Consider the following 144,179-nt stretch of genomic DNA (forward strand, 5'->3'; position numbering starts at 1 on the left):
TGGTACATCCCAGATGTCTCTGAGCCCACACAAGTGCATCACTTGTCTATGAAAAACATAGATAAGGATTCTTTTTTGCACTTTAAGGGACACTTGTTCATGTAGTTTCAGCGCTTGACACGGGTTTGCCACACTAACCTCTCGCCCAAACACTTATTTTCAGCACCTCATAAATTACTGAATTCAGTGCTGTCTAAGGGGTCAAAATTCACAGATGTAGCCTACATTTTGAGATTGACAAGACTGACAACATTCAGAATATTCTGGAAAGTACATATGGTATGCTCCAAGATGTTTATGAAAGAGTCAGACTCAGCTTTTCAGAGAAGCACTGGATCTTTAGTGTGACTTTATGCATCAATAAGTGATCAAAGATCAACAATAACAAGTTATTTTTTTACCTCCATAATTTCATGAATTAAAATAGCCAATCTCTGTGATTCATGCAGGGCAGGGAGCAAAAACATTCCTAATACGGGTCTGCATCTGACTCAAATCCACTGCTGGGAAAAAAAATAATGGTGTAAGTTCTACAGTAAAACTTAACATGGACATGCTTAGATTTCAGTGAATCAAAAAATTGCGTCGTGATAACCTACACTTGTCATTGTCCAAACTCACAGTTCACAGTCACACGCAGCTCAATCAGTGATCCTGCTCTAAAATATCAAGATTGCTAGACCTCTGTTTTTCATGGCCAACAGAACATTAGCATGCTTATTGCTCTCACCGATTATCCTGACTATGCACGGTACATTAACGAACTGTACGATTGGCCAACTCCCTGACTGTGCAATCAACAGAGAGCGTGAATGAATGATCAGCCATTAGCAGGTCGGGTGTGAACTGTGAAAATGGGCTCTCACACCAATGAGTGCAGGAGGCCTTGATTTGCTTTAGCCTAGCCTAGCAGACCTGCTAGCAGGGCCATACACTTGTTACACTGTGTGGCAGTGAATCAGCTAGTATTAGCCTGCCCGATGTAATGCAGTGGAATACAGATTAGTGTAGCGTGTTGAAGCCTAGTCTAGTGGAGTGCAGTGTGCAAGATCATAGTAAGACTCCTTGCTAGCATATGCTTGTGTTTAATGCAGCGACCTGCTTCTGCATGGTGGGCTTACACATACCCTGCAGTGAAGGTAGTGTGTGTGTGTATGTGTGTGTAATATCAGTAATCAGTGTACCTCACACAGGCAGAGTATAACTAGGCCTGGTGTGGTGAGAGTGTTGTAGACCAGCTCTCTGCCGGCCCACGTTGACTTTTTCAGCCGCTCTGCGTGGGTTTGTTTGTGGTCATGGATGCTAAAATTGGAGACTCCACCTTCAGAAAACACAAAGGCAGCCAAGGCCCCAAAGGTCCAGGTAGTAGGGAGGCAAGCAATGTATGTTTTCTTCTGTTCATGGTGTGTCTTATTGTGTTATTTAATGCATCTCTGTGACATCTGTGTAAGTGTGCATGCCTGTGCATTAATGCATTTATGACCTTTGAGCATTACACAGGATGGAAAAGAGGAGAGAATACAGTTTGCAGCATTACAGGAATGCTGCAAAAGGGTACATCTAAGTCTCCATGGAGAGGTGTGTGTGTGTGTGTGTGTGTGTGTGTGTGTGTGTGTGTGTGTGTGTGTGTGTGTGTGTGTGTGTGTGTGTGTGTGTGTGTGTGTGTGTGTGTGTGTGTGTGTGTGTGTGTGTGTGTGCGTGTGCGTGTGCGTGTGTGTGTGTGTCTCTTTTTATGTGCAGTCTCTGTGGATAGGATGCTATTAGAGCTGTCAGCATGAAGGCAGCAGGGGTCAAAAGAGAATTTCAGATCGACGGGAAAAATATCTGAAAATATAGGCAAGTGATCGTCAGTTGCAATTTGTTAAAGAAACTGAAAAAATAAAAGATTATTTACTTATGACGAAGATAAGAAAGTTGCCTCCTGCAGCAGAGCTGCTGGAGGTTGCTTATTATTTTATTAGACCTTTGTAGACCTTTGTTATCGTGGCATAAAGCAGAGAATAATGTCTGGAAAGTTAGAGACCAAGTTTTTACAAGATCTTTTGAAATACTTAATTATTCTCTTTTGAGTATACGTGCATGGTGTGGCTATTCAGGCTGAGGATGAAGCTGACACTATTTCAACAAGCTGGAGAGAAAGATGGCATCTTGTCGCGAGAATGAAATGAAGCCATTTCTGATCATGTACAAGTGTAATCTTTATCAGGTTGACAGTGTTGAATAATGGGCATGAGAAAGGCGAGAAAGCATGATACCGTGTTTCAGCCTCATGCTTGTTTGGTTTTTCCACCTTCACACCCCAGCATAAATTCACAGAACAGAATCCTTGCTGCTGTGATTGATGTTTCACTGTACACCCTTGAGTCAGTGGACCAGAGTGGACGGGAGTCAGCTGACTGAGTCCACAGCTAACCAGTATTAGCTCAACGCACTGATGCCTGCACGTGCACAGTTTATTTGGTGGTTATTGTTGTTTATGCACGTCCCAATGGAACTGTATCTGTTGGTTCACAGCCAGGTTTTAGTTCCACTCACTAGTCTGAATGCACACATGAAAGCTAATGTGAGCTCCCTCTGGGCTGCTGTGAAAACCTGAAACTCTTATCTGACGCTGATGGCATTGCATTAGCTTCGTGATTTCTGTGTGACTGATGAAGTTGCTGAAGCCTGGGTGACAAAATTCTGGGTCAGTTTGTTTGCATACATCCTTTGTGAGTCAAAAAATTGACATATCCATGTCTTAAAAGACATACTCTGAGATATCAAGACTTAATGACACATAACAATGAATTCACTACACTTATTGCATAGAAAAGTAATTGGAAAAAGCCTGTTTTTAACACTTTTGTTTGTTGTACAGTGAGATAATGATGTTTGTATGAGCCACTGATACAAAACAATGAACACGCACAAAACCTAGCATTTCACAGTCGATTAGCTCTTTGCATCCCAGTGCTTCTCTGCTTCCTGCCTCTGAGCACTTCAAGGACCATCAAATTCTTATCCCCCCTTCCATATTCAAATCACAGCACTTGTCAACGCTCCCCTGTCCATCAAGAGAAACCAACATTTCATTAATTCCTCTAAATCAGTGGCAGATCACTGATCCATCCTTAAAACGCAGGAAACTGGCCATCTTTTTGAGTAAAAAGTATCTGAAATACAGTATATAGGAGCAGCTCACTTTACAACTTCAAGTCCCAACAGACTCATATGTGGGATGTGGCCAGTGGCTATGTGATATGAAGGCTCTCTAATGAGTGAGCTTTAAGGCAAATAATGGCTGAGCTTTACTATCAAACTCTCACATGAAGGAATTTTAGATTAGTGTCGCTTTTTGATCTCACATCCTTGACCCTACGACGTGTCATTAAGGACAGTAGCTGTGATATTCATGCAGGGCTCAGAGTCATGATAATGAGCAACAGGATGGGTGCAGCAAGAGACTGCTAGACAATTACTGGATATGTGTGATTTTAAGTGTAAACCTTCGTAACTGGATTCACCTGATTTGTGCCCATTTTTGCTGCAATGTTTTCAGCTGTGTTGGATATTCAGCACCCAGGCTCATTACAGGGCCTAATTCACTTCACCCGGAGATGTACACACTTGCATGCAGAAATAAGACTGAAAATCTGGCGTGGGGTGGGGACAATGGAAAAGGGGCATTAAAGAGCAGGGATTTGTTGTTGCTTCAGGATGTTCACCACTGATCCTCTAAAGCGATGGTGAGAAACTATTGCAATTGCACTAAAAAAGAGAAGGAGAAGGGGGTCAGCACAGGCCCAGCTAGTGTCCCATGCTTACTTGGGTGTAATGACCCATCAGTGGTGACATCTTGTTTCATCAATTTCTGCTTCCATTCACTTGTCTGTCTGGGCCATGTCTCTCTCTTTCCCCTGCCCTTCTCCCCTCTTGCGTCCTGAAATTCATCTTCTTCTCTTGGCTTCTGTTTCTGTCCTCCCGTGACTGTCTGCCTGCCTCTGTAAGATATTAAAACCATGTACTAGAGAGACACACAGATTTGTACGACGGAGTATTAGGGCCAAACTAAGACAAAAAAAATTGGAAATTACGAGAATAAAGTCATAATATAATGAGAATAAAGTCGTAAAATTACGAGAATAAAGTCGTAATGTTGTGAGAATAAAGTCGTAATATTACGAGAATAAAGTCGTAACATTACGAGAATAAAGTCGTAACATTACGAGAATAAAGTCGTAACATTACGAGAATAAAGTCGTAATGTTGCGAGAATAAAGTCGTAATATTATGAGAATAAAGTCGTAATATTATGAGAATAAAGTCGTAAAATTCCGAGAATAAAGTCGTAAAATTACGAGAATAAAGTCGTAATGAATAAAGTGGTAATTTATGAGAATAAAGTCATAATATTATGAAAATAAAGTGGTAATTTATGAGAACTCTAACAGGAAGAGCAGTCTTCTCCCTGTGTTAAAATGAAGAATATTGAGCATCTTGTGAAGTTATATTTATATATTTATAATATATTACAACTTTATTCTCGTAATATTACGACTTTATTCTCGTAATATTATGACTTTATTCTCATAATTTTACGACTTTATTCTCATTACATTATGACTTTATTCTCGTAATTTCCTTTTTTTGTTTTTTTGTTTGGCCCTAATACTTCGTCGTAGATTTGGGAAGGAGCAAGAACTTAGCAAAGTATTCGTAATCATAAGTAAACATCTGGCATTTAAATAAAAAAATAATTTAACAGCTTGAAAAGCTGCCTTTAATTCTCGTTCGTAGTATTACAGAAACACAGTTGAGTAACATTTTGAAGTCTCTAAACTTCCTGGGGACATGAGTTACCTTTTTTTAATTCATTGGTATGCCAATGCTGATCCTGCATAGCAGGGCTTAAAGGGTGAAAATCATCACTCTGCTGGTTGGTATCGGCACACTGAAGATGGCAAAGCAAAGGAGAGCGTTGTTTGAGGAGATCAGAAAGAGCATTCTAGCAAGCATGTTAATGGAAAAGGCCGTGAACCCATCTCCAAGCAGCTTGATGTTCCTATGATTACTGTTGCAAATACATTTAGGTTTAGGGTCCATGGGACTGTAGCCAACCTCCCTAAACATAGCTGCAACAGGAAAATTGATGACACATCAATGAGACGGATAATATAAGTTCCAATCAAAGAGCCAAGAACAACTTTCAAAGAGATTTGAGGTGAACTCCAAGATCATCAAGGTACATCAGTGTCAGATCGTAGCGTCCTTCGGGAGACGATTGAAGAGGACTCTTCTGTTGACTACACATCATAAAAAAGTGAGACTGGAACTTGTCAAAAATCATTTTGACAAAAAACGACAAATATTGACAAGCTACAAAGCTTCTGGGAGAATGTCCTTTGGACACATGAGACAAAACTGGAGCTGTTTGGCAAGTCCCATCACCTTTATTCACAGACCCAAAAATAAAATAATCAAAGATAGAAGACTGTAGCTGCTGCAAAACATGGAGGAAGCTTGGTAATGTTTGAGGGGTGTTTAATGTGCAGAGTACAAGGAAACTTCAAAACTATCAAGGTGTTCTGGAGTGAAATGTGCCAGCCAGTTTCAGAAAGCTTGGTCCCAGTTGGAGGTCATGGGTTCTTTAACAGGATAATGACCCAAAACACACAACCAAAAACAGCCAAAAGTGACTCTGAACAAAACATTGGACTATTTGGAAATGGTCTTCTATGAGTCCTGATCTAAACCCTGCTGAACATGTGTGGAAAGAGCTGAAACATGCAACATGCACCCCTCAAACCTGAGGCACCTGGAGCAGTTTGCTCATGAGGCTCAAAATCCCCGTCTACAGTGATACCTTGATCCAGATCTGGAAGGTGAAGCCCCAGGACACCCTCCCCTGTCTCATTCGAAGCATACTCCGACATCGTCAAGTATGCATACAAGCACATGGGGCTCTTACAAACTACTGCGTACCATTCTGAGTTGCTGCAATTAATCTTTTTTTTTTTATTGGATTTTCGAGGTCTTTGAAATCAGCTCTCTGTAGGTGGATATATTTAATTTCCACCAAATGATGTGGCATCTTTTTCTTTCTAACACAGTACACAGATCATATGAGTTTAGATGCACAGCATGCGTTTCCCACGTTAAGATCTGATGGGTTGTCAAAGCGCTCCTTTGATTTTTTTGGACAGTGTACAGTATGTACAGTGTACTCGTGCTTAAAAATGTTGGTGGTGGTGTAAACCAAAAACAACACAACAGCATAAACTGCATTGTAATTGTTTCTGTCAGATGTGTGTGCATGTGAAGAGGCAGGGGGCCCAGCTGACGAAGCCTCTCACTGGGACACTGGCAGGCCTAACTTGCCGCAGGCCCAGCTCTCAGCTCCACCTCTGACAGGCTTCATACTTATTGCTCAATGACATTCGATGTTTTCCTTCAGTTTGCTGTAAGATTGATTTCCCAGATATGTTTGAAATATCTCCAGAGCCCTAGAGCAGGGTAACTGGCGCAGAAGCAAAGAAGGAAAGACAAAGAGGTGGTGCAGCGAGGGAGTGGAGAGAGAGATGGTGTGTTTGGTGTGTCAGAGAGGAAATTACTCTATTCATTATCAAAAGTCAGAATCTGATAAATACCCTAGGACTTATTCAGTATTTTTGTGTAGTCTGGTTATATCGAATAGAAATATGTAGTTATTGCATCATGATCCTTTTCAAACTTTAATCGCGGGATGGTTTACTGTCTCAAAACCCATTGTTTTAGATAGTAAAACTGTAGATGGACTCAAGTATCACAAAGTTAGTAATGGTCTTGGCTTTTAAACTTTTTTTTGCCTCTCTCTTTACCCTTATTTTAAGCAAAGATTGATGCTAAAATAAATGTTTATAACCCCCTCCAAGAAAGTTGGGATGCTGTGCAAAATGTAAGTAAAGCAGAATATCAATTATTTAAAATCATTTACTTCCCTATGTTCAGTTGCAAATAGCCAAACAATGTTATATAAAGTCTTAAACTGAGAATTTATAGAAGATATATGTTAATTTTGAATTATATGTCACCAATATGTATGAAAATATAATGCTTGGACGTGGACACAACTCTTATACAATGGTGGTAGGCTGTAATATGTACAGTATGAGGTTTCGTGTACTGTAGTCCTGCTGAAATAAGCAAAGTCTTCTCTGAGAAACACATCTGAATAGCAGCAGATAAAGTCCAAAACCAGGATACTGTGCATCTTTCAGCATCACATAGTGTCTCTAGATATTTATGTTATCCTCAATGTGCATAGAGTATGCGGCTGTATTCAGGACAAATTCAAACTAATATTTTTTAATGTATTCATTTTTATCTTTTTCATGTTTTAAACACCTGTCCAGGGTGTACCCTTGCATTCACCCCAAAGAGAGAGGATAGTCTTTGGCAGATCCCCGTAACCAGTATTCGAGTTGAGAGGGGATGAGGGGGGATGGCATCCCCCCTGAAATAAAAACGGTCCAAATCATCCCCCCTGTAAAACTGCCATCCCCCCTTTCCATCCCTTATGTCATTTCATCAATGAATGTGGTTTTACTGCTATTTCAACATTTAGAGTCATCACCAGAAAAATAACTTATTTGACAACTTTCACCTGTTTCAAGTAAATTTTCACTTGAAATAAGTAGAAAAATCTGCCAGTGGGACAAGATTTATCTTCTCATAAGCAAAAAAATCTCTTTCCACTGGTAGATTTTTCTACTTATTCCAAGTGAAAATCTACTTGAAACAGGTGAAAATTGTTGTTTTATCCAGTGATGAGTCTTCTTTTAAGTGTAATGAGATTTTTTTTACTAAAATGAGACATTTTAACTAGAAATAAGACAAATATTCTTGTTAAGATTTTGAGTTTTTGCAGTGATCCATATTACTTATCCTGTGAAAGACAGAGTCATATTGATAAGTTCAGAAAACTGAACTTTTTCAGTTTTTATTGTTGTGTTTTGATGTATTTGATGTAAGCCCAGTGGATATTTAAAGCTTACAGAAGGCTGCATTTAACTGCTGCTATGTCATTCCTGCAGTATTTCTGCAGGTGTTTTGGTCAGTGCTATTATTTGTAATATATTATATTATTTGTAATCACCACAAATTATCTGTCCCCATATGATAAAATCCACCATCCCCCCTGATTTTTTTTTTACAACTCGAGTACTGCCCGTAACCAAAATGAAGGTTTTTCAGTTCACCTCAGTTCATTTGTACTGAGCTGGATCCCAAAGATGGCAGTGGTGTTGACAGAATCATGTCTGTTATTAATGCAGTACCACTTGAAGATCACAGCCATTCAATGTTGGTTTTTAGCCTCATTCATGAATCCCCAAATCTTTGCAGTTTTGGACGTTTTGATACTTTTAAGATCTGTGTGAGGTTCTAAGATGCCACATTCTGCCATCACAGCTTAAATGCGAGTCATCATTGATCGTATGTGTCTGACCCTACACGTACGCGTTCTTTATTCCAGCTTGCTACAGTAACTGCTGGTTCTGCACCGTATTCCTTTAAAAACATGTTACTTGGTTTTTTGATGATGGCGGTTTAGAGAGCTATTACGCTGGTCTAAAATCTCTCGTAAGTGTTTGATTGGGTTGAGATTTGGTGACTGTCAGGGTGACAACATATAATTTATATAATTACATTCACAAGCATGTGTCAAACCGTCCAGTCATCCAGTCACCCCTCAAGCCCAACTTATAAGGGTAATGTCATCCATGAATGAAAACCCACTCTCATGAGGATAGAATATGTTTTGTAAAAGAATTAATGTGAACAATTTGTTCTGCAGTGAGCTTTACATCTAAGAGGGAAATGTGCGACGGCACAACAGATACAGTATGGATGCTTGATACTCTCCTTGTACTCATGAAGGATTTGGGGTCTTCCTTCTGTTCACCAATCCATTTTTGTACATGCAGTGTTTCACAGTGTTCCTTTTCAGATTTCATTTGGCCCTTGTGGCCTTTTTTTAATAGTAATTTGACAGAAAATGGGGCAGAGAGAGGGAGAAGATATGCAGCTGAAGGCCCCGGGCTGGGACTCAAACCTGGGCTGTCTGCACGAGGACTCCAGCCCCATGCACATGGGGAAATGTTCTATTCTTTTGGCTCTTTTTTTATTACAATTTACATTATATCCCCAAATGTTTTTGAAAAGGTTTAAAAAAAATGAAGTAGGAAAAGATATATTTTTTCCCTTTCTTTATCTCTTTGTCTCTATGAATTATTTCCGAACCTCTTTTAAAATTGTGAAAATAAATAAATAACTGCATGCAGTTATTCTCAATACAGTTTGGGAAAAAAATCACTAAAGAAGATTCCATCACATTTAACAAGTTATAAAGTCCATGTTGGGAGTTTAGATGGCAGACCATGGTCTGAGAGAGAAAATGAGGCCTATTCATTAAAACCATCGCTCTGGGAAAGGAAGAGTAGGTTACCTTTAAGTTCCCCAATATTTAGTTCTGTCCACCTGCAGTACAAGAGTCAAAGCTTCTTAAATTCATGCCAATGACTGTACCCTGCTTTTCAATCTAATAAAACTCTTGAAATATCAAATTTAAAATGGATAGGGACAGTTAATCCATCGTTGAGAGAGGCTCCACAATCCTTCTGGCATGACCCCTTTTCCAGCATCAAGTTCCTTTTGTCTCCAGAGGTGTTTATCATGATTGGGTGAGGCCTCGTGATGAAATGTTCCCCTTTGTGAAAAAGCATCCTCTGTGCACATTACACAGTGTCACATCTTGTCACTGAGCATTTGATCGCATTTAATGCTTTGTTTTTCTTCTGAACGAGGAAAGAGGGGCTACCGATCTACTGTTTTAAACTCTTTAATGCAATTTAACAATGCCACATATTCTTTTCACGTTTCATTGGGGTCCTTTACGTGTAAAATTGCAGAGGCTGGCCCAGCCTGAGCGACACGCAACAGCAGCGACTCGGTCACACTGAAGCGCCAGATGTGGGAGGGAGAGCGAAATTAATTGCTACACATTGTTCAGTGGGTGTGTACGCACCTTCAGTGAATTAACCGCGCTCAGGGCGTGACTGTTTGAATAACGTGAATTAGGTATGAGGCCTCTCACTCACAGCTGAAGCCAACTCCAGGCATGGCATTCAATTAGTCGATCGGCCCCCAAATTCATATGCTTAACTTGTCGTTTGTCAGTGCGTAAAGATGGAAAACATTTTTGGTGAACAATACATCACAGTCATACCTCTCGTGTTTCTTTTTGTGCATAGTTCTTGCACGTACGCTGCACCTCCCATGAACTAATATTGAGCCTGTTTTCACATCTTCAGAGACAGGAAATTCTTCATTTAGAAGTGCAGATATTACAATTATCTTCAAAGACCAGCCACTTAATTAAAATGACATATTTAGACGGATAGTCTTAACAGTGATGACCTGAAAACTGTGTTTTCTAAAAATGGCAAAGCAATTAGAGAGATTGTCATGTGGGCCTATTAACATGGATCTTAATGGTGTCTGTTCAGACCTGTATCGCTATCAGATTAGACAATGAGGTTGAGAGCAAAGATAATGCACATTAATGACAGCTGGATGGAAGACATCAGGAGCACAGGGTGCTCTCCTGTGGCCCTTATTAATAATAGCTGTGCGTGTATAGGGGATGACAAGATAGTGCAATTTCCTTTTAAGACAGTTCCTACAACATACAAAAGGTGCATCCCTTTTCTTTTCCTTTTTAATGGCATTTCATTTCATTTAGTTTTTGATATAGCAGCATCGTGACATGATTATATATTTGTATTGCCTCCCATACCTCCAGAAATACAGTATTAGGACCGGTAGTTCATCTGAGGTCTACAATTACCATCCCAGTATCTCATACTGATTCTAACCTACAATGTCATCAATGTGATAACATGTCATGTTATCTGTATCAGAAGAACTAGCAGTGACATGCCCACCTCATCTGTGACCCTGTCATAGACTCGGGCATGGAAGCTAGAAGAGAGCACCCCTCCATCCCTCCACCTGCCCCTCCTGTCTCTTCATTTTCCTGGGAGATAGAAGGGGAGGGGATGATTTGATGGAGAGGTGGTGGGTGAGGGAGGGGTTTGGGAGGTAATGGTGGTGTCGTGGGGGGTGGTGGGGGGTACTCTGCTTCCCCTGGGGCTGCCTGCTGGAGCGAGGTGACCCAGCTTGTCGCTCGGTGACCTGTGAGAGGGACATTATGAAGTGTGAGTGGCTGTCACCCTAACCGCTTGTGACAGCACGGCTCCTGGCGCAGCTGTGCCAGTCTGCCCCAGCCAGAGACCCGGGGCCCGCGGAGAAGGGGGTGGGAGAGAGTCCGCTTTGGGGAAGGCACGCAGACTTGGGGTGGGGTGTTCGGAAAGTGTCCGTGCTGGGGCAGGAGGGCAGAAGTAGAAGTAGAAGGAAAGAAGAGGTGAGTGTGTGGAAGTTGCCTCCGTCCTACCGGTACAACACTTTGATTTCATTGATGCGGGTGTATAAGTGACGGTCCTGTGGCTCTGCAGGAGACTTGAGACAGAACATCAGTGAAATGTGACTGTGGAGGCATCGGGTTTTATCCTCTATATGTTTTCTGTTATCTATGTTGTGCAAAAACAAAACAAAAAAACTTTTGAACATCTCTTTCACTGAGCATCTTCTTGTCACAAAACTGTTGTGGTCTTGTTGACCGTCAGCAAAGAAAGCAAACACACCAGAAGATTAAGCTTTTTCTGGCTGCAGATCCTCATTGGGGTTTCATTGGTAGACCTCTGTTAAAGCTTCAGTTGAGAAGGTCATGACCTTGGACATGCTTGTGTGGTTACTTGTCACCTCGTGAAACTCATTCGTTTCTGAAGAGAGTAGTGACAAGAGTGCTTGTACCAAAATCCAGATCAGGATTGTTAGGCTGTGTCCCCTTTTGGGTGTGTGTTGTAGACTTTGTTGATGTTATTGATCAATGAACTTTTAAAAAGATAAAATGCTGAGGTAGCGTGGTTCAGGATGTGCAAGGCTGTGGTCACACCAAGTAGGTTTCAGGGTCAAGTGTTCTCCCAACGCCTGCATGGGTTCTTCCTATGTACTTTTTGAGACACTAAAGCAAGACGTTGTCCAGCATCAAGGGTTAGGGTTAGGGTTAGGGTTAGGGTTAGGGTTATGCACCTTAGCCGTAAAAACTACAATTAAGCTAAATTATTCACAGAGGTCAGTGTCATTTACAGTAGTCTCATTTGTGTCTAGAATAACTCCCTTAATTTCTTGTCATTTTCTGCTTTGCTCATCACTTTCTATCCACAACTTTCCTTCCGAAGTGTACTTGCATCTCTGCTCTGGGTCTAAACCTTTTCACTTTACTCCACACCTCCCTCCGCCTGTGTCCCTCTGTCACAGATGACCTGTGTCCTCTCTCTGCGGGGCCTCTCCTGGTAGCGCCCAGCTGGCACGCTGAGTATGGGCTGGGCAGAGGCAGGAGGCAGTGCCAGCTCTACTGGTGCAGAAAAGGGCACACCAGGCAGACAGGCCCAGTGTCAGCAGCAGCAGCATGCTAACCCCCCGGCAGCTACATTCACATATGCTCGCGTACAGCGCATGTCGCGGAAGCCCAAATGCATCCACACCAGCATCAGCCGCCCCAGTGCCAAATGGTTTTGGTCCGACTGGGACCTAGTTAACTGGGACAAAACATTTGTTTACACACTAGAGTAGGTCAAACAAGCACACAGGCACATCACGCTGCACACGTGTTCACACGGGAGAAGGTGTAGAGACAGCGCTGTGCTCACATAGAAACATGTAAGTGACTTCTTTGAGACTCCTGAAAGAGCTTGAACAATGAAGAGCATACCAAGGAGCACGCTTTGAACGGCGCTTCTTGTATTTCTGGGAAGAGTTTAGCTTTCAGTTGAGAAGAATGAGACAGTTCCTCTTTTCTGTAATTAGACCTTCACATCTCCAGGTGTGCGGGTGGCTGCACTCTTTCTTGACTACTGTTTCAACTTGACCTTCTCCTAGCTGCAGGTGTTTTAACCCGAGCAAAAATCACAATGGCCCGAGGATAGATCTCCACAAGTGTCGCACAATGAGAGTTGAGAACTCATCGTAACTTGAGTTGCATGGTTTTTGAGTGGTTAACTCAGGTGACTTGAATTTCGATCTCTATATATATATAAATAAATAGATATATAAATATGTAGAGTGGTGCAGAAACATAGTAGCATAGAGTATAAGTGAGTTTCGGCAGTATCTGTAGTTCTTGTCTGAATTAGTCAAATGGGATTATCTTGTCTTTATGTGGAAGAAGGAAGTTGCCGATTTGCATACTGTTTGATTTCACGGTTGTGAGTCTTCAGCCAGACTTCCTTATTTGTGTTTGCGCCTCTGGAAATGTGTGTGTGGATGTGTGTGTGTTTGTGTGTGTGTTTTGACCTCTGTCACACAGCGAGGCCCCCAATTGTGCTCCAGTAGCCAGTCGAGCTCAGTGAAGCAGAGCCGATATGCTCACTGGCATTTCACACACCCAAACGTGTGCATGTAAACACATATGAATAGCATTTATCAAGCTGGGGTCCCATGCCAGACACACACACACACACACACACACACACACACACACACACACACACACACACACACACACACACACACACACACACACACACACACACACACACACACACACACACACACACACACACACAGACATAGTCATCAAACTGAGTTATGGAAATAATGGTTGGGGTCTGATCCACTAATGCACACCTCCACGCAGCAAAGAGCCTCTCAACCACATCTCCACTGCTATCAGTCCAGCTCTGCAGGTCAGTCCACCCTGAGGATCCGAGGCACACTTCCGCCTTAAAAGTTGTGTGCCACTACCTTTGATAATCAAGACAGAACCTAATTGAGCTTACCCATGCAGAAGATGCTCTTGCTTTTTGCGTGCATATAATCTTTTCGCGGAGATGGGGGCCTATACTGTTTCAGCTCATCCAACTGTGAGATTCTCCTTTCCCCTTTCCAGTCCTGCCATCATCTCACTAATGGTGTTTCTATCTCTTCTCCATAGGAGGTAAATGAAGCTTTTAAGCAGGGCGGAGGGAAGGGGGACTGCTGAAAAGATTAATTGACTTTCTGCAGGGCTTCACTTATCCTCCGCTGGCACCTTTGACTTGTGAGTGTATTTGTGTTTAGATTGCATTATAATATCACAACTATTGTGGCAATTTGAGGTTTGTTCAAGACTGTCAGGAAATATCAAACTGTGTCCCATCAGCCATTTCATCCGCAGTCCTTACTCCATACGTTTATGCATTTGGACAAAATCTCAGTGTCCGTCATGGTTAAAAATTATGTGATTCAAAATGATCTATTTAATGAAGGATATTCAGAAGTCATTAATATGTGGAAAAAATATAAATTCCCCAATATTTGATTTTAAATGTACAGTTATTGTTGCCAAAAGAGTTCCCAGTAACATTAACATAACATTGGTGAGTGATAATATTAAAAATGCTGCAAACAGTTAAATTGATATTTAACCCACCTTGTTGTTGTTGGAAAATGCAAATTTTGGAAGGCAAGAGTGCAGACGGCTTTCATCGTTAGGTTGCTGAAGAAAACAAAATAATTTACAATATCCTATCTGTATTATGAATAAGTTGTACAATTATTATTTCAATTCATCCACAATTTAGCTGCTTCACCATCATATTTATACCTGATTCGTAAATATGCCACATCTGCTCCATACTGGAATCTATGTCTGAGTAATTTCAGGAGCAAACAAGGTCTATGAAGAACGGACATTTTGGTTCTCTAAATCATAAAATATGGACAAATGATTTAACTTGTGTTTTGTGTCTTTTAAATAGCGTGGGTTTTACCGGCCCATGAACCCAGAAAATAAAGATTTCTAACATGATGTAGATATCGTGAGAGCCATAATGTTCACTTAAACTCACACAAATAAATAAGGCACCTGGACCTAATCAAAGAGCAGCAGAAATTACAACTGAAATTAAAACAAAAAATAAAATCCTTGGAACCACGGACCAATTTGAGGCTTAATGATGATGATCACGTGTGTTAATCGACCGTCTTCGGATTCCACATGTTTTCTTACTCCTGAAACTCAAAACTGTGCTTATATTTCATTTTTCCTGTTTGTTTAGAATACATTTCAAAAATCACATACGACTTTTACAAGCTGCCATTAGAAAAAATTCAAAAAAATCATAGCTTTCAAATGAGTAGAGCAGCAGCAGAAAACATGCAAAGAATCATCAGCGTATTTGTGTGGATTATACTTTGGGCTCAAAGAAGTAGACCATAGCATCTGACATAAATCATCTGCATCAATTAAATGTACATCACTGAAGATTATATATCCACAGTTGAATAGGGATTTAGGCACTGATAAATGTACTGTAACCACAATCTGAAACATTCATTTCTGTACACAAGGAGGGACATGCAGCAGGTGGAGCTGATACAGACAGAAGAAAAGTTTGACTTTGATTGCATAGAGTGATGTTTGAGAAAGGGCCTAATGTAAGACAAACCCCCCCCACCCCCACCACCACCCCCTTACCCCCCTTCTCACTGCTGCAAACTCCAGCACCCACAGCTGCACACACTTCTCCTGTCACGGTGATAATCTCTTTGTCAGGGGCCGTCTGTTGGAGATTTGTCCGTCTCATTCGGTGAATGTCCGAGTGGCAGGTTGAGCTGTAGCGCCACAGGGTCTTCCAGGGTTTGTGTGAGTGCGTGTGCGCGTCCAGTTACAGAGGTGGTGGGATATCCGCCCCTGTCAAAGTGTGTATGTCCCCTGTCTTAAGGACTCTCCTTTTCTTTTTGTGACGGAGGATGAATGTTGAGCGGAGGAAGAACAGATAAATTGGCATTAGACAGCGTTGTAATTTGAATGTAACAGCATGTCCTCATACTTGTTCTGTTTGCATGCTTGCATCCTGGTCTCTCTTCATCATCTCGACAGCTTAATCAGATATGTGTCGGTGATCATCTGTAATCCACTCAGAATTTCAAATGAGAACCTTTTTTTTCTTCCTTCTATTCACAGCGCAAGTCTAAAGCCGCCGTACGCATCTCTCCACTAGATGGCTCTGCGTTTTGCACATAACACTTAATTCACTGTGGTCAGAAATGTACATCATTCTTTTTTAAATCGTTGTTGAGTGCAAATGATAAAATATAAACCTGACATTTGTTGTCATAAATCTTAAATAAAATACCTGTGGAGATCTAATTTATTTATTGTGGAAATCTGCATCTGGGGTGAGTAATACTTTTTCTTAGTAGCGTTTAAAAACCCAGAAGCCTACATTTTTATCAAAATCAGACTTCCCTTTAATTAAATATTCCCTTTCTTTCACATACGTTTCAGATGCTGGTGACACAACTACCTGCAGGGCTCCCTGAGCTTGAGATAAACTTATTATTAAACAGCTCTAATGTTTTTCACACAATTTTCTCTTCTTTAACATTCTATACTTTTACTTTTTCAAACAGGATTGTTTGTGCAAAAGGGAAAAAGTGTGATATTATGGATGCGACATCTCGGTACCTCTTTGTGTATGCACTGGCCTTTCTTTTGCCATTCCATTTTCCACAGTTGGATGCATATAAAGAGATACATGTTTCAGCAGTTGTAACAGACTAGTTTAGTGATCACACTCCCAAACATCCATCTATCCATCCATCCTTTTGAACACAGGTGAGCCCAGAGAAGTCACACAGAGATAAGTCACTCAGGCACAGGGATAAACTCTACACAAACTGGCCCCAGGTGACATTTTCCCATCCTCAAACATGCTTAGAATCAATGTATTTCAATCTCAAATCAATTTATTTCAATCTCAAGACATGAATGATAATTTAGTCTTTGAATATTTGGGAAAGGCATTTGGTTTCATGGTCCTCCTTACTGTTTGAACTGGGGTAAACAGAAGTAGAGCTCCTAGAAATTAAAGTGAGGATGAGGCCAAGAGAAAACTCCATAGAAGCAGTGCTGGTCTCTCCACTCTCGGAGAGACGTTTTTGTTCGAGAGAAGGTGCTTTTGTCCGGGGATTCTTCTCCTGTTTGACCTTTTGCTTGAAGTGTTCACCTTGAAGTGTGCTCTAATAGAACTGTTTATATCCATTTAAAGCACGATAGCCATGATCTGGCATGTGCCAGTCACCAAATTGACTCTGTGGCAGCTTCTTCAAGTGCAATGGTGCAGGATGTTATTTTTAACAACGAAGCCTTCATAACTTGCACCCACATAAAATGGAAAATAAGGCCTGAATACATCCCAGAAATGTTCTTCTATGCCTTTCTACTTTAGCATTTTTGGGAGGGGAGAGGTCCAGCACTGCTGGAGGATTGAGTGACTTGCTAATTATACGTGGAAGTTGCAGGGACTAAGCCCACGGTAAAGGATAGCCAGATGCAAGTGAGTGAAATGCATTAAACTCATAGTTAAATGCATTTCCCTCATCTGTGCGGAGCATTTCAAAAGGTAATGATAATCATTATCGCCAAAAATAGAAATAAAAATGTATGGAGTCATTAAGATTGGATAAAATGCAAATGACACACTGAGTTGAATTAAGAAAATACTATTTTTATGTACATTCTCAAGCTTTCCCTTTTTGAACCGTAATATAAAATCTGCCAAAGCTGTAATTGTCAGGTTGAGTTATTGTTTCTCCGAGCTCTTTCCCTCTTTTACCTTTCATCTCTCTCCTCATGACACCTACTCCTTGCTCTTTCTGTTGTTTGGTCTGCTCTTGTCACTCCACTGCAATCATCCTTGCAGGGGGGCTTGTCATCTGTATCTACTCATATCCTGCAATCCCTTCTGCGCTGAGCACTACTGCACTTAAATGTCAGGGCTGATGAGCCCGCCACACCCACCTGACACATCAGCTCAGCACCTGCTAAAAGCTTTTATGAAGTGTGAGCATGGTGGTTGATATAAATTAAAGAGTTTCTTTATCTATTACCTTTTTTTTGGAGGAAGGGTGGAGGGGCTGGGTGGGAGGATTATATCTCTAAAAGTATAACTTTTACTGAGCCGTGGACAGAGAGCAGCTGTATTATCTGTGACTGGCTGCCATCTAGTGGCTGTGCTGGGACTTGCTGCTGCACTGTCATGCAGTTCCTAAAGAGTTCATTGCTATCTGTAGAACATTAGGGAAGCTACAGGAGTTTATACACTGAAGTGTATAAAATCTTTCTTCTCCCGAAATGTATCAGATTTTGTGTTGTCAGAATGCTTATTTTCTGAAAACATGTACTTTTACAGTAAACCAGCAAAGTGATAAGACTACGGTACACTGACTGCACAGAAAATGATAATCTATCTCAGTGTAACCCTTTACATGTTGTGATGATAGACTTCAGGGAGGCAAGACGTTATCAGTGATGATGATGATGATTCAATTTTTTTTTCAATTCAATTTTATTTGTATAGCGTCTAATACAACAGATGTTCTCTCTAGACGCTTTCCAGAGACCCAGAATATGACCCCCGAGCAATTATTACATAAACAATGGCAGGTAAAAACTCCCCTAGTGGCAGAAAAGCCTTAAGCCAAACAGTGGCCAGACAAAAACTCCCTTTTAGGAGGGAAGAAACCTTGAGCAGGACCAGGCTCATAAGGGGGGACCTCCTGCCGAAGGCCAGACTGGGGGGGTCGGGGACGTCAGCAGCACACAGCAGGCAGGTGGAAGCAGCAGCGGGATGACCAGAGGGGGGGGACCGCAGGCCAGCACGCAGCTCCCGAAGCTCCGGCCTGCAAACATGCACAAAAGAGAAAAAAGGGGGGCCAGCACAAGAAACTACAGGAGCGATGGACAAAAATGATAGCTATGGATACTTAAATAAAAATGGAGAAAAGACGAAGGGAAGAGGAGAGGAGAAGAAGGGTGAGAGGCACTGCCCAGTTGATCATATCGGTGCCCCCCTGCAGCATAGGCCTATAGCAGCATATCTACCACGAAGCTATATTTGAGACTAACTATGATGTTATATGATGATGATGATGATGATGATGATGATGATGATGATGATGATGATGATGATGATGATGATGATGATGATGATGATGATGATTGATAGATAAAGATCCCTACATGGGTAAAGTGATGGAAGCTAGCCTTTAATCTTAACCAGCCCCAAATTAAGCATAAATGTCTTGCTTTGTATAATTTTACTTGATGTGGCACAGTAAATAAAAGTCAGCCTCTGTATCATTCTCATGGGATAGCCAGTTCTTAGTGGACGTTCAAGGAACCGCAATTTCTTTCACTTTTGCATTGAACTCAACTCAGAAAACTGGATGTTACATGTATAAATCACCAGGAGTTATTGGAGAGGTGCCAGACAAAGGGGCTGGAAGGCTCATTATAAGTCGACAGCAGTGGGCTGTAGGGGCTTTGCAGGACATTCAGTCTGTCAAGTCGTCAACCAACTGGGCCTCACGGGAGCGGCTGAGAGGACCGGCCAATTTGTGTGCAAAGCTGCAATGAAGGCCACAAAGTGGCTGTGGAAAAGATGGGTGATCAATGGGCAGTTGCTTGTGGGACGCAAGCTGGTATCTGATCAGGTTCAGCTGGGTCATCTGGGTGAGGTTGTCTGTTGAAAAACCAGAAACACCCAATGACCCTAGGTTACATCACTGATGATGCGTCCCAGAGCATCCACAAGATGCATCTTACAGGTATAAAATAGGGAGTGTGAGACAATGTACAGTTTATGTATATGTATATGTTTTCCCTTACATTTCTGGGTGTCAGAATGACCTCCATGACCTACCGAGAGATGGGAGATGACACACAGACAGGAAAAGGCTAAACAAAGTCGTGCATGATGATAACACAGACATAATAAAAAAGTGGTTACAAACAGTTTTTGTTTTGTATTTTACCTTGAAACCATCCATCTATTTTCTATACCCGCTTTATTCTTCCAGGGTCACAGGGGTCTGCTGGAGCCTATCCCAGCTCATCACAGGCGAGAGGCAGGGGTTCACCCTGGACAGGTCGCCAGTCCATCACAGGGCCACATATACAACCAGGTATAGTCACACTCACGGGCAATTTAAAGTCATCAATTAACCTAATATGCATGTATTTGGACCTTGGGAGGAAGTCGGAGTACCCAAAGGGAACCCATGCAAGCACGGGGAGAACATGCAAACTCCACACACACCCCTTTTACACCAAGCTGGTTCCAGGGCTGGTGCTAGTGCTGGTGCTAGAGCCGGTTCGCCGTTGGTTCTAAGTAAGAACCGTTTTCTTTTACACAAGCCAGCAGCTGGCCAGAGAGCCACGTCATCACGTTACTGTATACGTCACCACCACGCCCCCTCGTTTTCACCCCGATCAGGAAGCTGAGAGCCAAAAGCTGTTTTAATTTCAGCTGTAGCGCTGTTAATATGGCACTTTATTAAGTTTTAATATTTTTTCAGGCTTAAAAGTAACCTTTAAGATCCCCTACCCAGAAGAAAGACTCCCACCGGGCCAGGGAGTTGAACTGAGAACCTTCTTTCTGTGAGGCAACAGTGCTAACCACTAAACCACCGTGCTGCACCTTGAAACCAAAATAAATAAATGAAATGCTGATAATTATCTGTGTGGTTCTTTTCTTTTGAAATTTCTTGCTGCTGTCATTACAGGCAAATAGTAACAAACACTCAAGCATCTCACACATTGAATGCAGCGGTTTCCATTCATTTTCTTTATTTGTAAAACTTTGGCATTTTAGCCAGTTATTTCAATGTTTGGCCAGATATAGACATTATGTGCACTCTAAGCAATGGATGGCCAACGCATCTTAAATATGTACAGTCTCAATATATTTTCAAAGACAATATATACAGCGTTGCTGGCGGAAGATAGTTGGACAGCTCTGCATAAAACCTCTTCAGTGCTGGCTTTGCATGAACGTATGTACATCCTTATTTAGCAAATATATACAGCTTTCTCTTCCAAAATGGAGTGTACAAAACAAAATCTACAGCCCCATCTGCATACCTAAAACTTGCATCAGTTCCAGCTACACTTGTTACAGTTTTGCAATTACAACACACAGAAGCTGTGCATCTGTGAACGTGGTAGGAGCACAGTTACTGTATCTCTGCTACAGAGCATACTGGTTACATTTTGTTTAGTTTTACCTCTGATTGGTACATGTGTGTATGAACAATAGCGCATCATAATCAACATTCCTACAGGGAACCTGTGCAACACTGCAAATGCATAACACAGCACAAATGCTATTCATATCTGCATCTCATAATGTCTATTCGACTGTACCTCGTATTAGTGATTGTACATCTTATTACATACAACCAGGGCAGTAGCAACAGACAGTACATACAAACGTTTGACACAGTGGTTCTCAAACATTTTGGCTTTCAGACCGCTGGTAGCCACACCGGAGGCCACAGAGAATAACGAGATACCACACTTGGTGCTGACTTAATAAAACACATATACGGAAGAGTTTTAACAGGAGTGACATTTACACCATGAGAAACCCGCTGGATGCTCTCCAGCTTTAAGACAACTTGAAAGTCAATATTTTAAATATGCTATGACAAACTACATTCAGTGTTTCCCCCCTCTCACCGTAGCACTGGTAAATTTGATCTGGGTCTTGCAGCATGTACAGTATTATTTCTTATTATCATTTAAAGAGAAAAACACAGCATTTATAGAATATGACCATACGTACAATAAAATTATGAAGCACATAATGAGCAATAAAAGTCAGTGGCTTAATTAAAAGTCCCTTTGGTAGGATATTTACATTTCTTTACTGCTTAACTCTGTAGAAGAAGGCAAGGATTAACTAGAGGAAAAAATATTCTAACTAAGTAACACTGCCTCATCTCAACATATGCATATGTATGTGTATGTTATACTACTCCAGATGTTGTAGAATCATAACTGGTGTTGGTGTATCCATGTTTGGCCTTAAAATGAACTTTACTTGACACATGTATTGCTAAATGTAAGTAGATGATTATGCATGTTGTTTGTGGCACTAAATACAGTTTTACTCCTGTGATTTTGTCATCCAGTCTTTACTCCATAGACTGTATAATCAAAAGGCAAGTAGCACTTTATCTAGGTATATTGCACAGTGTATATTGCTTAACAGTCCTCCCAAAAGTACGACCAAGAAGAAGATCATTGTATAGGTGCTTGTCTTTGCTTCATTTTCTGTTACAAGGGAGCGATAGTCATACTTAGAAGAGGAGTATAATACTGTATAGATAAATAAGTGTTGTAGCCTACTGGAACATAGGGCAACCTTTAGCCTAAGCATGAAATGGCCGCAGGAACAGTGAGGAAAGCCCAAAGGATCAAAAGAGGCCTTTTCATGTTTGAATCAGACCCTCTTTGTTCAAACTACTGCACTGGGATCATCTTTAGAGTCACATTTTCTATGAGGACACTCATTGTGAGTCCAAATTCATTAAAGTGTTCAACATTTACGATATTAATTAAGTGAACCATAACCAATCCTCATTCCAGTGCCAGTGGGATGCTTTATTGTTAGAGTTAATTAGGGACGGTTTGTGCTTTTCAAAGAAAGTGTCCTTCTTCTTTAATTATATTGGACTTAAATTAACCCTGAAGTTGAATTTAGGCTTCCAGTCAGATTGTTGAATCTATTCCTTTTCTTTAGGGTCTGAAGTGCTTTTTGGACTCTCCAGTTTCTTCATCCCTCTCCGCTGAGCCAGGCTGGATGACTGCACAGGCTCCAGTACTGGAGGAGGAGCACATCGCCTCAGAGCAGAGTACGTGGCGGACAGCGCCCCCTAGTGGATCACACGAGAAAGTCCATCAGTGTTATCTGACCAGCAACTCGGGCAAAAAGCAGAGTGTCACCTTATGCACTCATCGAAGTATGTTAAAGTATTTTACATTGCAATTCAACTCACTGCCTAAGATATCATCTTTTCTAAGCAGGATAACGGATTCGGCATTCTGTTGTTACTTTGAATTGTTACGTACAGTCAGCACTCGAGTTGTAAAAAATAATCAGGAGGGATGGTGGATTTTATCATATGGGCACAGATAATTTGTGCTGATTACAAATAATATAATATATTACAAATAATAGCACTGACCAAAACACCTGCAGAAATACTGCAGGAATGACATAGCAGCAGTTAAATGCAGCCTTCTGTAAGCTTTAAATAACCACTGGGCTTACATCAAATACATCAAAACACAACAATAAAAAACAGTTTTCTGAACTTATCAATATGCCTCTGTCCTTCACAGGATAAGTAAAATGGATCACTGCTAAAACTCCAAATCTTAACAAGAATATTTGTCTTATTTCTAGTTAAAATGTCTAATTTTAGTAAAAAAATCTCATTACACTTAAAACAAGACTCATCACTGGAAAAAACAACAATTTTCACCTGTTTCAAGTAGATTTTCACTTGAAATAAGTAGAAAAATCTGCCAGTGGAACAAGATTTTATTGCTAGTAATGAGAATATAAATCTTGTCCCACTGGCAGATTTTCTACTTATTTCAAGTGAAAATTTACTTTAAACAGGTGAAAATTGTCAAATAAGTTATGACTCTAAATGTTGAAATAGCAGTAAAACCACATTCATTGATGAAATGACATAAGGGATGGAAAGGGGGATGGCAGTTTTACAGGGGGGGTGATTTTGACCGTTTTTATTTCAGGGGGGGATGCCATCCCCCCTCATCCCCCCTCAACTCGAGTACTGCGTACAGGGAGTAACTTTAAGAACAATCTCACCAGTCATACTCCCTCTATAGTTATCACTGTTGTCAGTTTAATAAACAGATGTGGGGAAGAAGAAAGATCAGAACTCTTTAATTACATATACAGTGGTCCGAGAAACTTTTATTGAAAACTATTGGCGTCTAAACATTTCTTGGGGACAATTTGACCTGCCGATCTTCATTTTGCTTCATTTTATTGTACCTTTTCTGTCTAACTTTAAAATAGATTGTTTTTTTTACTCATGCATTGAAATGCAAACGTTTATTAGAGTTTTCTTCAGAGTTCCTAACTTTCTGGATCCACTTTATATAACTCTTAGGCATGAATCACCCTTTTGCTTAACTACAGTTTAGTTTATAATGTAAATAGTGTAAAGTTATGACAAAATATGGTACTTTCCTATTTAAGTACTTTTTACAGTAACTGCTGTTTGAATGTACTTAGCATGTATCCTTCAATCTATATTAGTTGGATATGAATTAAATATACATTTCTTCCATGTTATGTGTAACACAAACATACAAACACAGATATCCATGTATAGTGGGTCTAACCTTGACGATGAGTGGGTCTTGTCTGGTCAGAATGTTTTTAGAGAGGTTGTCTCGCTCTGCAATCCAGGGGTGCCGAAGGACCTAAAGACCATTATATTGAAACCAAGATTAATACAATTATTTTTTTCTAAAACATTATAATAATGCTGAAATAGATACAAAAGAAAATACATGAATACTTTGTAAACTGCTGCTGTCCTTAGTTTTACTCTGAGACACAGAGAAAGTTGAGTGTGTGTAGGTCACTTATTTACTCGACTCTTTAAGTGTTCAGATGAATAAAGTTTGTTTCTATAATTATATATAACGTGGAGGGATCGATCTACAAACATGTACATTTGTGTCAAGGGAAGTTGACAGATTTTCAAAGCATGATATTTCATCTTGCAGACTTTTAAATTCTCAAAATTCTTGTGTTGTGTTGCATATTTTGATATTTTCTCATTTAGACTACTTTAATCCCTCCTTTCTTATTTTAACTTTCAGTAAAGCTGCTATCATTGTATGTATTGTTCACTTATAAACAAAGCTCTGCAGGACCTGGATCCGGCATGTGTAACAGATTTATTGCTGCAGTCAGCCGCTGTGATCCTCAGATCAAATTGTGTTCCCAGTGTATATTGCTTATTGTATGCTATATTGTTTGTTGATACCAAACCATCAGGTTTGTTCTTCTAAACTCTGTTAGCAGATTTCCTCTTTCTATGAAATCCAAGTCAGTGGTTTGATCGACATAACTTGGAAAAGCTCACATCTGCAACTCGGTTTAGCTTTTAGTGAATATTCTCTCCTTTTCATCTAGTTTTTAACATCTTTTAAACCATGATTTGGTATCATATCTATGCATTGTCTGTATGTTTACATTTGTCCTTGATAGTTATGTTTGTATGAATGTAACTACACTGCAAAACAGTCCCTTTATATCACTAAATATAATTGTCTTATATTAAGCAAATATCTTCTCCAATGAAGTAAGACATTTTTTTTTACTAAAATTCTTAAAACTAACTAAATAATCTGACCACTAAAAAGTTAGACTAATATTCTTTAAACAAGGCTTCTTATATTATAATTATATAACAGTACCTGGGGGGCTGTCAGCCTCTGGTGAGGGTCAACGTGAAGCATCTTTATCACAACATCCTGTTAAACATATACAGACATAAACGGGTGGCATTAGTAAATAAACAAAAATAAGCATCATCAGTATGAGATTTTTGCAGGATAATCAATATTTAATGTAAACCGTGAAGCATTAAGATGTAACCTTAGCAGAATCTGACACAAGGTCCCAGTTCCCTCCTGTGATGGAGACCTTCCCACTGCCGATTTGAGCCAGAATCTCATCTGCGGTATCATTCGCACTGCTGGCAAACGGGCTGAAACTAAACAACAAGAATACACACTTCATAGAAGTTCAAAGGGGACTGAATAAAACAGGCTCAAACAGCAGCAGTTTGGGAATCACAAGACATCATTCATGAAACTGGAGATTAAATTCTACAAAAGAGAATCTGAGAATAAGCGAACTTTGGTCTGACGTTGATCTTTGTTGGTCTTGACTATTATTGCACCAATACAGTTCATATAGAGACAGAAACAGTAGGGTTGCTGTGGTTGTTTGACTTTTGAAAGTTAAATTGTGCAATAAAAGAAATTGTCGCAGCTGCTGTTTGTTTTAATTGCTTTCCAACTTTAAACTGACCCAGCTATCATTGTGTAGAGCAGGATGCCGAGGCTCCAGATGTCACAGGCTGCGTCATACCCCTGCTTCCTCAGAACCTACACACACATACACAAACAGCACACTCTTTACTGTCATTGGGAGCAGTGTGGGAATGTAGGTGAAATATTAGAGATTTCATGTCATGATTCTGATCGCTGATCTACCTCAGGAGCCATGAATGTAGCTGTGTAACATGGTGTCATCAACAAGCCATTTTCAGCCCTGAGCTGTTTGGCGAAACCAAAATCACATATCCTGATGGATTCTGCGAGTCCACTGTCATCTGCATAGCGAATGTTACTGGGCTTCAAGTCTCGATGCACAACCTTACAAGGAAAAACAGAAAAGAAAAAAAGGCTTCACCAAATTTTAAATGGTTACAAATATAGATCTAAACCTTTATGATGTGATTGTGAGTGCACACGTTTAGTTTTATTCTGTCTACTCTTTCTTACCCCCTGTGAATGTAAATATTCTACAGTTTTGGTCAACGTGCAGATGATGTCTGACGCATCTCGCTCGGTAAAATTTGGCATCGTCAGAGCTCTGTCCAGCAGCTCATCTCCTCTCAGTAAATCCTGAACCAAGAACAAACACTGGCCATCATCAAACACCTGCAGGTGGAAGAGAAGGGACAGAAACAAGACACAACTGCCTTAAAAAACAATAACAAAAACCATGACTACAGATGTTATTTAAACTTGGCTGTGGTCTCTTCCCTCAGGGTGAAAAAGACAAGGTTACAGACTGTAATTCCACATGTCCATATAACAAGTACATTTTGTTTGGTACTCAGTAAGTTATACTTACATCTCGCAATGTTATGATATTTGAATGCTGTCCATATCTCAGCAGAATCTCTATCTCCTCTGACGGGTCTTTTCTTGCTCTGTCAATTATCTGCTTGAAAAAAAAATGTTACACAATAAATGTTTTATAAATAGCCTTTGATATAAGATATATTACAAAAGACACACATGAACATATCTGAAGCATCCCAAGTAATTCCCACAATGCACCAACCAAATTATGCAGAGATGCAAGTCATTTTGTGAGTGTGTAAAAGTTTCATGAAAGCCTGGCGAATATCTGAATAATTTGTCAAAACAAATCCCAGCACCTTCGCTGAATATTCCACAGCAGTAATTCTGTGCAGACATCTTCGCCGGACTGAAGCTCCCGTCTGTTTGACTTCTTCCTTCAGCTCGTATATGTCTTTGAAGGCCACATCACCACGGATATGCTGCCAGAGAAACCACGTAATTAAACATGAGACACACATGTTTGATTTTCTGAATAACAGCAATCTCTTTGTCTTTATTTCCCAGTTAAATCTAATAACGTGCATAAAACGTTAGCAGGTCATTAGCTAAACAGTGCGGGAGGGTATCATTTAAAGATGACAAATTATGCCCTTTTTCTCAAAAGTTTATACACTGTCCTGAGGTTTTAATGAAGCATCTATGTGATAGTTTGGTTAAAATACCACATAAACAGTACCACAGACCCGTTTTCAACATGTTTTAACATTTTTGTTAATAGTAATGGGTTCAAGGGGGTGGCGTCAGTCCCTAGATTTACCTCCACCCCTCTCCTCTGTGCATGAGAACTTGGCCAGAGGAAGATGAGGAGGAAGATGATTCTACTCTGATCTGGGTGTGTGACATCACAGAACCCAGAAATTCAAAATAGGGAAGACCTATTTTCAGACTCAGGCGAACCAAAAATTAGAGACTTATGTGTAACAAATGCTGGAGTTTTTAAATTAGGTGATCATTTCAGACCTATAAGTTATATATTCATAAGTAGAGATTAAAGTATGATATTATATGATATATGATATATGGTATGATATATTGGTGATATATGATATATATCACCAATTGAGTGAAGCAAATTCATTTGAGATCTGACAAGAAAAATGTTATGTTTGTTTGACAATAGTAACTCAAATGTTAAACATGTTTTGTGCTGGTTTTTGCAGATTTTCTGTCCAGGATTAGGATGGGTCTGAAATCACTGCTCCATAAAGAAATGGAATAAATGTTTCTGGGCAAACAAAAGTTAACTCCCCAGACATGTGTTGTTATAAATAGGCCGACAACAATGCATTACCCTCTATGAAAGCCAATCGTGCTCTCTAATTGCGTATCTGAAAATGAGTTACATAACTGTCCCGCCTTCACCAGAGATACATTTTCCTCGATTACAGAATTTGCAGAACTTGGGCTCCCAATTTATTTATAAATGTAGAGAAATAATGAGATGAACAAGAATACAATTCATTTTGTGAAGTTGAAACTGATGTGCAGCAGACGACGTTAGGGAGGCTGCACACCATCTCCGAGAAGAAGATTAATGCACGGTGCATAGAAAGGTCAAGTTAACAGCCTTGCACCGTGTTTGCTATGAGAGTATGAGTTAGTTAGTTAGTTAGTTAGTTAATATTTATTTCGGCCAATCGTAAACATAAAAATCAACAAACAAGATAACACAGGTTTTTCCCTGGTCAACATTGTGATTTTTTTGACCGAAAAGGTCTGGGCTTGAAGCATGAAGCTTATCTTGCCCACCTTTTAACAGAATAGAATATACAAAAAGAACAAATTAAGTGTCATAAGTCTACACAAAATAATAATAATAGTAATAATAATAATAATAACAATAATGACGATGATGATAATAATAATAGTGATAATAGAGTGAACAACATGTGGTTTAATCTTGATAAGAGCTGAAGATCACCCTAAACCTAAACCTAACCTTTGCAGCAGAGTCAGCTGCATTACAGGAAACCTTTACTTTTAGATTTGTACCATGGAAGTGTTGCAAAATGTAACCCTTTAATGCCTAACACATGAAATAACCCACAAAGAAATTGTTGTTATTATAGATTGAAATCAAAAACACTTCCAATTTTGAAATCAACAATTTCTAAAAATATATTTTTCTTATCAATATGAATACATTAGGTGAGTTCATGTATTTCTCATGTAGTTGTTTGATTTTTTCACAAGTTGTTGGTTTGTATAAAGCTTTTTTCCTTTTTGATTATGGGCTTGGTCCAAAGGTTTTAGACATGTATGTATAAAATATGACACATCCAGCCTTATAGGGTTAACAATGTTTGTAACTTCATCCACAGCTGGTGATGACAGTATTTAATATCCACGGTCTTCATTTATGAATTTCTATCTAAGCTGAGTGAATAGTAACACACCTTTTGGGCATATATTAAAATCAGAATGCACAATTATTTCCTCTTTACTCTGTTAGATTTGTACTTAGCACATTAGATTTTCTTCAGCGGTATTTACCTGTGCTATGGGGTTGATGTTCACCTCCTGACGAGAAGGTGCTACTGGGGCAACACTGGCCTCCTGACTTTGATTAGTGGCCACGAAGCTGAAACCCCGAAACAGCTGGTGTGTGTTTGCACTCGGAGGGAGGCCTGGAGAATCTGGATATTGAAGGGACACAAACACATGCACTGTCAGAAAAAAAGCAAAAATTTAGAAAAACATCAAAATACTGTATGCTTGGTTTACTTTACGCCTTTGATTAATCCTTTAATCCCAGTGCATCATTTTCTCTCCAAACATGGGTGCTGTATGTGGTTAATTTACCCGTTGGTGTTCTGGAGGTGAACTCAGGGTCGAAGTGGAAAGTGTCTTCCGGTCTTCCAACAGCTGGTTTGAACGGAGGCCTCATTTCCTTCCTGTACAACTTCTACAGAACAGGACAGCAGCAGCGTCACAGAAGCAACAACTGGCTCAACCATAAGAAGTAAAGTTGGTAAAATGACAAACAGGATAGCATGCAAAAGTCATGATTACAGCTTTGTGAAATGAATGAGATCATGGCAACCATGATTCCATAAATCTGCTGTCTTTAATGCGATAATGGATAAATATTTAATCTGTTTTAAACTGAAAACCTCTTTATGAACATGATTATATAACTATATGCTCATATAATGCATCTTAATTGACTTAAAGCTAATACTAAATATGGCCTGCAGGTGTCACTATTGTAACATCAGTTTCTCTAACTGCTTCGAAGAATGTTTTTATGGGTGGAAAACCATAGTAGGTAACCATGAGAGGCTAAAATAGTGTCACGTGGTGAGTCTGTCAGAGACAAAAGGTAGTCTTCATTTGATATTTGGAGATGTAAGGTTTTGTCAGCTTTGGGAGAAACTCCATAAGAAAAAGAACATGAGGAAAAAAAATGGTGGGAAACCACTCTGACTGATAAAACCGATTAAAGTTCAATTGTTTAATTAGTATAGTGTAAAGGGGGTAGACGAGTGATATTATTACTGTAGATTGTTATATTAAGCAAATAATATCTGAAAGTCAGTGAACGTCATGTCCAGCAGGTCCAGTGGTGAGAGCAAGGGTTGCTGTGCAAACCAAAGAGCAGTGGACATGCTGGAAATGAGATTGTCACCATTGTAAACAAAGATAAAGAAAAATCATAAACCTTTGGAACATCTTCATTAACAAGGGAATGAGAGTTTCCAGATTTTATTGTTCACTTTGGATATATACAGGCACCATGATTGCATGCAATAAATCTAGTGGTACAGTGATCACTCTGCTGAGATTTATGCACATGGAAGCAAAACCTCTTTGTGTGAGTCTAATAAAGTCATAGTCAAGACTTTTTGCAGATGCGATTACATTACAGTTTTAACTCTTTTAGGATAAGTATTCATTTCTCATTAACAGCAGTGCTTGAATGTTTACTACTACTACAAGTTTTAATAATTCTGTGCAAATGGAAAAGTACTACATTTTTTTATTTGCCAGAGAAAACACCTCAATGATTTGAGATGAGTATCTCGTGTTACTTCCCTCTGCGGCATAAACTGTAAGTAAACATTTACAGTAACTGTTAATCAGGCCTGTACATCTGCCTCCGGGAATGTTAGCCCGTTCTTCCAGAACAGCTTTACCTCAGGGATGGTGGCCGGTTTCCTCTCAAACGTTCTGATTCCACTCCTTTCCACAACATTACTGTTGGATTACTATCAAGACTTTCACTTGGCCAATCTAAAACTTTGACTGCAGTCTTATGTGATAAAAAAACAACACTTGTGTGTTTAGATTTGTTGTCTTTCTGATCCACTTTCTGCTGAGACTGAGTTCAGAGTTTGTGTCCTAACGTCTTCTTTAAGAATTCACTGGTAACATTTGAAGTCATCATTCCATCACTGATAGCAACCTACCCCACACGCAGAAAAACAGGCCGGGACTACAATATTCCCACAGATCACAGATGTGTCACCTGGGATCAGGCTCTTATGCTGGAATGAAAGGTTTTGATTTCTCTTAACATAACTCTTGTTAAGTTCTGTTTTGGTCTCATTTGTGCAGAAAAACAATTTTCAAAAAAGCTTTTTTGGCTCATCTTTGTGATCTTCAGACTTCAAACTTCAAACTAACTATTATGTTTTATGACTTGTTTTAATGAATGATAAATGAAAAAAAGGCTCAACTGAACTCAAGATACTTTTGGTTATTTTAAGATGTTGCAGATTATTACACATCTTGATCTCTGTTGGCCATCTATTGCAGGAATGGGTGATGAACAACAGAGAATTAAGAGGATTTAAATTACTTTGCTATCCTGTTCATATTGATTAAAAACAATAACCTTAACATAACAAGCCAATTCCACTGTTTCATATACTTCTGACACTCACAAATAGATTATGAGATCATTTTACTCAATAAATAAATGGCCAAGCTTTTCTGGACTGAGTTCTAAAATTACTTTTTCTTTTGTTACTTTTAAAAGGTGGAATATTATGACATTTTATACAATGTTGGCCAAGTTTTCCTGAGGTCTTAATGAAATGTCAGTGACATGCTTTGGTTAAAATACCACAGAGATGCAGTCTAAAAGCTCCCATTGCAACCATATCATTCCAGCTGATTCCAGTCGGCTTTAACGAACTCCATCCCCTTCCTAAAAGAATGTTGCCCTTTTTTGGAGCTGATATTGCTATATACTGTATATATATAGTTTCAAGCACAAAAAGTGATTTTCTCTATAAAATGTCCCATTTAAGAGTTATAAGTGGAGTCCACGTACAGGAACTAGTTGCAGAGTTGAGAGGATGCTCATCCTGGAGACCCTGGGGTTACATGGGTGTAAGTCAATGAATACCACTCAGTTGTTCTATTTTAGGAAAAGCTCACTCTTTATATTTCTTCCCCGGTTTTCTTTCTTCCTGTTCAGATTATTGTCTCATCACCTGCTTGTTCCAGGGTAGTTAGCGGCTTTTGGGATTCCTGTGTTTATGGCCCTGCATCTTGGTTAATAAACTGAAAAAGGTTTATATTGGTTCTACGCCTTTTTTCCAGTTTTCTGCCAGTTTGGCTTTTTCTTTGAGGTCCTCATTAGATTGCTTTACTTTGTCACTTGTTTTATTCAACAGTTTTCTACTAGGTTTAAAAAAGGGGAGGGGATACCTAATGGCAAAAGCATGCAAAAAGGAAAAAAAAAAAGAAAGCCAGTGAGGCATGTTTTTGTTTATGATTGTTATGATTTGTATTGCGTGGGTTTTCTCCGGGTACTCCGGCTTCCTCCCACAGTCCAAAAACATGCATGCTAGGTTAATTGATGATTCTAAAATTGCCCGTAGGTGTGAGCGTGAGTGTGATTGTGAGCATGGTTTGTGTGTTTCTATGTGGCCCTGTGATGGACTGGTGACCTGTCCAGGGTGTAACCCCTGCCTCTCACCTAAAATGAGCTGGGATAGGCTCCAGCAGACCCCCGTGACCCCGCAAGGGATAAAGCGGGTAAGATAATGAATGAATGAATGAATGATTTGTATTATACTGTATTTATCATGATTATTATTTAACTATTGTTCTTTGGTTAAAATATATATTTTTTAGCATGTTCGAAATAAAGTTTTTCATTCATTTTTTTTCATTCATTCAATGGACCTCTTTTCATACCAGTGTAGCACACAAGTATATACTGCACACTTGTCACTTTATTAGGTATACCAGGTGAGTGTATAAGACCATCATCTATAATGCAGATTGCTCATAGTAACTTGTACTTACATTCCAGTCGATTGATGCAAAGAAACGGTGTCTTTTTATTTCTTCAACTCCTTCTGGTCCAGCTCCTATTAGTACAGATTGAGAGAAAAATGAAAAGGATGCAAACGTCACATAAATCTGAAAAAACATAGGCAAAACAGTTTTGACATCGGATGTTTGCATAAATTGTGGATTGCAACAATGCTGCACTGCAGACCCCTTTCATGGCACTAGGAATAAAGAAAATAAACCATGAAAACGAAGTTCAACTTGCAATATCCATTTAGCTCCCAGAGAACATTTCAAGGACACAGTCAGATTTTCAAAAGTTTTAGAAAATGGATAAATTACAGAATGTATAGAACAGAACATCGCTGATAGCCTAAATTTCATTACATCTAAATTTCTAGACTTAAAGCTTAAAAGTACTGAAATGTGGTGAGAACCAGAAAGTCTTCAACACAGTTGACTGCGTTCTCTTCGGAGCCTGTAAGCTTTTCACCATCTCTTTCTATAAATAATTCTTTGTTGCTAGAACAGTGTTCACATTTTAAAGTCTTTAAATGGTTTCCTTTGTATTGATATAAAACTGTATGAATTAATTCCTGTTCATCAGTGTTAATCATGTAAAAGTAATTAACTTGGTAGAGCATGCCAGGGTCTATGAATATGTTATAAGTTAGTTCCCAGTGATGGCTCTCCACTCTTCTAAAATGCTGTTAAACCCTCATCTGTTACAAAATGACAAGATGTGCAATTGAAGCAGTGCAGTAATACTGTATATGTTCAGATCATGTGAAACTTGGAGCTAATAATCTTCTACTAAGGTTGAATTAATCTCACTCTTGAGCGCCAACTCTGACAAGTCCCCCCAGTGAAGTGCACGGGATTGGTTCTTTAAGGTTTGTTACATAAACCTAAGCTGCCTGAATCCGTGCTTTTGAGGCTGTCATTGGTGCATTGCAGTTCCGCTGTGAAAGTGCTGTCGTAATGCTGACTTCTTATTTTGCTTGTGATATATCCATAAGAGGATACAAAAAAAGGGAGGGGGGCATCTAATGAACAAGGTATATGAGAACGGATTGAGAAATATTAAACTGCATTCACTTCTGCTTCTGCTTCAGAATGATTATTTTACTACAATTTTGTCCCTGTTGTCTTAATATAATAATCTCTTAGACTGATATACATTTCTATCCATGTTTGGCAGCTATCAACATCCAAGGCGTGTATCTATCATACCCAGTCGGTTGGCAGGGTTTCTCTTGAAGAGTGCCCTTAGTAGGCTCTGCACTTCAGGACTGAGGAACTGCGGCATTCCCAGCTTTGCCCTGCGCAGAGAGGATGCAACAACTTTATAAACATACAAAAGATAATAACAACTTTACTTTACTACTTTACTTTCAATGTAAAGCACTTTGAATTACCTTGTGTTGAATTGTGCTATATAAAAAAATTTGCCTTGCCTTGCCTCACTATTCAGTGGAATTAACTACATCTGAGAACTGAATCAAGGTTCAGCATATTAAGATACATGAATAGAGATTTTAAAAGGGAAGGAGAAAAGCTGATCAGATCATGTGAGGACACAACCCGTAAACTGCCTATTCTAATATATATTCTAATATAACTCATCATCAATAAACACCTTTGTTAAAGAACTGATAAACTTCATCCACATCACTGTAAATGATAAAAAAGAAGCTTTAAGAATATAAAAAATGTAAAAGGTTGAAGTGGTCTTACTTTAGAATAAGAGCCATTGTTTCTTTCCGGTCTTTTCCTTGGAATGGCAAAGATCCTGTCAACATTTCAAACTGTAAAACAAATCAAATCTGCTGTCACAGCACGATGTGGTACAGTGGAGTGTCTAGTGACGTGATGTCCGGTGCACATAAGCCAACATCAGGAACAAATATTAAAGATGGGCTTTTTAAATCTGTTAGAATAAACAAACAATTCAATCACATTCAAGTGGACACAATATCATGAGTTTATAAAAGTTCAGTGCTCGTCAAAATGACAACTTGATGGACCATTTATAATTTTAAATATCACTGCAAACCCCAGTAAAACTGCTTCCATGATACACAGTGGTTACTGTCAGTGTGATAGTGATCAAAGACAATAGATAGAAATTCATTAAATGTATGGTATTTCAATTCAATTCAATTCAATTCATATTTATTTCGAGCAATAAACATAACATAAGTGACCTGCGTGCAACATAAAATTAAACAAATACCTTTTATCAGGTTTATCAGGTGCAGGTTAAAAATACAAATTAATTCGTCAACACTCGAAAGGGAGTGGGAAGAAGAAAACTTATTTAATCCAACCCCTGTATATATAACATTTATCCGGTATAACTGATAAATGAAATAAATAAATGTGTGAGTTATTAGTTTATATTTCACAAGTGTCCCAAATAATTAACGTGTGATATTAATATGTTCCCCCAGATTAAATTTCACATGTGTAAAATGAGATTCCCATGTGGGCTCATGTTTTTTACACGTGAAATGTAATTGTTTTTCTGTAAGGGGAATTAATTTTAATTCTAATTATGGATTCCTATATGAGGAAATTTTTTTTATTTGCAAAATGTGCATTTAGCTTTGTCAAAGTCTGCACAAACAGAATGTGAATGTTTCAACCATTTGTTTTTGTATGTTCCTAATACTAGCTGGCACAGAGATGGGTGTCTCTCTGGTGTTATTGCCAGATGTCAGTGAACGTTAACCTCCTTCTCCGTATTAGCAAAATAAGCCACCATGCAGGCGAACAAAACATGTGGAATTTAGCAGATGCATGATTATGGAAAGTGAAGGGGCTTAATCTGGCAGAGATGGCTGTCGGCTTTGCTGACAGAAGAAAGCCAAACGGAAACCAGAACCAGAAGCCTAGAACATTATTATTGCAAAGTTCACACCTCATATTATGCATCTAATGCGGAAAAAAGTTAGAAAAATACATGCAAGTAGTAAGCAGGTCGGCAATCTGTAAACGCAGTGATAATTAAACACTTCTTACCATAAGTACCCCAAAAGACCACCAGTCAGCACTTTGCGTGTGCCCTCTCCTGTTTACGACCTCGGGAGCCATGTACTCGATTGTTCCACAGAAGGAATATGCTCTTTTGTCATTGTCAATGGATTCCTTACTAAGTCCAAAGTCTGAACAAGGACAAGAAAACAAAGTAAGAAAATTACAGACAGAAACTTGAAAAATGATCAATCTACACTGTTGCAAGCTGGATGCACCTACCAGTAATCTTAATGTGTCCATCCTCATCGAGAAGGATACTGATGGTGGAGAAAAAGAGCTTTAAAAACCAACTTTTTTATAAAAATCATTGTAAATTCACATAATTAGAGAAAATTGAGCCGTACTTTTCAGGTTTGAGGTCCCTGTAGATGATCCCGAGGCTGTGTAGATGGTCCAAGGCCAGGGCCAGCTCTGCAAGGTAAAACTTTACATCCTCCTCTGTAAACATTACCTAGACAAATAAGAACACCTGGATAAATGTATCGTTCACTCTGGTACATTTCCAAGTCAAAAGAATTAAATTAGACATGTTAATTAAACCCCAATCCTCTTCAGAAGAATGGAAACTCATGCACCTTAACCATCTTATAAACAAGTACACTACATCAAGAGATAAGAGTTCTCCTGATGATAGAAAATTGACTCTTTATGGTTCTTATCACAGTGCAGTAAAGTCTTATTTGTTTTTTCATGTTTATTTCACAAATAGTTGTTACAGAAGATGCGTCTGTTATTTCCAAGAGGCTGTGAAATCAGTCCATATCATGTGAAAATAGCTTCTCGGTGCATCAAAAAATTGAATGCTTTTGATATTTGGGTCACGATAAAGCAATAAAATTAAAATACACATCTCTGAAAAATACAGTGTGCAACAGCACATGCGTGTGGTCTGGTATCACCTCGCATCTTAATGGGGTATCGCTAACGCAGAATTCACAGGCAAATGAATGAGTATGAATATTTGTCTTCCTGCGTGTGTTTGTTTTTTCTTCTTTTTAGTCGAGAAAGTGAAGCACACTTACTTCCTTGGACAGACGAGTGAAAAGGTCTCCACCTCTGAGGAAGTCCAGGATCAGATAGAGCTTCCCTTCTGTCTGGAAGGCTGCATGAACACACACAAACACAATTCAAACAGATGCACACACAAAAAAAAAGCACAAAAAGAGGCTTTAATACCGTATTGTTACATTCTGAATATGTATTGTTAGAGTACAGGAGTTACAGTGTTTATATGGGTACAAGCTTAGGATGCTTCCTCATACTGAGTATACACACAATAAAAACAACTTGTGATTGTTTACTTCTGGAAAACGGTTCTGTGTAAAACAGCTCACAGGGACTAATTAGCTAAGATACGACTCTAAATCCTCTACTGAATTGTCTCAGCTGCCAAAAACAGAGTCGGCACAGAAATCGAGGACAGATGCATTAAACTCACTGTGGATTCATAAATCAGACTGTGTGAACGCACAAGGAAAGAAATATGTATTGGTTTTAGAAAACTTGTAAATACCAATGAAATTGTAGGTCTATCCACCAAAATAAAGATGTATAATAAAAGAAAAGGTAAAAGATTATGGAAATTGTGACAGTCAGAGTGGAAAAAATTGAGAAATTAGAAAATGAGTTGCATAACATATCTAAGTTTTGTGTATGTTAATCCTGTCTCACTTATCGCATGTCACTCTTTACAAAATATCCATACATTATACTTACATATACTATATCCAATATCAAACTCCCTCAGAAAAGACAGAATACACACAAAGTAATTTATTCTTACCATAGTGGAGTTTAACTATAAACGGGTGGTTCACTTCAGCCAGGATGTCTCTTTCCATCTTCGATCGCACACGATCCCGAACTGAGAAGGATATGGAAAATGTCTTTAATATAGCTGCACTGTAAATTAATATAAATATGCCTCTGACTCTTTCTAAAAGAGAGCTGTTAAAACGTAAAACACTTTGTGAAATGTAAATGAAAAAAGACATGGTCCTAAACTGGCCTGCCTACAGTCCAGACTCATCAAGCACCGAACACATTTGGAGAACATTTAAATGAAAATTAAAACATACAGTAATAGGGTTTAGATTATTGCTAAAAATCTTTGGATGTAACTCACAAACTCCTAATCCCAGTGTTTTTAGATATGGGGCTGTGTGTTGATTAAACTGATGACTTTAAACTAAATTAAAACCATTACATAGAGCAGCGTTTTTTTTAGCACAGAGGCAACTGCAATAACACTTTATTCCCACATCTGTCTCCCTGACAGGGTGACATTGTAACTCTTCCAACTCTAGAGGTGCAGGTTAAGAGGATTAAGGCTTGGACAAAGACACTAGATAATCACATGACTTCTCAACCCGCTTTAACCGTGCATCCTAGTTTACAGTAATCCCAGTCAACGTAAAAACTGTCTGAATCAAAAGTACAAACTAACCTGTTTTACCTCAAATCCCTCTGAATGTAGGGCATTGTGGGAAAATCTGCCAACTACATCTCTATTATCATTCTCATACAAACCAATATTAATCTTAACAGATTACCATAGATGTACTTAATGGAAACTGCATTTTGATTTGTAATATTTTCTTGTGAACAAGTTAAGTTACAGTATGTGCAACAACTTTATTTATTTATTTATCTCCCTCAGCAATCACCTCTCAAACCAGCGGTGCTGCTAAAAACAAATGACATACCAGTCATTACTTATTAACAAGTTCATTTAGACATGTGAGTTATTTTAATGTTCTGTAACATAAGATAAACCACTTTACTCAGTTACCTTTTAGCGTGGCTTTTTTCAGGACCTTCATGGCATATAGCTGTCCTCTGTCCGCCCCTTTTATCTTTCTGACCAAGAATACCTGGGAAAAAAATAATCACATTTTCTCAGATTATTTGTGGCAATCATAAAACTAGCGATGCACCAACCAGTTGGCTGGCGGTTGGAATTAGACAGTGTTAGTATGATTGTCTCTGTCTTGTACGCCTGGTGTCGGCCAGCATTGGCTGCTGATATCAGCCAAAACTGGATCATATTTTATCTGCCCAGTACACGCATCATATGTGCAGCCTTGAAGGTTTTTAATTTTATTTATTTGGGGGTGGGCATCAAATAAATGAACATGGAAGCTCAGACACAAAAATCCACATTTCTTTCCCATCACTAAGCACGTCATAGTGACGCAGTTTGTTGTGAAGGTTTTCAGTACGAGAACAGAACAGTAAAGACAATTAAAAGAGATGAATGAAAGCAATGGGATTAATTGATGAAAAAGAAAAAAACAACACCATTTGTGGGGCATTAGGTAAATATAAAAATACAAACTACTGAGTTTACGTGACATTTAAAAAGCTACATCCACTCACAAGAAGAATTTATTCCAAACGGTTGCATGATAAATAAGGGATTAGCTGCTTAAATTGTGTCAGTCCACTTCAAAACATATAAACATATTTTATAAGAGATATCCTTATACAAAGTCATCTTTTTTCTTTTCTTTTTTTTTCCAAGTTTTGGCCAATTTTAGCTAAAAAAATGTGACCTGATTTTGAAAGGCATCACGGTTTATTACAACACAGGTTTTTAATCAAATGTACAACAAAATCACATCAGCACTGCATGTAATATAAGTTGTAACTTTTAAACTTGTGCAAAGTTCATGCACTCTGTCCTAAAATGTACTTTTAGGATCTAAGCACGGACGGTGCCTCGGAGTCAGCAGCCCAATCTGCTATTTACGCTGTTTATGCATTTTGACTCGATTTAACAAACAAGCTTTTACTTCTTCATTTCTTTGCCAAACAGAGCTTAGCTGTGGTGGCAGGGGCAAGTGATGATAAAATCACAACATCATGTCCCAATAGACACTCTTGCATGACTACCAGTTATAGACCAGTTACCATGCTTTTTGATTAACAACAAACTATATGATTGCTGTCTTATAGCTGCTATGATTTTATCAAGATCTGTCAAATGTCGTCAATATCTCAAATTATGTAAACATACTATCCAGGTCATGGTCTGACATAACCTCACTCGTCTGCTAGCAGCTTTGCATTCAGCTTTCACTTGCCAACGTCTGCCAGGGTTCCATGTCCAGGCCAAGCAGACCTCTAATCTGCAGTAATAAGTCAGTCAGTGCACCTCTTCTCATTTAAATAAGATTAGGGATCTATGAAGCCGTTGTCAAGGCAGTTAATCTACAGCTAAATGAAAAAGGAGGGCTTATCATTAGCAGATCACCGCCTGGTAAAGAGCAAACAGACACACACAAAGATCCACAAATTGTGTGAATTCTTTTTTTTTTTTCATAGTTTGGCCTGGGACCTTTGCTTTAAGAAAGAGCTATAGAGAATCTGCAATGGCAGAATGCAAATCAGGCGTTTGAGCATGTTTGCAATGTTATTAGCCTTTTAAAGGCTTTGCCTTAAAGACAACTTCAAATCGTAAGAGATTAACAATTACAAATTCAAACAGTTCTGCTCTGTGGTTTCAGGGTGATGTGTCACAAGGAACACCATCTGACTGCTATCATTTGATGTAAAGGTGTCACATTTCAATTGTCGCCATACCAATTAAAGTCATTCTAGAAAGAGTCAGCAGGGTATAAAGAGGGCTGCTATAAAATGTTTCTGTCAATCAACCCTCTTGTGCATCTGTGCCAACTACAGCAGTGGCTTTGTTGCCACTAAAGGAGAAACCAACATTTATGAAGAAAAATTGTCCGAACAGACCTCTGGAGTCCTTCTTCAAATGTTACAGTGTACTTCAGTGTTGAGCAAAACTTCTTCATGAAAGACATCTGCATTTTTCATTATGTTACATAGCAACACCAAATTTGTCCAAACGGTTCTGTCCACCTGTCACTCAGTTGTCTGGCTCTCTGTCTCACATGTTTGACTGAATGACAAGTTATTGAGGTCATCCAGCCGCTCTCTGAATCCGTTAAGCGAAAAAAGGAATTATGTGGAGCTGCGGATGTGTTTGTCTGTGCTTTAGAACGTAAAGGCTGCGAGTCGGGAGGAAATAAGGTCTTGTGGAAGTTGTACAGACAGGATCTCAGTGTCAGGAGGGCACAAGTCTGATGAAATGTTATGTTTGCACTCATGGAAAAGTGTGGCTTAGCATGCCTCAAAGCCTAAGAAATGTGTGAAAACACATAGAGCTGAAGATTTGCTAGGAGAGATGACCCATGATGGCCAAGTATACGTGCTGCAGCCGACTCCTGGAGAGCTCTGACCCCATCTAACCTCTCCTTCTACGAACTCTCAAACAAAGTTAATCTCCTTGCACTTAGACTAAAGTCTAGACCATGATTTGAAAAAGTATATCGTCTCCTTTACACTAGACTGAAGGTAATTTTCAAGAAATTGAAATTTAATGAATTGATATGCAGATGGGACCTCTTCAGTCTCATTGAGTCACACTTGAAAACCTTCACTAATGAAGTTGGCTTTTTTGCTTTTGTATGAAAAACTGTTTTGTTTTTTGATTTTTTGTTTTTATATGAATACAACCAGCGTCTATAGCCAGAATTGACTGGAAAGACTTCCCTGAGGACTGAAGGTAACCATAGCTGCAGATTAGGGCTAATTGTCATTTAGGTCTCCATAATTCTATTTGTGTACAAAGTTTTGGATGGTAGGAAATCCAGCTATTTTAGTAAAAATGATGAAAACAAAGCCCAGGTGGTGCAGATGCTGCTGACTAAGAAGACATCCTAAGTGGTTATTGTATCTTAGGGTTTCATTTTTTGTCTGATAATGTCAACATTTATCTTTCTTGTAAGGACCTTGCCTCATTACTTTGAACGTATGTGCTGTAAGAAGCTTCTTTATCTCAGTTCCTAGTCATAATACAGTTTGCATGAGTTTCACTACCTTTCCATAGGAGCCTTGTCCCAGCACCTTCAGAAGCTGGAACTGAGACGGGTCTGCTTTCTCACAGCCCTCCTTAACATGGTGGCTGATGTCAATCTCCTTCAGTACGCTGTCATCCTGAGGAGAGGCAAGCAAACGTCTTTAATGTTATCAACATATCTTTAAAGACAGAGAAGCAAACAGCAGAATGACCATGTAAAGCTGAGGAGGTGGAGGTGAACACAACGCTATGAATTTAATCTCAGATGTTTGGAGAATTGTTCACATAACTTCAACACAAATAACATAAACTTCTCAAATTAGGGAAGATTTGTACACTAATTCTGATAAATCCCTTTCAAACAAGGGTTGAAAACCTTACATTCCAGTTTTAACAAAACACAGACAGTGTGGGCAAAAATATTGATATGGCAATATATCACGTTACCTTTCGCAGATGTTTCTCTTACTTCAAAAAGAAAAAAGCTTTGAATTTCAATTTTTTTCTTTTTTTCTGATTCCACAAATCAGAAAAATAGCTCTCTAAATATTAAGAAAACAAAGGAGATGGCAGACTTTCATTTGTTCCATTATTGTAATGCTCTTTTTATTTATCTTAACTATCTTAATGGGAACCAGACTGACTCACATTTCTCCTGTTTTATCATCTTGTTGCAGCTAATTTTAAAATTCAGCTTTAGACTTGTTTGTCCTAACTTTCAAGGTTCTGCATCAACAAGCTCCTTATGTTTCAGAGTATAAAGCCCAGCTCACCCTGTTGAACCCCGGTCCTGGACATGTAGCCAGATAAAACCAGTAAGTGGTCCATCCAATTTCAGGCTTGAGGGTGATTGTTCTATTGAAGGAGTTACACGTGTTTGGGGTGTTTGGGAGATGTGCTTCCTTTGTTTTAAATCTTATAAGTAACACTAATTAATTTAAAAAGCAACTGAAGACTTTCTTATTCGAGACAAGCTTCTTTTTAGACAGGCTTTATCTTTATTTCCTTATTGTTATAGTTTTGTATTTTATAGTTTTTATATGTGAAACTGCTGTTTCACTTTTTCACTGTTTCAACTGTTATTTTATTGTAAAGCACTTTGATTTAGACTTTACTTCAGACTCAATTCCGACTGTTGTCTGCGTGGAATGGATACATTTTAATTGTGAGCAGAGAAACAGTCTTACTCTCGTTAGATTTTCAGCTTTATATTGTATTAATATGTTTAAAGATTAAGAAATGTACAGACATTTCATAACACAAGGTACCAACAAATTGCTTTACTAATGTGGTTTGAGAATTCACAAAAACAGTGTAGCAAATAGACCAATAAAGATTGAAGAATAGGATAAAAAGATAAAGACAGGTAAAACCTGCACTATACAATCCCCATTACTTACACATTCATTTTAGCTCTACCATAAAGATCTTTTCTCACTGTAATTTAGATCTTTTTCATCACAAAGCAAAGTTATTGGACCAATGCTGAACCTCAACTTCCCCAGTTTAAATGTGAAAGTGAATCTCACATTCCCCCTCATTCATGAGTTGCTGCGGGGGAACTCATCTGCTCATCCGTTCATATTCCAGACTGTAAATTATTTGTAATGGTTTCCAGAAATGAAATATGGCAGTATTTATTTTTTGGGGATCCACCATTGCAAATCCAAGCTATGCACCACAAATTCAACATGAATTAACTGCACTCTTTTGGATGGATATGTATCTTCTTGATTCTGCATTACTAGTTGGAGACATTAAATACATTGATGCAATGTCAATATGGGTCGGCCCAAATAGTTGGACTACGTGTTGGATAATGGATCAGATCCACAATGCTGATCTATTGACTTCAGTTTCATGTGTGCTACACTTACTATATCAAGCTGGGTTCACAGCTGCAAAAGCAAAACAAAACATATGAAACCCTTGGAATTAACTGGTTTCTGCATTAATATGTCATAAAATGTCCTCTGGCCTTCATCTAAGTCAAAAAAAAGACAAACACAATATGCTTAAAATGAAAACATTGTGTCTTAAATGATCATTGTTTTACTAAACATGTAAGGAATGTGTCCAATAAAGACTCACAATATTGTAATTATTTGTGTGTTAGCTTAAATACATTCCCTTTGTGTTTTACTGTAACTACTGTAGGATAAAGATCAGACCACACTGTAATGCAAATTAATGCAGAAAAGTAGTTGATTCCTATGGGTTTGCACACCTTTTCTTGGCACTGTATTTGAATAATAAATGATGAGGTTTATATGTCTTTGATGGTTATAAGGATTGAAATAACGACTGAAAATGAAGGATCAATATTCAATATCGTAGCAAATAGTTTATACGCATCATGTGAACATGTGATAAATGCACCTGTTTGGCTGTTGTACTCAAACGATCTCCTCTTAGACTTACTTGTCAGATGAGATCATTTGAACTCTAAACGCATTGTTGTGTTTTAAAACATTGGAAAGCCTTAATTGCTGAAAAATGAATTGAACAGGTAAAGCAGAAGTGACGCAATCCACTGAAAAGAAACCCAGATGATGCTGTGTGTCCTCCGTTAGGAAGCTGCGGAGGAGGCAGGGAATCTCCTCCAACTGGTATTCCGTGTTATACTTAAAACCACCCAGCAGCCAAACATGCAAATACCCTGCAGTGTTTGCATCACCTCTTTTGTCCGTTCATATTCCAGATACAGGTGGATCTGCTGCAGACCTCGCATTGTCTTTCTCTTTGCCCCTGCTGCTTTGTTTGGGCTATAAATAGAACTTCACTGCTGTGGCTGTCAACTGAATCAATCTGTCTGGATCCATTTATCTCTATCCTGCCTGCCAGAGTGCCTTCCATATGACCTGTCTCACACTCCCTGAGCCAAAACAGCCCGGCATCCCCCACGGCCCCCTCCTGGTCTCTGGGCAGACAGGTGGAGCAGCACAGCAGTGTGTTGCTGCAGACCAAATACCTCCACACCCTTCCTTCCCCATGTGCACACCACGCAGCATCACGACACACATACACACACGTGAAGTGCGAGAAGTTTGCACTTCTCAAATGATATCCAAACAAACGTGTCCGACCTCCAGCTGGCAGAATCCAGCGGTGTTCTTGCTTCGTGCCGCTTTGCTCTTCAGGTAGATGGAAAACCATCTCCGCACTGTGAATTTTCGCGTGCTGGTATCCATGGCGACAAGCAGACCTGTGCATCTTATCCCATCATGGTGAACATGTCCCTGTTTTCCGTAAAGGGGTTCCTAAGGCAGAAACCGATCTCTATTTGTCTTTTTTTTTTTTTTTTTTTTCCTTCCTGCTCTATTTGTCCCGCATTTTCCTGACGGGCGCGTCCTCGGTGCGGTGCTCGCTCCCCGGCTGCTCCATCTCTCACACGCTCGTCTCCTGTGAAGGATCGCAGCCTGATGTCTCCTTCTCCTCCTCCTGCTGCTGCTGCTCAGAGGTCTCACAGGTCCTCGGTCTCGGTGGACAACAGTGAACTCGCAGTGGGAGTCGGGAGAGAGCCGGGATCGTCCCGGTGCGGGTTTGCGGCAGCTCTTTACGCTGCGTAAAGGCTGCAGAGGTGGAGAGGTGACGAGCAGCGCTGATCCGCTGAATCAGGAGAAGCGCGTGTGAGTGAGCTCCCTCCTCACTCCTCTGCGTGTGCGTGTGTATGCACACCCTCCCTCTCCTCTCCTCTCCTCTCCTCCTCCCCTCCACCCCGGTGGCTTCAGCTCCCTTTCTCTCTCTGCGGAACAAGGGATTGTCACCAGTCACATTGTGTGCCGCCGGCGCGCTCTCCCTCCCTCCATCCCTCCATCCGTCCCTCCATCCCTCCACCCCCCCTCCATCCTGCAAAAGCAAAAGAAAACATATGAAACCCTTGGAATTAACTGGTTTCTGCATTAATGTGCCATAAAATGTCCTCTGGCCTTCATCTAAGTAAAAAAAACAGACAAACACAATGTGCTTAAGATGAAAACATTGTGTCTTAAATGATCATTGTTTTACTAAACATGTAAGGAATGTGTCCAATAAAGACTCACAATATTCTAATTATTTGTGTGTTAGCTTAAATACATCCCCTTTGTGTTTTACTGTAACTACTGTAGGATAAAGATCAGACCACACTGTAATGCAAATTAATGCAGAAAAGTAGTTGATTCCTAAAGGTTTGCACACCTTTTCTTGCCACTGTATTTAAATAATAAATGATGAGGTTTATATGTCTTTGATGGGTATAAGGATTGAAATAACGACTGGAAATGAAGGATCAGACAAACACAATGTGCTTAAGATGAAAACATTGTGTCTTAAATGATCTTTGTTTTACTAAACATGTAAGGAATGTGTCCAATAGGCACATCCCTTGGGCCCTCCCTCCCTGCCTCCCCCCTGGTCCTGTCAGCTCTCTGCGTGTGTCTCCCAGCAGCATGCAGCAACAGCTCGGGAGGTCACGTAGTGGAATGCCTGAATTATGGTTCTGCGTTAAGTCGACGCAGAGCCTACGGCGTACCCTACGCCGTTAGGCTCTGCGTTGGTGTAACGCGGAAGCATAAATCAGCCTTAAAGCAGCAACCTCTCACCGTCTCCTCTACTGCTCCATACGGATACAGAGAGAAGAGCGTCACAGAATAAGAATAAAACACCAGTTAGAACCAAACAGGTGAAGAAACATTGTGGCTCATGTCCAACGACTTTACAACAGAATTTATTATTGCTGATGACAGCAATCAATTCTATAATCAATAAAGATACAGAAACAAGGACAGGAACCACCGTGAATAGGGTGGATGATCAGTTGGAATGAGTGTATGAGCCTCTCTCTCTCTCTATGAGTGTGTGTGTGTGTGTGTGTGTGTGTGTGTGTGTGTGTGTGTGTGTGTGTGTGTGTGTGTAGGAATTTGGATCTGTCACATCAGCAGCTTTTCAGAGCTGCAGTGTTACATAACCACAGTGAGAGAACAGGCAAGAGGTGGCAATGGCAACCAAACTGATGACAGCAGAAGGTGAATTAGGACTGTCTTCCTGGTCTCTCATTATCCTTTAAAATAAAAAAAAAAAGGTCCATGGTTCACCTAAAATGCTCAAACTGGGAATTTGCATCGCCCTGACGTGTAGAGTTCAGAGTGCACCTTTTCCTGTGCCTTGCAAGATTTGAACATTTGAATATAACCGGCACGTAGATTGAGGGCATTTCAGCACAACTGAAAATGTAATCAGATGTGTTTAGTCAGCCTGGTGTGCTGCGTTGTGGGCGGAGATTCAGAGATTATGGACTGGTGTCTTTGTCCTGGTGGGATTAAGGCTCTGTAAGCAGATCACAACATTAATATTTATACACACGGACAGACAGACTGTGAGACAGACGCCATCAAATATAGTTCCCTTATTATACATTATAAGCATCACAGGATACAAAAAATAAGCATATAATGTATTTTAACATCATCCTGTTACATAATTTTAGGACAGATGGACATTCTGTTTTTACACCAAAGCACATTCATCAAGGTTGGATTCAGGATGAATTAGGAACATTAAAACAAAATCATCTAGGGAGGTTTTTTTTTAAATATTGAGAACACAGCTTTTGTTATGAATACACTTTTTTTATTGATATTTTAAAGCAGTATATTCCACGGTTCATTTCAGTAATTTCCCACCACAGCATTGGTCCATTATAGATATTACACATTTTAAAGATTATAGCTCCAGCCGAGAGAGGCGGGCCATTATACAAATCAATCATTGTTTTCCAAAGCGTTCATCTGTACCAGTTTAAGACCAGCAAAAGTGGTTTGTTATGAGCATGTGCAACACATGCAACGTGCTTAATGTACTGCAGTTAACATTTATCAAAGTTGTCCTAACACAAGAACGGACATGGTTCAAAATTCTTGCATAAAATGTGTTTTTAATCCACTTTGAATGTTGACAATTGTACTTTCCACATTTTTGAACTTGTTCAATGTCTCCCAAAAACAATCAACAAACATTTAATTTATTCATTTATATATGCATTATTACTTGGCAAAGATATCAAAAGGTAGACACTAATAATTATCATTTCTTATTTTATAATGCATGAAATAGTGTATAGAGTTATAAAGCAAGGCACTGTGGTTTCAAAAATGTTCATTTCCAATAAGAAAAAAAAAAGTTAAAAGCTGAACAATCAATTGTAAAGTTTTCAATGAAAATAATTATGATTCTGACCATGTGTTTTCAAGTTTGGTCACAGCTGCAGAAAAGATGCATGGGTCCCCTCCCCTCCTAAACCGTGTGTGTGCGTGTGCAGAGTAAACAAAGTGAGCCTCAGCATTAGGCAAATACAACCTCAGATCATGAATTCTTTTTTTTTTTTTTTTTTTTTTATCTTGTCATTATTCATTTAACACTACTTTAGTCAAAAGTAAATCAAATCACATGGACGATTCCCCCACTACTAGCACAAAGCTGAAGAGGGTAAATTCCAACCAGATGGTTGGTCATCAGCTGCTGATGAACTGATCATCAGCAGGTGTGCACCAAATTATATGGGGTTTGACATTCTAAGTGAGAAAGATTTTCCACATGTGGAATCAGTCAAGTTCAGGTTTTCATACTTCCACCTTGCAGCCACAACAAAATCCTCCAACTCTTGTTTGTTTTTTTTCTCTCAGAACAAAAAAAAAAAAAAAAAAAAAACCTTTTGGTTTTTTGGGTTGCCTGTATTATCAGGTGCACATCAAAAAATATAAACTACATCATTATGACTTAAACATAAAATTAAGGTTTTCGAAATGGCCAAGTGAAATTCCAGACGTCACTTTATTTTAAGTGATGAGGCATTAAGGAGCCGTGCATAAGAGAATCCTCAAACACTTCAATGAATTCAATCCGGGTTATGAAGAATGGGTGAAATTCCGCCGCAACAATGTGGGAGACCAATCAAGTTATATGGGAATCATCTACTTCAAGCTGTCGGTGCTGAATCTGGATCTACAAACTAGTGAATCACAAGTTTTTTCCTTTTTTAAGTTCATTTTAAATAAATAACGCCTCTGCGAAAAAAGGGATGTGTTGCTCGTCTGAGGTTGTATGTGCCTAATAAGTGTGATCAGAATACTTTTATTACGTTTTTAAACACATGAAAAAAGGGATTAGAAGGAGTGCCAAACATGACAGTACAGTAAACCGTAAACAAACATGCAGAAAGTAGGACTAGCAAATTTACAGTAATAGACAAACACCAGAATCCCTGATGCCCTTGTTGTGCTGAGGTATCGCTCTCCTCTCGAGATGCATGAGTGGGGGGACAAAGAGAAGGTGGGGGCAATGTCACAAGTGTGCACGTCTGTGTCCTGATTTTGCAGTATACAGAAATAACTTTTTTACTCAAGTATTTCTTCCAGCTAGAATTTCTATGTAATTCAAGAGATTTTGTCAGATAATTTTTTGAATGATGATCAATAAAGCTGTTAAAATGTGCAGTCTGACAAAAATGACATTAATGTCAGCGCGCATGCTGAACTCACTTGTAAACAAAAGCTTAGTAGTTTTCTTGTTTGTGTGTTAGTAAGATAACCAGAATGCATTACTGGAGCTCCGTTTGTGTGCGTATTTTATGGACAGGCGGGTAGTAAACTGGCATGTCGTGGTCACACACACTGAACCCAGAAGGCTTGTCAACACCAGTACGGTGGAAAAAACTTCCCTCTGAAGTGGCTCCCACGGTGGCCTCTTTCTCGCAGTCCATCAGGGTAAAGTCAGTGTCGAAACAGATCTCAATCTGGCCCAAAATCTGGACATCAGTGTTCTGTTAGCAACAAAAAATGAAAAACAAATAAACAATAAACACTTGCTGCTAGCACCAAAGACAATTAGGAAAAAAAACCAAACAGTTACACTAATTCATTATTTCAAAGAATTAAAAAGGTGTTTATACTGTACCATTGCCGGATGGACACACTGGATCTTAGGTTTGGTGCCACAGACATTTTCTATCGCTGCCTCAATTTGTGAAAACTGCATGACGGGAGCAGAGAGAGAAGAGTATAAATCAAATGCAGTATATTACACTTTTTGTCTCAGTTTAAAAATACTGCAAGTTCATTTTTAAACATATATTATTTAGGATACAATGTTATGAATACAATACTGCAAAACATGCACATAAAAGCTCAATGATACTAACATCTAGTTTGACTTATAAATGAAGATGGTATGAGCACAAGATGCATCACATTTCGTCCTATTGGCTTCATTTAATTAAATCAATAATTTTGTGAATATACATTAATTCAGGCCCGCAACAAATACCTTTAAATAACAGGGTCATTCTAAGAGGTTTCTGTTATTTGATATTGTGTCAAATGTTTATTGTTGAATACTTTCACTGTGTGAAATGTCTACGACAGTCAGTGAGAACAAATTGCAAACCTTATTTATTTAAATAGGTGACTGTAATCGTGTTGCTGGGGGGGTGGGTAATCAATGAAAAACTAAGTCTTTAATGAGATGTTACATAGAAGTTGTCAACTTTGTCAACAAATGTGTGAAAAAATCATTGATTCTTTTCTTCATTTACAACAATAATCCTCAAAGGATTTCATATTTCTCCTTCTACGATGCATAATATTAAACAAACTCAAACAATCAGGAGGAATTTCACTGTATAAAAAGAGCTGAGCACGCCCAAGATGACTGGTGATCAGTGATCCCTCGGCTGACATAGCATCATGAACTGTGACTTTTATAGCCGATACAAACACATGCACAGATGCTTTGGTTTCTGCAGAGTAACAGAACAGATGTTCCAGTACCAGTAATATAGATTTATGTTCTGTTAGGCTAATTAAAACTTTACTGTGGGGGACAAAAACAAGAAGCTTTACGTTAATCCTGTCCAGTGGCAGCGCCGATTGCTCTCAGCTCAGAGGCCGTGGCTGGACCATCACGCAGCAGAAATATGAACTGTGATCAGACGAGTCAGTATTGATCTTTTATGGAAGAAATTTGCACTATACAATCGGCTCTGGACCGCAACAAAAAAGGAGCAACCAGCTTTTTATCAAGTCCAAAAGCCAAACCCTGTGATGGAACAGGGTTTGGAAAAGTGTGTTTGCATTTCTCTAATGGCAGAAAAATACAAATAAATTATTATAATCTTTTTTTTATGGATTTCACTGAAGGCCTGGAATGGAAAATGGATGATTATCAAATTAAATATTTTAGATTCATAATGTTTGCATTTAAGTTACAGTCAAAGTATTTGTAAGGGTCACTACATCTTTCTGGATCTTACATATTTCCCCAATCTTTTCAGCTCTGGGATTTTATAAACACTTACAGTGTAGTATTTGTCAGAGGGCACGATGTCAAACTTCTTCAGGATGCTGCAATAAAACAAGTAGAGATGTTTGCTCAAGGATTTGGCTTGATCATGCTTCTATTCAGAGAGAATTAAAATAAGCTTGTAAGAGTTTATGTGACATAAGCCCCTTTCACACAGCCAGTTCGAGGCGGGAACGTTGCGCCTTTAAGCCGCCTCGCTGTTCTGTGTGAAAGTCACGGAGGCGGAATGGGGGGGCCAAGTGGCCCCACCAATAAGCCGGCAGCGGAGGTAGTCACAGAGCCGAAACGGGGTCTGTGTGAATGACACAGCCGGCATGCCGGCATGCCACTAGACGCTGACGCTGTCGTCACGCCTCTGATTGTGGAACGCCGGCATGCTGTGTGAATTTACAGACGGGAGCGGCGTTATGCCGGCGTTGTATGGTTCTGTGTGAACCAACAAAGGCGGCGTATTGGCAGGACTTCTTTACACCAATATTGCGGAATCTCTGTGTGAAAGGGGCTATAGACTGGACAGAAAATATGGAGAGTTGACAAGAATCAGAACATAATGTCAGTACCCAGAACTATGTAAGGATTCCCCATTTCAGAGAAAAGAGTGTGCGTGTGTCTCTGTGTGATCTCCACCTGGTCAAATCCAATTTATGGTATAATTCCAGCGCCTTGGCAAAGTATTTATGTTGACTATCCAAAGAAGGTGCTTTGGCAGCACATGTACCGTGTTTGTGCCACTCGTACTTCCTGTTGAGCAGACAAGCAAAATTTCATATATTAAAAATCTGATCTACGTCAGCAAAAAATAAGCACTTAGTCGAGCAGAGAAGGTCAGAGTGACCTGCTCCCTCAGATTTGTTCTACTGCAACGTTTGGCTCAGACTGTGTGTGTGTATTATATATATATATATATATATATATACACACACGCACACCAATTGTGTTTCTATGGTTGTATCTTGATGATATACATGTTTAAGTCAGTGAATTATTTCAAAATATGAAAAAACTCAATCTTCATTTGGAGAGAAAGGAACTCACCCACTTAGAAAGTATCTCCTGAAACAGAGTCACGTACATGTAAAAAGTATCTGGAAAAAATGCTTTTACTTTACGTTATAGCAAATTTAAAAAAAAATAAAAATAAAATAAAAATCATACATAGGTTTCTCATCTAAACAGTGACATAACTGTACATATGTATTTTGAAATATTGTGAATTAGAAAAGCCAGAATCTATTTAAGAAATGCCCTAGATCAGTGTTTCTCAATCCTGGTCCTCGAGTACCACTGTCCTGCATGTTTTAGATGCTACCCTGCTTCAGCACACCGTGATACAAGTACCTGTGTCATCAACAGAGCTGTGCAGACCTTGGTGACAAGCTAATTAGGACCTTTAATTAGAATCAGGTGTGTTGGTGCAGGGAAACATCTAAAACATGCAGGACAGTGGTACTCGAGGACCAGGATTGAGAAACACTGCCCTAGATTGACCTAAATTTAACATGAACCAACTCAACTTATTTGATTGGTTACCCTTAAATTAACTCACACAAATTCAGATTTTATTTTTCTACTTTACAGAGTTTATTAAGATGATCATAAGGAACATTATGTGCACTCTTCCCAGTGCAGCATTTAAGCGTGAAAAGCTTTTGCTGAGTAAGGAAGATCCAACACTGGCACTAAAATAACTGGAAGGTCTCCAGAAATTATGCTTGAGGAAGTGAAAGGCTGAAAACACTCTGGCGCCGCAGTGCCGGAGCAAATCACAATATCCATGCCGATTGACATCAATTGCACCAGGAAGAAGATTTGCGCTATGGCACACACCTGACCACGCAAACTGTGAGCTCCGATGACTTTAAGCAAAGGTTTGCCATTTTAGATGTTCATGTTTTAATTAGATGTTCACGTTTTAATTTTTAAAATCAATGACATTATGACTAAACAGCTGACCTACACAGTTGGAAGATACCGTATGTTATTGCAATCTATCAACAAAAAATGCCATGTGAGGGAATTTGAAGCCATTTCCAACTCGTGCTGGTTCCGAAAGAAGTGGTCCAACAGGGAGCTGCGTTCAACACATTATTTTGCATTTGCAAAGCTTCAAAAAACAACACCTACAAAACCCGGGTGCTGACGAGCTTGTGTATTATCAAAAACAACAACACACTAAGCTGCTGGTGATAGAACAACCAGAGACGTTCTATAAACCGAGACAGCCCACTACGGTTGTGTTTCTTGTATCTGTGTCACGTGACTGCCACGCCCCTTTAGGAGACCGGAAGTAGGTCCTGAGTCTATTGAGTCCTATGGGAAAAGTGAACGTGAGCACAGATTATTACCAATATAGTATACGAGTATAGTAACCTAAGTAAATATGGGACCCATTTTTCAAAAGCCACAAACCTTCCGAACATTCTGACACCAAAATGGCAATTTTCAGACCGACAGATTAGGAGAAAATGAACTTTGTTTGAGACCCGTCTCTGTCTGAGCAACACACTCTCGCGAGATTTGGCTCTCATCGTTTTCCCATCGGATAAAATGAAGTTTAAAACTAAAATAAAACTTGCTTCTTTGCTTAATAATACTGTTATTCTTATTATTTAAGTATTTTTGGAATAAAGTTTTACTGTATCTAGTGTTGTATGTGCCAAAACGATGTGGGGAGAAGGGCGGCCACGCCCACTTAGGAGACCGGCAGTGTACCATTCCATACCATTGCCAGTAACGGCAATGCGCTATCTTGTGTATAGAGGATCTTTGGAACAACCATGCGGATCCACACACTCCTTGTGCACGGTTGAAAAACTCTGTGGCTTCCCAGCTCCTAATTCCCTGCATCTGATCACCTGTGTCTCCCTTACTTAACCTCTGATTGACAATTACCTCCTATGCCCACAGGTGCGCAGGTGATGTAATGACAACCTCCACCCACACACACACACACACACACACACACAGCACCACTCTAAATTGGCTACAACACCGTACATCTCTCCATACCTTTTTTTTTTCTTCCTGATTACATAAATCCTAAAAACATACAATAGTCTAAATTTCAAACATGACTGGCAAAAGTGTAAATGCATTTTCCAATTTAACTCAGTAGGTGGCATCGTTTTTCCATTTAATGGAACTCAAATTTAACTTAATTTATAATAAACTTGACCGTATGGAGACAGTAAAATGTTTATCACAGAAATGTTTCTGGAGAAATTTGTACATTGATTTAGATTTCCAAGTCTACAGTACGCTACATCAAGCTACAGTATTTCTGATCTGAAGATCATATCCTCTCATCCCTGCACTCAGACAATTACTGTATATTTTTTTTAATGACAGAACTTTTGGCGTTTCTGAGAATGTGACTTTCAATTAACCATAATTCATTACCCTGCGTTGACTTTTGATTGTGTTCATTTATGCAGTATACTGTAATGATCCAACAGAAAAAGACCCTGTCTTTTGCAATGCAGGGTTCCTACATTCCAACTTTCTGCATACATTTTAAACAAAAGTCTCACATCTCCTAACAAAATATTAGGCACATCTATCCTCTGCTTGTTGCAAGGTTTAAAAACAAACATATTTATTAACTACACAGCAACTTATAAAATCCTCTGACTGCAACACCATATAAAAACTGCAGAATGTATTTCAAAGTGCTATAGTGGTTTAGTTTTAGTGTTGTAATTTGAGGAGGGAGGTCACCTTCCAGAGAATCATATTTCATCTGTCCCAGTGACGTCAGAACGGTTAACTAGTAGATCTTACACACAGCTACCTCTAAACTGTCGGGGTGCTTTCTTGGATGTTTTCTTCCACACATTTTGTTTTACATTTATGTGGTTGTTTTATTAGGATCGTTCCACATAAATCAGCATATCCGGATCTACATAAAAAAGAATCACTGCCAAAACAAATGAGCAGAAAAACCATGCAGAAGCATTAGGATTACACACGTAGACACACAGTATTAGTATCACACTGCAGCATGCAAGGCTGGAATACGACAATTTAATAAGCGTAACTTGGTGGTGGAGACATACCAGAACCCAGTAGATGTGGGCTTGAGCAGGTCTGGCCAACTTTTTTGCATGTCTGGAAGCAGGTCCTAAAATAAATAAATAAATAAATAAATAAATAAATAAATAAATATCATAGTAATTTTGCATGTTAAAAATAAAATAAAAAATATATCTGATCCATATTTTAAAATTACAAAATTTTCTGCCATCTTTTTTTTGTTGTTGTTGCAGGTTTACCTTTGTTACAGGTTTGGACAAAGCAGCAATTGGGATGGGGTCTCTTTGGACTCTGTTTTTAAATCATTCAGCTGAGAAAATGTTCATGACCCTGTTAGTAAATGTCCTCTGAAAAGCGTTATACCTCTATTTCAGATGAGTTGAAATGCCAAGATGAATTGCAGTCGATCCCTTTATCTGGCCTGAAACACAGATAACACACAGTTAGCTTACTCACAAAGGAGGAGCAAAGAAACTCATTTCAAGTATATCAAGCAGAAATAAGCAAAAAAAATATGAAAAGGTGTTTTTAACCCCTTTTTAAAAACAGTCATCCATCCATCCATCCATGTTGGCCCCTCCCAGGTGTCAGTAACAGGTAAGGTACAGCCTGAACAGGTCAACATGCCATCATGGACAAACAACCACAGACACTCACTTGTCCCCCCATTCATATTAATATGAAAGGCTTTGGACCGTAGGAGGCTGGAATACCCAGAGAAAACCCACAGGCAACATGCAAACTTCACTGAAAAAAGGGCCCTAGCTGAGATTTGAGGTTTCAAAGTGAAGGGCAACAGCTTTAACCACTGCATCACTGCAATGTACTTCTAAAGCTGCAAGTAGGAGTCCATGTGCAGTTTATGCATTTTTTGTATTGGAAAATGATATTGAGGACCAAAACTGACATAATTAAAAATAAAAGCAGAAATATATATATATTTTGTTTTTCCTTTTCCTTACACATGCATTTTTTTTGCAAAGAAATTTATATATTTTGTTTTCCCTTTTCCTTAAACATGCATTCCTTGTTTTTAAATTCCCCCGTCTCTTCTTTCTACTTTACCTTATGCATTCATTTTGGCCTGATCCTGCTCCTTCCTGTTTATTGCCCAATAGTAGAAGAGCTGGACCAACAAGGGCAGCCCTCTTCATTTGCATAACGATAACGTTGGGCCCACCAACACAGACAAACCCCTGACTGAAGAAGGTTGTGAAGATGTCTGTCTCCCTTTTCCTGCTCTACCCGGTTGGCCTTCGGCAGGAGGGTCTCCACTTATGAGCCTGGTCCTGCTCAAGGTTTCTTCCCTCCTAAAGGGGAGTTTTTCCTTGCCACTGTTTGGCTTTAGGTTTTTCTCCCACTAGGGGAGTTTTTAATTGCCATTGTTTATGTAATAATTGCCCAGGGGTAATGTTCTGGGCCTCTGGAAAGCACTTAGAGAGAACTTCTGTTGTAATAGATGTTATACAAATAAAATTGAATTGAAGTAGTTCACATCGAAAAGTCTCCTTTGGCAAAATACTGAACCCAACATTTCCTTCATTCATTACTGTATGAGTGTGTGTATGATACACTAAAAAAGTGTGTTATGAATGTATGTGTGAATGGCTGAATGTGGCTTGCACTGCAAAAACAGCCCTGCTAGAAATCAGCCTAATATTCCAAAATCTAGTCAAATTTGTCTTATTATCAGCAGAAATATCTCAGCCAATGGAGTAAGAAAGATTTTCTTGACTAGAACTCTTAAAAGTAGCAAAATAGTCCGAAAAAAGTCTTCTTTTTTCTTGAAACAAGGCTTTTTAACTTTCTAAGAAATTTGTTTTTGCAGTGTGTGGAGTAAAACGCTGAGTGGTAGTAGTAGTAGTAGTAGTAGTGTTTATTTCGAATATGAATCATATAAAAAAAGAAAGAAATAAGACAATCGTCTTAACATGAGACATAACAAAGTACATATTCGAAAGAGAGTGAGAAGAAGTAAAACTTATAAACTCTCACCCCCTCTCCTTAAATATGACTAGCTAACACATGCGAACATAACATTATGCAAACATAATAAAAAAATAAATAAATAAATAAAAAAACAAAAACAATCAAAACAAGACAATAAAAACATTGTAGCAACATAAGCTACTGACTAGAGTAAGAAAATAAGATAAAAAAAATAAAAAAATAAAATAAACACTGTATCATTGCACCCAAGCATTTTGCTCATCCCTGTACCTCTGAAAAATAATATATTTGTATTTTATTTTAAACGGTTTAATATTTGGACATTGCTTTAATTCTATTGAAAACTTGTTCCAATAGAACAGAAGTGGTTAACAGAACAAGCACGTCACATACAGATCCAGTCCATTTTATAGTTTACTTACCAGAGTCCGTGCAGCGTCCAGAAGCTAATGTTGGGATGACAGTGCTCCATCTGTAAATGATTAAAATGAATAATCAAACAGTGCTGATACTATCACTATGCCGAGTACACGTTATTTTATACGACAAAAAGTCTAAATGATACTACAAAGAAACAGAGCAGTTATCATATACTGAATGTGGCAGGATGTGAGCCTACATGAACGATGAAAAGAAATATAAAAACACTCTCAAGATACTATTTGTGTTGCAGATGTTATTGTGTCAGCCACCAAAAAGTGACTCTTCCATTCCTTTCCATGGACGGTCTCTGATTTGAATTGGATATCAAGTACTTCTGTGGGTTTGCAGTTAAAGTTCTTCCCTCTAGACAAATAAAACTAAATCAAACATGTATAAATAAATACACTCGTCCTCCAAATGTTTCTGAGCACAACAATGTTTTATCATGAAGTCCATTTAGTTGAAATCATTTATAAAATAAAAAAAAGGCCTTCCAATATGTGCGTTGTTTTGTAGTAAACTCATGCTATGTTGTATTTTATTCAGCCTCATTTAAAGTAACGAGGGGAAGGTTAAGTAACAGATAACCTCGTTCATTACAGAGAACATGACATTTGTCAAACAACAACTGGAAAGCGGCTATAGACGAATCCGGCGAAACCCGGAAGTCGAGCGGGCCGCCATTACTGCGGTGGCGGCTGCGCTCCTCCGCTCCAGCCCATAGACATATACGTATGGATCTATTACTCCGCTCCCTGCCAGGCTCTCTTAATGTATTTGTATCATCGGAACACTCCTGTCCCGTCACGTGCATTTGTTTTGATAGTGAATGAAGAAGGGATGGACTTTAAAAACTACTTTTCTGTTTCACCAAGTGAACAGACGGAACGCAAAAAAAGATGTTAAACTGCTGGAAAGGAACTGGAATTTACCTGGATACCTTAAAAAAGGAAGCCAGGGAGCGGTATATGGAGAAAATAATGATTATTAACGGTTTGGGTTCATGAAATCACTACTAAAGAATGGAGCTCCGATGAGGATTTACTGCCGCAGTTCTGCAGAACCACCGTCTTACTACCTTGTTTAGTGTTGGCAGCTGCTTTGGTAAATGTTTGACTCGCCATGTGTTTCAATAAATTAGTATAATAGTACAACATACAGTACATCTTTTTTATTACTCTTACTTCTCTTTTCTTTTTTTTTATGCTGAAGAGGCGTGAGCAATATTTTTCTTTTCCTCGTGAGATTATTTTTTTCTTCTGCAGCTACAAATAGAGTTAATATTTTTTCCTCAACAAACTAGTTTTATCTGAAGATTGGGGTTATGTATGTATTATGTATCATCCGGAGCTGAGATAGTTCTGCCCTTCAATTAGAGACCTGTAATTGCGTTTTTTTTCGTCATCGGACGCCAGGCGATCAATATAATATTCTTGGATACCTAAAATTAAACAAAACATAAACAGGTAATATTTAATTGTGCAGACGTGCCTCGTAAGGAGAGGAGGTGGAGAGAGCTATATTACAGTGTTTAATCATACACTCCCTTATCTCCCTATTCCTCTATTCTTTCCTGCTTATCGCTCAAACAAATCATTATTTATAAATTAACATCAGCATTAATTTAAGATACCTTCATTATTTATGGAAGGCCACTGTCTAACATCATCAATCCAGCTATAATGATGCTGTAGAGCGTCAGGTTACAATAACAGCGCTGCGGTGGCAGATTGACACTTGCCACCGCAGCAATGGCGCCGCCGCAAGATGGCGGCGCACACAAACCGGTCGCCGGATTCGTGTATTCTGCAGTTATGACAGAACAAACTTAACCCCTCTAACAAAATCCTATGTGTAATGGGAAAGGTCACGCTGAACCATTAGAAGGACTCTCAGGATAGTGTAGTAGGAGACGTGCTGTCAAAAAGTACAAAGAGAGAAAAAAGAAGATGTACAAAGAGAGAAAAAAGAAGATGTACATCTTATGTTGCAATTTACAGAAACTGCAGACTTAGGAAGTTCAACCACACAAAGGAAGTTGAGTCAAAGTAGACAACTGGCACATTCTTGTCTTGTGACTCAGAAAACACACGCTGTCAAAGCAAATGATGTCTGATGTTTTGTTTTACTCTGTTTTTGGTTGTTGTTTGTTTTTAATAAACTAAACAATACACCTCTTGACACCAGTATTAATGCTACCTTGTGGAACTGAATAATCATAACTCCTTCTGCACCAGTCATTAGACAACGCCCTACACCCACATCCTGCTAACAACAAGTGATTGCAATTCTTTTTTTTTTTTTAAACCCACAACAAACAAGTGTATCTCTCCCCCCCCCCCCCCCCCCCCCCCCCTCTCTCACTCACATTTGCTTGTTTTCGAGCAATCATGCATTACTCATGGAATACTTCCATTGAGATAAACCAATTTTGAAAAGTTAGAAGAGTAATAGACCGTCACTGATGCACAGGTACCGCCGACCAGTCACCAAGTAGCTCGATCAAACATTGTTGCAAGTGGAGCAACTGATGCACAAAGAGAATGAATACAAGCTGGGAAAATGTTTTCATCTTCATCACTTCCTAGACAACATTTTCCAGTTACGACAACCTGGATATACAGATAATACTCTACACAGCCATCTTTAAGCCATTGTCAGACTTCAGGAGATCTGAGCAATAATTAATTATACTAATACTATTAAGAAGAAGTAAAAGAAAAGACTTACAGAACAGAAGGTTGTTGGCCAGTGGTGGGTCAGGATCAGCTTGGTCCACATGTGGCTGAAATATACAGACACTACTTTGCAGTTTCCATTTTGTTCCTTGTACACATCAAATAATAATGGCACAAGACTATTTGGTAAATGTTGCGGCAAATATTAACAGACAGAAACAAAACTGTCCTCAATTATAACCTTCTGCAATAAACACAATACGAACTGATTTCCTTCAGTAACATGATCATAGAATAATAAAATAGAGCAGAACAGAATATGCTTTCTCTACTTACGGAGGTGAAATGACAACAGCAGAGGACAGAGCTGCTGCCAGGATGATCAAAACAGGAGAGTGGAGCACCATAGCTGGCATAAAAAAAAAATGTATTAATTAAAGAAAAAAAAAAAACGTGTGAGATTCTTCAGTCAATTACTTCTAAAACTTGGAAGCGAACATTAGAATCACAGATTCCTGCAACATCAATTTTAAAACCACAAAGAGGTGGTACATTTACTTAACATTTGTTTCTGTAAATAATTTATGTATTCAGTATCCACTGCTATTCTGATTGTCTTTAATTAAATGGTGCATTTAAAAAACGTGATTAAGCAAGATTTGAGGAACAAGATGAGAGAACTAGTGGTTTAAACTTGCTGAAAGGTGGGGTTATATAAAAGGACATATGAAACTGTACTAGGAGGTAACGAATATCCTGTCGACATCCTATTGCCACATGACTGATCTGAGTTCCCACTCTTCTGATGCTGATGTTCTTGATACTAAAGAAAACAAGTAACATGTTTAACAGATACACCCAAAGAAAGTTTTTTGAGAGCTTTTACAGAGAGATGAAATGAACTCTTGAAAAAGGTAGATGGTGCTGCACTGGATAGCGATACGGATGTTGATAATCAACAAAGGTACTCCTAAAGAAGACTAGACAGATATACAGGACTGTCTCAGAAAATTAGAATATTCTGATAAAGTTCTTTATTTTCTGTAATGCAATTAAAAAACTAAAATGTCATACATTCTGGATTCATTACAAATCAACAGAAATATTGCAAGCCTTTTATTATTTTAATATTGCTGATTATGGCTTACAGTTTAAGATTAAGATTCCCAGAATATTCTAATTTTTTGAGATAGGATATTTGAGTTTTCTTAAGCTGTAAACCATGATCAACAATATTAATATAATAAAAGGCTTGCAATATTTCAGTTGATTTGTAATGGATCCAGAATGTATGACATTTTTGCATTACAGAAAATAAAGGACTTTATCACAATATTCTAATTTTCTGAGACAGTCCTGTAGAGGGTATTTGCATGATCTGCAAAGGCCTTGGAAATAGACTGAATAATATTATAAGAGTAACAATTGTCAAACAGGAATTCTTGTTAGCAAAGATAAAGTACCTCATATGGTTGTACAAACATACACATTTTGTTAACTACTTTCTTGACAGTTGATAGTTACAGACGCAACTCACTCTCTCTTTTTTTTTATTGAAGAGGCATATGTGAAATATAGTATAATTGTGAAAACATTAGTTCTACAACAGAATTAATGCGGATAAATGTTTTTACTCTTAACTCTGTAACTGCATATCATTCTTTTAGGCCTGCACTACTTTTCAATGTGTATCAGGTGACAAATATATACAAACCCCTGGAAGTAAAATGTCTTATCAAGCGCATTTCTTGCAAAATGCTGACCTTGGCTGACACAAACAGAAAGGAATAATTCAACAGAGGGAAAGAGAAACTGGTACTTGGTCGAAACAGACTACCCTAGTTTAAACCAATGCTTGCTTAAATGTGCACAAACTAAAGTTATGATAGGCTATAACTATAGTAGATTTTACCATTAAGATGCAGGTTATGTCAACACTTCTACCATTTGGTTTGAAATCTAATGTTCAAACTCACCTCGTCGAGTTAAGCGCTACAAAAGAGATGCAATGGTTAAACGAACGCCGAACAGTTTCTTGTTGAGGTAACGAGGTTAAACTATTAAAACTGGATAATAATAACATAAAAAGAACAAGCAACAAGGGAACAAACTGTTTATGGCCAACAGCTGCTGCGCTGCTCGTCAACTCAACCAATCGCTGCTCACGCACAGAACTACGTCATCACGCTTTACAAAAGGATCGCTCGATTTGTGCTCCCGCCTCTCCCGCTGCTGCTGATGCTGAGGCGGTGCATCCGGTTACAACGGCCTCCGGGAGACAGGTTCGCTGAATAAATACTTTACAATCGTCCCTTTGAAGGAACCTTGAATCCGTACTTTTTTTTTTTTTTATTGAACACAATTTATAGACGAATCCGGCGAAACCCGGAAGTCGAGCGGGCCGCCATTACTGCGGTGGCGGCTGCGCTCCTCCGCTCCAGCCCATAGACATATACGTATGGATCTATTACTCCGCTCCCTGCCAGGCTCTCTTAATGTATTTGTATCATCGGAACACTCCTGTCCCGTCACGTGCATTTGTTTTGATAGTGAATGAAGAAGGGATGGACTTTAAAAACTACTTTTCTGTTTCACCAAGTGAACAGACGGAACGCAAAAAAAGATGTTAAACTGCTGGAAAGGAACTGGAATTTACCTGGATACCTTAAAAAAGGAAGCCAGGGAGCGGTATATGGAGAAAATAATGATTATTAACGGTTTGGGTTCATGAAATCACTACTAAAGAATGGAGCTCCGATGAGGATTTACTGCCGCAGTTCTGCAGAACCACCGTCTTACTACCTTGTTTAGTGTTGGCAGCTGCTTTGGTAAATGTTTGACTCGCCATGTGTTTCAATAAATTAGTATAATAGTACAACATACAGTACATCTTTTTTATTACTCTTACTTCTCTTTTCTTTTTTTTTATGCTGAAGAGGCGTGAGCAATATTTTTCTTTTCCTCGTGAGATTATTTTTTTCTTCTGCAGCTACAAATAGAGTTAATATTTTTTCCTCAACAAACTAGTTTTATCTGAAGATTGGGGTTATGTATGTATTATGTATCATCCGGAGCTGAGATAGTTCTGCCCTTCAATTAGAGACCTGTAATTGCGTTTTTTTTCGTCATCGGACGCCAGGCGATCAATATAATATTCTTGGATACCTAAAATTAAACAAAACATAAACAGGTAATATTTAATTGTGCAGACGTGCCTCGTAAGGAGAGGAGGTGGAGAGAGCTATATTACAGTGTTTAATCATACACTCCCTTATCTCCCTATTCCTCTATTCTTTCCTGCTTATCGCTCAAACAAATCATTATTTATAAATTAACATCAGCATTAATTTAAGATACCTTCATTATTTATGGAAGGCCACTGTCTAACATCATCAATCCAGCTATAATGATGCTGTAGAGCGTCAGGTTACAATAACAGCGCTGCGGTGGCAGATTGACACTTGCCACCGCAGCAATGGCGCCGCCGCAAGATGGCGGCGCACACAAACCGGTCGCCGGATTCGTGTATACAAACTGCTTGTGGAGGAAATACAATACAACATAAGAAAATAGAACATATTTTGGGAGGTATCATGAACAAAAGACATACACATAAACAATAAGGTAAACATAAATAAAATTAATAACAAAAACAGACATTTTAAGGCAAATATCATCGACATTTCAGAAATATATTAAAATAAAAGATACTTTGATATATCAGCTAATCATTTTTTTTGCAGTTATTTGATTTAATTTTTTTTATAGAGACAAAAAAACATTTGAAATCATTTAAAAAACATTGGAAAGAGGGCCAAGAAAGAATTACATTAAGAGAAACACTGATTTGTCAATTGTATCTATGTAAACAATAATATTTTAGATTTCTAATTTTGGGATGTCGTTCATTTTTAAAGATAGCCAATTTCTAATTTCACGCCAAAAAGTTTGTGAGACAGGACACAGTAGAAACATATGATCAAGTGATTCTTCAGATTCATTACAAAAAGCAGAGGGGTCAACTTCAAATTTAAATCTTTGTCTCAAAAATTCAGAGGTTGGATACATTTTAGTGATCAATTTAAAATTAGTTTCCTTGACTTTGGGTGGAAATTGAACCAGTGCCTGCACCAGACTGTATTACAACATTTGGTTTTTAAGACAAGATCACCCAACAAGTAGAGAAATACTCATATTCATTACACATTGTCTCATGGACATTTCTGCTGCTGCTCAACTGCATATATTTGCACACTTCTTTTTAATTCTATGTAGCCTACTTTTTAGTGTTTTATTTATTTTATTATTATACCATTGTGTGTTTTTAGTTTAGTATTTTGACTAGTGTGCGTTGTGTTTCTAATTCAATTCTTGCGGTGTGTATTTAACTTTAAGATTAGAGCTAGCGAAATAGATGTCACAATGACAGTAAAGACTTCTTGATTCTTGACACTTGATATGAAGAAATGGGAGGTTTCTGAGTTATTGAGGCAAATTGCATACAAAAAAGTATATACGACCAAATAATAACTCATAACTGACAAAATGAATCCAACGCATTATTGTACTTGATAGTTTTGTTTTCCCTTTGATAATGACAAGTATTCCTCCCCCTCTGACACAGCAGAACTGCATATTGACTCTTTTCTTCTGAGAGATTACTACCACATGACCAGCAGAGGGCTCTTTTTGTCTTTTTTGAAGAGAGACGTCATACCTCTTCACCATGCTTGCATGCATGCAAAGCTGGAAAAAAGACTATCACATTAATGCAAAGCAGGAAAATGCATTTCAAATAGAACACGAAGTCTAAACACCATTTTCCTTGCAGAATCTTTATTAAGACATAATACAATGAATGTTAACATGTTAAATCACTGTCACTAGTGTGTGGCTCCTGATGTGGCACCATTTTTTTGTACATTAAGGTGCAATTATATCAAAAGTTATCTCAAATGCTGCTAATGTAAAGACAAAAAAATATTAATCCTGTTCATACAAAGTCGTAAAATCTTCTCACTTAGAAATGTTTTTTCTCTATTCCACACACTTGCATCTGTCTACGTCACTCACACATCACACACTCAGTCCCTAACCTCCATCCTGCCAAATGCAACCCCATGTTGTGCCCTCACATGATTTTGACTCAGATGTGAAATGTGTTTCACAGTTCCTCCATTGCGTCAGGAATAGTCAAGCTGTAACTGTAGCTACTTGTATAAATAGCCCACAGCCAAAGTTCAGCATGAGAAACAGTGTCTCAAGATGTTCTTTAACTCTTAAAGAACTTAGAGAGGGTTCTTTGCACAGCCAAAGCTCAAAAGATGGTGACATTTTTTTTAACTACTAAAACGAATCAATAACTTTTCTGAAAAGGCTCACGTAAACTGTATACAACATGTATAATTATGCAATAATTTTACTGATGCTGAATGAAATGAGCCAAAGTGATCAGCCCCCTTTTTGGTAATACTACTTGATAAATATCATCATACTAGCATCATACTGCTGGGATTTTGGCACTTGAGGCATTAGTTGGTTAATGTTTAGCATGCTCCCCCATAATGCAACAATGGTCAAATTTTCTCTATCCCATAAACAAGATGAAACATTAGATTTGACTGTGGTCTTTAGATAGATGAGGGAAACTAAATGGCTGCCACTGCCTCTGCCAAAAACTGTAGGAAATAAATTCTGTCAATCAAAGAATTCTCTGCTCGTTGTAGCCACAAGTCTTGAAAGATAGTGGTTATATATAGGCATCTCCCTCTCCTTATAAGGCCTCAGGGAGCGGCAGGTGGGGGGACACTTGGAGACGGGTAGTTTTGTTGGCCTGGTACAGCACTTTGGTTTAGGCTGACTCCCTGTGGATTTAGGCTGACAACCGAAGGGGCTAAAAAGAAAATCTTTAGGGGTAAGAAAAACAACTTTAATCTCTGTTACCTGCTCCTGTCTCCTCTGTATCGTCATCTTTTTTAATCCACTTTTATTTCAAACCCATGTGTATCAGGTGGGATCAGTGAGATGGGTGTAATTACAGCACAGCCAAGGGATGTTTCATAATCCTTAGTCAGTGCGAATGATACTTAAAAGTGGTGAATGACAAATTATAGCAATAATGAAGAGTGCATGATGATTCAAGTGGAATAAATAAGTTCCGACCGACAAAGGGCTCTTTTATTACTAGCTGTTTTTTTCTGTTATTTGCACTTTGTTTAGGACAGATGAGACACACAAAGGGCTCCTGTATCCATGATTGCAATACCAATTAGTTAAGATCGACTCACTTTGGAAAATCAGACATTATTTCCTGTTTTTGCTACATAAGTTGTTTGTGTTTCATCTTAGGACCTGGAATGTGTTGACATCTTGTAAATTTGGCTTAAAATAACTAAATTAGTTTTTCCTTTGCTTACATTATTGCCATTATCGTCAGTTAGTAAATAGCAATATGCTGCATCTAAATTGTATTGTACTAGCTCGTATAGTTACAGCTGAGAATTTTTGAGGTCTACAGTAACATATGGAAGGGGTCCTGTGTCATTTGGCAGGCATTTGTGCTGGTACAGTATTGGCGGGGCTGACAAGGCCGAGGAGGTGCAGTTCTGCTGGGACAGGAATATGACCCGCCTGCAAAAATGTATTTCCTTATGGAAGTTGAGCATCATTCTTATTTTAGTACACCATATTCCTCCATCTGTTTTTTTTGTCTTTTTTGTTATATTTACATTTTTCCAAGATACTACTGAACATAAACAAACTTCTTTTGATCACAGAGCCCTGTAACCCTGACTAGGGAGAAGGCAGTATAGATAATGAGTGAATTGATGGATGGGTGGTTCACAAACTTATGGTGACACCAGGGGGATTTAAGTCTGAGTTAATATATGAATATAGCGTATAAATGGATGAGTGACTTGAGAATTTAACTGTTAATACTGACTTCCAGGGTAAACGGTTAGATGCTAATGGTGAGGACGTAACCTGGTGTCATCTGTGTGGCTGTATGTCTGACTGGCAGATTTGGGCCATTGCAAGTAAGTTGAACTTGGCTTTGGTGATAGTTTATGTGACACTAAAGCTCGGAAGAGCATTTCAAAGATATGCAAATAGAAACGTGGTGCAGCATGTCTCATTAGCTTTCAGGGTGAGGTTGGTTAGAGGGAATCGCTTCGTGTTTCATGTGAATTTATTTCTGGTCTCCCCGGACCATGAGGTGATGTAAAGCAATTATACTCCCTTGTGTGCATGATGTAAGACAAAGTTATGCTCTTGTTTTGGGGGCTGTACTATAAAACATTTTTATTCATGACACCCAGCAGAGAAGAAAGCAAATCGTTTAGAAAGCTTATGGTGTCATCCATTAGTTTCCTGCAGAATAAACAAATGCATTTTATATTTATGATAAAAATACAAACATTTTTCAAAACTCACATAAGCAACCCATATTTTTGTTACATATATGCGTGATATTGCTTATTTTAATGCAGTTGGATTCTTCTGTTCAGCTGTGGTGTCCGTGTCTGTGTAGATACATTCTTTGTCCAACAATAGTCCACAACCATGTGTTTTGTTTATGTCTGTGCACAAGTGTGTCTTTGTTGCTGGTCATTTGACCATCCTTGCTAGGTTACCACATGCTGTGTTTGTGCACAACTATGAGGCATAACAGTGCCTCTCTAACACCTTGGAACATTGTAACAGCAGCAAAAAAGAAGTTAAGGAAGCTCTGTGAGTAAGCATGAGCCAGGGTCGTGGAGGACACTGTTCTCACCATCACCCATCCTGTCACTCAGATGATTCAGTGATGCTGGTGTTCTGTGTGCAATCACACTCTGATGGAGTTGGACCTGTTACTCACAAAGGTGAACTGCAGTGGTTTAATGAGGACAGCGTTTTTCGTGCGATAACAGCATAATCACTGCACGTAAGGGACAATCGATTATATGTAAAATATGCACAAAGCCACCAAGAGGCCTCACACTGGTTTGTGGACTTTCTTGTTAAGGCTCAGAGCTCACATTTTTGTTTTAGTCAAGTTGGGTTTTTGCAGTCAGGAGTGAAACAAAATTGAGGGTATGGAAAAGAAACGAGGGCAGGTTGAGTCGATTGGAGACGAGGCAAGGCAAGTCAAGTCGGAGTGAAAAGGTACCTGTGGAAAAGCGCCATGAATGGGACCTTGACTCAATGGACACAGTGGACATCAGTTGGAGAACTCAATAAGTCTCAGTGTTTTTTACTCCCTCGTTAGCGTAATACTTTGGTTAGATTATAGCTGCCATCAGCTATGATGAGGTGCCCTTGGGCTGGATACCTCCCCATACCAGGACCAATCAGTGTGTGAGTGTCTATGGGCTATGCTTTAGAATTTTAAATGCTACAAACTGTACAAATGTGTGTGAAAAGGAGTTAATGTGGCTAGTGGCTTATACCTCTAAAGCACACTCCCAAAGTACAGTCCATGTAATATCTCCAGAAAGACATCCTTTCTGGCTCGTATCAGTTTCGCAAATGGCAATATTGCTGATGGACCAATGTACATAATATTGCCTGTTTTGGTTCTATTGTCAAAATTGTAATAAAGTAAATTATCTTAATTTCATTCTTTACTCTTTCTTTCTTTTTTTAACCTTCTTTACTTTTTTAACTATTCAATTTAAGGGATCTTTTCAACAATTCTCTGGCATCGATAGCTCTTCAGTCTCTGTGTTGGCTTCAGTTCTGACTTTTAAGCGTGAATCTGTCGTACTTTGTCATCATGTCGATCTGTGTTTTTCTTGTTGCTTGTCCGACAGGTCAGTGTCAACATTGTCACCATGTCATTACGGATCAAACGTGGACATTACAACCATGAATACCACCACAAACAGAGCCAATATGTGGTTAAGGAATACAGCAGGTATAAGAGACACATGCTAATGTGTCTCTGCATTGGCTGCATTAGGTTACACTAAGCTAATGCAGTCCTTTGACAATCCTAATATTGTTACTAATATTATTACTTATAACATTATGATGCTTGACTGCTACAACATTTTACATGCTAATTCAGCTATTGAAACTGCTACCTTTGCAAAATAACAACACGATGAAGCATAACTGGGCTAATTTGAAGCTAACTCCAACATCAATTTAGCTTAGAGCTAGTGAGCTCAGTTTAGTAAGGCCAAGGTTTTCCTCAGGATTTGCAGTTTTTTAAACATTCTTGCAGCAAAATTGCAGTTTAAAGTTCCTCGTGGATAGCAGAAACATTCATGTACTAAATCTCAGAACTGTTTTGATGTGGCCTTGTAAATATTTGTGGAATAATTGCACTAAATTATTCTGACTTTTCTTGTATTTTCATTTAAGTGAAGGCTGCTTTTTTCATTATGGCAATTAAGTATGAGGCCATCCTAATATTTCACCATGAAACTCACTTGATTTTAATTTGTAGTGATTAACATGTCAACACCCATGAAACATCCTTTGTAAGAGAGTCAGACAGTGTTAATGTACAATAGCTTGCGTGTAGTACTTGTGTGCTGTTTACATTTAATCAAAAAGTGTTGATCTTGCTGCGGCTCACTTGGCTTGGCTTTATCTATTTCTACACATTTATTAATATGCAGCTTATCCCAGCTAAGAAGAAACCTACTTGATATGTTTAACAAAGTGCTGTGTGACAAAAGTTGGCTTAATTTTAGAAGTGTAGTAGTAGTGCAAAAGAAATCTGTGTGAAATAATTCATTAACTCATTTTAGATATCCTTTACTCAAACATCAGGTAAGTATAAAGTTTGTTTTTCAGTGCCATTGAAGACTGACTAACATAAATAGAAGGTCACTATTTTATGGTAAAAGGGATAGTTTTTTTTTAAGAGAGAGTATTTTTTGTTCAGCTTCAAGTATGCTCAGTCATTGTTGTGAACTTTAGATTTTAGAGCATTCTCACAAAGCTCTTCTCCCGGCAGCACTCTCACATCCTCAGAATCTGCAGCAAACATTTACGTTACTCAGACTCTGAAGGATTGTCTCGAACCAACATGCACTTGTAAAGCAAATATTAAGACGTGTGATCAATGATGGCCCCGTCTCCCTTTATTAATGTGCTGCACTTTCCTGCCACCCACAGGGGTTTATAAACACGCTAATATCTACTTTCTTCAATGCTATTGTTTTCATGATCTCTTTCACCTTCCAAAGAGAGTCCTCTGAGTAGCAGGGACAGCTTTGACCTGAAGGTTTTCAGTGTGATGGACCTCTAAATATCTGAGTTGGTGCACAAAGAATCTTTACACAACAAGGAAAAGTAATGCTAGCAATCACTGTCCTCACATTTTCCCTCTTTTAATTGCAATTTGAAAGTAATTTTGAATGGCAGTTATTTGGTGCACAAATATTTCCATAGTGGCACAAACCTGACAGGGGGCGTACACGATTATCTTATATGCAGATCATCTTGAGATTCACCCTCGTGGCTCAACGCTCCCTGACATCCAGGTTTTATTTACAGTCCTGCATTTTTTACATAACAAAGTTGAAACTCTCTCTTTTTTGGGGCGCGGGGGTTGCTACACAAGGCTGTAGAGCCTTTTTTAATGCAGTATTTCATAATTGGCATGATTTTTCACTAACCTGTTATGGGTACTTTACTTACAGTGTATTCATGAAAGTAAAAAGCTGATAAATTGATAAACTGATACTTTTTGTCTTTAGCTCTGAGGCTATGGAAGAAAGATATGAGCACAGAACACATGCTCGCATTGAGGACGTGGTAAGAATATATGAGTTGATTTATCTTCACTTATATTTATATTTACGCAGTAACAGTTCAAGCAGGTTTTACTTATCATCCCGTGCTTTTAGTAATATGAATTAAAATCAAGTTGGATGAGGTAATACGTTTTGAGGTATTATAGAGAGGTGCAAGAAAAGGAGCTATAAATTATAAATCTCTTTGATATTTTTATTGACATCTTGTTCACCTGTTTAGGTGAGAACAAAGATGCATAAGAAGTATGTCCGCGAGGAGCCCATGATCCGGGGACCAGAGTTTGTGGTCAGACTTAGATCCCACACTGTGTTTGAACACACTCCCATCAGACTCTTCTGTACTGTGCATGGCTTCCCCATGCCAATTGTGAAATGGTAAGTCACTCAAACGTTTGTCTTTAAAACCTGGTTAATCACATTTTCTCATGAAAATATTTTGGCCTGTCTGGTTAGACATGCTTTGATAAAAGTGAGTTATGTTTTTCCCTCGTTTTAGGTATAAAGATGGGGTGATCCTGGATTCGTCCTCAGGAAAGTATTTGGTCGAATCCATTGGTGGGAGCCATTCTCTGGAGATACCAAGGTAAAGGGGGGTGTCTGGTGGACTGTTTACTATGAGGATACTTTGTTAAGGTCTAATGAATGATGATATGTAGATAAATCATATAATTTGAATGAATTACATGTACCATACTACATTTTTGCATGAACCCTGCAATGCATTCTGTTTTCTACAAAAAAACCTTCAGGAAACACAGTGTATGTTTCTGCCAGCTGCAGAGAGCAATAATAATCTGTGATAGCACAATGAACAATCAAAAGTGTCCAAACATCAATTGCTAAACATCTGATATAGTATTTTTATATTCAATTGTGTTTCTTTTCATGAAATCCATACAAATGTTTTTTTTTTCCGATGACAACAATGATGTTTGACTGATTATCTTACTAGAAGATTACACGATGAAATATCATTAAATCTCTGTTTCAGTTTGAGTTTGTGGCTGCAGTCTATGTGCTTACTGGTGGACTGGAGCGTATCGTTCTCTTTTCCAGTATGTGGAAGCTCAGCTGTTCCAGCGCTGATGCCAGTGCTATATGATACTCCAGGACTTTTTCAGTCATCGCTCTTTGAATGGATCCCATCACTCTCCCGAGAGCTCTAAAACTAATGAGACTGTTAGATCGCTGACTATTTCCACTTAGTGCAGTCTTCTCTCCAAATTCAAAGAATGATTTAAAAATCAACTTCTATGAAACTTTTAAAAGCAAAGTCTAAGGAGTCCCAAAGGGATGACTAATGAGCAATAAGTTAAGATCAAGACAGCATGAGGACCCAGGAAAGGAGGAGATAGCGAGGGATGATGAAATAAGAAATAGCTTTAACACTGAGGTTTGTCTTCAAAGCATCAACACGTGCATCAATATGCAGGGACAGCTACTGTAGATTGCAACATGTCTTTACCCCTGGAGCAGCCATCTAGGGGATTTTTTTTTCTTTTCCCCGTGAATTGTTTTTACAGAGTGGACAAGATTAACCATACTGTATAACTCAAATCGTTGTTACCAAATTATAAATCATCCATTTCTGCAAGCACCTTAATCTTATCCCAAATATCCCAAATAGGTAATTGTGTGAATGAACAGGACACAAAGGCTTTTTTTTTTAGCAAGCTGTGGGGCAAAATAAGCATGATGTATAAATAACTGAACCAAGTATCGTTGCTCAGGCTCAAGTGTATGTGAATTGTCGGTGATCCTTGGCAGCATGGCGCATTCATGTAGACAGCATTTCATCATTTAGTGCTGTGGCTTTTTATACACGCAAAATCAAACTGAAACTGATAACCAAATCAGGTCCTGGTAGATTAGCAGCAGATCTGGTATTTAGGTGGTCCCCATACTTTCTCAGATGACTAAAACGTTACTCATGCAACCACCCAGGATTTTATTTGAAAAAAATGAAAAATTGTAATTTGTTAATCTGAAATATTTTAAGGAATTGTCTTCGAGACTTATGCCGTATGCCTTTATTTTCCTTTACAGATGTTCGACTGATGACACAGCCCAGTACACTGCTGTGGCTGGCAACATCCATGGACAGGCGTCTAGTCAGTCATCCATTATTGTGAAGAGTAAGTTACTAAAGGTCTAATTTTTTCAATGTGCAGCTCCAGATCAGGGGCCTCATTTATAAAGCTTGGTTGCGCACAAAACAGGGCACGCAAAGGTTTGGATTTAAAAAGAAAAAACTAACCGAAAAATCTGCGTATCTCTACGGCAACCCTGACTCTCCCGTAGGAACTTACTTAAAGGAGCATGAGGCAGGATTGAGGCAGGATTTATGAAAAAAATTCATATACGTTTTAAGTTTTCTAGTAATAATGTCAGATGAAGCGTTCCAAACCAAAAAGAATGAGCCCTCTAGTGTATCTCTCCGTTGCCTTGAACAGGCTGTGTGCTGCAAAATGTGCTGCAATTCCGGGCCGGAATTTCCCGCGCTGTCCTGCGGATGTGACGTCAAATGACGCTGCATGCACTTTCTCCCCGTTCTCCCTAACCGGCTTCGCTGTTGGCTGCAGTAGTAGTAGTAGTAGTAGTAGTAGTGAAGGGTGGCGCTAATAAGTCTCATTTCTTAAAAGGAGCCTCATGCTCCTTTAAGACATGGGGAACTGGCGACGCAGGCTGTGAGGTGGTGAAATGAAGCCAGATTCATCATGACATACTCTTAATAATGTCATCACATATCACAACATATATCAGACTTATAATATAATAGCGCTGATCGTGTCCCTCTGTGTTTGAAGCTCAGCCTCACTCAGGAGTCTGGTGCAGCTGCTGGATCTGCAGCCGCGGTGAGTGGGCTTGCCACCCGTCCATTGAAATACGGAATTGTTACGTAATTGGGAATTAAAATTTATATAAAAATATAAATATAATATAATATAATATATATAATAAATATATAAAAACAGTTTATTCCGTATTTCACAATCGTCCCATTCACGTCTGTCACACACGCACACACTAGTTAAGCCTAATTATGCCTAAATAATGGTTCCGCGTTAAATCGACGCAGAGCCTACGCCGTAGGGTTACGCCGTAGGTTACGCGGCGACGCGCCCTGTACGGTGCGCGGGCCGTGTAACCTACGCCGTATGCTCTGCGTCGATTTAACGTGGAACCATAAATCAGCCTTGAGCAGCACAGAGGGGAGGGGAGGGGGGGTAGCGGGCTCCCGTCCCGTCTTCGCACAGAGTGTTTTGATGATTTGCAATTACAGGCTGAGCCTACCGTTAGTTCTTAAACTGTAAAAAAAGGGGGGGGGAAGAGACAAAAGCATGAGTTTGAAAAGTGGAGGGGGGGGCATGTCCCCCCTGTTCCCAGTGGAAATTGCGCCCTTGCGCCTGACGGCATTTTATTTTCACTCGCTTTATTTTATACTATTTATACTTTTACTGTGACCACCAAATAATGTCGTTTTCCTGTCCTCCACCTCATCCTCAAAATTTCGATCTCAGTCTCTGTGAAATTTAGTGGCACAGTGGCTCGACACGTCTCATTCATTCTGATGCCAAACAGGCTGCAGGAAGCCACTGCGCATGCTCAGCAGGCTCATTCATATGCAAATACTACTTTGCATTGCCCTTTTAAGGTATGAAGTGGGCGTGTAGAGGGCGGGATATGAGGCGGATTCAGCTGCGCAACCTTCCAGCTGGACTGTGATTTATAAAGCGAACATTGCGTGCAAGTGTGCGGTTTTATAAATCCGGATTTTTTTTTTGCGCCCGCCATTTTCGGCTTTTGGGTGTACGTGCACTTTTAGTATGAATTCTACGCACTCCTTTATAAATGAGGCAGGTACTACAGAATATATTAAATATTATTGATAAGCTGACATTATGGATATGAAACCTTTAATAGCACCAACTGTTATGCCAAACATAAATTACATATTTAGGATTTGTTTTTAGCTTTATTTTTAGCTAGATAGCCAAGGTTTTGATAACTATTCCAGTGACTCTGCTGGTCAGTGAATTAACATTGACTCAAGTTTTCCAACATAGTTAACTGGGACACTTTGATCAATAACTACGTATCCATATATCTGCTTTCTCAGGATCACTGTTTTCATTAATATTTCTGGCTGGTGCCAAACATATCATGTTTGTTTAATAACTGCACAGGATTCAAGGAGGAGGAGGAGTCCAGTTCATACGCATGGCTGCCTTATACAGGTAGATATTGTCCTGTAATTACCTCTTTCAGTGTTGTTTGAATATCAATTGTGTAAAGTTTTTTTTCCCCAATCTCTAAAACTTTGTATCTTCCTTGACCTTTGTCTCCCAGCTGCCATGCTTCCCAAGATCCATTACACTAAAATCAGGATTACGTTTGTGGAGAAGTTTGGTCCAGTGTTTTCCAGTGAGGGAGGATCTGCCACTCTGTCCGCCACCATGACCCTGGAACCCAACCTGGCCAACCTACAGCCCGAAGCACAGTGGTACAGAGATGGTAAATGCAACGAAATCATATATCAGTCATAATTATACTATAATTACCATTAATCTGTGGTGATGGAAAGACCAAGACATGCAGCCAGAGGCATAGAAATAAAAGTGGCTTGTTATATTATAAATGTATAAGAGGTACATTATTCATGAACATAATCAGTTCATTTAAACTTTATGTGCAACATTAAATCAGAAGAAAGTTACATGGTTTAAAAAATGCATTCCATTAAATTTCAAAAATGTATAAGATGCTTTTATAAATCAGGGACATATTGAAGGGAAATATGTTCCTCTCCTCCTAAACTACAGACTGCTCTGGCTTCAAATAAAAAAGTATCTTCATAAAGCTGCACCTTTTGAGGAGTAAAATCAGGACAGGATCACTATAAAAGCCTCTAAAATCATTAAGCAATTAAACGGTACCAGGATAACTTCAATGGGTACACAGTTTGGAGAAAGCTCTGGTCCCTCAGACAGCCATGTATCAAGATGTGTCAATCATCAGTGACGTAACCGGCAAGGCATTAGTGTGGGAAATCCTTCTCAGGCGCTAAAGAAAGAAGCCTTATGCAAAAAGTGAAGCCCTATGTCTGACCTTGTCCTGAGTTTTGCATCAACTCCTCTGGGGATGTAACCGTCCCCTTGATAATGTGATGCAGATTTATTCAGAAAAGTACATTGAGGTTTTTCGAGCAACATGCTGCCTTCCAGATGACATCTTTTCCAGAGATGCCCTTGCACCATTCAATCAGATAATGTAAAACCACACCTGCATAGATTACAAAGACATGGCTGAGGAACAAAAGGGTACAGGTATTGGACTGACCTGTTTGCAGCCCTGAATTGTCTCCAGAACAGAATATGTGAAGAATTTTGACGTTAAAAAGCAAAAACAATGACTGGGAACTATTGCACACCTTGAGAGATGTTTGAAGGAAGAAATGGACTAATAAATATTTGAAATGCTTCTTTTTTTGACAACCTCAATGCCAGACATATTGGAGGAAGGAATGGCAACGTTACAAAGTAGAAAAAACTTTAAAAGGCTTTTGTCTCAAGACCTGCAGGAAAGTTTATTGACAAATTAAATTACACTGACAAGAAAAATAAGAGATGTTTTCTTTTCATATTTTTGCAGCTTTTCATATTTGGGGTTGTGTAATTCTTAGAAATACACATTCAAGTGTGATGTGTCTTTTCTAGAAACTCGTCTGTTTGACTCTAAGTGGGTGAAAATCGAAACGGGCAGAGGCTTCACCACCTTGCACCTTCCACATCTGTACAAGGATGACGAAGGCCTTTACACTCTTCGCATGGTCACTAAAGGAGGCACTGGAGAACACAGTGCATTTGTCTCCGTCGCAGGTGAGGTGGATGATTATAGAAATTAGCTGATGAAACACAGACCTCATTTCAAAATAAACCGGTGATTAAGATTTGGATATGGATGCAAATGCTCCTCAGTTCAACATCACTGGCTTGTTTTCAGTTATAACATCTTATTTGCTTGTATGATTTCAACGTCACACCCATTGCTTGTTGTGTAGACGGCCCTCCCCCAGTTGCTAATGCACCTGGTGCTCCCATGGATATCAAGATCCACGATGCCAACAGAGACTACGTTATTGTGTCATGGAAACCTCCCAATACCACTACTGAGGGTCCAATCCTGGGATACTTTGTGGACAAGTAAGAGTTTCTTAAACAAATAAACTTAGCAACATATGTAAACAGTTTCAGAGTGACTTTGCTTGACTAACTGAACAAATTAAGGGTTTTTGTCTCAAATAAGAAATCCATTTTCTATACCGCTATCTGACCTAATTCCTCAGAGGATCTTTTCTGTCTGTTTTACAGTGTACATTGTCCTTGGCGATATGATATTGTATATACAGAAGTCAGTGCATCAGCAAGTGCTATCTACTAGTTTAACTGGATATTCAAGCAAAGGCCTATGCATTTCTTGCATTTATAATTGTGTCTTGTGTAAAATTATTTGACCACTGCCGTTTTTGACACATCAAATGTGACAATTATATTATAATAATAATAATAATAATAATAATAATAATAATAATAATAATAATAATAATTATTATTATTATTATTATTATTATTATTATTATTAATTTTATTTGGAGGCGCCTTTCACGTCACCCAAGGTCACCTTACAGAATAAAAACAAGAAATACAATTAAAAATACAATAAAACATCCGTAAAAGCAACAATACAAATAACACAACAGTAAACAAACAAACTGGTGGGAAGTAGTGCGATGGGCAAGTTTGAACAGGTGAGTTTTGAGTTGCGTTTTGAATGTGGTGATGGAGTGTATTTGTTTTATGTGTGGGGGGAGGGAGTTCCAGAGTCTGGGTGCCGAGCAGCTGAAAGCTCGGGCACCCATGATGCTAAGGTGTGAGGTGGGAGTGTAAAGGAGTCCAGCAGAGGTTGAGCGGAGGGTGCGGGAGGGAGTGTAGTCTTGCAATAGGTCACAGAGGTAAGTGGGGGCTAGGTTGTGAAGGGCTTTGTGGGTGAGGAGGAGGTTTTTGTAGATGATGCGGTATTGGACTGGGAGCCAGTGGAGTTGGATAAGGACGGGGGTGATGTGGTCAGATGACTTGGTGCGGGTGATGATCCGGGCGGCCGAGTTCTGAATGAGTTGTAGTTTGTCGGTGAGTTTGGTTGGGAGGCCAGTGAGGAGGGCGTTGCAGTAATCGATACGGGATGTGATGAATGAGTGGACCAGGATTTCGGTGCTGGATTGGGACAGTGCTGGACGGAGTCTGGAGATGTTGCGGAGGTGGAAGAATGCAGTCCGGGTGATGTTGTGGATGTGAGGTGCAAATGAGAGTGTACTGTCCGGAATGACGCCGAGGCTCTTGACGTGGGGGGAAAAGGGTACCGGGAAGCCGTCGATGATGATGGGAAGGGCGGGAGAGGGTTGTGACTTGGTGAGGGTGGATTTGGAGCCGATGAGAAGAGCCTCTTATTATATAATTATTATATAATTATACATTAACATATGACTGAACTGGTTAATACAGTTGCATGCAAATCCAACTAATTATACACTCACTGCTTCAACCTCATACACATACTTACCTTTACTTTTTTCGGTATAACAGTCCTGTTATAATCATAACACATCATAACCAATAAAAGTAATAGATTTCTTCCCCAAACATAAGTAGTACAGACAAGTTTATACTTCTGTTTCTTCAAATTATTCATTCTTTCCCCTTTGAAATGTTTTAGATGTGAGGTTGGAACTGACAACTGGACCCAATGCAACGATCACCCCATAAAGATCTGTAAATACCCCGTGTCTGGGCTGTTTGAATCACACTCCTACCACTTCAGAGTCAGAGCTGTCAACTCTCACGGAATCAGCAAACCGTCCCGCATATCAGATCCCATCGCTGCACTGGATCCTACTGAGTTTGAGAGGCTTCACGGTGGGTTTAACTCCATTTGTATGGAGAAATGTCATCCCTTTCTTGATTTACACCTTGCTTAATAAAAGACTTGATGAATGTGTCCTGTAGACGCGGATGCAGACACAGCTGGCTTGATGTGTTTGAATGGGTCCAGCGCTATGATTTCAAACTGCAGGAGTTGTAAAGCTTCTGTGGTTTTACTCAGCACATGTAGACAGCCTCTGCGATCTTTCCAGACCATTTATTGACAGCCAACCTTCAAAGAGATGAACACAAACACAAAGTCCTCATGACCCAGTGTCACCTGGCAAGTGGGTCACTTACACAGCGCCTTTTCGCTGTCATCATCTGTCAGGGCCGTCCAAGGCCTTAATATAGTCATGAAAATAAAGAGAGGGAGACTGATCACAGATGCAATGCATCTCTGCTCATAAAATGAGAGACCCCAGTTGTTAAAATTAACTAAATTTGGCTTAGTATGATTACATTAGGTGCTGTTTTATGCTACATGACCAGTCTCAGCTTCAGTCATATTTCCAGCTCTGCATAAAAACTGACTAGTAGTTCATGATTATAAGTTAATTAGCCAGAAAAGCATTTTGATGGAAATGTTTGGAACACTCTCTGAGTAACTGATGATCATCTCTTTATTTTCTTGTAGCTAAAAGGCTCGGAGGAAAACTGGATGTTGTATCTTACCATGATGATGTTGAAGGTCAGATTTGACTCATATTAATGTCACATGTTTAGGTGTTAGATGTGTAATGTTTGGAGGAATCTGGTTGTGAGCTTGTGGTTGTGTCACTGCGTAGCTGAAGGAAAGCCCCCAAGCGCTCCATCAGGAATCCATGCCTGTGAAACCGACAGGACATATGTTGTTCTGAGCTGGAAAGCCCCAGCATATTCCAGCAAGGCTCCTATGTGGTACTACATAGAGAAGGTATGTATGTACTTTCATCGATTACCTCAGCATCGCTGCTCATAGTCTTTCTGCATGAACCTTTCTCTTTAGTTTTAAATAAGTTTGAAGAGTATTGAACTGGCATTTTATGGATCTCTGTGCCTCCACAGGCCATGGGCGACAGTGATGCATGGCAGCGCGTTAACACTCAGGTTCCTATTCGATCTCCCCGTTATGCTGTCTTTGACCTGGAAGAGGGCAAAGAGTACAAGTTCAGAAGTTTGTCTGCCAATATTCATGGGACCAGCGAGCCCTCAGAGCCAACTACACTCATTGAAACTCACCAACTAAAAGGCAAGTTTCTATTGTCTTCTTTTAGCTCATACATAATTAGTATCATTTTCAGTCATCATTATCATTTATTTTCATCTTGCACTTTGCTATTTTTTTTTATCGTTCACAGGTGTACCATCTGCTCCCGGTCAAGTAATTGCAACAAGGGAAACTGACACCTCCGTCCTTATTCAGTGGTCTCCTCCAAAGGAACCCAACAATCTCATTGGATATTATATTGACCAGTGTGTGAAGGGGTCCAAAGACTGGACCTCAGCCAATCACAAACCTCACAAGAATGCCAAGTATGCTTTAAGCCACACAATGTGACGCTCAATACCTGTTATTTATTATTTGATTTATGGTTAGAAAGTGATTTTCATATGCAGTTATTGTCTTGCACCAGATTTGTGGTTAGTGGCCTGACCACAGGAGAATCCTACACCTTCCGTGTCCAGGCTATCAATGAGCTGGGTCTCAGCGATGAATCCCAGGAATCAGCGCCCCTCACCGTCAAGGCCGCGCTTAGTCAGTATTAAAATATTTTGATGTCTGTTAGAGATAATCATGATAATCATCTTTCTTTCCCCTGCAGCTATTGAATTTCTTTGTTGTTGTTTTTGTATAAGAAACATAATTAAAACAAATTAAACTGTATTCTTAGCCACCCCTTCTGCCCCTTATGACATTGCCCTGCTGAACTGCGACGGCCACTCAATGGTTCTGAACTGGAAGAAGCCTCTTCATTCTGGAGGTGCAACGATCAAGGAGTATTATGTAGATAAGAGGCGCAGTGGAACAACCACATGGAGGGAGATTCATATCCCCCCAGTCACAGAAAGACTTTATAAGGTAACAGAACATCTGTCTTAAAAAGATTTTTTTTTTAATGAAAAAAAAAAGACATGGCAGTGTATGTGTAGTATGTGTCTAGGGTTGCCACCCGTCCCGTAAAATACGGAATTGTCCTTTATTTGAGAAAAAAATGTTGCGTCCCGTATTGAACTAATACGGGACACGATTTGTACCGTATTTTCCTTAACTTTTACACCATATTCTAGTTGAATTATTGAAATAAATTAACTTTTACACCATATTCTAGTTGAATTATTGAAATAAATTACCCTTTACACCATATTCTAGTTGAATTATTGAAATAAGTTAACTTTTACACCATATTCTAGTTGAATTATTGAAATAAGTTAACTTTTACACCATATTCTAGTTGAATTATTGAAATAAATTAACTTTTACACCATATTCTAGTTGAATTATTGAAATAAATTAACTTTTACACCATATTCTAGTTGAATTATTGAAATAAGTTAACTTTTACACCATATTCTAGTTGAATTATTGAAATAAATGAACTTTTACACCATATTCTAGTTGAATTATTGAAATAAATTAACTTTTACACCATATTCTTCACCTGTAGGCTATATTATACATCTGGGCTGATGTGGACATACGTAGCATAGGAGGATATTTCAGCTGCTAGTATGGTTGTCTGTCTGTACAGTCATGCAAGTTCAATGCTATTAAAGCACTCAAAGCATTTTGTTTTTTCATATAAAATAAACACATTTTTATTCAGTTTAGAAGTTTTGGGGCTTTTCTTTTGGCTCCTGCGCTGCTGAAATCAGGGCGTCCCTTATTTCTATTTCTGAAAGGTGGCAACCCTATATGTGTCTGGAACTAAATCTAAATAAAAAAAGGAATTCAGTGAATAGGTCATTTGTTGCAACACGCATACAGTATTTCTTGTTATTCTTTTGAAAAACTGGCTTCTTTGAATTTGGAAAGTAATCCATCTAGTTTATTAAAGATAATAATGATTGGGTGTGTGTGCTAAACAGTAACCCCTAGCAACACTCTCCTGACAGGTGGAGGGCTTGACTGAGGAAGCAGTCTACCAGTTCCAGGTGTATGCAGCCAACCTGTCTGGCCTCGGAAAAGCTTCCAAACATTCAGCCGACTACAAATGTGAGGCCTGGACCATGCCAGAGCCCGGTAAGTAAATGACGGACTCGATCACAGACATTGCATCTTTACAACAAGCAAACATGAAGTCAACAACAATCATGTCACGACTGAATGTGATTATCTTCTCCTCTTGCGTGTGTCTTATAGGCCCTGCCTATGATTTGACATTCTGTGAAGTGAGAGATCATTCATTGGTGATTGAGTGGAAAAAGCCTGTGTACATTGGTTCTGGACCAGTCACAGGCTATCATGTTGAGTATGCTAAGAACGGAACTTCTGATTGGACTACAGCCAATGACCAAGCTGTCAGCCACCGCTTCCTAAAGGTGAGTGTGACGTTCATTAACATTTTATTCAGGCATCAATTCAAATTTCCATGACATATTACAGCATTCATCACAAATGGAATTACATCCAAGCATGAATGATTGAATTCACCTCTGGACATGCTGCAACGGTGCAGTCCTCTTAATCTGTGAGATACTGACATCTGGTGGAGAAGATGTTTATCTGCATCTTGGGATTGTACAAAAATGTAAGAAAGGAATTGAATATTCTTAGCTGTCTTGGTAATAGATGTCTCATATGTGACAATTACATTAATCTGATTATTGCACTTTTGCGCATGGTTAATTATTATTCGTGATGATTTAAAACTGAGACAAGTTATAATTTTGGACCCTAATAGGAATGACACATGTTCAAGTTTATTCCATTTCAGTAATTTTGGGGTCTACTAATTGTAAAGTTTCTACCTTAATTGGGATGATTTTTAAAATGTGAATGTAATTTAAAATGTGAAATGATTAAAAGAAAAGCTGTGAGAGCAGAACACGTGCAGCGCTGAAATAAACACCCGGTGGAACAAATTCACAAGTCATTACGCCAACTGGAAACAGGCTGATAACATGACTTAAGAAATAATCACAGGGGTTAGAAGTACAGAAGGCTTCAGTATGCTGTGAAAGACTTGGTGGTGGAATAGTTTAAGAAAACAACAATAGCATTTCATACAGTACATTGCAGAAATGCTGGGATTTCTGTGGGGCATCTTTTTTTCTTAAATGATTGATTGAATGCAAAACATTTTCAGAATTCAACTATCAAAGCACTTTTTTCCCATTCATACATCATGTTTAAATCACTTACAAATAACTGCATTCTTATTATTCCCATCAAACAGCCAAATGTTTGTTTGAGCTGTTGCACTTTTAAGAAATTTGTGTGTGAACAATCACAAAGCTCTGTTTCCTCTCCAAACTCTATGTTGTGTCTTTGTTTAATTGCTCCCTAGGTAACAGGTCTGCACGAGGGTGTACACTATGTGTTCAGAGTGCGTGCTGTTAATGACGCAGGACTGGGCATGGCATCAATGGTATCTGACCCTGTGACTGCCAAGGCTGTGGCAGGTAACCTTTAATGATACACTAGGAGATTACAAGTCCGATTGTGAAATATTTAAAAGATAAAAAAAGAAGACTCCCCAAGTATCTCTTTGCACGATAGTATGGCTATACTTTTTTTTGGAAAGATGCTCTATTGTTTGTGTTGAAGGCAAAGTTAGGTAAATACTTTACTAAAATGTAGACTATGTTATGGTGCATTGGTCACAGTTATAATTTGTGTATGTTTGTCTATGTATCAAAGGTTCCCACGAGGTTTCCTGTGTGGTGGATGAGAAGTCAGGTGACATTGTCCTGTCATTTGAATCCTGCCAAATTAAGGCAGACTCTAAGTTTATCTGGAAGAAAGATTATAAAGAAATCACTGACTTCTCCAAAGGAGTAGTAATTAAGACAGAAGGCAGCCAGTAAGTTTGCAGACACATAGGTGCACATGCAACCAGATGCTGAATGTTAATATGCAATAAAACACTGCCACACTGTTGCAATAATATTCCTTTGTCTATGTTTCTGTGCTTTTGTCTCTCTCATTCCCTGCACCACAGCTCTAAGCTGATCTTTACGCACCCAGATAAAGAGGATTTTGGAACATATTCTGTTTCTGTCACCGACACAGAGGGGGTGTCATCCAGCTTTACAATCTCAACTGAAGGTAGGATTTATTCATCACCGTTACCGTACGGCACTTGTGCTTAACCACCCACCGGGCTCAGGCTAATTACGGAAAATCAAAAACAGGAACTCTGCTACCTTCAAATGTATGTTTGCTATAAATATATATATATATATGTATGTATATATTTAAATCAGTATTTGGATTACTTTAATAACATTCAATTTCTGATATAACATTCAGAATTATGGATATTTCCCCACCTTTTGTAGTAAAGCATATAAATATCTGTCATGCCTTGATCATGAAAATTTGAACAGCTGTATAGCAATATCCAGAAAAGTACATCAAAGTACAGACTTGAGCATAAAAAAAGAAAAAAAAATCAAAAGGAAGCTGTGTATCGAAGAACTGAGGCGATGTGTGGGATGTATTAAAGATGAAAGCAATGAGACTGTTTTTAAAAATGATCATACTGGCATGTAGGCAACAAAAAAAAATGCCATTACATTTCTGATGAATACCGTCGAAGTACATAGCTCAGATTATTTCTCCGAGCTTGGGGCAGTGTTTGTATTTTATCACCATGTTGTCATAGCAAACCCCCCCCCCCCAAAAAAAAACAACTTTCTGCTCTGTTAGAAAGTTTCACAGTATTTTTTCTTTTTATTGCACCACAGTGTTTGTAGGCCATAATCAGCGCACTCGCTACTGCCTCTCCTTTGTGTGACCTACAGTTATTTTACCAAACCGCAACGCAGTTTAAACAGTGATCTCTCCAGTTTGGACTTGTCCTTGAAATAGGCTGCCTCCTAAAAGTCCATCTTAAATCTTATATCTCTGCAGTTAGAATAATGTGTATAATAATGTGTATATTTGTTTTGTCCATAAAAAATTGAAATTAAAATGTTGATTCTGCATTTCAGAGTTGAAAAAGATGCTGACACTCAGCCATGACATTAGACACCCAGGTAGGTATCTCACAAAATCTCCTCCTTTCTCCTTTTTAATAAACCTTTCTTGTACACTTCTTCTTTGCTGCATCCTAATCTGCTTTACTGGCTGTCTCTGTCCCTCTGTTTCTCCCTTTCATGCTTTATTTTTTTTTCTTTCTTCCATTTGCTTTGAACCTCAGATTTCTTTATTCTTGTAGGGGAACATTTCTGTTTTTTATTTTTTATTTGATTCCAAAAAAAAGTCTTACCTGCTTTTGCATCACCTGCCTAACTACCTCTCCTTTCCATTCGGTTCCTCTCCTCTCCTCTCCTCTCCTCTCCTCTCCTCTCCTCTCCTCTCCTCTCCTCTCCTCTCCTCTCCTCTCCTCTCCTCTCCTCTCCTCTCCTCTAGTCATCCCGTTGAAGTCTGAGTTGGCCTATAAGATTTTGGAGAGAGGCAGAATGAGGTTCTATCTGCAGGCTGAAGAGATTTCTTCCAATGTCACCTACAAATTCTTTGCGAACGACAAGGAACTGTCCGGAGCTGATGTAAGATACATGTGTACTTTTCAGAATAAGAAACATGAGAGAGATTTCTTCCCCACACTGTCTCCGACAGTAGTTTGTTGCAACATGAAAGGCATGGTAATCAAAGTAGATAAATCATCTATATTCACAACGCCAGTGCAGTCGTGTGATAAAGAAAGTACACCATCACTCAGCTCTCAGCTTTTATGTGTTAGGACATAACAGGAATCATCTGGTCCTCAATCAAGTCTTAATATTAGCTAAATACAACTTCAGATAAATAACTACATGGCATAAATCCTTCTTTATTCATCAAAAACTAAGCCAAATAACCCAGACACTGCACCCCATGATTTAGTGGCTTCAAAGCCACCCAGGTGATTTTTGGGCACGCAAAATTATCATCATTACTCCTTTACCTCTGTGCTTGACAGTTGCCATGAGGTTTTGTGCTGATGTGTTAGTTTTTTGCCGTGCTGGGGGAAGAAATGGTCTTTTTTGTCCAATGGGCATTGTTCCGTAAGTTTTGTGGTTTGTTTAGATGCTCTGTTCTTTTCAGAAAGAAGATCGTTTCTCCTGGAAAACCGCACAAACAAGCTATACTTGTGCTGCCCTTTTTTATTGTACTATTATGAACTTTAGCATTTAAAATTCCTACAGAAGCCTGTAGAGTTTGAGACGTAGCTATTTGGTCTCTCTCGTAAATTCTCTGAACGTTGCACAGTGTGACCTTGTGGTGAACTTGCTGGGAAGTTTGTTCCTGTAAAGACTGACACCTGCCTGATGGGCACCAACAGTTGTTTCTCTAAGATCATTCATTATGTCTTTTCTCTGTGGCATTGTGTAAACACAGACCTGAAAGGTCCAGGTCTTTACTGATGATTGATTAATCTATTGCTTTTGATTATAAGCAACTGGCTAAAATGTATTGACTGAATTTCTCTTAAGAGTGTTACATAAAACCTTGGAAATAAAAGAAGGTTTTCTTTCCTTTGAATTGGATGCATCTGTGGCCTGTTTCTCATAAAAAAAAATCTATTTTTTGCAGCCCAACAAGATGGGTCATGACACCTCTACAGGTATCATTGAGTTTATAATGGACCATTTCACGGTGGAGAATGAGGGGACATTTACCTGCCAGATCACAGATGGAGGAGGCAAAGGGCAGAGCTCATTGGTTCTGATTGGAGATGGTAAGAGATGCCAGATCTGACTGTTGATCAGCCATCAGCAACTCCTGCGTATTTCTATAGAACTGTCTCAAATCTAACACCCTCAGATGCTTTCAATTGACCTGATGAACAGCTGACGTGTGCAAGAGGGGCATGCAATTGTCAGGATTGTATTTTACTCCTTAAAAGTGAGTGTGTTGGCAAGCCTTCACAGTCTGGTTGAACACATTTCTGGTACCGTATATGCGGTAGATTGTTGCCTATATGATATTTGTTTTGGGGCTGTACATCTACTGTATCTCTGGAAATGCATTAGGGTTAATAGAGTTTTAATGTTCTGTAATCATTGCGCTATCATACAGGAGACCATTAAGTAAGTTATCCAAGGATCTATAGCAATTACTGGCAACACTTTTAATTGTTTTCCGTTTATGATTCTGTGCACACAGGTTTTAAGAAAGCATTGGCCGAGGCTGACTACCAGAGAAGAGAATACATCAGAGTCAAAGAGGGTAAGAAATACAAAATATTCTTAACATATAACCTTTATCTCCATTGCATCCAATAAGCTTTTGTGGGACGCAACTTGAGTATCAGTGAGTATGCATGAAAGTACACGGAACTGAACTGGACCACCTTTGCTTCAAGTGTACCGCTGTAATCTGAGAGCCCAAAATGGATCCTATCTAAATAATTCCTTCATGATGAACTAAAACAATCCCCAAATGTAGGCAAAGATATTTAGTATGAGAGCTAACTTTTACCCAATGCGTTTACTTTTGTTTTTCCATATCTACTGCAGGCCCCCACTTCAGTGAGTTCCTATCACTGCACGTTGGAGAGGACTGCTCTGTCTCTTTGGTCTGCAAGGTAAACAGCCAAACTCCATAGTTACTCAATATTTACCATCTAAACAAATTGGTGGCTGGCTTGTGATTAGTTGTTCTACTGAATTCAGGATGCCCACAGTTTTTCGTAATTATTAGGTCCAGAATTAAAATAACAACAATTTATGCCCTCAGCTGTTTGCCACAAACTTGTTAGGGAAAGTACGTTATTCCGACTATTTTAAAATCAGGGCAATATTCACATGCCCTAAGACAATCTCAAACTGACATCTGTTTAATCTGATTGTCAGTTTAGCTTAGATAAGCGCATTTGGAGAGAGACAGTAAACACAAGCAGTAAATTAAGTGTGTGTGTGAATGTTAAGAGTGATATGACTACTAAGCAGGCATAAGCATCAGCCATTTGGCAGAAAGGTATGTTTATGATTATTTAGGGTGCAAAATAAATGTGCCAACACTTGGATGCCAAGGCGTCAAACTTTATAGGTAGAAATTGACCCTGAATCAAGCAGAAACTAAAAGGAGTCTTTCCTAAAATGCTGTTAAGTGAATTCGGTTTGGTGCATTAGGCGGCGTGTCACCATTTCGTCAAGCTCTCGAAAATGACCTCAGCTGTCACCCTCAAATGAGGAGGAGGAAGGGAGGGGGTGTGATGGTTGAGGAACACAGTGTGCCACGAACTGCAAAATGATGATGGAACAGCAGACTTAGTGTTTGCAGTAATGACAGTTTTATATCACTGTGACCGGAGAGGCTGAAGATCAATAAAGAAGTCCTTGAATCAAAAATCAACATCTTAAACCAAATTAAAGTTTGCCCAGTGTGTTGACATGTAACAGCAGGAGGTTGTGTCCGAGCAAGCAGATGATTACAGGCTCAATTGTCATGCCATCAATCAGAAGATTTAAACTCTGAAGACTTCAATTAAACATCCCACGCATCCCACACAGCATCTTTAAAAAGGAAAAACCTTCACAATTCATGGAGTGCTTAATGTTTGTGCCTGGTTCAGTTATTTATACTTACACTCAGTCAACACTGGATAAATAAGTAAATAAATAAATAATACAAGAAAACTGAAAGAATAAAAAGCTTAGCTGGCTGCAGAAATGATCCAAAGCTTTGTAAACATTACAATCACATTTGTTTATGTTCATGAGATGAGCCGCATCCATAAAATCTGATTCCTAACAAAGTGCTTCTTTTCTTTATACCCCTAAAAAGGTGAAAGATGGAGACTTTCAGTGTAATCCATTTGCTGCAGTGTTTTACATCTTCTAAATGCCCATAACACACAACACTGACTTGTTGGATTTTCATGTTTTAATGAGCAAGTTGCATAAAATATAAAAACGATGTGGCATTAAGGCCAACAGGGAAAGTGAGGAGTGTGCATTTGAAGGATTACGGGACAGACAACGCAAGGCTGATTAGTAGCTTTCAGGGCTATCTAACAGATGTAGAAAAAACCCGGTTTTTAGGTCGGTTGCAGTTGAGGCTGTTAATTGTTGCTGGAGTTTCATGATGTGCAGTGAAGATGTCTGAAAATCACATCATAAAACTCCAGTTTTTTTTGTAATTGAAAACTATGCTGAATGTTTATATAAATCCATGTTTTTCATTGAAGGTTGCCAATTTAAAGAAGGAGTCAGAGTTCCACTGGTACAAAGAAGACACAGAGATTATCCCTGATGTGAAGCCTGACCTTGGATCAGGTGTCTGCAAACTACCAATTAAACTGGTAAAAACACAGTGCTGCAGATAATCTTCTGAAAATTGGAAAAGAAGTGTAAAATACTGTAACTTCTCCACAGGGGATTTGTTAAATAATAGAACTGTTACATGACTACACAATTAGTCCTTGCTCCGAGATGGAAGGCTGATTGTTGCTGTTAATCTGTTTGTTAGTTACATTACATAAAAACTACAGAAACAAGAAATGGTGCCATCACTTTAATGTCTTCTATCTTGCTCTTTTACTTCTGATGACACAACATAGCCTTTTTACACGACAACAACAGACACCATAACATGTTCAGATTAAATATGTCTGTGCTCCCTGTGTCTCTTTGTTTCTTCTTCAGTTTTCACAAAAGACCGCAGGGGTTTATAAGGCCACCATCAGTGATGACAGAAGCAAAGACATGAGCCAAATTGACATCAGTGGAAAAAGTATGGATGCGTCTCTTCCTTAATTTAACTTTAATTAGGAGAATGATTCACTGTCTGGGCAGCTGTCTTGTTCTCTGACTGATTAAGTATAAATGATAATCTGTGGTGAAATGGCCTATGAAAAATGTATACTTAAAAACAGCTTGATGTTCATTAGATATGGAAGACATAAAATGCAAGAGCGGTGCAGATTAAGACACTTTTAACATAAGTGCCGGTTTCAATCCTGTGTTTCTAGATAAAACTATTTCTTGCTGCCGGCTTTATTCTACAGATTATCCATTTTCATTTTCTTGTAGTCTGCAGCCTTCAAGTTCTGATGTCTGTGCATATTTTATATAGATTTGTGGCACCTTACCACCGCTTGCAGATTATCTTTTATCCCTTTTACATCATAACTTACTCAGTACTTGATAAACCAATGAAGATCTTCATGAGGATTAGTAAAGATGCATCTTTTTTTATGCCGTTTGACTAGGAAATAAATATTCACATCTCTATTAAGCCACAAGGCAAGTAGATAATAACCACGGAGCAACAAATGCCCCGAGAGCTGGAGAAGTATAGGTATTTTCAAACGTCCATCACTGAGTTTAGACTGCAGCCTCCAGAGGGCAGCAGGGTGTCTTTTCCTCCGTCTGAGTGTTTCTCTCACCCCGTGTCTTTTTTTTCTGTTCTTTTAGTCTTTGAGGATGCCATAGACAAGCTCAGCCAACTGGCTGGTAGGTATCGTCCTTTTATATGCACATACTTATATAGTACACACACACACACTCAGGGGTGATTACACACTCACACACATCACTTATCTCATGAGCAGATATGCATTTAAAAGAACGCTCAGCATCACCAGGATCACCCCATACCCACTGGAGGGATATTGTTCAAAACACCTAAATTTAACATGACAAAAAAAAAGAAAATCACACTGCAGTGATAAGAGATTAAGGAGATCCATCACGGGGTTGATATGTTGCCGCTTTAAAATCCCACTGTTACTTACAAACACTTATCAGTGTGTGACAGAAGTTGTCATGCTGGAAGCATTTGGCCATCATGTGGTGAAATCACTTTAAAATTCCACTGTGCTGCCACAGTGACAGTGTGGAGGAGCATCTTACTCCTATTTTAAGCGACATTCACTTGACAGCTCTGCAGCGACTGTTACAGCCTTGGTTGCAGAGCAGAAGAGGGTTCATTATAGTGATAATGGGAAACCATAGTGATGTGACCAGGTGGATGACACACTTGTCCACTTGGAATATTCGGTGAGCAGAGTTCCCCACGGACATATTGTAGAAGGAAATAGCTTTTTTCTATTTGGTTTTATTTATTTATTTATTTATTTTATGGCTTCAAAAAGTTAATAAAACCTCTTGGAGTTGCAGAGTACAGCATACAAACAAAAATCTGCACTCTGCCTCATTAGCAGTTTTACTCTCCAAGTTAGACCAAGGTGACATAAAAGGGGAAATGTGAAAGTAGTTATCACGAAGTAAAATTCAATTTTATGTGGCAAATCTTGTTCAGCCATTAGATAGAAGACAGGGCACGGCACATTTTTTTTCTATAACAAAGTGATTCACAGTGCTTCACAAATACATTAAAACATAAATAAAAAGCATAATTTCAAGTTAAAACGAACAAAAAGAACAGGTTTTTTAGCAATATACGGAAAAAATGTATTTGTTTTTGATTTCAAATGTGTTCTGTCACCTCCTTCAGGAGCTAGCGCGGCAGAGCTGGTGATTAAATGCACAGCAACGGGTATTCAGCTGCAGTGTCATATGAAGTATTACACCTCAGAGATGAACATCACCTGGTATCACGGGTAAGGAACTGGATTTGTAAAACTACTAATGCGCCCTCTACTATTATCAGCCCAACGATAAATACAAAGACTAAAACAATGACCACTAATGGCAAGAAGATAACAATGGAAAATGACGGGAGAATAACAACAAGAAGAAATTTAAATATCTATGTAAACATGTTGACCACAAGGCCATTAATTTAGCTTCTCTGTCAAGTTAAATTTCCAGGAGTGGTAATAAACAAATAAACGGATAAATAAAAAAAATATATAATAACACTTGTTATGGTTGTTGGCATGCATTTTTTTTTACTTTGGCTAACGCAGTGAAATTGCCCTGTTTTGTTGTAGAAATGACTGACATTTTTGATAAAACAAGTATGTTTTCTGCACTTAAAAGCACCCTGGTCTTATTCAGGAGATTATAAAATACAGTCAGTTTGGTGAACAATGAATGGATGGAACAAAAAAGGAGGCTGGACAAAGCACAATAACAAAAATAATGAAGAGCAACTAAAGATCTTTCACACCTCCACATCCTCTCGGTGCTCGTGTAAAATTCCACTGTGCTGCCACACAGTGCTGTAACATCGGGGGGGCATGAAACTGGCTTCAGCCTCACCTCTGAATCAGGCCTCACCTGCTCACACAACAACACGGCACAGCACTCACACCTCTTCTTTTTATTTACTCCTCAGTGAGACTAAACTCTCCCACAATGACAAGATTGTGATTGGAGGAACCTCTGCTATGGCAACAATGGAGGTATGATCAGCACTGAACTTTATTTTCTTCTAAGGTGGATCATATTTAAATCATTTTATAAAACTAAAGAATCCACTTTTGTATATTGATAGTTTATAATTTGTTAAATGTAATGAATAATTTTGTACCTCTTGGGTTTCTTTTTGTTTTTTGTAAAAAAGTTTTGTGATTTTAACTGTCCAAAAGATTTTTAGAGCCTTGGCAAGACATGCTTGTTTAAAAGAGCCAGGCACTGAGCCCAGTGCTCAGTTGGTCACAGGACTGAGGAGTTTATCGTCTGACCTATTCGCAGGTGATTGAGCCAGTGGACAAGGACAAAGGAACGTACTCTGTCGTAATCACCAACTCTGAAAATTCACAGAAAAGAACCATGGAGCTCACCGGTGATGGTCAGTATCTTCCCCCATCTTATTTATTATAGATTAAAAAGAGGAAAAAGGACTAAAGAAACAACTCAGTCAGTGTATTTGTGTGCCTTTCGTGGGTTTAGTTTGAAGCACACACAGTCACACACACACACGGAAGAAAAAAAACTCAAGTGCTACTCAAATCAGAGACTATTCTTTGATTATCAAACAACTTCTTGTGCCTGAAAACTGGCTACATAAAAAGCTCACAGCTTGCTCCCACGCAAGGAAACTGTGGCTGCAGGTCAGCTTGAATTAATGTTGATTGTAATGACTTTAGAAAGGTTCACATGCATGAACTTCACCGTCCTCACATAGTTGGTGGTTGCTCATGGAAGATCATCTTTAAGATAGCTTTAAGAGTTAATGTTGATTGTTTTTATCTCATAAAACCTGATGCTTGTTGTATGTTGCCCTGTGAACTTTTGTAATAACTTTCTGTGTCTATTTTTCAGTCTATGAAAAGGCCCATGCTGAGTTCCTGAAACTCAAGTAAGACCAAACTCTCAAATCAGTCTAGTTACTCTTATCTAAATGTGTAGATGTCATAAGAGTTTCCTTCACATGAGCCTCATAACTGCGAGTTTCACACACAATTGGTCAAAACATTGATTTCCCAAACCAAAGCTTTTGTTTCTTGTTTGAAAAATTAAATCCACACAGAGCACTTGACAGCTTAAATTACCCCTTTCAATTGGATTTGAAAACTTAAAGTCAAAGGAAAGAAAAGAAAAAAAGAATGTGTTCAGAGTTTGTTGGATCATTCACCACACATCTGTCACGGATTATTAAAACAATAACTAAGTGTAGAAAAGGTTTCAAAATCCCAGCTCAGCTCAGTTTACATAGACTGAACTAATGGGACAAGTGGAAACAAGCCATTTTAACCAAACAGCGAGGAAGATAAATTGCAAACGCACAAGACAGATATTACATCTTGAGTTTACCTTCCAGCTGTGGTTACCAGTTGTACCATAACGTGTAAATTTGAGTCTCTGGGCTGATGTGTGCCCCTTCCCAATGCTGCTTTTACAATTTTGCTCCTCACACAATCAATCCAATCTTTCTTGTTGTCATTGTTTCTCTGCAGTTTAAGTAAGACAACCAAGTTCTAGCATCTAGGGAACGTTTGTGTGACGAGGCTCGCTAGTTGTCAGATACACAGCAGGAAGGCAAACTGGTGGTTCAGGCCAAGCACGTGCTAGGCCTTGCTTACATTGTTTGGGGGGCAGTTTTTGCTTCAAAATCTACTCCTCCACATGAAGGGAAAAAGGTGAAAAAGGTTTTTAAAACTATAAATGCCATTTTATACAAAATAATTCTGTCTTTTGACATGTTTATCACTTTTTCCTTTCAAATCTCTGAATTTACTCTAACTAATACAGTAGCACATATTAGATAAATATTTTAATCACTTTTTTTTAAATTATTTTGCAAAGATCTGTTAAGTATATGAATGTTGCAAAACCTGCACACAGTTCTGAGCAGCTTGAGATGAACATATGCATATAGCCCGAGCATGCACATGGCCTCATAATTAAAACAGGTATTTGAAAATATCTGTGCACTCACTGATCACTGTAGGCCTGCCTGCTATCTTCTGTACAGTTTGAAATTGCAGTTTCTATCGCTTCTACTTCTCTTGAATATTGCAGACGTTCCACATGACTGCCTTCAGCAGCAATTTATCTGGAGGATCTGTTTTGAAGTTTTCAGGGGTCACACTTTTTTTTGTGAATTTAAGTTTTGGCCAGAGTCCTCTATCCCTTCATGTTATCCCACACCGACTAGATAATGTTGAGATCTGGGGGACGGCGGTACGGGGGTACAGGTCTGTGGGGTGGGGGCTGTACAAAGAAGCATGAATTGTAGCTTTATTGCAGTGACTTCAGGTTTAACCTTGAGTTTTCCATGTCCTGAGACTGTTTAACACTCCCAAGGTTGCAGCTGAAGGACTAATGCTAATGCTGTTTTGCACACCAACAAAACCTCGGGAGCTGATAAACAGCATAGTGGCCCCACTTAAAGTCACTGCAATTTCAAAGGTTAGTGAAGCTAGATTAAAAAGAAAAAAGAAGTCCTTGGTGTGTTTTACTTGCTGGGTTGTACACAGCTGTGTGCTAGCCACATTAATTGTTGTATGAGTCATACGGCCTTCAGGGTCAATATCCTAATGCTGTATTGATGGTGTTGCATGAAGGATAAGAATCTACATAGAACATTCACTCATCCATTAGACTACTTTATGTACGGCGATGAATGTTTGCTTTGCAGGTTTTATACATGTTTGAAAAACTACTGCAAGTCTATTTATGTGCACAAATAGAGAGTACCGGTACAGCTTGAATAGACTATACTTTTAATCACACGAAAATTTGAAAAACCTTAGTGAATTCTAACATCTCTAGCTTTGCTGACAGGGAGGAATTCCAGCGTGAAATGATTTGAGATAGATGTAAAAAATAAAAAATAAAAGCGACATCAAATAGCAGATATCCTGTGTGGTCCTTTGGCTAAGTAGGGAGAAGTAAACTCCCCACACTGAATTTTTAAATCCATTCAAGAAAAAAGAAAAGAAAGAAAGAAAGGAAAGTGAAAGAGGAGTGAAATTACAAACACTGCACTGCATGCTGAGTGGAAACTGTCCAAATCCCTTTTCTAATTAACATTCAAAGGGAGACATTTTAGCACAAGATTTTACAAACAAGTTGAAACAAGTGACACTCTGCTGCCTTTTTGATTGAGCATACACATGCAGAGAGTCCCCCAACCCAGCCATCTGGTCCTGTGGCTGACCTCAGTGCCTGCCACAAATATATATATATATTAATATATATTAAAGATAAATGTTGTGTCTGTCCGTCCGTCTGTCCGTCTGTCTGTCTGTGCATGTGTTAAAGGGAAAATGTTATAAAACTTTAAACAACAATACAAAGAGATGTCTATAAAACCCTACGAGCCATTTGTAGGCCTATTTTTCATTATTTGTCTACTTTGTACTTTGAAGAAGTGTATTGTCAATTTCAAAAATGTTGTCCCATGACAAAAATATCTAACTTTATGTTTGTTCTAGGGCCGAGGCATATGCTGAAAAGAGTGAGTTTTGTTTTTCCGATCTCATCGTTCATTTGCTCAGTAGTTCAACATATCAAACGCTAGTCATGACTGATGAAATTACCAATGGTTTGTTTCAGACCGTGGCAAGGTGGTGGGTGGATTGCCCGATGTTGTCACCATTATGGAAAAGAAGGTAGGTGTCAGAGCATGATGCACAGTTCCTGACCCGTTACATGTGTTTTAATTAGTTTTGTTCTCTCTCTCTCTTTTTTTTGTTTAACTTAGACCCTTAGCTTAACATGTACAGTCTGCGGAGACCCCAAACCTCAGGTGTCCTGGCTGAGAAATGGATCAGACGTTGAACCCGATGATAAGGTAATTCCAGTTTCTGTCACTGTGGAAATGAAAGGAATCTTAATACTGTATATTTCCCAACTGATCTTAAATTTAACGCACTTAACAAAATGTGTAATTAAACTATCCGAGTCATGTACACCACCAACTGGACCAACAGCAGCACTATTAACTTATTAGTTGGATGTCTAAACTTGTAGCCATCTGCATATGCAAATTAAAACTACATTTAAAAATAAGAGTCTCAATAATGGCTCTGTCTTCTGCACTCCAGGGACCCAAACTTCAGTCTTCTAGCTGGAAAGCTTCTGACTTGAGTTCAAATCCTGATTTGTCATTTTTTACTAGTTCTTACAGACTTCAATTGCTGTAAATGTGACATCCAAAAGCTACTGACTGAGTACAAGCATGTAACAAGAATATACAGAAAATGTTATAAAAAAAACGTGTTCTAATGACATATTGAGTATCTTGACAGATTAAGAAATCTCACTTTCATACATAAATGTTACTGATACCAAGCCTTTGACTATTGAATATTATTCTTATATCTATTGATCCCAACACTCTTATTTCTACTGAGGCCACGCAGGTCTGCTGGAGCCATCCAAGGTCTCTCTAGGTAAGACCTTGGATAGGCATCACAGTCCATCACAGTAGATCCATCACTATTAGATAATTTGCATGTTTTAAGTAGTTTATTATTTATTTAATTCTGATAAATTCCATACAATCTCAAATGACAGACTTTAGCTCCCTGTGCTGGTGGAAGTCCCTTTCAAGCTAAAGGTCTCTATGTGCCTACAGATGTAGTGAACAGGGTTGAGATTAACAAAAGACTTCCATCTGTTTTTAATAGAAATAAGTTGATGTCAATATTATTAACACAGTCATAGATCAGGAACAGAACAAATCTGCAAATCCCATACTTCATTGACCTACTTGCCACCGAGGATCGGTTCAGACAGTCTGTCTCTAGTCAATAGAGGCTCTTTCAAGAGCATCCGGCAGCTCCTATCAGCTTTGAAGATTTAAGTTTAAGAAACCCTGGTCCACGAGGGATTTCTGTTCAGGTTTGCTCTCTTTTTTATTTATTGCATCACCTGCTAATAACCTGTCTATATCAAGAACAGAGATCTTTGGTGATGTGTTTTTCAAACCTCAGGAGTTCCTCTCCCCTACCTTGTTAGTGCAGAGGCTACAGAGGATATGAAGATAACAGCAAAACAAACATGTCTACGTTGCTCTTAACCTCAGAGCAGATGTGGTATAGAAAAAAAAGAGACATGCTCAAATGGAGATGAGGTAAAGCACATGATAAAAAACAAAAGTTAATGCTTTGTCACTGAGTAGGCGCTTTTGGTGCATTATGTCACTAAAACAACTGTAATTACCAGGTACTGTTTTTCATAAATAGCTTCTTTTCATCATTCAAAAAATGGAAAAATAGAGAAAGAAGCAAACGCAGTTTAACCTACATTGTTCAAATAAATACCTTCAATTATAAGAGGCTAAATAACATCCTGATTAGAAAAGGGCTTCTCTCTTTTTTTAAAGGATTTTTAAGTAAGCAGAGCTTTTATAATTTCTCACAATTAAAGACAAGTGTTTCTCTTAACAGGAACGTAATTAGGCTGCAACAAGCAGCTCTCCATAAAAATGTATCAATGGGCACACCTTATAAATGAGTGGGCAGGTATGAGCCGGTATAATTAGAATATTGTATACTTGTCGGTACTACTCACATTGTATGAGACGCCTGACAACATAGACACATGTGCACTTCGACGGCGTAAAACATACATCCATGTTTTGTTTCAATGGCCTAGCTGTAGTATACAGAAAAGCTGAGGCTTTGCAGAGGGAAGATAGTAATCAAAGCTCATTCTACTGAGCTTGAGATAAATTAGTGTTTAAATCAAAAGTTAAATAAGAGACATTTATGTTAAATCGAACTTAACTCGATGCACTGCACACTTCACTTGTTTAACCTTTGATTTTGTTCTGTTTCAGTATGTGGTCTCCCTGGACCAGGGAAGGTTTGCCAGTTTGACGATCAAAGGTGTGGCCATGGACGATTCTGGCAGATATACGATGATTGTCCAGAACAAATATGGAGGGGAATCTGTGGATATTGTGGTGAGTTTAATTGCTGTGTATCACCAGTGACTAGATTTACTCAGAGCCCTGACGTGTTTGTCCACTTGGAGCAGGAATCTTATATTTTGATTGCGTATCTGTGATATATTTTCTGTGAGCCATAATAAAAAGCTAAGAATAATATTAATGTTAAAGTGTAAATGCTAACCGAAAATATTCTTAAAGGGGACCTATTATGAAAAACACGTTTTTTCTTGCTTTAACATATATAAAGTGGTCTCCCCTCAGCCTGCCAACTCAGAGAAGGAGGAAAGCAACCAAATTCTGCAGTGTCTGTACAGCCGCCCGGATGAGCCGTCCAGTGTGATGTGGCTTCTACGAGCCGTTCAGATTATGCTCCTGTCGTGACGTCACGACAGGAGCGATGCGTGAAACCACGCCCACAACTAACTCCGTCGGCCGGAGCTTCCGCCATTTTTTCGTAGCGGTGTATCGCGTCATTCGCGTCATCGCGTCAGGCAGCAAATCAGCACAGAGCCTCATTATCATAGCCCCGCCCACTCAGAATCCCGCATAGAGATGGAGGTTAGAAACGGGGAAGATACAGACATGGCTTAGAGACTGAATTTCTAATTTATTTAGCAAAAACAATCAAAAGCTTGTTTTTAAAGACATTCAAGGCCTGTTTAAAATAGGTATTAGATGCCATAATAGGTCCCCTTTAAATTATGATGCAAAATGAATTAAGCTACCAAAATGATGTTTTCTACTATTACAATTAGAAAGTACATGAGCAGGAAATGTTTACAACATACAGTATATACACAATGTTGTTTCTTTTTCTCTCCAGGTCAGCGCGTACCGCCATGGGGAAAAAATCCCTGAAGCGAAACCAGCTCTGACCCCTAAAACCATCATCCCTCCCAAACTCCCCATCGAGATCCCTCAGCCTAAGACCCAGCCTGCTCCCAGCCCTGCCCATAGTCCTTCACCTCCCAAGGCAGCACCAGGGAGAGGTGTGAAGAGTCCCATTCCTAGTCGGAGGAAGTAAAAAATGTTGAAGCTATAAATTTGGGCGGAAATATATACACTTCAACACATGTAGATCCACATAGAAGCTACTGCTGGTGTTCTGTATTCGGTATGAAGTTGTGCTGTTTCATTTGGCATTCAATTTCAGAGACAAAAAGAAATACCCTTGATAATTAAAATATGTCTTGTGGGTGTAACAGAAAACCAAACATAGCTTTCATTTTTGAGAAATCACTCTGTTAAAAACAACACAAATGTGTGAAACTGAACTAAGTTAAATAGAAAGAAAATTTCCTCCAATCTGAACATGACTGGATTGGAAAAGGGATTTATTTGAAATTAATCTTTAATAAAGCCTGAAGTTCAGCTTGCTGGAAAAAGTGAAATGTGTTCATTTTGGAAGTCTACCATCCTGTGTTTTAGTGAATTCATACATACAATATATCGAAATATGCATTACACAAAGCACGTAATGGCCACCACCATGAAGATCCTTAGTCAGGTGCTTTAGTCCATGAAAGCGTTAAAAAAAACACTCTCACAACTTACTCCCTGTTTGCCACATGAACACTTGTTAAGTCTGGCACATGTGTGTTTCTATTGCTGTCTGAATTCTTTATGGTGTGCAACACAGCATGGTGTATTATCCCTTTGGCAGAACCTGCCAATTCTCTCTATTCTATTCTCTCACATGCACACCTCCACCACCACCCCCTTGGAGATGAAGCCAAGGCAAGTCACTTCATGCTCCAGTGGAAATAGATGGAGATCACTCTGCATATATAACCTCTTAGGAGCAGTCTCACAGTCATTAACACATGTTTTGGACGGCGTCTGTCCTGTAATGTCGATGCACCAAAAAACATGGGCTTAGCAGCATGACTGCCTGTCAGAGCCACATCCAACGAGGTTAATGTTTATGCTGCTTTGGGTTTTAAAAATATCTTTCACCAGTACGGTGTTGAAACAGGTACAGGCATACTGCCACCTGCTCAGTCCTTTTCAAATGATGTCAACAACATCACCGTGGTAAATTACCGACCCTACTGAAGATCAGCTGACAGCGAATCACCACCAAGTAACCCGAGTTGTGAAGCGGGACTCATGCCAGAGCTGCTGAAAACTATCATAACAAAATTAATATTCTTTTATTCCTTCATTCTGCCTTACAGCCAAAACAAATATGAATTATGTACTATCCTCCTTGTTCTTTATCCAAATGAAGACACTGACATGCAATAATGGTCAGGTTTGAAGACCTGTGCATGCGCGTGGGAGGTTGCGATAGCAGAGCTGATGAAAAGATAGCTGATGAGATTTGTGCTTCATTAAAGCTGACGAGGAGAGTAAACGGAGAGGAGAGAGGGAGCAGGTTGAGTGTGAAGTCATTGTTTCTGTTTGCTGTTGCTAATAAAAGAAAGAGATTATACTTTGCTGAGCCTGTTTATTAATTCTGTCAGAGGGAAATAGACAGAAAACAGGAGATGGATTTGGAAAGGGGGGGAAGTGGAGCAGGAATGGAGAGACTGAAAGAGAGAAAGTGAGAGTGTGAGGTTGGTGGGGTTTGGTGTTACTTCTGAGTTGCTGAGTGCGTCGGCTCTGACGGAGAGAAACTTGTCTTGGCACGCTTGTTAACAACTTGAGAATGAGTTGAGTGAACGGAACAGGGGGAAGCGGTAGCACCGTGAATGGGACGGCGTTTGTGTGAGCTTTTTGCTTTCAGTGTGCCAATAACAAATTTTTCAGCACGTCATAAAATGTGTGTATCTAAGTGTGAAAGGGAATGAAACGAAGCTTGAGGGAGAGCTGAATGTATAGAACGCAAAGCTGCACGGCAACGGCGGACGTTGGAGGACGGTGGGATGCTTGTGTGTTTGCAGGAGCGGGAGGGAGGAACAGATATCTGAATCATTTTCAGTTTTGCTGATCATCTGCTGTGAGATCATTTCCCTGACTTTTTAATTAATTTTCACATTTTTAATCAACATGATTACTGAGAATCGCCACGTTCCCATGACAACCAACTTTTCATTTCAATAAACTTTGTAAATTGCTGTGAAACACACAGACAGTCTGTTCACTCACAGACCCTCAGATGGATACAGATACACACGTACGCACACACACACAAACACAGACACACACACACACACACACATGCACGCACTCATATATACTGAAGATGGCTGCTATCTAAATGGAATAGCTAGCCAGTACTGATAGCATGAAATTGTGTTTCCAAATATAACGCTGTGTCATTGGAGTGTGTGTATGCGTCTGTCCGCATGTGTGTTGTGAGAGCAGACAACAGAGTTTTCTGTTCTCCTGCAGTCCTCCACATGGGGGCACTAAGAGAATATACACTCACGTTCAGATATGTTGACTCACTTTTAAGCACATACACACAAACTTACACACACGCAGATAGACAGGCCTGTCCTAATTAAAGCAGCTCTGTTCAAACAATGAGATAAACTAGGAGCAGAGACATTTGGTGTTTGCTGTGACACAGAGACTCATATTAAAATCCACATTTATGCATACGCATATGCATATTCTTGCACTGACATGTACACACGCAGTTTTTAATTTGCAATTCGCATCGTGGGTGTAAATGCTTATTAATCCACTTTTTGATATTCTGATTGCATTTTTTTTTCTCCCCTCAAGAGAGAGGAGGGTAAAGGGGGTGTCGGGCTATGTGAGAGGGAAGTGTACGAGTAAATAGGAAGCAGAAGAGAGGAAGTGGATAGGAGATACGGGGGAGCAGTGAGAATGGAGCATGTTATGCTGAAAAGTTTTGTGGCATTTTCAGCACGGATAATCATTTCTTTATTTTAATGTGTTTAGAAAGGTCAACTATCGGAGACGAAGGGAGAGGCAAGGGTAATGTTGAAAAGGGAAGAGAAAAGAGTTGGTAAGGAGAACGGGAAGGCATAAACAAAAGAGAATGGAGGAATGGAGTGGGGTTAGGGAGAGGATAGAAAGGAAGGATAAATGGAAAAGTCCTTATTTTGACATTTTATTGCATTAAAGTCATAGTTGTTACTTTTAATGCCTCGTGTTCATAACATGAGATACCACAAATCAGTGTCACCCTTTGCCTTAATGGAGCAATGTATAGGAGATATAGTGGCAAAGTTGTAAACAGCAACCAAATTAATACTTGCACTTTAGCCTGTCTTAATATAAACGGGTGTTTCTAAGCGAAATAAAAGCAAAACAGGTATTTTCACAAAATTCTAAGCTAATGAAAACATAGGTATGAATGTCTGCCAATAGATCCCACTGCCTGTCACACACCATAACCTTAACTGGCATGAGTCCACTTGTTCCTGAGCCATCAACCATGTAAGTGCTTTTAACTTCACAGAAACTGTCACACTATAATTGCTGGGTAGTATATCGACACAGCAGAAACACGTTCACGACCAGAGAGGAAACACTAAATGTGCAAATCTTCAAGTATCCAATTTTTCTTTCCCAAATCCAGCCACCAGAATAACATATTGGGCATAAAATGTTTATAGAAATCATGAATACATATTATAATCAACATTTCTGAGTAAGTAGAGTCCAGATTACTCCCATCCCATCACACATAGACGCTTTGTGCGAAATGTGAAATGAACTATTTTACAACAAAATAAGAACTTTGCCCTTATAATAAAGCAGTTTTGGTGCCTAGTTAAAAAAAAAAAAGATAATGAGATACAAAACAATAAGGAATGCTTTCATACGGGGGCTGAATGCAGGTCTTCAGGACACAAAAATGCCACAGTATATGATCAGATTATATGTTTGAGGCTTTAAGAAAGGTAAAATGACAAAATAAGAAAAAGTTAGGATCGTGCATATGCTCTGGTTTCTTGAAGTGTAACATAGCAATGTGTTGACAGGGCTTATCTTTTCATCAGACCGTGGAAGATTTGCAGGAAATCAGCGCAGTAATCTGTCACTGTACCTCAATCTCCACTACTGCACTGCTTGTTGTGTGCAATATCAAGCTATATGGACAACACAAGCAGCAAAGATCACAAACAGAGCAAAGAACAGGAAGACAGTTGGGGACATTGTGTTCATAGGAAAGAACGACTAAGACAGAGATCAGAATATATTCCCTTATCCTCACTGCAGGTGCACTGCTCCACTAAATTGTGCTTGTATGGGATGTCAAAAATAGTTTTAACAGGCGTAAGAAGATTAGATAAATTCATAATGCACTAATCGGTTAAAGTAATAATATTTATCCTCTGGTATAATATTTACAGAAGATTTTATTTCCGTCACACGTTAAGAGCAAACACTAACTTGAATATTGGCTATGCATCAATGTGGGGATTATTTATGTAACAGGCAGCCGAGTTCAATGTGTGGATTTGGTGTATCTTCTGTGATATTAAGTTCTTTGGATGGCCAGTGTGCTTGTTTTTTCTCTGCAGGAAAGTCAGGTAGCTGAGCTACCCAGCAGCTTCTAGTGACTCAGTGTTGAGGCTGCATGCGTCAGCGGGGTGGATGCCCAACAAAACAGGGACTTAAACCCCACATCTCTGGTCCAAGGATAGGGTGCCTACTTGGCATTCTGCACTGCAGTCATAATGCCATTCTGCTACTAATGTGAGCACTTACACACATTAAATCCAGACACACTGTGTCAGCATTGTGAAATAAATCATCCTGAATGGAGAGAAAGAACAACAATATTTGTTATTCTCTGAACAGACATAGTGCCTTTAAAGACCTACCATAGAAGTCCTCATCTTGGCTCGAAGCCACTTTTCTGTGATGACTGAAACAGTTTATTCTGTCTGTGCTCTGCTGGGTAAGGTTAAGGCCTAAGATTTTTCATGCAAATTTAAATAATAACATTTTCTTTGACCAATAGGGTTCTTTTGGCTAAAATTACACAAATAAGTGATTTCTTTCTTTAATGGAAAACAAAAGAATTCTAAAATGACTATAACCCTTTCCAAAAAGGATTGTAGTTGACCATTAGTCAATGAAAAGCAATAGACTAATAGTTTTGAGGAGATACACAACATCATCAGTAAGAAAACAACCACTTGAGAAAATACCAGCAGCTGGATCTTCCAACAAAGCAGTGATCCATAAATCTAGTCCATAGATCCAGTCAGTTCACGACATCCTCCCCAGCCTTTCCGACCTCTTCTGTTGGGGCAAGTCAGAAACAACACTATCCGCCTTCTGCCAAAGAAGAGGAACCTTGGAGCATATTCTCAGCAGCTGCCCCACAGCACTTAACGAAGGTTGCTACTGCTGCCGTCACAGCCAAGTGCTAGAGTTGGTTGCCAAGACCACATGCATTGCCGTCAACCATCGCCAGCACCTCAGAACAACAAAACACCAGATAATATTCAAGATAATATTCATCTGAGCAGGAGAATGCCCAAATTCCCAGGCAAAACCTCTGCCAGGCCTCCTAAGAGCTGCACATGACTGGCAGATGAGGGTGGATCCAGGGAGACCGCTGAGGCTTCCAGAATTCATCACAAACACACGTTTCCGACCAGACATCCTCCCGTACTCTGAGGCATTCAAACAGGTGGCCATGGTGGAACTTACATTACCCTGGGAGGAGAGGATGGAAGAAGCCAATGAAAAGAGGGGGAAATATGCAGAGCTGATGGAGGATTGCTGCAGTCAGGGGTGGCGAGCCAGTGTATGCCCATTGAAGTGGGGTGCAGGGGCTTTGCAGGCAGATAACTCTGCAAAGCCTAGAGCACCCTTGGCATTACTGGAAGCTGCAAAAGGAAAGCCATCAATAAGGCAGCAGAAGCTGCAGAAAAGGCCTCAAGATGGCTGTGGATCATGAGGGGCAAGGAGTTGGCTACTGCTACTTGGATGCAGGAATTGATCAGTCCTGGTTGGGTTGCCTTGGTGAGGGGGCCTGAATTTGAAAGAGCCGAAACCCCTAATAATCCTAGGTACTTCACTGAAAAAGTATCCAAGTGCATCACAAGTTGTATGATTCAGTCAATCAAGATTCAGCCAAAGTGGCAGACACACAGTCAACAGAGGAAAGTGAAGAAAGTGTCAACATTTTGTAATAGCATAGCCAGAGTCCTGACCTGAAACACATGAATAATGTAGTAAGGGAACCAGAGACCAGAGGGATGACAAGAAAGCTTTCAAGCCTCAAAGATCTGAGATTGTTGCAGGAAATGAGAGTTCCAAAATCCCAATGAAGACAGCAGGCAAGAAAATTGGAAACCAATTATAAAGAAGCATTTAAATGCCGCGATGACAAATAAACGTTTTCCCGCTGGTTACCAAGAAAAGGTATGATTAATATTTGACCTGCATGAAAATTTCAAGCGTCTAATTTTCTTTCTGGAGCGTAACTGACAGGTATGCAGAGCAGGGCAGTTTTGAACTGGTGTCATCGTTCCTGTCAGAGTAAAGACGAGAAACTTAATTTGACTGAAATACCCCAAAAGCTCCTGTTCATGAATATGACTCATGATCTGTGCTCATGTCACCCTGCACTCACTAAAAATAGGACGATGAGATTGGACAGGGAAAGCACAGCTCTTTTGTGAAATTAAGTGGGGAAAAAACATTATTTTAGGGTAGTTTGAGTGCAGCATGTAAGAATGGGAGACACTGATGATGATGCGATGGGATTTTTAACCTCAACTGTGTATCCCTGAAAAACTCATATTCTTAAAAAGATGCTAGTCTCTCATCTGACAGTACTCTTCCTCTCACCACACAACTGAGATGCTTATAAAAATGAACTCCATATTACCACACTCTCCTCATTCTGCCAGCCTTTCTTCTTTTTTCCTCCTCTTACTCTGATCTCTTAGCCCTCTATTCATTCCTTCTTCCACTTCTTCTTTTCTGTATCCTCCCTGCCGGTGTCTAACTCTCTCGCCATTTTCACTTCCTGTCCAGTCACTGTGAAACAGCAAGGCAGCTACTCGGGGTATTTTATAATGCAAAAATTTGGTTCAGATCAAAATTACTTGTTAGAATTCTTTCATATCAAATTGAAATGGTTTTTACAGCTTCTCAGGCACATCCACCCACCCGACGAGACTGACAGAGACTCTGTAGAAGTCTAATTATCTGTTTGTCTGTCGATCACACTGAAACATACCCATACAAAGTACTATTAAAAACTACAAGGGGTGTCAGGGTAGAGTGTTAACAAGCAGAAGTCTAAACAAGTCTAAACTGGCTCCAAACTGTTATTCAGTGACAGTTATTACAGAGATGAGATGGGAAGGAAGAGAATGTAGCTGGAAAAGAAGAAAATGCACAAGCTGGCAGATGGGGTGATGGTTTTATAAAGCATATCAAATTAGTAACAGTTTACTTATACAGTGCAGCAGAATGCATTGCTGAACACAGTAGAACAACAATGCACCATATTTTTTCTTAAACAGCAGTCAGATGAATTTTGAGCTCCTTGGTAACAGCACAGTCTGTGATGCACATCAGTGTGTTGAAGCCGCACAAAGGGAGCTGTCAACCAATTTTCTTTTCATTCTTATTTTTCCATGTGTAGGGGCCATCTGTCTCACAGAGATTATTATGTGACGGTAGGACAGTGGGTTTGCCTCACCTGTCTTTTCCATACGTGAGATGTTCTTTCTGACTTTTCCAGTGAACAGGTGTCTGCACTTCCTGGGGCTAAGGGGCAGAATCAGGGGAAAATGCCACACAATAATCAGTCACTTCAGATTCAACATTTCACACTGCCTCAGAAACCATCGAGCCACCAGCTGCAAGCAACACAGCCAGGAACCTTTAGTAATCATTGTATTTGTCATCATTATTTTTAAATTAACACACATCTTTAGGCTATTAAAGCCTGGTCTTAGTTGTTGAAAATCTTTTCTTGCTGAGTGAAAAAAGAAAAGAAAAATACATTTGCAATGAAAATGGCAGTTTTATTTCTATAGCACATTTCCTTCCAAGTAAATTCAATGTGTTTAAAAAATAAGGGCAAAGCAAGTGACATATATAACTTTATATATTATATTATATATATATATATATATATATATATATATATATATATATATATATATATATATATATATATATATATATATACAGTATATATACACACACACACACTCAACAGACCAAAAGTTTGGACACACTTCCCCATTCTCAATCAAGTGACATGAAATATTTCTCTGACATATATCACTTATCACTTATACATATATTAAAATATGAATGCAGATAAAAAATATCACCATGCACAGATTAATAGACCTACCAGAATACACACACCTACAAAACCAGCGCCAGCAACACAATTTTGCATAACATGCTTGTACAAAACAAACTACCTATGCGCACAAAAATATGCAAAGCGTTAATAAACGTGGCTTGTAAGAGTATTAAAGGTTTTAGGTTTCTTTTAAATGTCTACATAGTTTTAATTGACCTCAGGTCAGAAAGAAGTTTGTTCCAGAGAGCGGGACCACAGTGAGTTAAAGCTCCCTCAGCATATTTGGATCTAATTGTAAGAACAGCAAGCAGACCTGCACCTGATGACCTTAGAGACCTGATCGGGTTGTAGACAGCAAGCAAGTCAGATATGTACATCCAAGCCAGCCCATTAAGAGCTTTATGGACTATTAGGTGAATTTTAAATGTGATTCTTAGTTATACTGGGAGACAGTGAAGTGACTTCAGTAGATGAGCAAAATGTTCATCTTTCCATGCTCACGTAAGAACTCTGCTCTTTTTTTCTTAGTTTTACAGTCGCTCTTTTGATTCTCTGGATAAACCTCGTAAAGGAGTTTTACAGTGGTCTAACCTGCTTCATATGAATGTGGAGATCAATCCTCAGCCACGATACAAAGTTTAAAACTGTGTGTGTGTGTGTCTATATATGAAAAAGAGTAATTTGATTCTGTGGAAATGATTTACATGATTTACATGAAGTTAATTTAACAAATCTTTCTTGGAGTGAACTTTAATATTTTAGAAAACGTAAAACTGATGTGTATGTATGTATGTACAGTATGTATGTATGTATGTACAGTATGTATGTATGTATGTATGTATGGTTTGATACTTTTGTTCTTACTTTAAACTCTGTCTTAATATGCATTGTCCCGTCTAAATAAACTTTGAAACTGAAACTGTCTCCATTGGTGTTCAAAGTAATTTCAAGGTTTCTGCACACTGAGTCTCACTTCACCCATCATCGTTTCATCTTCATATTCTTGTGAAATTTCATGAGTTTAGTCAAATTTAGAAAAAGCAGCATGTATTTTGAGCTTTATTGGGCAAAATACATGCATATATGTGTAATCATGTCCAAGCTTGTGTCATGAAAAACACAATCCTAAAAACATGTCCTGTTTTTTAGCAAAAAATGTTTCATAATGTCCTTCATTAAAAATGATGGGCTCCAGATTAACATGATAAAATGTTGCCAAATGATTGTCAGAGGAATTGGAAACTTATTATCTTTTTGTCACAATAACTCACAGCCTCTGCAGGGTGATGCAAGTGTTTAGGCATTGTAGATATTTAGATTGTTATCCATCACTGTGCCACCTGGGAGGAGTGTAATTGGTCCTTGTGTCATTACGCTGCATGATAAGAACCCTTAAGCATCTACCAAGTTGTCATAAAAAGCTACAGCTGTAAGGATAACATGGAGTCCTGCAGATGATGTGAAAGCCCATACAGAACCAAGATCCATTACCGAGTCGCTCTGGAATTATATCACAATAAAAGAGACAGTAGACACAGAGAAAGCTTAAATCCACAAAAAAACAGGAAAAAAAAGGGTACAGCAAGTTTCCCAAGATACCTTGAGCAACCTACCTGACAAGTATTTTGAAAAATTGTTTTATAGGGGACTCGAGTTCTTTCTCTGCACAGGACCACTGTATCACAAGAGGATTTGAGAAAATGTATTTGTTTGTTGGGTTGTCTGGAACCAGCTCTAAAACTCTGACATAACACAGAGCTGCCTCTTTGCTCGGCACAGCCTTCGTCTGAAATATCAGCGAGCCGTTCGGATATGCAGCCAAATGTGTCTTCCTAGAGTGCAGATCATCCAACCTCACCCAAAACTTGACATCTTACTGCAGTTGTTGTGACTTGGATTTGGGAAGTAAACATTTTGCTTGTATTTATTTATTTTCTTTTTCATTTTGCCCGTAGCAACAATTTAGAAGACAGAAATGAGCCGATAATAGTTCAACAGTACTTTATCAAATGCATTATTAGATTAGAAGAAAAAAGAAAAACATGGGGAAGGGCAAAATGCAATCATATAGTGGCTGACAAACCTATCCCAGGTTTGTTGGCATTTTATTTGGTTTTTCACGACAGAGATTTTGAAAATCTGGGCTCCCACTTTTCTTCAAATGAAGCATCAAAAGGCATGCAATAGTGCACCCAAAGCTACCAAACCCAATTGTTTTCTCAACCTGCCAGATCAATGAATGGAGAGGAGTGCAGAAAGTCAAAACAAAAAGATGAGAATACAAAGCTGAGAGAAAGCTGTGCTACTGTGTCTTTTTACTATTGTGACTGAAGCATGTTTTCAGTCAGAATTTTCTCAAGACCTCAGGAAAACTGTGAAAAAAGTGTGGAAACCACTGTCACTCTGCAATCACACTATAAAGAAGTACTGATGATTTCTGTTTCACTCCTCTTCTGTCCACCAGCTGTGCATTCAAAGTGATACCAGGAAGGCACAATTTTCCCGAATGATACCCAGGATGGACTTTCACTAAAGATGACAACATTGCACAATCTAAAAACATTCCCTTCCTCTACTTTGTGCACTGTTAGCAGCAAGTCCCTAATGTCTTTGGCCACAGGCTGCTTTATTTGCTCGATGTTGAAAAAAGAAATGCCATTGAAAAATAAAACTTTTACTTGGTTGTGGCCTCAGCTCTCCCACAACTTACGGAGTGCAAGGTTACCACATATGGAAGAGGGAGCTTCAGAAGGAGTAAATTCCTGCAGGTTTGTAAGCACAGCAGAAGAGGTTTGCTGATGCCCAAGTGACAAAGTGGTCTCTACTTCTCCAACCGCTGCTGTTGAGAACATGGGTTTAAAAAAAAATGCCATTCATAGCTGTGAGGCAGCCTGGTGTTTTCTTTCTTCTTTTTTCTTTGGCCTGAATGTTGCTGTCAGATGGCCTGCTGGGCCAAGTCTCAGCGTCTCGTGGAGGGACTGATTCCGTCCTCTGCAGGAGTTTGCAACCTTCCCCGTTTCACCTCTCCCTATTGTAAATACACACTGCACTCATCGCATTACGGCTTTGTCACCACCTCCAAGGCAGTTCAACTGCAAAGCGAGATGTTGTGCTGTTTTACCTGCTGCACCATTCAGACAGGTGCTGGCCAAGATGTGTGATCCCCCCATATGCTAGTAAGCGCTTTGTTTCTTTGTATGAGTGAGAAACCGCTTTGTACAATCCTGAGAAATTTAAAAAGTAATTGTGGAAGTGTAAGTGTGGACATTAAAATCTAAATGGCAGCTAATTTTTCACAAGACATCTTTGTTGACTTTCTCAAATGTTCAAACCTTCGTACAACCGTGTTCAATATGGGATAGTTATATAACAATAGCAATGTAATAGGTCTAAAAATATAAATATTTGTAACTTCTTATGTCTACCATTTAGTTGTTAAAGCATGCAATTACAGATACAAGAAGCCAAAAGTCCCTCATGACAAATTCAGCACTTGGAAGAGTAAGTGAACTTACATCCAGCATGGAGCTCATGCTGATGTGTGAAAGTGTGTTTTAATATGCATGCATGGACATGAGATTACAATGTTTGTGACCTCACCATCATAGGCGACGACTTCAACTCACAAGGTCATGGGAGTCAAATTCACCACGGTCAGACTAATGAGAACCACTCACACGTGTCACACAGCGGTTGTGACCGGATGCATAATAATTTATAATTGCCACTGCATACAGTATTTCTGCTGAATACAGACTAAGCAAAAGTGACTGCTGTCATTTATGGTGAGGTCTCAGGTTGAAACATACTTCATACATTAGTAAATCAACTGCTCTTAGGCAGCCTGGTCAACATTAATCAGTCTCAGATTTTTTATTTTTTTGTCTAATCTTGCACATTGTGAAGGCCATCAAATAAAACAAGATGTGACCTAAAAGTCACAACATTTGAGATAAAAGCCTTGAAGCAGTCCCTATTCTCTTTGATATTCTTGCTTTTCCTACTAACATGATATAGAATTATTTACTTTGAACTTTTTAAACCTGTTGCATCATGGATCTTCATGAGGTAGCTGTAAATGTTTTACCCTGGTCCAGTGAACTGTGTGGTTTTAAATTTGATGAATCTTTAAATACTCCTGTACCCTTTTAAAAGTTTAGAACATTTTTCAAATTTACTTTTACCTTTTGTATATGTGTGTGTCTGGTGACCAATAAAGTCTACCATTTCTCCGCTAACCCACGTGTCCTCATTCCTGTCCGGTTATCCCAGTAGCACGACTTGGCCACAACCTCCAACATTGCTACGGAACACATCCGTACGAGATCCATATTCATGTCTGTTATGTTACGTAGCCACACAATTAAAGATCATTGAGAAGGGTGAAGTGTATGGTACAACAAAATGTTGCTATTATGTATAACTCCAAAGGCTGAGTATTTGGCAAAAAATAATCTAATGCAACAAATCAATCCACTTTTAAATTGGTGAAAGATTTAGTGAGCTATGAGTTTAACTGTGAATAGGCTGCCTGCTTCCATAGATGTAAATATTTGAGAGGTGCAATTATTCTTTCACACCTGCAAGGAAATGGAGCAAACATAATGCAGCCTGGTAGACGTTATGAATGTACTATTCTTTGAATCCAATAAAGTGAACTTCAAGATACCTTGTATCACGTTTTGCATTGTCCTTGAGACCTCATTTTCGGTGTGAGAGATCAGAGTTATCGAGAAAATGTAGATGTGTCATGGTCCACCCCATCATGGAAACATCGATGAAGGGGTGGCCTATAACAAGGTGGACATTTATTGCTACTTTTAGCTTATAATGAGCACATGGTGGATCTTCAGCTTGCAAAGTGATTCAGTGTTGAAGTTGACTGCATACTGTTTATCAAATATATTTTGAATTTCTGATTAGTTTAAAAATAATAGATGACAGTGTGGACATGTTAAGCTTGAACACACCCAACTAAACACAATATGATTCAAATTGAAATTAGATGTATTTGCGGCAGTCGTCCCAACTCCCAGTTAAGAAAGACAGAATGGTGTTGATGATGTTACCAATTACATGAGTTGATCTGTTTAATGGTCAATTAATACACAACAGCAGGGTAGACAGCAGTTTTAGGGATACTGAAAAAATGTTTAAAATGATAAAAAAAAAAAAAAAAGGAATATAGTCGGTCAAACTTACTGGTTTTAAAGTTGTGCCCTTTAACCACTTTTTGCTTTTACTGTTATCAGAGTTATCAGAGCAGCATGAGGGACATGCCACAATTAGGTACACAGAATAAAGAAAATGGTATAAAATAGTTGAAATCTCACTATCCATCATCACACTTGTGTGTTTAATGTTTGGTCATTTATACCACAACCTGGGGCGCCGAAAAGGGGGGGTAAAGGAGACAGATTCTAGGGGCCCATGATTGAGCGGGGCCCAGAATGGCCCCCAATGATAATGAAATGCTAAGACAGAAACAATAATGACGCTAAGTTATTAACTAACATAATGAATCACAAATGTTTTATTTTCAATGTCCTGTTAACAATAACTTTTTTTTGTTTTGGAAACATCACCCCCTGCAATTTTTCATAATTTGGCGCAACATAAATAAAGTTGCATTGAACTGAATCTAATTTAATTGAATGGAGAATATTCCTTTTGTTAACCGTATGAAAGTGATCAAGGGTAGTTTTCAAATTAAAAGGAAGAATCATGGTCACAGATACAATAACTCCAAGGTTCTTCACAGTATAAGCACCCTAATGTAACCAAAGCTGGTACATTATTTGTGAAGTTATTAAATAAATGTTATGTTTCATTTCATCTTTAAAAAGACTACATTCTACTCCTTTTATAGTATAATACACTTTGAAAAGTGTATTAAGCATGTTCTGAGTTATTTCAGTGCATATATAAATATGATCCCGGAGATGTATCCTAAATTCATGAGCTCATGGTTTGCATGGATGAGGATATTTTAGCCACATCCAGTACATTGATAATTGATTATGCAGATGTGAGAGTAATGAAAACAACGATTGCGAGCTGGAGCTCACTGTAGTGCACAATTTTTGACAGCATTAATTTGAAACCAATCCTTTTCTGCATGACCCCCCCCCCCAAAAAAAAAAAAAAGATTAGTAGATATCTGTGGTATAATCCACCGACATGTTAGTGAGGCTTTAATCATGGTACCATACAATCCGTTATTGCCAGAAAACTGACCTGCAGTGATGCAGATATATTGAAAGTGTTGCTGTTAGAAAGTAAAGGGTGTACAGTGTGATAAAATCTCCATTAAGAATCTAATTTAGGTAATCCAGACACATTTTAATTAAAATATCAAATGCAACACTGTGCTATGAAGGAAGAAAATGTTTCCCAGGTTGTTTAATTGAAGAAGTGAGCCACTTTGTCTGAAACAAAAACCTTCTTGGCAAAAAATTATACCAAATATATCATGTTTTTGAAGTGCTGCATTCAATAAATTAATCATAAGAAGAGAGGTGCCAGGCCACCGCTGACTTTCCACTGCAGATAACCAATATCCTTTTAGAAACCCTTGCAGTATTTTGTCAAACTGAACCAGAAACCAGCCAGGGAGCTTGGATACCGTGAAATACATTATCTGTGTCTTTTTGTAAGAATTTTCTGGAATAAGCTAAGTAAAGATTTGTTCCCACTTTTGATGATGGCGATCATGCAGATCTCTGTCCAACAGGCTGGATGACCGAGATCAAGTGAAATTAAAGCCCGAACGAATGATTCACATCATTTTGATGATCATTAAACTGCAGTGACCCATTGTGCCCCTGCTGAATTCATTTTCATATTCCATATTCAGTCTGTCAACTCCTTTCTTCAGACTATCTCGTTACCCATCTGCATACTTCAGTGTGGTAACAGGGAACCTGACAATGAAATGTTATTTGACTAAAAATATTAGTTTTTCTTTTTTTGCAGTTTGAGAAAAAGATTAATTAATAATTTTATAGTCAAATTCATTTAATGAGGTGCAGATGTTAAATGAAGGTTAAAACGATGAAATGCAAGTAGAGTTGGTCACAGAGAACGAGCAGAAGGAGACTTAACAAAATCGAAGCATGAAAGCGTTTAGCATGAAAGTCAGAGAAATATTTCATGTCACTTGATTGAGAATGTTAAAGAAATGTTAGTGTATGTATATGTATATATATATATATATATATATATATATATATATATATATATATATATATATATATATATATATATATATATATATTTGTGTGTGTGCATGTGGCAGCAGGATGTTGTTGATCTCGGCAGAAGGTCTGAACACTTCCCCTGTCATGAGCAATCATTGTCAAGACTACTGTTCCTCCACACACACACACACACACACACACACACACACACACACACACACACACACACACACACACACACACACACACACACACACACACACACACACACACACACACACACACACACACACACACACACACACACACACACACACACACACACACACACACACACACACGTCTTTGCTTTCTCTACTAATACAAGGGCCAGTTATGCAGTCACCCATATCTGCTATTGTTTTTTGCTTTTGATACACACATGGAGTGGACAACTACAAGGCGGAGTAAAACTGTATACCGCAAATGCCTGGCTGTGTTTGGACATTTGTACCCTCAGGAAAAAGCTACATACTCTGTGGCTCTGGACACAATGCAACCGTGTTTGTGAGCATGTAGTGAAAGTCCTTCCTATTGTGTGTGTGCTCCAATAACACAGGCACTGGTCTTTTCATGCAGCAGTAGGGATCCAATTGCGGCATGGTGCGGTCCGAAATGTGGCACATCATGCCACAGTCTCATGCATACAAGCAGCAGCAAAGGTATTTGGAAGTGCAGAAAATGCTCAGCTTAACAATTCTACAGTGTGAAAATACCGTAGAATTAACATCTTGATGAACGAATATTAAAGCATAATTGAAAGTATGGTTTTACCAGAAGCACTCAGCTCTTAGGATGTGGTGAATGACTATGACACACAGTTATCTGAATTATTCCTAAAAGAGTGACACAAAAAGAGTATGGATTTCAAGGTGAATTTTCTTTGGAACAAAAACTAAGTAAAAAAAAACATTCTGGCCATCAAGGGTTCATGTTTTTCATATCCTGGTCAATGTTCTTCTCTACAAGGCCAGATCAGCCATGGAATCACTTGCGCAAGAGACAATAAAGCTCTGAAACTGGAACGACAACTCAGCCAAGTCCAAGACTCTTTTTGCAATGCTGAATTCAACTCAGTGAACCATAACAGATAATAAATCCTCTTTTTCCAGTTACCTGCAGACTTCAGCTTCAGTACTCAACTAGTAAGTGCCAAAAACCTATTGACTGCTGTCAAACGGTGCAGAAAGGACTGAAATAACAATCACTTGACAATATTCCCTCATATCTCATCACTGTGGAACAGATACAGGATAGATTAAAGTAGCTATGACCTTAATGAATCCATTCATTCATTTTCTACACCCCGGTGCCTTCTGAACAGGGACAGAAGTGTATTCAAGCACTCACTGGACAAAACAGATGAAAACACACCATGAAAGGCTGCTGGTCCTTAAGAAAAAGGACACACTGATTTATGGGGACTTAATTGCTTATGGAGAAAAAAGAGGAGAAGGAGGAGACCACTAAATCTAAAAAAAAGGCTACAAACATTTTGACTATCTGTCTTGTGGACTTAAGTACGTTCTATGAAATGTAATTAAAAACAAAATGCATTGCAATGCTATAAAGAAACAGTGCAAAATGCCATTATAAAGCCATACTTTATTCACAATATTACATCATTAATCATATTAAATATCAAAGTGAGGCATTTTAGCATCTTAAGAAAAAAAGAAAAAGAAAAAAATCTAATTTTGAATTTAATGGCAGCACATCACAAAAAAGATATGTGCAGCAAAAGATTGGAAAAGTAATGGGTAGGGTACTAAAAACACACCTGGAGGATCATCTGGCATTTAATCAGGTTGATTGGCAGTAAGTTGGTAATATGATCAGGTAGAGCATCTTAGAGAACCAGAGCCTTTTCGAAGTGAAGATTTTTGGAATTCCAGCAATCAACGAGAAACCTTTTTCAGATAGAAATGTTTTTCAGTGAGAAATTATGTAGATTTTGAATATACTGTAGCACCATCCATCCATCCATCCATCCATCCATCCATCCATCCATTATCTATATCCCTTGCGGGGTCACGGGGGTCTGCTGGAGCCTATCCCCGCTCATTTCAGGTGAGAGGCAGGGGTTACACCCTGGACAGGTCACCAGTCCATCACAGGGCCACATATAAACACACAAACCATGCTCACAACCACACTCACACTCACACCTACGGGCAATTTAGAATCACCAATTAACCTAATATGCCTGTTTTTGGACTGTGGGAGGAAGCCGGAGTACCCGGAGAGAACCCAAGCAAGCACGGGGAGAACATGCAAACTCCACACAGAAAGGCCCCTGCTGGGCCTGGGAGTCCAACCGGGGACCTTCTTGCTGTGAGGCAACAGTGCTAACCACTAAGCCACCGTGCTGCCCCATATAACTACTAATACTATAAAAAATATAAAAAATACTGTAGCACAACATACATAATATCAACATAAGAAAGAAATAACTGCAAGGGCTTAAGACCATGTCTGGAAATCACTGATAACACAATTCGCCATGGCATCCACTATGCAGATGCAGATGCAGGTTTAAACTCCATCACGCAAATACAAAGCCATGTTAAAATGAGCCAAAAACATTACTTTCTTCTCTGGACCAAAATTAACTTATAATACACAGACGAATGTTCAACTGCTTTGTGGTCAGACAAATCAAAATGTACACCTCTCTTTGGTGCATCCTCCAGACCAAAGAGGAATGGGACCATCCGGGCTGTTATCAATGCTTAGTTCAAAAGCCTGCATGTTTGACAAGAACCACCTTATGGAGAACGTGCTTATCTGCAAATGTAACATAATGATCATATGTTTTACTTGCCAACATTAAAACAGCAACATATGATCTCATTGAAAAACAAATGTCTTATAAGGGAAAACCTTGCATCCTTCAGCAAGGCAATGCCAAACCACGAACCATTACAAAAGCATGGTTTTGTAGTAGAGAACTCTGGTGAAGAGGCCTGCGGTCCAGACCTTCCAACAACCGAGCTGCTCAAACTCTATATTAAACAAGAATGGGACAACATTTCTCTCTCAGATCTCCAAGTTTCCTCAATTTCAAGATGCTTATGCACTGTTGCCATAAGAATAGGGCAGTGGTAAACATCACTCAGGCTCAGCTTTTTTGAGACTGAGTGTCTCCACTGCCAATCCTGCCATCATAAAACAATACTGTTTGAGGGATCTTCTGAGTCCTAACCTGAGAAGAGTGCGACCCAACACCAGCAGTGTTTATGCAGTCAGTTTTAGGGCTGGAATCAACCAAAGAAATTATTGGTTGACTGAAGCCCTCAAATTTCGGCTAAAATTCGTTGTTGATGTTCTAGATATTGAATCGTTTTTGAGATAATCTTTTAGACTGAAATTAATTACACACTACAGCCTGTCGAAATTAATAGGAGAAATACTATTTATATAAATCAATGGTTTTGTCATGTTTTAATAATTGACCGACATTACCATTCTGCACTGCAAACGGTGGCGGCGAGTATTTTTTTCTGGTTCAACTACAGTGGGGCTAACCCATATTTTGATTGGGCTGAAATAAATGCCAGAATTTCAATGTGAATATATATGTAATAAAACAACAACATCCCACTGCAGCTAGAAACAGGCGAGAGAGAGACGACACTAATTATGTTTACAGCACACAGGTGGGTCGGAGTGAGAGGATTAACATCCAGCACCAGGATGCCGCTGTTGTTGCAGGTCAGTTACAAAACAATTACTAGACTAAAACATTTAAATTCTGATCAGTTAACATTGCCAAAACGGACGGGGCAAGTTGGCTCACCATTTTCAGGTAATACTATGGCTGCGTCCGAAATTGCATACTTCCACCCTAATGAGTATGCAAAAAAGAAGTATGTGAGATTTTTTTGTGCGTCCGAAACATTAGTACATACTCAATAGTATGCTCTATCCATACTCATTCCGGAGAAATGAATTAGTGTGGATTGATGGACACTAGCTGAGCAGAAACTTCCCACAATGCAATGCAGCGGTGGTTGGTTGCTAAGTGATACATATATGTCATAAGTATAATATTAAGTATAATAATATTATATAATATTAATATTATAATATTCGTATATAATAATATTATATAATGTCATCTTGTTTCGTATGGAGCCAAATCAAGGCCAAAAGTTTTGCAAATTTGAAAATAAAATTTGAACCTGAAAATTCTTTTTTACAGTTTCAATTTTATTTTTTTCAGTATCAGATCTTTTTTTCAGTTTCAAATCTTTTTTATTTCAGTTTCAAATCTTTTTTTCAGTTTCAAATCTTTTTTTTCAGTTTCACATCTTTTTTTTTTTCAGTTTCACATCTTTTTTTTCAGTTTCATATTTTTTTTTCAGGTTCAGACTTTTGGCCCCGATCTGGTGTGGGGGGCGCGGAAATCAACTGAGAGGGGCGTGGCATCATGAGTGACAGCAGAACAGAGAAGGCGGGGGACGTTCCTCAGTCATATTGCCTTAAGGAAACGTAGGTTGCAGAAGTTATCAGTAGAAGTATGATTCAACACTATATACACCATATTCACGTGATTGGCAGTGGAAAAAACTGATATTAGTAGTAGTAGACCCAGGTATTTAGACTCATTCACCCTCTCCATCGGCTGACCATATAGTGTTAGCTTCTCAATGTCAATCTTGCGCTTATTTGTAAAAATACATGACTTGCTTGTTGACACATTTTTTCCCCTTATCCATATGGCCCATCATCTGCGTACAGCGCTGATTTGATGCATCCATCTAAATTTGTAAAGATATCATTGATCAATACAGGAAGTATGTGGAAGTGGGAAATGTCAAACTTTAAAGTGTGGCTGTTGAACTGTACAGTCTGGCATAGTTTATTGCTTTTATACTGCGATTGGTGCCAAGTACGGTCTAAAACAGCTTTTTAAACAGAAATGTGTCACTAATATCAGTTTTTTCCACTGCCAATCACGTGAATATGGTGTATACAGTGTTGAATCATACTTCTACTGATAACTTCTGCAACCTACGTTTCCTTAAGGCAACATGACTGAGGAAGGTCCCCCGCCTTCTCTGTTCTGCTGTCACTCATGATGCCACGCCCCTCTCAGTTGATGCCACGCCCCCCACGCCAGATCGGGGCCAAAAGTCTGAACCTGAAAAAAAAATTTGAAACTGAAAAAAAGATGTGAAACTGAAAAAAAAGATGTGAAACTGAAAAAAAAGACATGAAACTGAAAAAAAAAGATTTGAAACCGAAAAAAAGATTTGAAACTGAAATAAAAAGATTTGAAACTGAAAAAAAGATCTGATACTGAAAAAAATTAAATTGAAACTGTAAAAAAGAATTTCAGGTTCAAATTTTATTTTCAAATTAGCAAAACTTTTGGCCTTGATTTGGCTCCATAGTTTCGGCCAGGATAAACGGGAAATAGCAGAGCGGTGCACTGCTACGCTGCTACTGCTGCTGTGACACGTCACTTCCTCCCAACGGCAGGAAGTGACTTGTGCGCTCTGAGTAGTACGTCCGAGTTAATGCATACTGCTGATATTTACTCAAAAGTGTGCCGAACCTAAGTATACTTTATAGTATATTTACTGTTTAGTATGGCATTTCTGACGCACCATCTGTGTTTGACGTGGAACTCTGATATCCAAACTGTCGCTTGCAAAGTTTGCATTCAACTTTTTTTCCATTGTCTATTTTTATGAAATTCTGCCACAATGCAGATTTCTTTGACATGATAGAGTTCAACAAATCACCGGACTTCTCCTTCTACTTTACAATCTATCCGTCAATGGCCAGTGGGTTGGGCTAATCCAAAACAGCAAAAAGAAGGGGGTGTTCAAACATACTGTTACCTGTGAAAGAGGTGTGCCTACAACTTCGTACTTTCCTGTTGATTAAATTAAATTAAAGAATCAACCAATCAGAATTTTAGTCGAGCCAGGCCGCATCGATTAATAAATCGACCAGTCGAGTGGGAGATTACAGCCCTAGTTAGTTTATGTCAGTCAGACAAATTATACAGTACATTTTAAACGCCTTAATTGTAACGCATATTTGGCTTTGCCATTTAGGCTCCATTCAAGCATAATTTATCAAGTTTACACATAAATACAGAGGTGTACTAACCCCCCTCCCTCCTTGAATCTGACCCACAGGTGGATATTCACCGTGGAGGTGGGATTGACAGTGAGCTTGGTACTGTAGGTGAGACATCAGATGGCATCTAAGAAGTTTTACTTATTGCTCCTTAAATAGGTCAGTCAACAAATTGAGTAATTGGAATGAACCATTAAATAAGGAAACGCAGGCACTGCAGAGATTCCCTGCCTGAAATACTCCTGGGGGTCGTATTGTATTATGAGAAGCAGCAGTGATGCTCTTTTAATGTTTTTAAACCTTAACTATAGATTCGTTTCACATTGGTTTCTCATTTGCAACCATTCTTTTATGTTTTTTAATGGATATAGCAGATTTGTTAGGGGATTTTATACAATCAAGCTACACAAAATAGTTTAATTTAGAGTTAAAGGAAGGAAAATGTGGTGCTACTAAACACCAAAAGGTGTTAAATAGAGAACTGAAATGCTGCATTGCTTCACAAAATGAGTTAAAAATCAAAGAAAGGGAGTAAACAGGAACAGGTGGAAAAAGGACCTTTTTTTTCTTTTTTCATTATAAACGCGACCTATTGTCAAAGAGAATTCCAACGGAGGACGTGTTTGATGCTGTAAAGAACCAGAAATAAAGCTTCTAGGGAGCAACAAGACATTTATAAGTAAGTAGACTTGTAAAACTCTTCATATCTCCATCTTTTACATTTCTGACACAAGACTTCCAAAATGTCCCAAAACCTTCAATCTGATGTGTGTGTGTGTGTGAGGTTGTAGGGGTGTTTGAATGTGTGTGCTCTGATGATGTAAAATATTGTACTGAGGACTCTGATTATTATGGCGCACACACACACAGACACACAGTGTTTTTTAGTGGTTCAGTCAGCTTGCGTGTCACTTTTCTTCCTTTGTTGCTTTGTACGCTCTTCTCTGTATATTAACATGCCTTTTACCTGCCTCTCTAATGTGTTCTGTCATGCTAGCAGCATAGCTCTACAGACCATCTGCGGGGGTCAAAACACTGAAATAACTCAACACTTAAGGGTGCTTTCACACCTGTACCGTTTCAAGCAGTTGTTCCGGAACAGGGAACGTTTCCCCCTAAAGATCGGAACGTTTGTTATATGTGAACACAGCAATCGCGCTCTGAAACGGTACAAAACAAGCGTTCCGAGATCACCTAGGAGAGGTGGTCTCGGCCCGATTCCATTCGAGACCTGAAGCATTTCATTTTTTTTATTTGTAGTGAGAACATAATCCACACAGCAACCGGTACAACTCCATAAATTGTGTATGTGCGACCGCGGCGCAAGGAGAAGAGTCGGAGCAGCCTCCACCACCTTCTATCCTATTGGACATGCCGAGATGTTGTCCCAGCACGGCACAAATTAAACTTTGTATGAAATTAAACAATGTTCAATTCGGGCAGGGTTTGCGCAGCGCAAACCCTGCCCGAATTGAACAGCAGCGCGAACCCGGCTGCGCCAAGGCGGCCTCTCGTCCGCTGCCGGGCTCCGCTCTGCGCGGAGCGCATAAGCCTGATTTATGGTTCCGCGTTAAATCGACGCAGTGCCTACACCGTAATTTACACCGTAGGCTCTGCGTTGGTGTAACGCGGAACCATAAATCAGCCAAAGCCAACGGCTGCAGTCTGCGCTGCGCTGAAAGGGCCGTAAAGTTGAGTTGAGTGTTGTTTATCCCGGAGTGAGGAAGAGGAAACTCCTTCCGCGTTCATTTGACCAATCAGAGAGCAGCTGGTTAGCGCATGGAATTTGTTATCAGCTTTGAAACGGTACAGAAGTTTGCCTTGTGAACACAAATTCCACAAACGAGAAACGGAACAACTGTATCGATTCAGCCCCTGAATCGGAACAAAACAAACGGACCACAGGTGTGAAAGCACCCTTAAAGGGGACCTATTATGGCATCTAATACCTATTTTAAACAGGCCTCGAATGTCTTAAAAACAAGCTTTTGATTGTTTTTGCAAAATAAATTAGAAATTCAGCCTCTGAGCCATGTCTTTATCTTCCCATTCTCTAACCTCATTATCTATGCGGAATTCTGAGTGGGCGGGAGGTTATGATAATGAGGCTCTGTGCTGATTGGCTGCCTGAATGACGCGGAGTTAGTTGTGGGCGTGGGTTCACGCATCGGAGGCCAACCTATGTAAATCGCATTTTCGTTACGTAACGACTGGAGCAGAATCTGAACGGCTCGTAGAAGCCACATCACACTGGACGGCTCATCCGCGCGGCTGTACAGACACTGCAGAATTTGGTTGCTTTCCTCCTTCTCTGAGTTGGAAGGCTGAGGGGAGACCACTTTATATATGTTAAAGCAAGAGAAAACGTGTTTTTCATAATAGGTCCCCTTTAAGTAGTAGCCTGTAGGGGGAGAAACATGGAGCTAATTTTCAAATGAAAATGTTTTGGTTTCTTGAATGATTTTTAAACACTATTAACACCTGTTGCAATATTACTAGGGCATGCTTTGAATTACAGGCAGGCATGTATAGTGTCCTCAAATTGCCACTCAGATTCATTGTTTTCACATAATAATGTCTGGTGGCAAAAATCCTCAACTGTAGCAGTTTAATGGATACATGTATTATGATGTGTTTTGTATATTGTTACATTCACAAAAACATGCTTTTGGTAACTGGCCACCATGTTGGAGATCCATTGCTCCAATTTAAAGAAGAGAAAAAAAACACTGACACTAAATGAGACCAGAGAGGAGTGAAGACACGGGCAGAATACAGGAAATAAATAATGAAAACTGAAGAAAGCAGACGAGCTGAGGACAAGGGGATCATTTTCCAGACAGGAGTTTAGTTTTGCATTCCTTCCTGCAGATCCACACAAATATAGAGAACGAAAGACACGGAGCAAAAGACATTATATTTCACTTGTGGTGCCAATTGTCAATGTTGCCAAAATTATCATTACGCCCAAACCCCATTGCCATTTCCCATTTTAGGCAACAGGCCAGCATAATAAGTACATAATAGCATTTCTGTGTTTCCCCAAGATATATACTTTCTGGCAGTCTCCTGAAACAGCATTTAGAAGTGATGCTAAAGCTCTCCATCGTAACAAATAATAATGAAATTCTGTGACAGTAAACCACGTGGGGGTAAAGTTTTCCTTTTAAATCAAAAACTCTCTGCCAAAGATTAAACCCAGAGCAGCGAGGGCTTTGATCTCTGTTGTTATCAAGGGACAGATTCTGGAGCTCCTTTTCCAATAATGAGCTACTGACTGGCTTACTGTTGTTTACCGATCTTTTACAGTCATTTAAAGCCTCCCAAGCCAATGTGATATTGTCCTGAACTGATGGAACCTGGGAGAACATGAGTATCATAGCTGACAACTTTTTCTTTATCCCATTTTGTGTGACATACAGCGACTGAAGCTGCCTGTGGCATACGGCTCACGGAGATCAGAACTAATCAGAATCTATTTTGATTACATGCAGCAGAAAAGTTTTGGTAAATTGTGCGTAGAAATAAGTTGGTTTTCTTTCTTTTTTTTTTTAACTGCCAGCCACTGTAAAAACACTAGAAGGATCGTTAGTCATTTGGAATCATTGACGACTGACACTGTGATAATTGCCCGCTCAGATAAAAAGTGTCAGTTTGTCAGTCAACTTTTCTGTTGTCTGGAACTTATCTTTCTCTTTCCTATTAACATACTGAGTGGCATGTATCTGTTTGCTAAGATTATATGGTCTGCGTAAAAATAATTGAGGAAAATGCAGGGCAATTAAAGAAGATTTGCAAATTTAAAAACTTTTTCTCAAAAAATGAAGCACACAAGAATTAAAGACTGTTGTTTGACCATTACATCATTTAGTCATTGGAACTTCACATAACAAAGAGGTGATGGTAGTAGATCTCCTGAAGCAGAGGACGCCCCTACCAACACCACCGACCCCCACCCCTATCACTCGTCTCATTTCTAATCAGCATAATAGGCATTATGCTGATTAGGCTGAATAGGCTGAGGTGGGCATTGACAGCTACAAATACCTGGGCATTCACACAGATTCACACAACAAACTCGACTGGACTGGAAATGCTAATGCCCTCTATTAAATGAAGGTCAAAGCCACCTATATTTTGTCAGGGGACTCATGGCCTTCAATGTCTATAGAAGAATGCTGCAGTTTTATTATGACTTGGTTGTAGCTAGCATCATCTTCTCTGGGGCAGCAGGGTGAAGACGGCCAACAGACCCAAGAAATGTACCAGGCGGGCTGGCTCTGTCCTAGGTGTGGAGTTTCAGTCTTACTGAGATTCTCAGGAACAATGTGCTTCAACCTCTGCTACCCATACAATTGCCATATCAGATTGCATTAAGCAATAGACTGAAACCGCAAATGACCCCTGCAAAACACTATCCAAAGTCTTTCCTGTCAGTGACTATCAAGTTTTTAACTCCTCCGCTTACAGCAAGGAGGATAGCTGTAGCTATTATCTTGTATGAATATTAGTCTTAATATTATGCACCCTGTTGCTCTTAAAACACACTAGTCCATTAGACACTGGCTCTTACATAATACCTGTTTAATGCTCCATTCGCACAAGACTCAAATTATCTGGGGACCCAGATCATTTGTAATAATCACAGAGGACGTCTGTGATTTTAATCCCGTCCGAATGCGATTTGTGATTTGAAATGTAAAAATTCCACTCCAAATTACCTTATTTCAGCAAACACAGAGGCCACAAGATAAATGCATTCCCATCCAAATACATGTTATGAATGTGACGTGTGGGCTGGAATCTTTTTTTTTTGTTAATCCTCTCGTTGCCTTTTCTGCCGCTTTCCCGGCAAAAGTTTCATAAATACAGTACATAGAGTCACATGTTTGTCACGGTTTTTGGTCTTTGTGTTTTGGTTTTGTTTTGATGTCCCTTGTTCCCATCTGCCCAACAAAGGTTGGAGCAGAAGGACAAGGACGAGAACGAAGACGACGCGCTGCATGCGCGGCTGCTTGATGAAACTGTCTCTGACAGTACAAAACCTTTAGTTCTTCAACCAAAACTCTGGACCTGGTTAATTTTACTTTTACTATGGCAACTTAAAACAGGTCGATAATTCATTTTCTGATTTTTTTTTTTCAACTTGTCAAAATGTGATGTGTAGTCATTGAAATCTAACTCTTGAGTGTCTGATCGGATTTTTTTAATTCAATATTCCAATTTATTGTTAATAGGTAATTGTTTCTTAAAATCTAAGGCTTCAATGTCACTTCTGATATCAATGCCTTTAAATTCCAGTAAAAACCCTAAAACACATACTTCATTTATGCAGCGTCAATTGACAGAACTAACTACAGATGTCGGAGTCTGTAGTCCAGAGGTCAATTTAGTCCAGTGTAAATAGTACATAAGTGACTATTTTATATTTTTCTAATATGTATACATTTTTATATAAGTACAATGTCATTTTGCTCTTACTGTAGCATTCCTTTTTAAGCATCTTCTAGCAAAATAATTTCTTTCAGGATGAGCCTGTTTTAGCTAAAATTAAGGGTTTAACAAAAATCAATATCAGTCATACATTTCTTATGTATCTCAAGCCATACATCAGATGCTTAACATAGAAATTCATAAAATATGAGCATAACATTGAAAATAATAACAGTTTTCAAATATTGACTCATTAATAATGAAAGTCCAAATTAAAACATACAGCTGAAGGGATCTTTCTCTTGTCTACTTTTGGACAAGGAATCATTCATTTGTGGTTTATTATTATTCTCTTTAATATTAATGAGCAACAGTTTATCAGGACTGGCTTTAGACAGAAGAAGATACACAATGGTAATATTTTTTGGAGATCAAAGAGCACATTGAGTCACATTTGAATATGGGCAGCATTGTTCCAGACACGAGTCTACAAAGATGACGACACAGCTGTTGGATCAGATGGTTTGTCACCCCAAATCTTCTGGAAAACCATTTGTGGAAACAGTTTGTAAAAGTCTTCCAAAATATATTAATCAGTAAATAGGAAGTACCATCTGTAACAATCATGCGTGTACTTAAACCAGATCAAAGCACTGCCAGTGAAACCAGTTGGTGCATTTATCTCGGCCAAACCACTCAGAGGAAAAGCAAAAACATATTTAGAATCCAAACAGTTCCATTGTTCAGTGAATTTCTTTCAGTAAGGAAATAATTCAGAAATAGGCCAAGTATAGTTGATCGGACACCACAACTAGAAGCTGTAACTGCTAGGATTGGGATAGATGCATTTATGTCTTGCTTTTGAATAATGAATCGAGACTTTTAACAACTTGACCTCATATAGTTAAATTTTCTCTCTTTATGGTACTGATACTGTATATACACGTACTCCCCTTTGATTTTTAACATTTACATAAAGACAATGATATAATTAATAAGATTGTTGAGCAAAAAAGTCCAGACAGAATTAGATAAAAATGGTAGTAATGATTTACTAATTATTATAGAAACAAGCTGTCAAGACAGGGGGTTAGAAAAGGCTGATCTGATGAGTGAGACTGAGGGAATGTGAAGATGAAAAGACATAATTAAGATAAAGTCAAGAAAAGATTGTTTCTGTGACATCTGCGTCAACTAGGTCAGAGTGGCAGTGAGGGTTCATATGTGTCAAGCTTCAGCTGCCCATTTTGCATGATTTAGGACATAGCACAGGAAATTACAGAAAACCAATATAAAGCAAGGGTATTACCAAACAGAGACCCAAGTTAATTTAAGGCCATTTTGGATGTGGGAAGGTTAGTAATGCTGATGGCTGGAGGAATTGTAAATTCAGTAAAAATGCAGTGAATGCATACATTGTATCAGTGTGTGTAGCCATGTGTGTTGAAAGACATTCAAGCAATCATGTATGCGGAAATGAGTGGAAACATGTGCATGCTACAGGCTGCTCCACTCTGTTTCAGGAGGTAGAACAAAAGTTTGAATTACTGGTTTAATATAGCGTCAATAAGGACCATCTGCCTGTTACAGACAGACCAGAGACGGAGTGGAAAATATATGTAGACTGGATGACCATAAAAGAGTATAGACATGTACCTTCAGGGTGCAATATTATTAAACTTTGTGACTGATCTTGAGGGACCAGCGTGTGTTTGCGAGTTGACAGACCAGTGCAGAGGGTCCCCTTTTGTTATCACACTGTATATGCTGGCAGAAACAGCATAGAGTCCATTTATATGGACATGCTGAGATGTATGTGCCTCAGGTGCCTTCTGACAGATGATCAGATCTGGACAGATGTGTATATATAAACTGTTAAGTCCCTGGGCTCTTTGTCAAAGATTGCACCGTGCTTTGCCTGCAGTATCATCTGAACAGAATGTTCGAAATAAATCAGTTCTTATTGAAGACTCAGTCATTATCTAATTTCATTAAGAAAAAGTAATCTTAGATAGTTAGAGGCTCTTGTCATCATAACATTGTGGAAGTGAGGGAAAATGCGAGGGCTGTCAAACCTGTCAAGTATTCTTACTCACTTAGCACTTTAAATTAATGCTTCAAAGTAAAGATAATTTAAAACTCTTAGCCCTCAACAGCCTTCAATTTCTGAAAACATCATTGTGAAGAATCTGCCACACGCTCACACAGCAACATTTGAAGCGTCCTGTATGTCACGTCCAGTCACTGTTAATGGGTTGACGTCAAGTGTCGCAGAAACAAGTATTGTCCACATCTGTTGCTGCTAGAGCGCTGGCCCAACAAACGTTGGGAAATTTCCAGCTTTCGATGCATCCTGAACGTGAGCGTCAGCGAATCCAGTTGTGGCTACGCAGCATGAAATGATGCTTGGGGTGAAACATTTTCGAAGTATGCGTCTCATTGGTGGAAGACATTTGATTCATTGTTTTATGGTATGACAAAACCACGTCAGAAGTACCACCCGTCAAGTGTTAATGTAACACTTACGTTGGAGTGTACCATTATGCTAGCACACTAAACGTGATAATTAAAACAGTAATTAAAAAAGAATGAACTTAGTTTGAGAGGTTTGTCAGGAGAAAACATTTTCTTTCTAAAATAAACATGGAATCATGTCTTTGGTTTGTATGTATGTGTCTGACCAAACCACTAGACATCCAGAATAATTCCCTCTGAACAGACATGACCAACGTGGAAATGTTTGGCCAAGCACAGAACCATGTTTGAAGAAAAGATAAAACAGAGCATACTGATGCAGAATTTATTACCAACCTACCAGCATGGTGGTAAATGGGTGATGACCGAATTTTGTTCTGCAGCAACAGGACTTTGCAGACAGTAGGCGCATTTCCATTACCCCTATATTGGCACAAAACCCAATATTGAAAAAGAATGTAATGAAAACAGCACTAATCGAAAAAAAAAAAACACTCCCAAATATAAAAAAAAAAACAGCTTTTAATGCTTCCAAGAGGTGGTTTTTCAGGCTATTCGATAATCCGTTTATTCGCAAAACTCTAATGGCCAATTTTTGCCGATTTCCAGTCTCTGGCAGCGCTACATGTGAAGTAGTCTAAAGTCATCAAAATCTAGTTTCCAGCGGTTTTTGGCCTCATTAATACAATGTAGTTGTGCAGTGGCTTCTCTAGCTTTCGGTGTTAGTGTTATTAATGTTAGTGTATTTAATGTTTCTGTTGACACAGCAAAAATAAAATACAGCCCAAAACTACTGATTGAGGTAAACAGCCTTCACGTCCAGATTTACCCGAATCTTAAACTAATACTCGGCAGGTTGAGGATCGTGAGAAAAGCAGCAGTGGGAGCTGGCCCGGATCCAAGTGGAAGCGGTGCACGCGAAAACAACAGGGAGGCATACGGGACGGTCTGCTAACAAGGTTGAGGACTTATGCTGAAAGGCCCGCTATCCCGTCCCTCTATTTATCAAACGTCCAGGCACTGGATAATAAAATTGACCTCTGCGTCTGAAGCTGAACCAGTGGCAGATGCAAAGCTGCAGCATTTATGTCCTGGTTGAAATGTGGCTTCGCAATAACATGCTGGACTTTGTTTTTAAGCTCCATGAGCAGCTACTCTTTCTTTTGGACAGAGACCAGACCAGCAACTCTCCGCTAAAACCAGGGGATGGGGGGCTTTGCGTACATTAACAAAATATGGTGCACAAACTTGTTCTGTGTGTGAAGACATTGCTCAAAGGCAGTGGAACACTTGATAGTAAAATGCAATCCCTACTATCTGCTGTGGGAATTTACAGCAGTGTTCATTGTGCGCATCTATGTCCCCCCACGAGCTAAAGCTAATGACGCACTGAAGGAGCAACACGACAGCATCGGCTTGCTTCAAAACAAACCCCAAGAAGCATTGTATGTAGTGGCGAGAGACTTTAACCATGTGAACCTGCAGGACAATTTCCCCCTGTTCTATCAGCATGTTAACATGGCCACATGGGGGGGGGGGGGGGCACCCTGGACAAAGTGTTTACAAACATGTGGAGCATATAAAGGCAGCCCCCAAGCCCCATCTCGGAGCTTCTGACCTCATGGTTCCTACAGCCCAGTGTCTCTGTGTGGCCAGAAGGAGCTGTATCTATGCTTCAAGACTGCTTTGAGAACACTGACTGGCAGATATTCAGAGAGGCTGCGACAACGGGGAGCAGCGTGGACTTGGAGGAGTACACATCGGCTGTCTACGGCTATATCTGTGATTGCATGAATAATGTAACCACCTCCAGGACCTTCACCATCAGGCCCATCCAGAACCTTGGATGATGGCAAAAGTGCGCTCCCTGCTGATCCATGATGCTGCATCCAAAGACAGTGATGCAACAGCACTCAAAGCAGCCAGAAGGAAATTGACAGTGAAAAATAAAGAGAGCAACGTCCACATTATGCTCTCGGGGCACGGTGGCGCAGCTGGTAGTGCAGCTGTCTCACAGCAAGAAGGTCCTGGGTTCAATTCCCGCTGCCGGTTTGGCAGAGGGGAGCAATGCCCAGGGCTGTCACTTAGGTAGGAGTACAAAAAAAAGATCCAAGGCCATTTGAAGTCCAATGACCCATGGAGCATGTGGTGGGGCACACCTTTTATGCCTGCTTCAAGTCTCCAGTCTCCTGATTTACCCCCGATGAGCCCCCAGTCATCATAACAACATCAGAGGTGAGAAAAGCACTGCATTGGATCAACCCCCGTAAGGCGCCATACCCTGATGGTCTACCAGGCAGGGTTCTGAGGGACTGTGCACACCAGCTCTCTAATGGCCCTTTTCCACTAGTACCTACTCAGCGCGCTTCTACTCGGCACGCCCCCGTCTTGCACTTTTCCACTACGGGCCGAGGCGGGTGGAGCCGTGCCAAGCAGATACTTTTTCTGTACTGAGGCTGCCGAGGTTCTAAGCGTGCTGAGTCGGCCCTGGATCTGACGTCATCAACCTCCACGCCACTGATTGGTCGGGGGGTGGGGCCGTCAGACATTTGAATCAGGAAGTGGGGAGTCAGCGCGAGAACGACTGGCGGCTCACAGCGATTTTATTATACAGCACAAACGTCTGTTTGGTGATCCAACTCTGAGGTGCAGATGTTCATAAACCTGGTGGCTGACGAGAGAATTAAAAAAGGGATGTAGACGGGCGATAAGGAACGATCAGATCCACCAGGCGCTCTGTTTTACTCTCAGCCGCTCGCGGCTCCAGCGGATTTTCTCATCAGCGCCGACACAAACAAAGGGGTTGCGCAATCGAGTACATTTTATTTATTTTAATGTTTATTTAACAGGGACGATACATACAACATTGTCACAAAGAATGAAAAATGTGATGCATACAAGACGTCTAGCTTCAGCTAATTTGCAGTCTTTGTCCCTGGTCAGGCAAAAGAAGGATAAAAGATACTGAATACAAAATACAATAATACAAATACAGTGAATAATGCAGTGAACAGATATCATAAACAAATAAACACAGCTCCAAAATTTAGATTAAAAATTGCACAAGTTAAATACATTAAACATTAGTAAAATACTGTACTGTGGTGGATATACACACACAGGACAATTGTTAATTCACAGAGTTATAATTCACGGCGACCTCGCCCATGTTACAATGCCTTGTTGTTCCTTTTACAAGGGATATTCTTCCCTTTAATTATACGTGCTACTTTAAGAGTAGAGACACACCTCGGAGGTGTTCACGTCTTTACCTGCGCGAGAGTTTGCTGTTTGGTGGTTTTTGATTATTCACTGTGTTAATTGAATTAAATGGAGTGCTCTCCAAAGAGGAATTAATCTCCGTCATTTCTCTGCCTACATCCACCGCACTCCTACATTGGTGACCCCGACGTGATCTCTCGGACGTTTCCAGAGATTACTACTGAACATGTCTGCTTCACTGAAGTTGCCCGACTTTTGGGAACAAAACGCGAGCGCATGGTTCGCACAGGCTGAGGCTCAATTCGCCATTAAGGAAATTACAGCGGATGACATAAAGTTTTATCATGTCGTGGCATCACTCACCAGCGCGACTGCAGGGAGAGTGGTGAGTCTGCTAGAACGTCCTCCGACGCGGCACAAATACGCCACTCTGAAGGCACATTTACTGGACACTTTTGGTCTCTCCGAATCCGAGCGTGCGCGCCAGCTCCTCTCTCTCCCCGCTCTCGGCGACAGCAAGCCTTCTGAGCGGATGGATCACATGCTGGCTCTGCTGGGAGACCACCAGCCCTGTTTCATTTTCCAGGAGATATTCCTCCAGCAGCTGCCTGATCAGGTTCGTTTGGCTCTGGCTAACTCTTCTATTACTGATTTTCGCCAGTTGGCCAGGGAGGCTGATAAGTTTTTCTCCGCTGGGAAAAAATGTTTTGCGGCCACGCCCCCTTCTACCTCAGGTGCCGCCGGTGATGCAATTATGCAGCAGCCTTTCTCCATCTCTGCAACTACAGCTGTGCCCCGACGTGCAAAGCAGTCAGGTGGATTATGTTTTTACCATGCCAAGTTTGGCAACAAAGCCAGAAAGTGCATAGCCCCCTGTGCTTTCACTGCATCGGGAAACGCCCCGGCCGCCACCTGTTAGCAGCCATGGGTGTCGGCCAGACCTGCGGCTTGCTGTTTATCACTGACACTCTCTCTGGTCATCGTTTTCTCTGTGACACGGGCGCCCACATTAGTGCACTGCCAGCATCTGCCACGGACATCAGCACAGGGCCACACGGTACCCCCCTGGTGGCCGCCAACGGCAGCACGATTCATACCTTTGGCACACGCACTGTGACGGTGTGTTTGGCAGGTCAGCGTTTCACCTGGGATTTTGTGTCAGCAAAGGTGTCCACCCCCCTCTTGGGTGCTGATTTCTTTTTGGCCAATAAACTTTTGGTAGATGTGAGCAACCGCCGCCTCGTCCACGCTGAGACTTTCAGCTCCCTGCCCTGCGAACACAGTGACGCCGCCCCTACAAGGCTGTCTAGTGCCCTCTCACCGGCTGATGTCTTCTCGCACCTCCTCGAGGAGTTCCCGGAGATCACCGCACCTACGTTCTCGTCCGCCTCCACGAAACACGGCGTGCTGCATTACATCTCCACTGATGGCCCGCCTGTGCACGCCAAGTCCCGCCGTCTGGACGCACACAAGCTCGCTATAGCTAAGGCGGAGTTTGACTCCATGGAGCAGCTTGGCATCATCCGCCGGTCCGACAGCCCCTGGGCCTCTCCTCTGCACTTGGTGGCTAAGTCCAATGGTGGTTGGCGCCCGTGTGGCGACTACCGGCGCCTTAACGCAGTCACCACGCCGGACCGCTACCCTATTCCTCACATCCACGACTTCTCAGCCCACCTGGCAGGTGCGTCCATTTTTTCCAAGGTGGACCTTGTCCGAGGTTATCACCAGGTCCCCGTCCAGCCTCAGGACATTTCTAAGACGGCCGTGATCACCCCATTCGGGCTTTTTGAGTTTCTGAGGATGCCGTTTGGCCTGAAAAATGCTGCTCAGACCTTTCAGCGTTTGATGGACACTGTGTTGCGTGACTTGTCGTTCGTTTTTGTCTACCTGGACGACATCCTCGTAGCCAGCAGGTCCAAGGCCGAACATTTGTCACACCTGCGTCTGCTCTTCAATCGCCTTCAGCAGCACGGCTTGATCATCAACCCAGCGAAATGCCAGTTTGGACTGCCATCACTGGATTTCCTGGGTCACCACATCACCGTCGCTGGGGCGATTCCGCTGCCGTCGAAGGTAGAAGCAGTCCTGAAGCTTCCGCGGCCTCCCACTGTCCAGGCTCTGCAAGAGTTCTGTGGCATGGTCAATTTTTACCACCGTTTCGTGCCTCGGGCTGCCAACCTCATGCGCCCCCTGTACAGCGCTCTCAAAGGGAAAAAATCGCCAAAGCATGACATTTCTTGGTCGACGGAAATGTTGGAGGCTTTCTCTGCCACAAAGGATGCCCTCGCTGGTGCAACCATGCTGGCTCACCCCGTGCCTGGCGCTCCCGTTTCCCTGACCACGGACGCCTCGGATTATGCTGTCGGTGCGGTTCTCCAGCAGTTTGTTCATGGTGTTTGGCAACCACTTGCTTTTTTCAGCCGCCAACTGCGTTCCAGCGAGCAGAATTACAGTACTTTTGATAGAGAGCTCCTCGCGCTTTATCTGGCCATCAGGCATTTCCGTTTCCTGCTAGAGGCTCGCCCGTTCACTGCCTTTGTGGACCACAAGCCTTTGATTTTTGCCATGGCCAAGGTGTCGGAACCATGGTCTGCCAGGCAGCAGCGCCACCTGGCTTTCATCTCTGAATTCACCACAGACATCCAACACGTGTCAGGCAAGGACAATGTTGTGGCCGACTGCCTCTCCCGGGTGCTCATTGGCGCTGTCCACCTGGGAATAGACTATACCCGCATGGCTGTGGACCAGGCTTCCGACCCCGACGTTCAGTCGTATAGGACAGCAGTCACTGGCCTCCGGCTGGCGGACGTCCCGTTCGGTGAGGATGCAACGCTGCTCTGTGACGTCTCTCTGGCCCTCCCTCGTCCTGTGGTGCCACATATTTGGAGACGGCGAGTTTTCGACGCCATACATGGCCTCTCGCACCCAGGCAGTAAGCCGTCTCAACGGCTTGTAGCTGCGAAGTTTGTCTGGCACGGCCTGAAAAAGGACATTCGCGACTGGGTCAGGACCTGTGTGGCATGCCAGCGCGCTAAGGTCCATCGCCATGTTAAGGCCCCAGTGGAGCATTTTGCGGTTCCTGAAAGACGGTTTGATCATGTCAATGTTGACTTGGTGGGACCCCTTCCACCCTCCAGGGGATTTACTCACCTGCTGACTATGGTGGACAGGACCACCCGTTGGCCTGAAGTTGTCCCGCTGTCTGCGACGACTTCAGCTGATGTGGCCAGGGCCTTTATTGGTTCCTGGGTCGCCCGGTTCGGGGTCCCCTCTGACCTCTCTTCAGATCGTGGCCCTCAGTTCACCTCCGACCTCTGGACTTCTGTTGCTCGTCAGTTGGGTGTCGCTCTCCACCGCACTACGGCATACCACCCGCAGGCCAACGGCATGTGTGAACGCTTTCACAGGGACATGAAGGCCGCCCTCAAGGCTTCTCTCACGGACGACGGCTGGGTGGATAGACTGCCATGGGTGATGCTGGGGATTAGAACTGCGCCTAAAGAGGACCTCCTCTCTTCCTCGGCGGAGTTGGTTTATGGCCAAACCCTCAGGGTCCCAGGTGATTTTGTTCCCCACACCACGGTCCCCTGGTCTGCATCTGACCAACGCCGTACCTTGCTGGACTCTGCTCAGGTGTTCCGGCCCGTTCCGACCTCACACCACTGCCTGCCTCGGGTGCACATTCCCCCCGACCTGCGTGCTGCGGAGTATGTTTTCGTCCGCCACGATGCCCATCGGGGGCCCCTGCAACTGCCTTACGATGGACCTTATCGGGTTGTGGAGACTGGTGATAAGACTTTTGTCATCGACGTCGGGGGCAGGATGGATCGCGTCTCAGTGGACCGTCTGAAACCGGCCCACCTGGATTTGGGCCGCCCAGTGGAAGTGGCTCAGGCACCACGGCGCGGCCGCCCCCCGGGTAGACCTCCCAGGGAGCTGGTCCCGCCCCCTTTGGCCTCCCCACACTGCCAACCGGCACCTGCTCGCCGTCAGCAGCCTGCTGCCACCCCCCCGCCTCGACCCCCTCCGCCTGCTCGGGAGCTTCGGAATAGTTTTGGGAGGGTCATACGGGTCCCTGGTCGTTTCACTGGGCCTGTTCTTGTGAATTCTGGGGGGACGTGTGTGGTGGATATACACACACAGGACAATTGTTAATTCACAGAGTTATAATTCACGGCGACCTCGCCCATGTTACAATGCCTTGTTGTTCCTTTTACAAGGGATATTCTTCCCTTTAATTATACGTGCTACTTTAAGAGTAGAGACACACCTCGGAGGTGTTCACGTCTTTACCTGCGCGAGAGTTTGCTGTTTGGTGGTTTTTGATTATTCACTGTGTTAATTGAATTAAATGGAGTGCTCTCCAAAGAGGAATTAATCTCCGTCATTTCTCTGCCTACATCCACCGCACTCCTACAGTACTGACAATGACTTGAGAGAAGTTAATGTTCGCATTTCTGCTGCTGCTTAAGCCATTGTTTAGCTTTGGCACTAAACATCCTTAATTCTGTTTGGGATTTTATTTCTGGTGGTAAAGAATTCCATAGGTGTGTACCCAGCACTGAAAGGGATGACTGACCAAATGTTGTCCTGCATCTTCTAATTTTACAATTTTGGTTGCTCATGCTCCTTTTCATTGTCCCACAGTTGTCTGCTTTGATAAAGATCTGTGACATTGCTTGTGGGGCCAGCAGCTTCACCCCAACCCGCCCACTTCTCACCTGGCTGTGGAAATACAAACGAGGACAAAGCGGGTGGAGCCGGGACGATGCGCGACAAGCCGTACCGAGGCGAGTCGGGCTGAGTAGGTACTAGTGGAAAAGCGCCATAAGGTTCAGGCAGACATCTTAGACATCTCTCTACCCCAGGCCAGAGTTCCACCATGCCTAAAGACGTCAAAAATCATCCCTGCGCCAAAGATCCCCTTACCATCATGCCTCAACGACCTCAGTTCAATTGCACTCACCCCTGTCACCACAAAATGCTTCAAAGGCTGTAGATGAGGTGCCTGAAGCAAATCATCGACTTGGCTGTGGACTCGCTCCAGTACGCGTACAGGCGGAACTGGTCCAGTTTTTTTTTTGTTTTTTTTTATTTAAAATTTTTTATCCCCGGTTTTTTTCCCCATTATATCACCCAGTGCTCCTACCTAAGCTACAGTCCTGGGCATTGCCATCCTCTACCAACCCCGGGAGGGCCCTGCACTGAGCTCAGGTCTCCTCCTTAACCTGAGGAGTGAGCAGGCCGCTTTTTTTCAGGGTGGGGCCTCTCCGGCCGGACGTAGCACCTGGAAGGATCACGTTATTCCGGCCGGATCCTCCCCACCCCATCTAGTGCCCCGGTTGGCCAGAGGGGCATGTATAGCCCAGGACTGTGTGCATTTTTCTGTGAGGGTAGCTCACATTGCTACCCAAGGGAACACGGGGAGAACATGCAAACTCCACACAGAAAGGCCCTTTTGCCAACCCCACCCAGGGTGAGGGCACTGAAGTCATGGGGGAACTAACACGCACTTCAGCACCCACAGCGTCCCCGGCGGGAATCGAACCCAGGACCTTCTTCCTGTGAGACGGCTGAACTGGTCCACAGTTGACGCCATCTCCACCGTGGCTAACAGCCCCTCTCTCACACAGAGAACAAGGACTCCTATGTGAGACCGCTGTTTCTAGACTTCAGTTCTGCATTGAACACCACCATCCTGCGGAAACTGGTGTCCAAGCTGGCTGAACTAGGAGCCCCCTCTCCACTGTACAATTGGGTCCTGGATTTCGTGACAGGGAGGCCACAGAGTGTCAGAATTAACAACATCTCATCCTCCACCATCATCCTGAACACTGGCTCACCCCAGGGATGTGTGCTGAGCCCATTGCTGTACACTTTGACGACCTTTGACTGCAGAGTCCAGCATGAGAGCAGTCTTGTTAGATTTGCAAATAATAAAAAAAAAATACACATAATAATCGAGGTTTGTAAAATGGGACTCCCCAGAAGCTACTGTAGCTTATGAATAGGGGCCCAGTCACACACAGCAGAACGACTATAAATTACACATATAATACATATACATACAGTCAGGGCCGCCGCAAGGGGTGTGCAAACCGTGCGACCGCACGGGGCCTCGCGCCCCAAGGGGCCTCGCGCTGTGGGCCGTTTTTGAAAACATTTAAAAAAAAAATATATATATATTTTTTTTTTCCTTTTTCCCCTTATAAATATTAACAATCACGTTCCATTACAGACCTAAATGTGTACTAGTCTGTGCATATCAATAAATATATGTGCAATGATGCGCGTGTCTGTTGTTCAACACAACTGATCAGACTAAGCGCAGACACAAGCTGCTCTGATCCAGACGGGTGGAGTTGGAACAAACTGTCACACAATGTCAAGAGAACGAGACAGATTCAGGAAATTTCGATCAGGGGATGAAAAAAGAAAAAAACTAAAGAAAATGGAAGAGTTTAATGCCTCTCTGAAAGGCTCGTTTGATACATTTGTTAGAAAAATCACCAATCTGACCGGGTCTCAAGCAGCCGTGGGGCCCCACGTCGAGGCAAGTCAAATGATGATGAGGCAGGGGAAGGTACGTATTTTGCTAATTGGAGAGTTAAAATTGCGCATATAGACACCCGATCCGACCCGAAAAACCCAAACATTTTTGGGTTTTTGTAAAAACCCAAAAATTTCGCGCGCGCTTGCTAAGCTCACGCGCGAGGGCCCCCCCCGGCAATTTCGCACAGGGCCTCGCAAATCTCCAAGACGGCTCTGCATACAGTATAATAACCTTATATCCCTATAACCTAAATAAGAAAAAAAAAAAAAAAAAAAAAAAGATCTCCTAGATACAAATATATTCTTATAAAAATAATACATCAGGTATTAGTACATTTGCTGATGACACAGCGGTGCTCGGGCTCATCACCCACGGATATGAACTAGTATATAGGCGAGAAGCGGATGACTTGACATGCTGGTGCAGAGACAATGGCCTCATCCTGAACACAAAGAAAACCAAGGAGATGGTTGTGGACTTTCGCAGGTCACCCTCACTCGCCCCTCCCCCCTCTACGTCAATGGAGCAGCTGTGGAAATTGTCTCCTCCATTGTTCCTTGGAGTCCACCTCTCTCTCTTTAAATATGCAGATGCAGGGACAGAGCCACCCACATCTTCCAAGACTCCACGCCTACTGCCGCATTAGGAGTGGGTCTGATGGGCCTATGCGCCGTCAAGGCTCATAGCAACAGCTCGTGTCTCAGCATTAAGGGCTAGGCTATCAGGCACTACAGAGACAATCAAGTTGGGATTTTCAGCTTTATGAGACTAGTCTGTCATTAATTAAAGGCCAATCCAACATTACGTTGGCCCACGCAGAATAGAAACCCTGGCGCAGCGCCTGCTCCATACATCTTGCACACAAACTGCTAATTCCCCTGGCCTGTATAGCATCCACGCAAAAACATCCAGACTGAAAAACTGCTTACCCAGATGCAGTCAGACTGTTGAGCAGCTCCACATCCATCATCCACGTTGAACTGAAACCTGCAAACATATATATGTGTATATGTGTGTGTGTGTACTGTATATATATATATATATATATATATATATATATATATATATATATATATAAAAAATAGATGAATAGAAATTGTGTCTGTTTGTCTATTACTTATTATGGACTAGGTTTTACTATTTTACTTTACTATTTTTTACGTTGTTTTATTTCTGTTGTTATTATTATTATTACTGGATCCACTTTAATTTTTATAAGCTAAACCAAGACCTGAGAATCTGCCTTTCCTCATCCCGTAAATGGGTCGAATGACAATAAAGACGTCTGAGTCTATAATACTATTTAATCATTATACATTACTTAAGGGCTTTGCCTCTGAATAATGATTTGAATGATCATCAGATTCCTTCTTCATCTGGGTATTTTCTCAACAGTGGTAGTGTCAATCGAAATAATTTGTCAAAGACTAAAGATGTTTTTAGTCCATTTTCTTCAGCATTGAGATTTTCTTTTTTGTTGTTTTGAAGAGAAGTCTTTGCAGGACAAGATACAGAGAGCTGTCAAAAAACAGCCTTTAATGGAAACCCCGACCCCCTGCAGCCCTACCTTTTTGGACTTTCAGACATTCGATTTTCTTTTCCAAAAAAATGTAATGGAAACGCAACTAGTGAACCTACCATGAACTCCTCTTGCATAACAAATTATCCTAAAGCAAATGTGAGGTCACCTGTGCATTAGATAAAGCATGGCTGAAATTGGGTAATATAACAGAACAATGGTCCAAAGAAGATCTGCAAATTTACAAAAAAAAAGGTTTGTTTGAAAAGGAAATTATATCTGGTCACAACTGAAATGCTCCAGAGAGACTTTTAGAGAGCTGCGATATAAGTGAATGCCCACAGGCTTCAAAGGAACAGGAGCAACACTGTAAAATGGGACAAAAGCCCTCACAACATCATGAGAGACAGATGATGTCAAATATGATACGATTGTTTGAGCTAGTACTGCTTAAAAATGTTCTGCAGCAGGTGGCAGTTTTTTTAGTTAGTTTCTGATCAGAAGCACAAATCACTATTTTTAATATTAAAATGTCATTTTCAGTATCATTTTAAAAGAATATTTGTCATTTTTCTGTCCCTGCTATCGGCAAAAAAACGACCAAATAATTTTTGACCAGTGTTACCAACGAACAACCACTAAATAATCAAGTGTTTTTGTCAAAGTGCAGGGAAACTTATCTGCCACAAGCAAACAAAACAGAGGGTGATGAAAAAAGACAGCAGGAGCAAGTGTTAATATTAATATGTGAGTTTCCTATGCTTGTTCTGAGGTATAGCATGTATTGCATAGCTTTTCCATTGTGTATAATGTATTTATCCAGGTATTTTTCAAATGCTAAAGAGTGACAAAAGCTCCTTTGTGCTGCTTTAAATAAACAATGACACAGTGTAACACAGGTACAGTATGTCATGTGTTGTTGTTCATCTGAGGTTTTTCTGACGTAATTCTAAGCTCTTTTAAGAACCCGATTATTGTATATTGCTTTCAGATACACAAAGCACTAACACTTAAAGAGATTCTACTTTCTTCTCACACAGCTGTATGTTGTTGCCGAACTATAACACCTTATTATGTTTACACTGCTCTCAATGCGGTGGAGAATTTGGAGTTAAAATAGTTTGACTACTCAACCTGAAATCTTCAACATAAAACAGTCAAAGCACAAAAACATGAAGTATAAATGAGGCCATTTGTAGTGGAACTGCAGAGCATCTGCAAACACCATTTCTAATTGGTATGCAAAAGAGGCACACAGGATGCAGCCTACTTTACTGTCAAGGAAAAAAAACATAATTTGTTGGATTTCTGGATCATATTGAATTGTAAAATTAAGCAGAACTACTGTATGTTGTATGTAACCTATAGAGCATGTGCAACATATGTATAGTTCAATGACAATGACACTGGTGTGTCAAACAGTTACCCTGAAATGAAAAGCGGCACATTAATGAGGGTTCTTCTCGTTGAGCCGTATTACACAAATGCTTTGTTAAGGAGAGCAGATTGCACTGCCAAGTCTGGATAAACAAATAAAAAATAAAATAAATACATGAAAGATAATCATAAAAACAGAAATCCCTTCTAAGTTGGGCCAACCACCATTTCTGGTAAAATAGTCACACCAATCTGTCCATAACCAACGCCACTAACAAACAGACCTGCAGGCAAACCATGCCAAGAGCTCAATCTCCTCAGTGGAGGTTAAACTGAAGAGAAAGAAAATCAATAATTTACGCATATAACAATGTGCTGTTTTATATTATAGAACAGGATTAGGATTCAGGGATCAGTTTGTTTTGAGAATAACTAAACCACAATTTACACATGTTCAGAAGATGAAAACTTGTTTTTCACTGGAGGCCGTCTTCTATTAGAAGATTATGCTTCTAATATGTTTAAACTTATTTTGCAATAATATTCCTTATAAGCTTGTGGAGTGAGTTGTGAGTGATGGAACTTTAATTCCCACGGTATTCCCTTGCTTGGGGTGGTGGTTAGTGATGGTCACGACTCTCTCTAATTCCTGGTTTGAGTGACGGATGAAAACCGATTCTTTGTTTTAATTGGCTCCCATTTGTTCAGCTGATTCAATGATACCACCTTACAGGTACATTTTTGAAACTTTGATCACTAGTTTGTATGGAGTTGTAAACTGAGGAGTTTTCTGACGGTCTTTTCATGTTTCTTTAGCAGCTGCGACAACACTAAGGGCCCGATTTACTAAGATCCTAAATAAAGAGTACTAAATTGCGTGTGCACTGAAAAAGTTTGCGCGTGCTGTTTGCGTGTGGTTTGCAGGTGATCAACTAAGATTGCGTGCGCAATGGATAACAGGTGCAAACAGCAGTATTTAAATGAGGTGTTGCGTGTCTTACGGTTTGCGAGCGCAAAATCTGCGCCATGGAGAGTGGATGGAATGCACAGTCACAAGTCACAAGCGCAAAATGAAATTTGACGAGTTGGAGTTAGAGATTAGTGGAAGAGGCAAATAAACACATTCATGAACTACAGCAAATAAATTTAAACATTACCAAAAGAAACGCAATATCGGAGAAAACCTGCGATAGAATAAATGCAGTTGGTAACACAAAAAACGGAAAAACGTCTGGTTTTTCATATTTCAATTTTAGGCACAGATCAAAAATACGAAATAGAAAAACGGGCCACAGGACTGAATTTGATTTTAATATTGAATTGGTCGGGTTTACGTGACCCCGCGGTGCTCGGCATGATCTGAGGAGAAAAAGACATCAGACACAGAGCTGGAGAGCGCTTTGATTCATCTATTTATGAGTTAAGTTTTTATTCAGATGTCCACAGTATATTGCAAATATTATATATTATATAGCAAACACTGACAGTAAATGTGTGACAGACGGGACCATCATATGGCCGTCGATTTAACGCAGAAGCATAATTCAGGCGAAGCTGCAGTCTCTGCGCTGATCCTGACACAGCGGGTCGGAGCGGATTTGGTCATGATGTTTAACCTGTGTTTTGTGATTAATAAGCACGGGTTTTAATTAAATGTAATTTACGAAGGATGATTTCACGTTCAATAAGATAAGTAATCAATAAAATACAAAGTTTTGGCACAAAGGCTTGGCCTGCTTGTGGGCGAGTGGAGGGGGACACAATAAGAGAAGGTGGCAAGATATAAGGCGGAGAACTAAAGAAAAAGTGGCCTTTAATAAAACTTGTGCAACCATTTTTAAAATAGCATGCAGCAGAATAAAGACTCTCTCTCTGCGTATTCTTTGATTTTGGATGTCGCCTCCTTGCCACAATAACAGCAGCAGCAGATTAGCACCTTCCTTTCGAACGTATTAAATACAGACGCAATCACAATACGCGCAATTACTTTCAGGCTTGGTAAATCTCATTGCGCGTGGTAAATGGACCAATTTGCATCTTCCCCTCCCAGTATTTAGCGCTCTCTGGCGGTTACGCCCCATATTGATTATTCATCAGGGCAAAAGTACTAAATGGATTGCGTGTGCAATTTTGCGCATTTGAGAGACGCAGTCGTCTTTGCACGCTGTTAGTAGATCAGCTGGCACTTTGGTTTGCGGGTGCTGTCAAGTTTGCACACGTTTTTACGCACGCAAACCTTTAGTAAATCGGGCCCTAAGGATGCTAAATTTTCAGCTGCTCTGCTCTTCGTCTCTGGAATTCACTACCACCCCAACTCAGAAACATTGACTCATTCACTAACTTCAAATCACAACTCAAAACACACCTGTTCAAAACTGCCTATCTCACTTAATGCTCATTTCTCTGCCTCTTTCTGTTGTTCCTTTTTTTTTTCTTTATTTTTACTGC

The 144,179-nt window shown here is 39.8% G+C and overlaps 3 protein-coding genes across 4 annotated transcripts; 1 reads left to right on the top strand and 2 right to left on the bottom strand.

Moving 5' to 3' along the window:
- Positions 1–20,746: 20,746 nt before the first annotated feature.
- On the bottom strand, positions 20,747–45,715 carry rps6ka2 (ribosomal protein S6 kinase, polypeptide 2). Its single transcript, XM_061744529.1, has 22 exons — positions 45,149–45,715; positions 42,083–42,199; positions 38,982–39,063; positions 37,974–38,054; positions 37,213–37,292; positions 36,535–36,641; positions 36,410–36,447; positions 36,176–36,318; positions 34,889–34,959; positions 34,385–34,473; positions 33,164–33,228; positions 29,705–29,807; positions 29,396–29,538; positions 27,199–27,321; positions 26,889–26,978; positions 26,534–26,692; positions 26,243–26,404; positions 26,058–26,134; positions 25,620–25,737; positions 25,439–25,495; positions 24,353–24,433; positions 20,747–22,845 (listed from the first exon to the last, which is right to left on the bottom strand). The coding sequence occupies exons 1-22, from the start codon at positions 45,251–45,253 to the stop codon at positions 22,696–22,698; spliced, it is 2,241 nt and encodes a 746-aa protein (XP_061600513.1). The 5' UTR covers positions 45,254–45,715; the 3' UTR covers positions 20,747–22,695.
- Positions 45,716–47,650: 1,935 nt separating this feature from the next.
- Positions 47,651–62,617, bottom strand: rnaset2 (ribonuclease T2). Its single transcript, XM_061744530.1, has 10 exons — positions 62,458–62,617; positions 60,818–60,890; positions 60,534–60,588; positions 57,803–57,852; positions 55,794–55,851; positions 55,454–55,518; positions 52,026–52,139; positions 51,394–51,439; positions 49,995–50,069; positions 47,651–49,860 (listed from the first exon to the last, which is right to left on the bottom strand). Exons 2-10 carry the CDS (start codon positions 60,886–60,888, stop codon positions 49,639–49,641), a joined length of 756 nt encoding a protein of 251 aa, XP_061600514.1. The 5' UTR covers positions 60,889–60,890; positions 62,458–62,617; the 3' UTR covers positions 47,651–49,638.
- Positions 62,618–66,289: 3,672 nt separating this feature from the next.
- myom2b (myomesin 2b) lies at positions 66,290–99,992 on the top strand. Of its 2 annotated transcripts, XM_061744532.1 has the most exons (39): positions 66,290–66,395; positions 69,277–69,380; positions 71,179–71,236; positions 71,456–71,610; positions 71,732–71,818; positions 73,282–73,370; positions 75,423–75,473; positions 75,586–75,750; positions 76,953–77,114; positions 77,297–77,438; positions 79,006–79,205; positions 79,849–79,902; positions 80,000–80,127; positions 80,259–80,442; positions 80,552–80,726; positions 80,828–80,949; positions 81,086–81,273; positions 82,308–82,434; positions 82,555–82,733; positions 83,702–83,816; positions 84,055–84,217; positions 84,356–84,462; positions 85,350–85,394; positions 85,771–85,907; positions 86,935–87,079; positions 87,508–87,570; positions 87,861–87,928; positions 89,534–89,647; positions 89,991–90,078; positions 90,762–90,800; positions 91,804–91,909; positions 92,590–92,656; positions 92,949–93,045; positions 93,519–93,555; positions 96,137–96,159; positions 96,258–96,313; positions 96,406–96,495; positions 98,488–98,613; positions 99,425–99,992. In XM_061744532.1, the coding sequence occupies exons 2-39, from the start codon at positions 69,298–69,300 to the stop codon at positions 99,623–99,625; spliced, it is 4,236 nt and encodes a 1,411-aa protein (XP_061600516.1). In that variant the 5' UTR covers positions 66,290–66,395; positions 69,277–69,297; the 3' UTR covers positions 99,626–99,992. The 2 variants fall into 2 exon arrangements, with proteins under 2 accessions (XP_061600516.1, XP_061600515.1); XM_061744531.1 differs by lacking the exons at positions 69,277–69,380; positions 96,137–96,159; positions 96,258–96,313; ... (1 more) ...; positions 98,488–98,613; positions 99,425–99,992 and having other exon boundaries at positions 66,301–66,395; positions 93,519–93,979.
- The last annotated feature ends 44,187 nt before the right edge of the window (positions 99,993–144,179 follow it).

Source organism: Cololabis saira, chromosome 2, assembly GCF_033807715.1.
Source record: "Cololabis saira isolate AMF1-May2022 chromosome 2, fColSai1.1, whole genome shotgun sequence".
NCBI lineage: Eukaryota > Metazoa > Chordata > Actinopteri > Beloniformes > Belonidae > Cololabis > Cololabis saira.

What these genes read in the sequence shown, in the direction of transcription:
- rnaset2 (XM_061744530.1), bottom strand. Translation starts at nt 60,888, where the DNA reads ATGGTGCTCCACTCTCCTGTTTTGATCATCCTGGCAGCAGCTCTGTCC. An exon ending in GGCCAACAACCTTCTGTTCT is followed by an intron (nt 57,853 to 60,533) that starts GTAAGTCTTTTC and finishes AATCATTTACAG; the next exon opens with ATGGAGCACTGTCATCCCAA. An exon ending in TGGACGCTGCACGGACTCTG is followed by an intron (nt 55,852 to 57,802) that starts GTAAGTAAACTA and finishes TCTGTGTTTCAG; the next exon opens with GCCAGATAAAGGGATCGACT.
- myom2b (XM_061744532.1), top strand. Translation starts at nt 69,298, where the DNA reads ATGTCATTACGGATCAAACGTGGACATTACAACCATGAATACCACCAC. An exon ending in CTGTCTCTTTGGTCTGCAAG is followed by an intron (nt 87,929 to 89,533) that starts GTAAACAGCCAA and finishes TTTTCATTGAAG; the next exon opens with GTTGCCAATTTAAAGAAGGA. An exon ending in ACGTTGAACCCGATGATAAG is followed by an intron (nt 96,496 to 98,487) that starts GTAATTCCAGTT and finishes GTTCTGTTTCAG; the next exon opens with TATGTGGTCTCCCTGGACCA.
- rps6ka2 (XM_061744529.1), bottom strand. Translation starts at nt 45,253, where the DNA reads ATGGATACCAGCACGCGAAAATTCACAGTGCGGAGATGGTTTTCCATC. An exon ending in GACAAGGCTCCTATGGAAAG is followed by an intron (nt 39,064 to 42,082) that starts GTAGTGAAACTC and finishes TTTTTTTCCCAG; the next exon opens with GTATTCTTGGTCAGAAAGAT. An exon ending in TTGCATCAATCGACTGGAAT is followed by an intron (nt 29,808 to 33,163) that starts GTAAGTACAAGT and finishes CCTGTTCTGTAG; the next exon opens with AAGTTGTACAGGAAGGAAAT.